The 115,525-nt window shown below is 35.9% G+C and overlaps 8 protein-coding genes, 1 long non-coding RNA gene and 1 pseudogene across 15 annotated transcripts; 7 read left to right on the top strand and 3 right to left on the bottom strand.

The window, feature by feature from the left end:
- The first annotated feature begins 7,619 nt into the window (after positions 1-7,619).
- LOC110820827 (exosome complex exonuclease) lies at positions 7,620-12,066 on the top strand. Of its 3 annotated transcripts, XM_088208000.1 has the most exons (5): positions 7,621-8,073; positions 8,181-9,782; positions 9,877-9,987; positions 11,071-11,219; positions 11,674-12,066. In XM_088208000.1, the coding sequence occupies exon 2, from the start codon at positions 8,425-8,427 to the stop codon at positions 9,694-9,696; it is 1,272 nt and encodes a 423-aa protein (XP_088064126.1). In that variant the 5' UTR covers positions 7,621-8,073; positions 8,181-8,424; the 3' UTR covers positions 9,697-9,782; positions 9,877-9,987; positions 11,071-11,219; positions 11,674-12,066. The 3 variants fall into 3 exon arrangements, with proteins under 3 accessions (XP_021906146.2, XP_088064126.1, XP_021906130.2); XM_022050454.2 differs by having other exon boundaries at positions 7,620-9,740; XM_022050438.2 differs by having other exon boundaries at positions 7,621-9,782.
- A 1,750-nt stretch (positions 12,067-13,816) lies between these two features.
- LOC110820853 (tail fiber) lies at positions 13,817-17,512 on the bottom strand. The gene is made up of 3 exons (XM_022050466.2): positions 17,276-17,512; positions 15,467-15,698; positions 13,817-14,343 (listed from the first exon to the last, which is right to left on the bottom strand). Exons 1-3 carry the CDS (start codon positions 17,374-17,376, stop codon positions 14,047-14,049), a joined length of 630 nt encoding a protein of 209 aa, XP_021906158.2. The 5' UTR covers positions 17,377-17,512; the 3' UTR covers positions 13,817-14,046.
- A 181-nt stretch (positions 17,513-17,693) lies between these two features.
- LOC148253090 (uncharacterized) lies at positions 17,694-19,265 on the top strand. The gene is made up of 2 exons (XR_015813335.1): positions 17,694-17,948; positions 18,269-19,265. It is a non-coding gene; the product is annotated as an uncharacterized LOC148253090 (long non-coding RNA).
- A 20,372-nt stretch (positions 19,266-39,637) lies between these two features.
- Positions 39,638-41,168, bottom strand: LOC148253089 (secreted RxLR effector protein 161 pseudogene; annotated as a pseudogene).
- A 9,974-nt stretch (positions 41,169-51,142) lies between these two features.
- OCP3 (overexpressor of cationic peroxidase 3) lies at positions 51,143-54,268 on the top strand. 3 transcript variants are annotated; one of them, XM_022035781.2, is made up of 5 exons: positions 51,143-51,502; positions 51,855-52,223; positions 52,829-53,134; positions 53,418-53,563; positions 53,829-54,268. In XM_022035781.2, exons 1-5 carry the CDS (start codon positions 51,284-51,286, stop codon positions 53,872-53,874), a joined length of 1,086 nt encoding a protein of 361 aa, XP_021891473.2. In that variant the 5' UTR covers positions 51,143-51,283; the 3' UTR covers positions 53,875-54,268. The 3 variants fall into 3 exon arrangements, with proteins under 3 accessions (XP_021891473.2, XP_021891472.2, XP_021891474.2); XM_022035780.2 differs by having other exon boundaries at positions 53,670-54,268; XM_022035782.2 differs by having other exon boundaries at positions 51,144-51,502; positions 53,659-54,268.
- A 3,259-nt stretch (positions 54,269-57,527) lies between these two features.
- HY5 (Basic-leucine zipper (bZIP) transcription factor family protein) lies at positions 57,528-60,413 on the top strand. 2 transcript variants are annotated; one of them, XM_022035718.2, is made up of 4 exons: positions 57,528-57,705; positions 58,175-58,355; positions 58,479-58,635; positions 60,225-60,413. In XM_022035718.2, exons 1-4 carry the CDS (start codon positions 57,609-57,611, stop codon positions 60,294-60,296), a joined length of 507 nt encoding a protein of 168 aa, XP_021891410.1. In that variant the 5' UTR covers positions 57,528-57,608; the 3' UTR covers positions 60,297-60,413. The 2 variants fall into 2 exon arrangements, with proteins under 2 accessions (XP_021891410.1, XP_088064194.1); XM_088208068.1 differs by having other exon boundaries at positions 57,701-57,840.
- Positions 60,414-76,238: 15,825 nt separating this feature from the next.
- LOC110809801 (cellulose synthase A catalytic subunit 1 [UDP-forming]) lies at positions 76,239-84,171 on the top strand. Its single transcript, XM_022035729.2, has 14 exons — positions 76,239-76,526; positions 77,750-77,945; positions 78,033-78,214; positions 78,941-79,055; positions 79,161-79,347; positions 79,561-79,827; positions 79,925-80,270; positions 80,554-80,691; positions 80,790-80,915; positions 81,525-81,737; positions 81,830-82,094; positions 82,237-82,433; positions 82,552-82,902; positions 83,194-84,171. Exons 1-14 carry the CDS (start codon positions 76,443-76,445, stop codon positions 83,776-83,778), a joined length of 3,252 nt encoding a protein of 1,083 aa, XP_021891421.2. The 5' UTR covers positions 76,239-76,442; the 3' UTR covers positions 83,779-84,171.
- A 640-nt stretch (positions 84,172-84,811) lies between these two features.
- On the top strand, positions 84,812-87,245 carry LOC110809802 (uncharacterized protein At2g34160-like). Of its 2 annotated transcripts, none has more exons than XM_088207448.1 (5): positions 84,812-85,109; positions 85,801-85,849; positions 86,288-86,350; positions 86,432-86,496; positions 86,719-86,909. In XM_088207448.1, exons 1-5 carry the CDS (start codon positions 84,984-84,986, stop codon positions 86,731-86,733), a joined length of 318 nt encoding a protein of 105 aa, XP_088063574.1. In that variant the 5' UTR covers positions 84,812-84,983; the 3' UTR covers positions 86,734-86,909. The 2 variants fall into 2 exon arrangements, with proteins under 2 accessions (XP_088063574.1, XP_021891422.1); XM_022035730.2 differs by lacking the exon at positions 86,719-86,909 and adding an exon at positions 86,945-87,245 and having other exon boundaries at positions 84,815-85,109.
- Positions 87,246-87,659: 414 nt separating this feature from the next.
- On the bottom strand, positions 87,660-92,017 carry SHS1 (Mitochondrial substrate carrier family protein). The gene is made up of 3 exons (XM_088207447.1): positions 90,999-92,017; positions 88,836-88,997; positions 87,660-88,539 (listed from the first exon to the last, which is right to left on the bottom strand). Exons 1-3 carry the CDS (start codon positions 91,548-91,550, stop codon positions 88,069-88,071), a joined length of 1,185 nt encoding a protein of 394 aa, XP_088063573.1. The 5' UTR covers positions 91,551-92,017; the 3' UTR covers positions 87,660-88,068.
- A 17,252-nt stretch (positions 92,018-109,269) lies between these two features.
- LOC110809811 (EG45-like domain containing protein) lies at positions 109,270-110,586 on the top strand. The gene is made up of 3 exons (XM_022035747.2): positions 109,270-109,687; positions 109,903-110,182; positions 110,270-110,586. Exons 1-3 carry the CDS (start codon positions 109,501-109,503, stop codon positions 110,274-110,276), a joined length of 474 nt encoding a protein of 157 aa, XP_021891439.2. The 5' UTR covers positions 109,270-109,500; the 3' UTR covers positions 110,277-110,586.
- Positions 110,587-115,525: the final 4,939 nt, after the last annotated feature.

The raw sequence follows: 115,525 nt of genomic DNA, 5'->3' as shown, positions 1-115,525 counted from the left end.
TAAAATAATTAGGTTATGTTCTAATAATTTTTAAAAAATTAAAATTTAATTTATTAAATTGACTAAATTAATAAATCAATAACAACAAATTTGATTTATTAGTTAAAATAATTCACTTGAACTATTTTTTAAAGCATATAAACAATTGTTTTACATTTTTTTTTATCATAAAAACATATATCTAAAATATGTAAAAAAAAAAAAATTATAGATCACGTTGTCACAAAAAAATATAATTGATAAATAATAACGAATAATAAATTTTAAAGAGTAAGTTAACAATTTGCCAAAATTATTGTTGTAAGTTCGAGATTGCGAAATTAATTAATAACAACTAAAACATTTTTATCATTGTTTCAACTATATTGTGGTAACCTATGCTTCATTTTTTTTTTGGTTTATTTTAATTTATTTCTCATAACATATTCTTTACAAACTTATAATAACAAGCATAATATTTTAAATACCAACATAGTATAATATTCATTTATTTATATTTTAAATTTGGTTACGATAATTTTCATCTCAAGTATATTTTAAAATTTAACCACTTGTAAAGTTATTAAAATGCACGAGAAATTATGTACAAAAGTGTGTTTTAGTTGATTTAATTATTAAAATTAATATTAATACTTGAACATATATATATATATATATATATATATATATATTTAACAATAGTTGCTATATACAAATTATGAGATGATTATCATATATCGAAAAGAAATGAAGTTAGATTTAGAATGATTGTAATTTTGAATGTGTATAGATATCATTAATGGTGTGATTAAACAGTAATTCAAAAGTGAAGCGCATATATATATATATATATATAATATAATTGCCCATGCAAAACATTGCTAGTTTATAAGCAAAGGACAAGACATTTGATAGACTCGCATGCTCAATAAAGAATGGCATGAACATCTTTAATCATGGTTTTAAATGTTAAGTTGGGCCCAACAAAATACATATAAATAAAAAACTAAGGCTATCATCTTTAGAGAAAAAATATTTATTTATTTAATTTTTTAATTTATAATTTTTAAAGAAATTTGCATTAATTTCATTCATGAAATCAATGATGTGGGTTTAAACAAAATGATTTATTTGGTAATTTAAAGTTAAAGTGTCATTAATTCAGAATTTTATGTTAACTAATGTGTTCAAATAGATTTGCTATTATTTCGTAATCTATATTTGATAATTATAACCATCTAATTTAGTTTTTTAAACCTTAAATTATATATTGCAATTAGGTAATAAACTATTTTCTAGTCAATTAAATTATAAAATTGTTTTAAGACATGTTAATATATAAATTATCAAAAGGCAGAGAAACATCTTTGTTTGTGATGCATGTTATTATCATTTACATTTGTCAAATAAAGGAAAAGTAAGTGTTCTTGTGAAAGCTTGTTAATATATATATATATATATATTTTTGGTTATAATATAAAAAAATATAATATGAAAAAAAGTACTTTTAATTAATATAAAATTAAAATATTTTATAACTGTTAACATTGAACTATTATATTCAAATTATTTATCAGCCGAGCATTTCTAATATACTAACTCCCAAATAGTTGTTCTTTCACTCAATTCGTCTAACAATTTTATCACCGAAAATTCTTTATTAATTGATAATTTTTATTTATCTCAATTATTTAATATTGATTTCTAATTTCATCAATTTCAATGAGTTATGATCTGTTAAATCGTGCGGTCATAAACAAAATATTTGATGACTCGAGTCGACCACCTCACTTCTCTAAAATCTCGTGATCTTGTGCATTAATTTTTTTCAGCTTTTGCTTGTAAGTTTTAATAATCAAAATCATAACAGACAAAAAATTGTTAGTTCGCTAGTTTTGTAATGTCGATAATAATTGGTATAAAATGCTAATTACTGTAAAGTTATCATATCCTTGTCTAAATAAAAAAGAGTAATTTGAAGGTAGCTTAGTGTTAACAAATACTGTGGTAGTCAATGGTAGGAAAAACAAGAGACCTTTTTTTGTCCCATTGAAATTTCAAGACACTAAAAAAATGGCTTTAACACTTTAAAAAAATTTTGTTCCTTTGTTTAAATTTAGTGTTGTAAACCAAACATGTTCAATCTTTGTTAAAGTTCTTCCCTTTATCTTTTCTTTAGAGCACAAAACTCCTTTTGAGTCTTTTACAAAGCATGGAATTTTGACAATTTATACCGCACGCTTTTGTGTAATTTCAACTCATTAAAAGATAGATGTTAGCCTATTATTATTATTATTATTTTAATTCACCTATTGCACCATACATATATATAACTAATTAATTAAATCAATAACAGTGCTAAGCATATTTTTGATTGTTATTAGTTCATTCATTTAATTAATTACTTCAATTCATTTTCTTTGAATTTTTTTAAAGTATCAAATATAGTTTAATCATTTTAACATTTTTCTGTAATAAAATTTTTAAAAATTAATGTTTGAAACAAATATAAAATGTTAATAATAAAATTATAATAAAAAATATTGATAACCAATTTTTAATAAATGTAAAATGCAAAAGACTAATTTGATAACTCGTCATTTATTTTTTTAATGAGATTATGTATTTGAGTTATAAATCGTGCATTTTTTTTTTTGGGTTACAATTTAATTTTTAATATGTTTCAAATTAGATTTAACTGTTAAATTTAATTTGTAAATCAAATTTGTTTAGTGTAGTTTTTAAACTAAAACATGTTGAATTAATTAAAGGCTAGAGCTGTAATGACTGAAAAAGGGGAAAAGAAAAAAAAAATTTGTTTGAAGAAACGATGCCGTTTTGAAGTGGGAAGAACGACGTTGTTTTGGGAGGGGAAGAACGACGTCGTTTTGGGAAGGGGAAAACGATGTCGTTTTAGGTAAGTTGGTAGGATATGAATGGGGGTCGGGAAGAAAAGGGAAGAGAGGAAAAAAAAAGAAGAGAAAAGCAGGAAAGGAAGAGAGGGAAGAAGGTTCCAGAAGAGAGAGAGGGGAGTCGGAGCAGAGAGGAGCGAGAAGGGAGAGAGAAGAGAGCAGCGGACAACGAACGGTGCGATCGACAAGAGGAAGGAAAGTGGAAAAGGAAGGTACGGTAAAAAATTTGGTTGTGTATGTATTGGGTGAGTTGTGATGCTATTTGCAGGTTGCCGAGGCCAGGGAGTCCATAGGTAGCTGGGCGGAGCTGAGAGGTGGAGTGTAGGACGGAATGGCAGAGACGTTCGCAGAGGAGGCCGTGAGAGGGAGAGGATGGCGTCGTTGGGGCGTACAGGAGATCTATGAGAGAGAGAGAGAGAGAGGGTTGTGTGTGTGCGTGGCCTATTGGGGTCGAGGTGTAGACGGATGGTGTGTGTGCGTGGCCTATTGTGGTTGAGGTGTGGGGTAGTGAGCATGAGTCACCGATGTTGGTGACGTGCGAGAACGGATTTTGTAACACCCAAAATTATTATTTTTATTTTTTAATTTATATTAAAATTTTAGTTTAATTTTGTATATATTTAATTTATAAGATTTTAATTTAATTTAATTTAATTTAATGAAAATAAAAATAATGATAATGATAAAATAGGGTAAAATTATTTTTTGGATTTAATTGAAATTGATTTTAGAAAAAAGGTATGAAAATTTGGATCCTTTGGGTGTCTTTAAAAAGAAAATCGGAAACCGGGGGGTCAAAACACATTTTAGAAAAGTTGTGCCACGTCAGCAGCCCAGTCAGCAGCCCTGGCCAACCAGGACATGCCGTATGGCGAGGAATGCTGACGCGGGATGGGGCCACGTGGGCGATCCACGTGCGCACGATCGGACGGCCCAGATCCGTTTCCGTGTGCACGGACGGCCCAGATCAAATGTGCGCATGGATGGCCCAGATCTCACGCGTACGGATGACCCAGATTCACTCAGGCACGGACGGCCCAGATCGCATCGCGATGGACGTCCCAAATTTAATCCTAAATAAATCGCGATCGAACGGTCCAGATTAAATCTTGATGGACGGTTGAGATTAAAAGGGAAAAGGGTATAAATAACCTCACCCACACCCGACCACAAACCCTAACCGCCAGTGCCTCGTCGGAGAAGAAGAACCAGACGCCGGAGGAGCCGGCCACCGCCACCCACCGCCGCACCGAAAAAATTTTCGATTGCCAAACGAGGTAAATATTCTCATCTTAGCTCGTTTTTCGATACTTAATCCGCCTATGGCCAAATCGGAGCCAAACCACCAGCCAATCGGCCGGAAAACACCGCCGAAGTCCAGCGGCACCGCCGCGGCTTCCCTCTGTTTTTGCCTCCAATGAGGCCCTTCCCGATCTCCGTTCGATGCAATTTTTATACCACTGTGATCACCGTCCTTTTCTCTACAGGTTGACCGGAGCAAAACATCAAAACACGACTCGCGCCTGAGAAGCCGCCGCACCCGAGAGCACCGCCACCAGTAAGTCTCGATTTTTCGTGATTTTTTCGCCCACCGAGGGCCCTAGGGTTGTTTTAATGCAAGAACCAATGCAAGTTTGGCCAAATTCGGTAAAAAACGGCCAACCCGAGGCAGATCGTCGCCGCGAGCGGCGGCGCCGTCGCCGGAGCACGGCGGAGCCGCCGTGCTGGAATTCCAATATTGGTCGAAAGAGGTCCTAGGTCTGATTTGGGATTTTCTGGGACACGTACAGGTACCGATAGTGCATTTCAGTTTCCTGGAAAAAATTCAGGGAATTTAGGAACAGCCCGTAGACGCATTGTAGAGTTGATTTCAGACCCTGAAAAGTAAGGATCTCTCACCCTACCTCCTATCACGTCATTAAAGCTTAATAAATAATTAAACGGTATTTTGTGACTTTATAGATATGTATAATTGATTGAGGTAGTCAATGAAGCCCGAATCTGATACATTGTTGGTCAGTTGTTGTTTGATCTATTTTTCAGTATTAAATGCAGTATGATATTTGATGTATTTATTTTATGGTCTCGTATGCATGAATCATGGTTTTTTTTATTATAGTTTGTATTATGGTGAACTCGATACTATGTTGTCTTGTTTGATGTCAATTACTGGTTTACATGTTTGTGTATGATTGGATGATTGAGACCAAGAAAAATGGTAAAAAGGTTATGTGAATTGATAAATGGATAATGTGGATAGTCTGACTAGATATCCTGTGAGATGGTGGACGGACCGGGTCCGTAGGGAACCCTACCGGGAACGTGGTCTCTCATACCAGACAGGGTATGGAGACCTTATGTGTTTTGGCGCCCATACCGGACGGGGTATGGAGACGGCCCGTTTCACCCTCATACCGGACTGGGTATTGAGGTTTATGATTTTGGCGCCCATACCGGACGGGGTATGGGAACGGCTCTGGAATCAGGTTATTAATGTTAATGGTTCACGTGTAGCGGGGACCCCCTATGGATCTCCATGGATACTAGTAGGCTGGTAAAAGAGGAAATTTGTTGTCTGATTATTAAAGTGCAAAAGTATGACATGTGTTCTGTTACAAAGTCGATATAATTTTATGATGGTTATAATGTTATTGTTTTCATATGTTATTTTCATGAATCTCACCGAGGTAAGTGGACAGTAAAGGTTTTTATGTTAATAAATGAGTTTGTTATAAATTATACTCAATTTGTCGTTTTTGTTTTCTACCGACCTTTACTTCTGTGGCAGTGAGATAGTGTGATGTTTTTACTGGGCTAGTGTAGCTCATTCCTTACTTAACAATTTCAGATCAGGAAGACGGAGTTCCTGAGCCCGTTCTGCAGGAAGACAGCGAGTTAGACGCCTAAAGATTTTATAGTTCTGTTTATAGTTTTTTTTTTTATTTCGAGTATCTCTTTTAATTAACTTATTCTTTCATGTTTTGAGTACGTTTTTTGTTATTGTCTAAGGGATGTTAATCAAAAATTTTATTACACTTCCGCATTTAAGATTTTTAATACATACATCTTCATTTAATTTTCGGGGCCGTTACAGATTGTGTGTGTGTGTGGCCTATTGAGGTCGAGGTGTGGACGGGTTGTGTGTGTGCGTGGCCTATTAGGGTCGAGGTGTGGACGGATGGTGTGTGTGCGTGGCCTATTGTGGTCGAGGTGTGGGGTAGTGGGCATGAGTCACCGATGTTGGTGACGTGCGAGAACGGATTGTGTGTGTGTGTGGTCTACTGGGGTCGAGGTGTGGACAGAGTGGGTGTGTGCGTGGCCTATTGGGGTCGAGGTGTGGACAGATTGTGTGTGTGCGTGGCTTATTGGGGTCGAGGTATGGAGGAGTGAGTATGAGTCGTCGATGTTGGTGACGCGCGAGAATGGTATTGTGTGTGTGAGTGGCCAATGGGGTTGAGAGGTAGAGATGTGAGTATGAGTCGCCGATGTTGGTGACGTGTGGTAATGGTATTCGTGTGCGTGTGTGGCTTCTTGGGGTCGAGGTGGTGGATATGAGCTGCCGATGTTGGTGACACGAGATGGTGGTGTGTGTGCGTGAGTGGCCTATTAGGGTGGAGTATGAGAGAAGGGCGTACGAGTAGTTAATATTGGTTATGAATGTGAACAGGGGCATTTAAGGTGTGACTTCGGCCGAGGAGTCACGTGGGATAGGCACCCGAATAGTCTACCAAGCTAGGGGGGCTGGGGTTGTACTAGGGTAGGGTTGAGGCAGGAGGTAGGTAGTATAGACAGGGTACTTATGGGGGTACTGGAGTTGTTGTTGCTATATGTGTTATTAAATAGCTTGTCTTTCGGGGTAGGTAAATAACGGTTAGTTATAGGGTGGTTCGAAAACATGACTTGGGTAGTGTAAGAGAAATGCATATAGATATACTAACTGTCTTATCACTGCACATTATACCTGCAACTTAGTTTTTATCATATTGAGTTATGTGAACTCACTTTTTGTCGTTTTTTCAGATGAAGTAGGGATGGAGCCGGGATTTGAGTTGCTGGGTACGAAGCCTAGTCTTTAGCGCCATCGGGCTAGGGTCTCCTTGTGGCAGGCTACCGCCTGTAAAAGTTTATATTAGTATAGATGTTGACTTGTTGGAAAGGTATGGTATGGGGTGTCATTGATGTATAGTTAGAATTACAAGTTTACCTTGATTTAGAATAATGAACTGTGAACCAGTTTTGCTTATGGGTAATGCTATTGGTATGAAATTGGCGTGTTGGGTCATAGGATTGTTGATCGTATGCTGTTGAAAAAAAAACGGAGCATTACAAGAGCATAGTGAGAAATTGTAATACTTAATTTAGTAAAACTAAATATTTAATTTATTTGTATATTGATGGAGTTATGGTGATTAAATTAAATTAAATTAAATTAAATCTCAACAATTTTATTATGTTCGTGGACAAAAAAATATTTTCAAACTAATAAATTCTTTTAATTAAAATAAGTAATTGATTTAAAAAAATTTGGTATATTATTTTTTTTTTGGAAAACAAGATTAAAGGCTAGACCATATTAAATTCGATTACATTAATAGGGGGGGCTTTTAGAAAACTACATTAAATTAAACATTAATCCTCTTATAAGCCCATTAAGAAGTAGTGTCCCCAAGATTATTTCAAAATGGATCAAAACATGTTGCCCATGTAAATTGGGCCACGAAATGGATCTAATTCTCGCCTCCCCAGTTTCTCTGGACCTCGTTTTCTTCTTTGTTGATGCTCAGGTTTGGGGAGCATTGAATCAAAATGAAGCTGGGCATAGGTGATCATCCATCTACGAAGCTGTCGACCTGTGCGGGAAAGAGGAAGAGCGGGAAGAAAGAAAGCGCCAGAGAACGCGGGAGACTGAGCTGAGAGAGTAGACGAATCGGTGAGTTAGATAGAGAAAGAATCAGAGGAGACCTCTTGGGAGTCTGATTTCAAAAACAGGAGGAGAAATTGAATGACACAGTGAGGCGGAGAGAGAGCTGAGATTGAAATGAAAATTGGAGAAGATGAGGGGCGGAAATTGAGGAAAAATTGGAGAGAGTAAAGAGATAGCTGAGAATCGAAAGGGAAGAAGGAAAAGGGAAAAACATTTTTCTGAATTCGCATCGTGTTAGAGCTTACTGTCGCGCCCTAGGTAATAAATTTATAAACTCCTGATTTCATATTCAATCGGAATGTAGTTAGGAATTTTTCTTTTACGTTTAGTTAGCTGACAGTCGTCGTTTGCATTGGTTCACATAGGCGGATATGGATACACTAAACATCTGAAATGGTACAGATGAAAGAATGTTTTGAGGAAATACCTATAACATATTTGATTTAATGTCAAAATGAAGTCATATATGTCTTATGATGCCTGAAGCTCTCTCTCTCCAAGTTAAAGGTGCTGATTCGAATTAAGTTGGTGGAAATTTGTTACAAGAGTTCTAGGCTTGTGCAAAGAATGAGATTAACTTATTTATGATAGAACGTGGCTATAGCTTTAATGGCTTTTATGCATATTCAAAAGCTTCTCTGTGGAGCAAAATATCTCACAAGCAAGCCAAATCGGGTTGTGCGCATGACTGTGGTGCTATATCACTGCTCTGGAGAATCTCCTGAGGAGTTCTTGCCCGGTGATTGGTATGAAAAAATGTTCCCTAAGCTAACTAGAATTGCCCGCTCATTAGAAGATGTTGATTTAATTGATGGAAGGCTAGTGAATGTCAATGATAAATTGATCATCATTGATGATAATGTCGAGCAGAGGATGCGTTATTTCAAGTCTCTTACCAGTGTCTTTATTGGGTCTTCCTTGAATCAGATGAGACTGAAGGAAACTATGGTCGGCATGCAGCGCTGTGGACAATGCACGGAGTTTGATTATTTTAGCAAACCAAGCGAGAGACAGCCTGTTGTTGTGAATTCACTAACCAAAATTAGCAGTGTGCTTAATATTTCTGCACAGCAAAGGAAGTTGGTCCGTATCATGATAAGTCCACAGGTTACACAGCACCAGATATGGAGAGGTGCATTGGAGGAGATATTAAATGGGTTGAAAGTGGAAATAGATTTGTTGAATTTTAGATGCCCGAGCAAAGGAATAAAGATGGCCCAGCAGATCATTTCTAGCTGTCTGAAGTTCTTGGCGGACTCAACCCTTTACAGTGAGCCTGACTCCTGTTCATGGATGAGGCCTGCACCGGTGAAAATTGTTAATCCTCTGGTTTCTTGCAAGTGGGAAGATGTGCTTGAGATGTTCAATGATCTCATCAAGTATTTAAAAGGCGAAAAGGGTCTGGAAAATCACATGACAAAGCTCGAGGTTATGAAAGAAGGGCTTTTTCAAATCAAGGATGTACTAGTTGATAACAGCATTGGATATAGAGAGGCCAGGCATCATCAGAGTCTTGTGCAAAAGAAACTCAGTAAAACATTAGGTCACTCATCAAGGTGCTTGTTCACACTTTTGTTATATTATCTCAATCGTCGTGTTAGAGACATTGAAGTGGATCTCTGTGGTGGATTTTATGAGAATGAGGCCGAGAAAAGGTTTTGCTTGAGTATGGGAAGGATTTTGACCTCAAAAGATGAGAAGATGATTCAGAGAGGCGTCAAGCAGCTTGACAGGGCTCTTAGCCTCTTTAAGTTTGTGTGGGAAACGGCAGGTAAGAAAGATGTTTTAGAGCTGCAAGGGCATTTGTGGTGCATAGATTCTGAGGAGAGATCACTTGCATACAGAGGAAATGCATTCTTTGTACATGGCATAAGTATTTGAGGGCTATGCTATGTTGCCATAAACAGATTCGATGTCTTGATTAGGTACTTGACAATAATATTGTCACAACTTCCATAGTCATCCGGGTATAAATGAAACAACCTTTTTCTGAATGTTTAAATCAACAACGTTAAAAAGTTTAGGAGATATGAACTGCCTGAGCTGAATATTTGCTGGCAGGGGCATAGAGTCTGGAAGGGAGCACAATGAACATTAATGCTTCAAAGCTATAAGCAGCTCTTAAAGGAGTCCTGAAATCTTCAGAGAAAGCAAACCGCCAATTGTGCCAAGGTATATTATAATATGCATTCTGATCTACATATATGATTCCAGAATAATCAAGCTTATAATAGCAGCACAATTAATTAAAATAGACACCAGAAATTATCCTATTTAATTTGGACGATAGAACATATATTCTGTATAATGGTCAGAATAATAATATAATCGGTACAAGAGTGCCAAGTTCTATTATGGTATGTCTTCAAATCTTTCTGGAGAATAGCTTAGTAGGAAATCCAAAAGCTGTCATAATATTGACGCAGAGTTTGCACACCATATGATCTGCTGCAGTAGAGTCTCCCAGCCAGTTGACCAGAATTTCCTTGGATAAAATTGATATCTTTGGTGGTGTTTTAATCAGCTAACCTATCAATATGATATTTTCTTATATGAAAGATTTCTATGGAAAGCAATGACACTGCTCTGTCGCCAATAAATTTTCGATTAGAATTTTGTTATGGTCTGTTTAACTCGATTTTGGGAATTTCCAGCACTCTATTGAACTGTGCATTGAATAAGTTTTTTTGTTAGGAATTCAGTGCCATTATCATTCCTGCCTCATTCAAATCGATGACACCATTAAGATTCTTTAACATAGTTCCATCTTCTGGAAGCAAATTCAATGAGAAGTGTGTAAAATGACCATACCAGATTAGTAAAGTGGGTTACTGATTTCCCTTCCATGCTTATATTCTGGAAGTTGTAGTAGGTGAAGTGAAAGGAACTCATGAGAAAGTGAGGAGTTGTCTATATCTTTTTTGGAGTAAACAATTGAACCATTCAGTTCTCACAAGGACAAAAAGGGGAATCTAGTTTTCGAGCAAAATGATATCTAGGTGCATACCTTGGGGTAACCTCTTGCCCCCTGTGAGAGAATCCTTTGGAAAGGAATGCAAGACCACTGAATGGTGATCATGATTATTATTATGACATTTAAATTACTCCTTGACATAGTGTATGATGATGAAGATAGCATCAAATGGAATCATCTCCATAGTGATGTTGAATTCTATCTTCCCTCTGTTTTATGTTGTCCACGAGCTCACCTATGGTAATTTTTGTTTGTGTTGTCTCTTCTGCTTGATAACTCAGCTTAAAATCATCCATGGGCTCCACTTCTTTCTTCCGATGGTGGAAGAGCCAAAGGAAACCAGATAAGGAGTGTAGGCTTCTTCTTTCAACTTGTGAAGACAGAGAGGAATGCTGTAGATGCAACTGTCTGCTGACAACCAGGGCTCCAGGTTCTTTATCTTCTCTTTGATGCCTTTCGTCAAGTTTGAATTTGGTCCTAATCTGGATCTTAGTTCAGTCTGGTCCGGACGGAAAATAAATATTTTATTAATTTTTAATACCTTTTATTTTGCTGTTAGTTTAAGTGTTAACTTTACATTACTTTTTATGATTTTTAAAGCTTTATAGTAAAAAATGAGTAGTACAAAAATGTTCAATTATTGTTATTTTATTTTAAAATATTATTTCATGTATATTTTTAGCTAAAACATACTTCAGAAAAAAAGAAAAAAGCTGTGCAGACCAGAGTGAATCAAATCAGGCTGGTCCTCTGGTTTCCTCCCATTTTCGGTCTGATTTTTTTTTTTTATTTCTAGTCTTTGATCGGGTCCGTTTTGATTAACTTGCTACGTGATAAAACTTCAGCAGTAGATATGTTCAGTTTCTGTATCATTTTTTGTGCAGACGAGAAGAATTCATACATCATACTATGCTGGTCTGAGGAAGGATTTGAAGGCATGCGGCAGTAGGCCTTGGCAGTTGACCCGCATGGTGGGCAATCCTGAAACATGATTACTTCAAGTCTCCCTGGAGAGTTCCGTCCAAAATTGCAGCTTTAATATTGTTGCCATTTGCCTCCTAAACCAACTGTATGTTCTATCATCCGAATTAGATAAGGTCCATTTCCAGTGTCTATTTCAATTAGTTATGAGTTTGGTTATTTTGGAGTCGTATGTATGTAAGTTTTCACAATAGTTATGAGTTCCTTGAATCTAGTTTACGTTTCTTGCAAGATGTGATGAATTAAGTACACAAATTAAAGTAAAAAAGAATAATTAGTCAGTGTAATTCATATCATTTGGTCAATCTAATCTATTTCAGTGAAATGATGAATGAAGAAACGTCTTTTTTTGGAAATTATAATTTCTATTTAGGCTCTTCCAAACTTTGGCTCAAATAAGATAGCGAGGTGTGTCATCTTGAAAATGAAATTACATATATACCACTTGTATAAAATAAAAACGTTAGTGATATGGTACCATTTGGGCTTTGTCTTCACACTTCTAAGCCTAATATTTACTGCATGACCAAAGCCCTCTTTACTAAATATTTGATCTTTTAGAACCAAGACATATAGCATCAACAACATTCATGTTAAAAATTAGACTCATGATATACTGCAATTTTACATTTTACCACACCAGATTTGCTGTTTTACGTAAAAAATTAAAGAAAAAATCATGGTATAAAAATTTTATACACTCTGTCTTAGTAGAGGTTCTCTTAATTTTTTTGGATAAATGAAGGGAAAAACTTGCTGTTTTCTTTTTGCTAGTTTTATACATTCTTGTCATATATCTTTTTTTATCTGAAAATAAAAATAAGTTTTTGTCATATTTTGTGCTATTGATTATGTAATTTATGCATTTTAGAATTTTTTTTTCTTATTTTTATAGATAAAATTATTGATAGAGGATCTAAGGACACCATAGTTTGTGCAATATGGTACTTTTGCTTCAGTTTTATACAAGTGTGATGATTTTTGTGTATTACAGCAAACCTTGTGGAGTAAAACATGACATATGATTTATAAGCTCTAAACTAGTAAATTATGGAAGTGATTTGATAAAATAAGTTTATAACCTCTGTTAGTTTATTTAGATATTGTGTATGTCTATATATATACACACACACACACATGACATCCAAAAAACTACCAGAGGTTATAAACTGATTCTATCAACCGCTTATAAGTTATATACATATATACATGAAGATACATGCCCCTGGCCTCTTAAAGAGGCTTGGTTTGGTACTTCAGGTTTTGGTAGAACTAAAACTTATAAGCGGTTGATTTTGTCACAATAATTAAAAAGAAGTTCTTATTAAAAAGATAAATATGACAGATTGTATGGAAATGGTATTCTTAAAATTGTTAAAGAAGTTATTTCATCTTTTACTTGCTTAATATTGACGTTTATTAGAATAATTTTCTAAAATCTCAATTGCAAAAGTTTATAAATTACTCCATTTATAACTTCTTTGTTACGTACAGAATGTATAACAAATTTGATCACTATCACGAGCTTATAAATTTATGTTAGTCAAAAAATAAACTAATATAAATACCTTTAACTTATAATTTTTTTTAAACAAAATGCATAAAATTACTGAATTCTTACCTAATGGTAAAGACATCCTGATTCCCTCTGATTCTCCGAAGAAGGTTTCGATATGGGGGGTTCTTTACCCTTCAAAAGTATCTTATCTAGAATTCCAAAAGATAAAAAGTAACTAATGCAAGTCATGAAATATAAAACAAAGTCACCTTAATCTACACCAAATCATCGTCCCCAAGTGCTTCATAATTTTGTGCGCTCCGTTTATCTGTATCTGTATCTTTTTTTTTTTTTTTTTTTTTTAATCTGGATAAAAATTTAGTGGGATAGCAATGCATATTCTTACACCTAGGATCTAGCCTTCAAACTAAACCTAGAATAAGGATTTGGTAAACTCACCGGGCTGTGCTTCCTGGAGAGTGTAGTTCTTAGGACAGGTTTGGAACTTCAGGCTCAGCAGACATTAAGCAGATGAATGTAATTGCAAATTTGTTTAGACAAAAGAAGTAAATTTCATTCATCCATAAACTCTCTGGCAAAGCAAAGTTATCAACGATGCCTTCTTACAAGTAACCCAGTGGCAACAAAATAAACAGAAAATTTTACACTAATTTTAACACCTTTTGGTCATAAGAAAAAATTCGTAGTGTTGATTTTTGATAAGAATATAACAAAATGGGGATTGTTTTTTGCACTCCAAGGATACTACATTTTTAACTTATTTCAGCTTAGATTTTGACGAGCTCTGGAGGGGCCTAGCAACTGCACGAGCTGGTGTGCTTCTCATCACCTTCTTTGTATCGTACTTTATAGATGAGAAGGCACAGACAAGAGCTACCAACATAGTTGGATAGACATAAAGAGCTTTACTAGGATCTGTATTTGCCGGCTTCCCCAAAATCCCTTCCTTGATCAGACCCCAAGTTACCAGAAGAGTTCCAAACATGCTCATCCTCCCCGGTTTCAGAATTCCCACAAGTGCTCCTGCCACAGAGAAGTAGCTTCCCGCAAGAACCTGCCAAAAGAATCAGTAGACAGACATTGAGTTACTAGCACATAAAATGACAGTCTGGACGGTTTTCTGAGTGATTTGAAACAGATTTGGCAGAAACCATGGTCGAAATGTGATATGGCCTAGGGGTCCCAACAACATGGTGATCATTTGCAGGGGTTACCTACTAATGTACATGGACCCACAGCGACAAGGAAAATACACCAAAGTCTACTTAAGTGCTCCAGTTTGAGTTAGAGGTAATTAAATAACCAGTTGGTTAGCATTTAGACTAGGAAGTCATATTAGGAGTTTCTGCATTTTAGTTTTTTGATCACTGATAAGAGAGGTAATTTAGGAGTTGGGTGAGTCATAGGATCTAGAAAGCCTGATGCTGAGGCTTGCCCATACGTATGTATGCAGATATCATCAATAGAGATAATCAAAATTAGTTACTCAAGGCCGCTTAAAGTCCTTTGAACTCAAGAGACAGGGTTTTCTCATATGAACATCTTGCTAAAAATTCAAGATAGTTAGAAAAGGAATGGAATCTATTACACAGGCAGCAGGCTTGTTCCAAGATTTTCCAATCAGTTGATCTATAACGAATCCCAATCTTGGATCCTATCAAAATCATATTCAAAGAATGTTGTGGATGGAGCAGAAAACTGCAATCATGACTCCTATACTCCTATTGAACATGATCTATGTCTTCGGCTCTCAATCAATTGTATGCTAAGTAGTACTCCATGTCAATAAAGAGGAGAATTGATGTTTTACAAAACTAACTCAGCTTGCTAGTTTGCATATGCAAAAAATCATTTACAACTCAAGGATTAAAAAGACAAATTTTTTAAAAAAAGTTATGAGTCAACCAAACACAAGGCTGAGAAACTAAATCTAGATGGCTGTCTGTGTACACATGAGATAAATGCTGTTTGTAAAGTAATGCCACTAGGAAAAAATTATAGCAGAAATTTATTGCCATATTAATTTTTAGTACCATGACAAGGAAGAAAATTAATTATATTATCGACACAAAATGGATCCTAAGTAGAAGTATCAAAACCGTAGCTTCCAAATACTAATAATAAATCAATGCACATTTAGAAATTAAAGATTAAAAAGTAAAGATGAAAGATAGAACCTCTAAACGCTGGAGATCAGTAACTGGAGGAGCTTCCTTCACATTGGTCAGGTTATAGATGTTTAACAGATTTTCCCAACTTGGAATAGTCATGTTTGTGACAAGGCCATGCACAATAGCTCCAGGGTAAAGGAGGGACTTAATTACAGGAACTGGAAAGATCTCACTAGCAATCAACTGGGATGATGTAACATGGATCGGTGTCATGCACATACCAGATCTGCATGGGACCCTGAGAAAAATAAAGGTAAAAACAATTAAACTAAAAATGAAGAAAGGAGTCCTACATTTCCATTTTGTTTTCTAGTTCAACACGTTCTTGGATTTACACAGTAGACTTGTTTAGTTCAGTTATTTATCTCCCTTTTTCTATTAACTCTTGCTTTAGCAGAAGGTAATGAAATAGCCAAAGGAAGACCATAATATTGAACCATCCATCTTCAAGTTGGTTTTAACTCCAACATTTATGTCTCAAAGTTTTGTTAGATATATTTCTTCCAGAGATTAAGTGAGGCAGACAATTTATTGTTTCAAAGATTATTTCTTATAATTAGCAGATAATTTTATTTGATAGCCTCTAACTAATCACTATTAGGATAAGGAATATAAATAAATCTCAACTCTTTTAAGGATGTAGTTAGTTTTCTTGATGTAAGGAACTACTAAGGTCTAAATTATCTTAAGATTTCTAGTTTAGCACACAGGTGATTGTTCTGTCAAATACAGGAATCTATCAAATAAGCCTACAAATAAGCATGTGGTTTTCTATAAAATTTTTAGTTCTCTAAATATTTTTAATTATAGTTATTGGGCAACAAGGATCTGGATCTTCTAATAATATCAATTATAAAATAATATACTGCTTGAAAAATTGGATGTGTGCAATTCCGTTCTCGCAATTATAAATTATTTCTAACTGCAGGGGGCATATATGAACAAGGAAATGTAACTGAGAGGTACTGGCCTGAAATGATCTTCTATCCCAGTCCACAACTTCTTAAGGGAAAATAGAGATCAAAATCAATAAACCAATAAGCCAATTACCAAAATAATCTATGAATAACCCAAGATAACATTTGAACAGATTTCTTCTAGACAAAAACCAGTAAAGTTACAACATAGTTTTATATTCAGTTCAGATCAGGAGCATCTAATTTCCTTCAACAGAATTTTTCAGCATTTACTCACCTGGATAACAGCCAAAGGCCTAATGTATAAAGTGAAAAAGTGAGAAATTAAAGGTAAAACGACAAACCCAGAGGATAAAACACTTACGATAAACTGTTTTTTCTGAGTGAAAATTCAAAAACAAATTGGGTAATGAACTCCTACGTGGAAGATTGTAGCAGATAAAGTAGGTCTGATCTTTCTCTTTTATGCTTTCTTCTCCTCCATGCTTTTCCAACAAACAACTTCTAACTAGGGCTTCAAACGATTCAATCGCTCATGTTATGACTACTAAACTTCTAATTTCAATTACATCCTACGTCAAAGCTCTGCTTGACCAATAGAAGAAAAGTAAAAAAACTAAAAACAGAGCTTCAGAAATCTTCAAACCTCCATAATTCTAAACCAAAATAGTAAACAGATTCATAGGTCAAAGATTCTAAGTTGGCTGAACACCCATAAGCCAAAACTTGAATATAGACGAAATTGTAAGATTCCGATCAAAGACGAGTTGCCTAGTGATGATTTCAAGAGATTCGGAGACATCGATATTGAAATGGACGGAAATTGAGGTAGAGAGATTAGACGAGTTCGTGAAATTTTTCATTTCAGATGGAGGAGAAAAGATTTAAAGTAGATTACCTGAAGAGAGGGACTTGAAGTATGATTAAGAAAAAATATACGCGCGATGCTATCGATGGTAGACTGCCAAGCCATCGCTTCGATGCTGTTGAAGTTGCCATTTTTGGGCTCGGAGAGAGAAAGAAGTAAATCTTGTTGCGAGGAAGAAGACGAAATTCTAGGGGGAGCCGAGATCAGACAGCGATGATCAGCGTCTTGTAAGTCTCTCCTTCAATTCGAAACGGTGCGTTTTCGTGTTTAAAGATAACAAACTGGTAACACCACCACGCGCCGTTTGAAAGTTATGAACTGTCCGACTTCTTCCAAGCATAAAACGATGCCGTTGGAGTTCCAAATGTTTTAAACGTTAATACATTATAAGGAAAAATCCAGGTGAAATTAGACGACGCCATTTGAAGACGGGGTTTTCTCCTTTGTAAGTGCAGAGAAAGAAAGGAGGTATGAGAGCATTATCGTGGTCAATTAATCAGCTATACCTTTTACTTCATCATCGAAGACTTCAGTTTCTCTCTAAGTGTTTCGCCATCTTTCTCCTTCTTCGTTCGCGAGCGGGTCTTGTTCTTCTGTTCCAGAACTCCAGTCTGATTCTGCCACGTCATTCTCCTTCTCGCTCGGTCCTTTCTTTGGCGCGCCGTCGAAACCAGAACGCGGCAATCGCATTGAGAAAAAGAAGGTAAGCAACACTAAATTTTTCTGGATCTCGAGAAGTTGAGGGATGACAACGAAAATGAGATACGAGGTTTTTTCTGGTCAAGTAATTTTTGCTTGAAACAAGGGGATTTCTCGATAATTAAACTGGTTTTAAGTCTTAGAGGAAAGTTGTGATTAGATATCATTTTTCATGGTAGGTTTACGGTTAGGGGAAAACAATCCGATAATTTTGCATGTTAGGCTAGAAATTTACTTTTCTTGAGTATCCTGAACAAATTAGGAGGAAGTTTTCGTGCACAAAACTTCGTACATGTGATTAATTTATTTTATTATTTGTAACAGAAAAGTTTTGCTCGTAACAACATTAGAGGAAGGAGAGGAGAATTTGGATGGTGATTCATTCGAAGCACTCCTTAGTCAATTGGAAGAAGGTGTTAAATATGATAATGCATTAAAAAGACGATGATGATAAATTAAATGAAGAAGACATTGATGCACTTATCAGACTTTGTAATAAATCTGGAGGTGTATTTAGTGAAAAACACACGCTAAATAGACCAGATTTTGAAGAAATTGGTGAGGAGAAGAAGCTTGCTGAGGAAGCCAAAAATGAGAGAAAAGAAAGAACTTGATTTTGTGGATGGTGAAAAATGAGGATTTATTCATTAATGAAGAAGTACAAAAGTATTTATTAGAACAATTGTGTGTAATTACTTGTAAATAGTGGATCAAAATGTAAATATTCAGAATTTAGGGCCAGATTAACTTAGGGCTATTTATAAATCTGACCCTAAATTATGAATATATATATTTTGACCTACTATTTACAAATAATTATACACAATTGTTTTAAGAAATATCTTTGTATTTCTTCATTAATGAATTAATCCTCAATTTTCACAATTCACAAAATTCGAATTATTTCTTTTCTCTCATTTTTGGCTTCCCAAGCATGATTTTTCTCGCCGATTTCTTTAAAATTAGGTTCATTTAATGTGTGTTTTTCATTAACTATACATTCAGATTTACTACAAAATTTGATATGGTATCAGAGATATTGTATTATCTTTAGTCGATCAGAGTTGGTGAACGTTCAAAGAAACCCTAGATTTTGTATTTATGTGTTTTTCATTCATCGGAAGCTCCATGGATGCATCTGTGAGTTCAGACTCACCGGAACTTTAGGAAGCAATTTCAAATCCTTACTATTGCATCCGAGTGAGAATTCTTCATCTCGGCTTATGTCTATAGTGCTTAGAGGTAACAATTGTCATTCTTGGTTTCGCTCGATACGTATGACTTTAATTTTCAAGAATAAGTTGAAGCTTGTTGATGGATCTCTTCTTGTTCCTCATGGAGATGATCGCCCTTATGGTCCATGGGAACACTGTAATACTCTAGTTGTTCCCTAAATAATGAGATTATTATTGCCTCTTATAGCACAGAGCGTAATGGAAAGATTTACAGGATAGATTCTCATAGAGTGTTATAATATGTGTTTCCAATCTTTAAGATGAAATATATTCATTGAAGTAAGGAACACAATTGGTTATTGACGACATCACTCAGATGAAAATACTGTGGGGCGAACTCTTAAACTTGAGACCTTACCTGTATGTAAGTGTGAATCAAGATGTGCATGTAATGTTACAAATTCAAATAGAAGATATTGGGAAGAGGATAAAATAATCCGGTTTCTTAAAGGACTACATGAGTCTTTTAGTGTAGTGAAGTGTCAAATTCTACTTATTGAGCCTCTGCTGACTCGGAATAAGGTCTTTACATTGGTCTTGCAACATGAGCGGAGTCTCAATGCAGGAGTTCATGTGCAATACGAATCAAATATACTCTATGCAAATAAGTCTTTAAGTCAACAACAGAAAGTGACCAGTACTTGCAATCCTGGAGGTAATAAGTAGAATAATGCAACAATTGGTAATAAACGACCAACCTGTACACATTGTGAATTTGTAGACCACACAATGGATAAATGTTATAAGAAGCACGGTTATCCACCAGGCTATAAACCTAAGTTGTGGAATGTATCAAGTGTCAATCAAACCAGTACTCAGTTAGTAGAAAATAGTTTTGAAGTAGCTGAATCCTGTGTGAGATTCAACTTTCAGTGTAATGTTTAAGATGATTTGCATTTTTCATTTACTAAAGAACAATACCAAAAGTTTTTTTTACTTTAATTCAACCTTCACCAGCCTCACCGACTACGCCACAAGTCAACACTCTTACAACCAATTTTCAACCTACTTCACATCTATGTAATATTTTTCCTTTGTTTTCAGTACTACATTAAATAATTGGATAATTGACTATGGGGCTACTGATCATATAGTTGGTTGCATTGAGGTATTTGATTTATGTAGGTCTGTAGATAATACTTAAGTGTATATTTCTTGGATATCCTTCTTTTATCAAAGGATACAAAGTTTATGATTTCCAATCTGACTTTGTTGAGCATATCTTTCCTTTCATTCCTTTATCTAATAAATCTTCAAGTAATTTTGTGTTGCCTCATATAGATGATCCCATGACAGTTTTTGGTGATAATGCTTAGTCTGTTGAGCAACAAGATATTGCAGGCTGTGAGGTCTCTCTAGCACTAATTAGTACTGGTAATACATCTCAGCCTTTATCTCCTGTTATTCCTTTTCATATATCATCTGATTCTTTCCAAAATCATGTATAAAACAATGATAATGACCCTGATTCCAATATTCATCCGACACTTACACATATTGACATATTGCCAAGAAAATCTACTAGATCTAGGAAACATCCATCTCATTTTCATGACTATTATCTATGTGGTTTTAATTCCCTAGTCAATTCCAATGTGTTCATTCCCCATTGCATTTTCCGATTTATCTCTTATGACAATATTGATGAAGGCCATAAATCTTTTGTCTTTGCTGCCTCACAAAAAATGGAACCTAAAACTTACAACCAAGCTATAATTTTCCCTGTTGGAAAGAAGTAATGCAGGTTGAAATAAATACGTTAGAGGAGAATCGCATATGGGATTTGGTTCCATTACTTGAAAATAAAGAAGCCTATTGGATGTAAAATTTATAACCAAACTGTTTATTTTCTCTGTTGGAAAGAGGCAATGCAAGTTGAAATAAATGCATTAGAGGAGAATCACACATAAGATTTAGTTACCCTAACTGAAAATCAGAAATCCATTGGATGTAAATGCGTTTACAAAATAAAAAAGAAGGGCAGATGGCTCTGTTGAACGGTATGAAGACAAGTTAGTGGTTAAAGGTCATACTCAGTAATTTGGTATATATTATCTTGATACTTTTTGGCTGTTGCTAAGTTAACCACCATCAGAAGCTTGGTTGCTATTGCTGCTGTTAAAGACAGGTTCCTTCATCACCTTGACATCAATAATGCTTTATTGCATGGTAACTTGCATGAGGAAGCATATTTAAGATTACCACTTGTTTTTAGTCTAATCAGAAAAATCAGGTCTATAAATTGAGAAAAATCTTGTATGGCTTGAAGCAAGCTAGCAAGTAATGGAATTTTAAGCTTACTGAAGCTTTAAAGAGCCAAAGCTTTGCGCAAGCTCATTCTGATTCTTCACTGTTAATCAAGCATTATGGTTTAGATTTTATTGCTCTTGTTGTTTCTGTGGATGATGTTATCTTAGTAAGCAACAGTCTGTCCCAGATTGAGTATGTTAACAAGTTTCTTCATGATACCTTTCGCATAAGGATTTTGGTGAACTTAAAATTCTTTTGGGGGCTTGAAGTTGCTTGTTCTTCTGCAGGTATTAATCTTTGTTAGCGGAAATATACCCTGGACCTATTGTATAATACAGGGATCTTAGGATGCAGACCTGCATCCATGCCTATGACTTCATCTACCAAATTAGCTAAGACAAATGGTTCTCCTAGTGTGGATGTCACCTCCTACAGGTAGCTAGTTGGTAAATCGCTTTATCTTGCTAATATTAGGAATGTCACCACTTTTTTTGTTTAACAATTTGTTAGGTCATTAATGGTGAAAAAGGGAAATAACAAAAAAAAGTGTAAATTAATCTTTTACGTAACATTTAGGGTTAGGGGTAATTAACCCTAATCATCTCTTCATTTTCACAGCCACTATCTCATCCCACGGCTGCTGCTGCATGTTTAATGGCCGCATGATTCCGGTCGCTAATATTGCTTATTTTATTGCTTTAAGGCCTATAAAGGGCTCTGTTTCATGGCTTATAAGGATAACAGAAAAAGTAATAAAATTAACTATCTATTTCTCTTTTGGACTTCGGTCTTCTGTTCTTCTTCTCCTATTCTTTTTTGTCCTTTCTTTTTCATTTGCTTCAAATCAGATAATAATGTTAAAGGCTTCTGACAAGGTGGTATCATAGTAGAAACTGGCCGAATCCTTTGTCGGAGTCGCAACCTGTACTTGGTTAAAAGGAAAGGCCACGATAGTGGCCAAACGAGAGAATCTCGAAACATCCGAACTTATCGTGAAGGATGTTGATCATAAACTTACCTCCTTCATGGAAGAGGTATATGAAATGAGGAGGGAGTTCCCCCAACAGATGAACACCATCATGGCATGGCTTCGCAAGACACCCTCAGAAGACTGGCCAAAGCTGTCGATAGATGCACGCAAGGATGGAGATCTGTTTCCCTTTTTGATCGGCACGAATGATGATCAGATGCCCATGGCTGACTGGTCGAAATGAGCGACAGGTGCGCGCAAAGAGGGAGGTTTGCTTCCTCTCTCAAGCGGAGGCCATCCTTCTACTGTGCCCCCGAGCAGCGTGCATAGTTCTATAGAAGGGTTTTGACCCTTTAAGTCCAGTTCTGTGGATGAAGCAGACAGAATCAGCCCGAATCGACTCGAATGGACTCGAGTTGAACTGGGCCGAACTGACTTGACTCGGTCTAAACCAGCCCGACCCGATTGCTGCTCAAACTAGTTCGAACCGGACCGATCTAATGCATTCTATGCATAGAACCAATTCTACCCATATGTTTTTACTTCCTAAAGTGAAAATCCCACTTTTTGAAGGAATAAACCCCCACGGGTGGATTCAAAGGTGCGAAAAATATTTTATGATCTACGACACTTGATGAGCATAAGGTAGAGATTGCATTGTTATATTTGGGAGTGACTGATAAATGATAGCATGGGTGGCAAGCCAAAATTAATGCCGTAGACTGAGAGTATTTTGTGGAAGAATTTGTTATAGATTTAGAGGATCATTGTGAAAGGATTTCATAGAGGAGTTCATCAAGTTATCTCAAATAGGTACTGTTCTCAACTACCAAGAACAATTTGTACAATTATATTCTCTTATGAATGCAGAAAACCCAATGCTTTCAGAAAGATTTTTTATATATACCTTTATCAGTAGTCTCAGGCCACAATTACAAGCCATGTTAAGACTTCTCAAACCACAAACTCTTAATCAAGCATTTGAACAGACTCTACTTCAAGAATAATATATTATAAAACTGTCTCAAAGTTCTTATCCTATTAAAATGGCTAAAATTACGAAAGTATCTAAAACAAGAAATAATGACCAACCGCTCCGAAAAGATACAGAACCTAGAAGAGCAACAACTACTTGCTACAAGTGTGGAGACCTATACTTCCCTAAACATCATTTGTAACGACCTGAAAACTCCAAAGGGAGATAAATTATAAATTTAGTGCGGAAACAAAATAAATAGTTAAGGTTTAAATTCCTTATATAATAATTCAGATTACCCAATAGGGTTACGGGAATGACCATTTTAAAAAAAATAACGAAAAATTAAAGAAATAAATGAAAAATAAACAACTGGGCATCCTACTCGCAACCCTCTTATGGATCGAGCTCTGGATCTTGGTTATCTTAATATGAAATTGTTAATAAAAGAATGAGTTATACTAGCTTAGTAAGAATATCACACTACTCACCGACATATAAATGAAGGTTGGTAGAAATCATAAAAACAACTAATGGAGCTCTTAATTTAAGTAAATTTGTTTATCATAAATAAAATCATTTACCCTATATTTACTGTAACGAGATTTCTAAAAAATCAACTTATAAAGTCAGTAACATAAATAATATCAAAATCTTATATTCAATTAGTCAGAACAACGACTTTATCTTTTATCAGCTTACTAGTAGCTATGGGGGTTCATAGGAATGTCCCCACTATGCGTGAACTTTTATTCAATATTTTCAAATAACGGGCCGTTCCCATACCCTGTCCTGCATGAGTGCCAAAGATACCATCCCTCAATACCCCGTCCGGTGAGGGTAAAATGGGCCGTCCCCATACCCCGTCCGGTATGAGCGCCAAATTACCAATTCTCGATACCCCATTTGGTATGAGACAACTTTCACAATAGGGTTCCTTACGTATCCAGTCCGTCCACCATCTCCTAGGATATCCAGTAAAGTTGTCGTTCATCCATTCACTAAATCAAACAATTTTCCGTTTACCTCCTATTTTCAATTTCCCAATTTAACGACTGGCTTTCTTCTCCGGCGAGCGGGGGCGGGGAGGGGGGGGGGGGGGGGGGCGAGGAGGGGTCTGGCGACTAGGGTTAGGGTTTGATGTGAAGAGGGGTATTTATATCCGTTTCTTTTTAATATGAGTCGTCTATCGTATTTGATCTGAATCGTCCGATCGCGTTTAAATAAGAAGCGAATCTGGACCATTTATCGCGATTTGATTTGCACTGTCCGATCGCGTTTAAATAGGAAGTAGATATGGACCGTTCATCGCGTTTAATCGTGACCGTTCGATCGCGTCTGAGGAGGGAATGGATCTGGATCGTCTGTGCACACATGAGCAAATCTAGATCGTCCAATTGCGGGCATGCGGATTACCAGTGTGGTCTTCCGTGTGGTACTGCATCAGTGTGCCTTGCCACACTGTGCACTACGGTTCGTTGGAGCTACTGACTGAGCGTCTTACGTGGCATAATTTTCTTAAATTACGTTTTGACCATCAGTTTCTGATTTTTCTTTTAAAAACACCCCTATAACCCAAAATTTCACCCATTTTTTCTAAAATTATTTTCAATTTCATCATCAATTTAATTTTCTTCGTTTTTACATTAAATAAAAATTCAAAAAATAAAAAAATATATTTATACATTAATTTTAATTTAATTAAAATTAATTAACGGTATTACAACTCCCATTCTTAAAAGAAATTTGGTCCCTCAAATTTGTCTCCCTCTCACTCAATCAAACAATTGGAAATATTGGGGTCTGAAGTCTGATTCTATCTCCCATGTGGCCTCTTTCGGTGTGTGGTTCTGCCATAAGACCTTAATGAATGAAATTTTCTGATTGCGAAGTACTCTGCTCTTTCGGTCCACAATGCCGATCGATATCTCCTCATAGGACAGATCATCCTGGAGTAAAATGGGCTTGTTGGCTAGGACGTGAGAGGGATCTGAGTTGTACTTGCGTAGTATGGGCACATGGAACACATTATGGACATTGGATAGTTCTGGAGGCAGTGCTAGTCTGTAGACGGTGGTGCCAATTTTGTCTAAGATTTCAAATGGCCCAATAAATTGGAGATTTAGTTTCCCCATCTTGCTAAAGCTAAACTTACTGATTCTCTTGAGAGGAGTGACCTTAAGGAACACCCGATCACATTTTTCAAAATTTAAATCTCTCTTCCGGGTGTCTATATAACTCTTCTACCTGCTATGAGCCGTCTGAATATTCTTCCTGATCTTAACTATTTTGGCTGCAGTCTCTTCTATAAGATCTGGGTCGAACAGTTTTTTATCACCCACTTCTTCTCAATAGATCATCGATCTGTATGGGCGACCATATAGTGCCTTGTACAGAGCCATGCCAATACTTGCTTGATAGTTGTTATTGTAAGCGAACTCTATTAGGGGTAAATGATCATCCCAATGGCCCCCGAAGTCAATAACATAAGTTCGGAGCATATCCTCTAGTATGCGGATCGTCCTTTCTGATTTTTCATCGGTTTGAGGGTGGAATGCAGTACTAAGGGATAATTTCGTTTCCATGGCTTGCTGAAAACTAGACTAGAACTGAAAAGTGAACATGGGGTCCCTGTCGGATACTACTGTCACTAGCATTCTATGTAACTTGATTATCTCCCGGATGTACATTCTTTCTAGTTTATCCAAGGGGTCGGTCATCCTGATAGCTAAGAAGTGGGAAGACTTGGTGAGCTGATCAATAATTACCCAAATGACGTCATGTCCCGAGTGCGCCCTAGGCAATCATGTCGCGGAATCCATTGTGATATGTTCTCACTTCCACTCTGGAATTTGTAATGGCTGAAGTAGTTCGCCTGGACGTTGAATGCTTTGTCTTGACCTGCTGACATACCAAACACTTGGAAACAAAGTCGGTCACATCTCTTTTCATCCCGTTCTATCAAAATTGAGATTGCATACTTTGATACATCTTAGTGCTTTCAGAATGCATGACAAACTTTGAGATATGGACATCTGTCATGATGTTCATTTTTAACTCAATGTCACCTGGAATGCACACTCTCTCCTGAAATCTAAAGAACCCATCGATAAAGACTCAAAATTTTGAATTAACTCCCTATTCTGCATCTTTGTTGAAGGCTACTAGGGTAGAATCGGCAGACTGAGCTTCATTTATTCTCTGCATCAACTCAAGTTGAATAATCAGGTGGGCCAAACATGTGACTCTCTTCAGGTCCTGAAGTCATACCTGTTGTGTGGCCCCTATTACCCTGCATTCTGAAACTATCAAGTGAGCTAATATGCCTGCATTTTTTCTATTGAGTGCATCGGCTATCATGTTGCCTTCACCCGGATGATACAAGATGTTGCAATCATAGTCATTGAGGAGTTCTATCCATCTTCTCTTATGCATGTTGAGATCCTTTTGAGTGAATATGTGTTTCAAGCTCTTATAATCGATATAGATCTGGAAGGTCTCCTCATACAAGTAATGGTGCCAAGTCTTCAAGGTATGGATAATTGCGGCAAGTTCTAAGTCATGGGTGTGGTAGTTTTTCTCATGACTCTTCAATTGTCTGGACCCATAGGTCATAACCTTCCCATGCTACATCAGAACACAACCCAACCCCAGGTAGGAGACATCACTATAAACTGTATATCCACCCGACCTGTTCGGCAAGGCCAACACATGTGCAGTAGTCAACCGTTTCTTTAATTCTGAAAAACTCCTTTCACAGTTCTCGTTCCACTCAAACTTGACGTTTTTCTTTGTGAGCCGAGTCAGATGAGCAGCTAGACTAGAAAAGCCTTCCACAAACCTGCGGTAATAACCTACCATCCCTAGAAAGCTACAGATCTCCTTGACCGATATCAATTTTTTTCAGCCGAATACTGCCTCAACTTTTTCGGGGTTCACTGACACTCTATCTTTTGATATGATGTGCCATAGAAAGATAGTCTACTTGAGGCAGGACCCACACTTACTCAACTTTGCATACAACTTTTCTCTAAGAACCTGCAAAACCTGAGTCAGATAGTGAGCGTGCTCCTCTTTACTTTTTGAATAGATCAACATATCATCAATGAATATAATGACGAACTGATCCAGAAATTGTCTGAAAATCTTGTTCATCAAATCCATGAAGATGACTGATACATTAGTTAGTCCAAATGGCATGATCAGGAACTCATAGTGTCCGTACCTGGTTAGAAAGACTGTTTTGGGAATGTCTTCTGCCTTGATCTTTACCTGATGGTAACCTGAACACAGGTCTATCTTGGAGAAGACCTGGGTACCCTGCAACTAATCAAAAATGTCATTGATTCTGGGGAGTAGGTACTTGTTCTTGATCGTGACCCTGTTCAGACCTCTGTAGTCGATACATAACCTCAACGTCCCATCCCCATTTCTTTCAAATGTGACTCCAACACCCCAAGGGGACACACTATGTTGGATGAGTCTACTATCCTGCAATTCATTGATCTATTTCCTCAGCTCATCCATCTCAATACGACTAATGCGGTCAAGGACAACCGAAATGGGTTGGGTGCCTGACTGAATGTGTATGGTGAATTCGACTTCTCTATTCACTAGTAGTCAAAGTAGTTCATCCGGGAACACATCCGAAAAGTCTCAAACTATCAAAATCTCTTGAATCCAAATTTCTTTCTTGGGTTTACCTAGTTGGAGAAAATAGCCGATAAAACACTTGATAATAGAAAAATTTTTCATGAGGGAATAAATGTTAAAATTTTTATTAATTTGTAAATGACTCATCATTAGGAGAGTTGAATACAAGTTTCTTATGAAAATTATCTACGGTGGCGTGATACGCTGTTAGCCAGTTCATTCATAAGATTACACCAAAGTCTCCTATGTCAATCTCTATTAGGTCTATACTTAATTTTTTATATGCAATATTTATGACACAGACTCTGTATATAACCTCCTCTAGTAGTGTCATACTCCCAGGAGTAGACACAAACAATACAGAATCAAGTTTTTCAGGTAATACTTTCAAGTTTGATGCAAAAATATGTGAAACAAATGAATGTGAGGTACTAGTATCAATCAGAATATGTACAAGATGATTATAGATAGTGTACGTATCTTGTACCACGTCTGGGTTGGCTTCTGCACCTTACTAAGTGAGGTTGTAAGCCCTGCCCTGTATAGGAGGTCTGGCCTAGTTGTGGTTCTTCGGGCACTCCCTCGCATAATGCTGGACACTCCCATATATGCGGCAAGTATTGTTGAGGCGATCGCATGGTTGGTTCCCATGATCCCTGCCACAGTGTTAGCAAGTCCTACCGCGTCCTATTGTTAGAATTTGAGGAGGAGGCTGAGTCATCGGCCTGGGTCTCTTGTTCTGTTGAACAGGTGCAGTAGATGCTGGTCTGCAGTGTGAAGCCGATGGCTTGAAGTTCCTTACTGCTGTAGGAAAAATGTGAAAGTTTCTCTCTATTAGTTGTGCTTTGGCCAAAATAGCCGATTACGCACTAAGTTTGAACACATACAGCTGCTATCTGATCTCTAGATGGAGACCCCACTCAAACTTTTTTGCCTTCTTACCTTCATCCATCATGCTCTTAGGGGGAATACTGGCCCAACTCTAGGAACTTTCGAGCACATTTTGATACAGTCATGTCACCTTGGATCAGGTGTGCAAACTCCATTTTCTTCAGATGTCAGAGATACTTTGGAAGGTACTCTGCATTAAAGGTCGTCAAGAATTATTTCCAAGTGACTGGAACGAGCATGGTGGCCTATTTGAGTTGCTACCAACGACCTGTCTCTCCCACTAGCATGTAGGTAGCAGGTATGACTCTCTGTTTGGGAATCACCCAAAGAGTCGTGAAGGCCTTCTCTGTCTCAGTCAACCAGTACTCGATCTCTTCAAAAGAGGATACCCCTGCAAAAGTAGATGAATTTAATTTTTTATACCTCTCAATGTAGTCTAGGTCTATCATGGGAGAAATTAGGTTGAGTGGGAGAGGGACTGGATTTTGCTGAGGATGGACTGGATAGCCCTGTGGTGGAACTGGATGATATGTTAGGGGCACCGGATTGTACTGTGGTGGTACCGTGTGATGCGGTTGGGGCACTAGGTTATACTGTGGTGGTGCCGGGTGGTACTGTGGCTGGGGCACCGGATCAACTGTGGTGGTGCTAGATGGTACTATGAAGGAGTAGGGTCGTACCGGGGTGGCTCAGGATCCTCTCGCTGCAGGGGTAGCTCAACCTGTGGCAGCGGTGGAGGGTCAGATAGCTCACTCCTTTCCTCCCGGGTCTGCTGGGCAATGATAAGTCTCTCCAGCATTTCAAATAGCCGATCAACATCCTCTCGAAGTGAACCCTTCCAAGCTGCTCGGTTTAGTGGGGGTCTTCATCTCATCATCTATCTATACCTGCATTTCACAAGAAATAGTTGAGTGATAATTCATTATTTTTTGTATTTCCTAAGGATTTTGTGTAATGAATGGTTCCGAGGAACGCGACTCTGATATTAACTATAATGACCCGGAAACTCCAAAAGGAGATAAATTATAAATTTAGTGCGGAAGCGAAATAAATAGTTAGGGTTTACATTCATTACACAATAATTCAGATTAACTAATAGGGCTACGGGAATGAGCATTTAAAAAGAAATAATGAAAAATCAAAAGAATCAATGAAAAATAAACAACTGGGCATCCTACTCGTAACCCTCTTGTGGATCGGGCTTTGGATCTTGGTCCTCTTGATATGAAATGGTTAATGAAAGAATGAGTTGTACTAGTTCAATAAGAATATAACACTACTCACCGACACAAAAATAAAGGTTGGTAGAAATCATAAAAACAAATAATGGAGATCTTAATTTAAGTAAATTCGTTTATCATAAATAAAATCATTTACCGCATACTTACCGTGGTAAGATTTTTAAAAAACTAACTTATAAAGTCGATAATATAAACAATATCAAAATCTTATATTCAACCAGCCAGAACTACAACTTTCTCTTTTATTAGCCTACTAGTATTCATGGGGGTCCATAGGGATGTTCCCACTACGCATGAACCTTTATTCAACATTTTAAAATAACAGGCTGTCCCCATATCCTGTCCGGTATAAGCGCCAAAAGATACAATCCCTCAATACTCTGTCCGGTATGAGGGTGAAATGGGCCGTCTCCATACCCCATCCGGTATGAGCATCAAATTACCAAATCTTGATACTCCGTCCAATATGAGACAACGTTCACGGTAGGGTGCCCTATGTATGCGGTCCATCCACCATCTCCTAGGATATCTAGTAAGGTTGCCGTTCATCCATCCACTAAATCAAATAGTTTTCTATTTACCTTTAATTTCTAATTTTCCAATTTAACCGTAATCACATAAAACAAGTAATACATGAATCAAGGAAATACAATCATATCATTATACCAATTCCAGTATATTATCATGCATTCAAAAACTGTAAAATCAGGTAATCAGTTAAATATAGAAAAGAGTAATAAGTAACCAGTTTCGGCTCTATTAGTAAACTGTAATTAATTATGAATATTTTTTAAGTTTCACAAAATATCATATTATTTAAAATTAAACTTCAATTCTATAACAGGGAATAAGGTGATGGATTCTTATTCGAATTGGTGTCCGAACGCTAAGTTCTTTACTGCGCCTACTGACGGTCCCTAGGTTCCATAGATTTTTCTTTGAGGATTAAAACACGCTTCAAGTACGTAGAAATACTCCAAAAAATCTAAAATTAGTGTTAGAAATCTTTTTTGGCCAATTCTGAAATTTCGGCACGGCGGCTCCGCCGTGCTTCGACAACGACACTGCCGCCCGTGACGGCGGTTTATCTCGGGTTGGCTGTTTCCGGCCAGTTTTGTATCAATCCCAGCGAGAAAACATGTTAAGGAGCTTCGGTTTGTCGAAAAAAGTCAAAAAATCGAAGCTTGCTGGCAGTGAGGTCCTCCAGTGCGGCGACTCTACAACTCACCTTCACAATTGGGTGTTTTGCTTTGGTCAACCTGTAGAAAAAGGGATGGTGATTATAATGGTGGAAAAATTATATGAAACGGGAATCGGAAAGGGCCTCATCGGAGGCGGTTTTTACTTCTTCTTGCGGCAGCGTCGACAGGCTTTACTTGTAGTTTTTGGCTCATCCACCGGTCTTTTTGCTCTGATTTGGCCATGAGGGTGTTTAAAATTGATTTGGACCGTCCGATCGCATTTAAATAGGAAGTGAATCTGGACCGTTCATCACAATTTGATCTGTGTCGTCCAATCACGTTTAAATAGGGAGTGGATCTGGATCGTTCATCGTGTTTAATCGTGACTATTCGATCGCGTCTGAGGAGGGAACATATCTGGACCGTAAGTGCGCACAGGAACAAATCCGAACCGTCTGATCGTGGGCACGCAGATCGCTAGCGTGGCCTTTCGCATAGCACCGCGTCAGCGTGCCTTGCCACGCGGTGCACTCTGGTTCGTCGGGGCTGCTGACTAGGCATCCTACGTGGCACAATTTTTTTAAATTACATTTTGACCTCCAGTTTCTGATTTTTCTTTTAAAAACACCTCTCAAAACTCAAATTTTCACCATTTTTTCCTAAAATTATTTTCAATTTCATCCTCTATTTAATTTTCTTCATTTTTACATTAAATAAAAATTCTAAAACTAAAAGATTATACTTATACATTAATTTTAATTGCATTAAAATTAATTAAGGGTATTACACCGTTGCACAAATAAAACTGTAATGATTATGGAGGAAATTGTTTCAGAAGGGACTCTCGAAGAAAAAGTTTTCCCAAATCAACCTTGAGGACAAGGTTCATGCTCAGGACGTGGTTATTGTTAGGTTATTAATGTTATAAAAGGGAAATAACAAAAGAGAAGGGTAAATTAGTCTTTTATGTAACATTTAGGGTTAGGGGTAATTAGGTCTAATTATCTCTTCATTTTTGCAGCCGTTGCGCGCTTAACAGCCACTAGTATTGCTTGTTTTATTACTTTAAGGCTTATTGTAATGATCTGGAACTCAAAGAAAATGAATTTATATTTTAAATACGGAAGCGAATAATAATGTTAGATTTACATTCCTCACACAGTGAATTGAAATGTCCAATATGACTATGAGAATGTCCATTCTATATAGTTTATAAAAAGACAAACGGTAATTAAAAAAAATAAATAGATATCTTAGGGGTAACTTTCACTAGCACTTGAAGGGAGTCCAGGAGGTAAACTACTCACAATCCTCTTGCTGATCGGGATCTGGATCTTGGTCTTTTTTAATCTGAAATGGTTAATAAAAGGATGAGCTACACTAACTCAGTAAGAATGTCACACTAATAACTGATATAGAAAACTGAAGATTGGTAAAAATCAGAAAACAACTAATGGAACCTTTGCATTAAGAAAATACATTTAACTTTAAAACGTTATATCCGATACTTACCGTTATCATTTTTTCCAAAATCAATCTACAAAGACAAATATCCAAATGACATTTCATTTTCATGCATATAATAAACAACTCTTCTTGTTTAATCTACTTACTGGGACCCTTGGGAGCCCATAAGTATATCTCTCTACTCATGGACTCAGTGTCAAGATTTGACAATTAACCCGACAGACCTCATACCTCGTCTGGTAATGAGCGCTAAAAACACCATCTCCTCGATACCCCGTCCGGTATGAGGGTGAACCATATCTCCTAAAATGCTTTCGGTATGGGACTTCTCAGTCCCTTTCGACTGAGGTAATGTCAACAGTAGAGTCCTTTATGCATCAAGTCCATTCACCCTTTCTCAGGATACCAAACAAGCTTTCATTTATATAGATTCTTATCATCCAAACAACCACCAATGCATACCAACATCTCATTTCATAATCACCGATTAATTCAAACGACACTCAAGCTACCGATATAGTTTAACATGATTGAATAACCAAATAATCAGAATACTGAATAAACAATGCAGGAAGAATCAAATAACCAAATAATTGAGAAGACCATAAAAACTATCAATTTAAATACGCATAATATAATAGTAAACAGTTTAAGCAGTACAAGAAAGTAAACAAAGAATCAGGACAAATATGAACTAATCGATTCTGTCTCCACTAGTGACCTATAATTATTTTTAAAATTTTTCTAATTTTTACAAAACGTAAAATTATCGATTATTAAGCCTTAATTTACCGTAACAGAGAATAAGGTGAGAGATCCTTACCTGGATTAGTATTTCGAAATGATGTACTATCTATTACGCCTCCTAACAGATCTTGGGTTTCCTAATTTTTTTTTAACAGGAATCAAAATACTTGTCACATACCTAAAAATATCCCAAAAATCCAAAATCGATATTAAAAACTTTTTTCAGCCAAATTTTGGTTCTGGCACAGCGTCGCTGCCCACGATGGCAGTTCGCCTCGGCCTAACCAATTTTGGTTGGTTTTGATCGGTTAGCCATGCAACCCTGCAAAAAAATACAGTAGGGGGTTTTGGTTGACCATAAAATTGAAAGAAACCTAACCTACTAGCGGGGGGGGGGGCCTCCGGGTGCGGTGGCTCTTTCTCCTTCGCGATTGAAGTTTCTTCTTCGGCTAACCTACATAGAAAAGGACGGTAAATACAATAATAAACAAATTGTGTGAAATGAAAAACAGAAAGAGACTGATCAGAGGGGTTTTAGGATTTTGGCCGTGGTGGCTCCACCAGATTTTGTTAGCGGTTTTCGGCTCAGCCGCAGTCATTTTTTCTCTGATATGGCCATAAAGAGATTCGGAATCAAATACTGAGCAGGTAGAGAAAAATTTTACCTTTTTGGGTGGTTGGCGGTGGCTTTAGTGTGGTGGCGGCTGAGGGTTGGTCTCATTCTTTGGCGTCTGGTTCTTCTTCTCCAGCGAGGGCAGGTGCGGGGGGGCTTTCGGGTGCGGCGACTCTTTTTTCTTCGCAGTTGGAGCTCCTTCTTTAGCTAACCTACATAGAAAAGTACGGTAAATACAATAATAAAAAAATTGTGTGAAATGAAAAACGGAAAGAGGCTCATCAGAGGGATTTTAGGATTTTGGCCGTGGTGGCTCCACCAGATTTTGTTAGCTATTTTCGGCTCAGTCGCCGTCATTTTTTCTCTGATATGGCCACAAAGAGACTCGGAATCAAATGCCGAGTAGGTAGAGAAAAATTTTACCTTTTTGGGTGGTTGACGGTGACTTTAGTGTGGTGGCAGCCGAGGGTTGGTCTCCTTCTTCAGCGTCTGGTTCTTCTTCTCCAGTGAGGGCAGGTGCGGCTAAAGTTATGGTTCCCTGAGATGCGATATTTAAATATCCATCCCACGTCGATCTGGATCGTCTGTTCGCGTCAACGTGGAGTGAGCAGAGTTATCCGATCGTTGCCTGTTTAGGCCGATTACATAGTCAAATTTGGACCGTTCATTGCGATTGATCTCATCCATCCAATCACGCCTGAAGAGAGAATGCATCATAGTCGTCCATGTGCGTGGGGTGTGATCGGGACCTCGAATTGTCAAGCATGCGGATCGCCTGTGTGGCATCGATGTCAACGTGTCTTGGCACATAGTATGCTTTGGTTCACTGTGGCTGCTGACTGGGCCGTCCCACGTGGTCAAATTTTTTGTTGTTGCAATTTTTCCCTTTGTTTTCAAGTTTTCTTTCAAAAATACACATTTTAATCAAAATCTCACTTATTTTTTCCAAAATTATTTTCAATTTCGTTCCTATTTTGTTTTTTCTCAATAATTTAAATAAAATTAAATTAAAATTAAAATCAAATTAATTATATATATACTTTTATAAATAAAAAAGATTATCCTAGGTCGATTTTCGAGCTCAAGTATTACAACTCTCCTCATTTAAGAAAAATTTGGTTCTTCAAATTTGTCACCCTCGTACTCAGTCGAACATGTAGGGGTACTGGGCTCTAAAGTTTTATTCTAGTTCCTAAGTGTCCTCTTCTTGTGTATGATTCTGCCATAAGACCTTGACGAAGAAAATTTCTTTGTTGAGAAGTACTCTACTCTTTCGGTGTACAATGTTTACCGGTACCTCCTCATAAGATAGATCATCCTAGAATGAAAGGGGCTCGTGGGACAGGATGTGTGAGGAGTCCGGTTTGTACTTGCGTAACATGGACACATGAAACACATTATAGACTCTGGATAATTCTGAAGATAGTACTAATCTATAGGCGGATGAATCAATCCTGTTTAAGATTTCAAATGGCCAAATGAAGTGGGGATTTAATTTCGCTCTCTTACCAAACCTACTGATTCTTTTGAAAGAGGTGACCTTAAGAAACATCCGATCGCCTTTCTAAAATTCCAAATCTCTCATTCGAGTGTCTGCATAACTCTTCTGCCTGCTTTGAGTTATCTGAATATTCTTCTTAATCTTAACTATCTTGTTGACTGCTACCTGCCGCCGTGCCAGAGCCGTCTCTGATCGCGAAAAGAGGTAAAAATTTTTTCATATGCTCGAAATTCAATTTTAAACACTTTCATAGTCAAATCAGAGCAAAAGAACTAGCGGATGAGCCAAAAATTGCGGGTAAAGCCTGGCAGCGCCATAGAAAAAAGTAAAAATCACCTCCGATAAGGCCCTTCCCGATTTTTGTTTTGTGTAATTTTTCTACCATTGTAATCACCATCCCTTTTTCTACAGGTTGACAAAAGCAAAATACCCAACTGCTAAGGTGAGCCAGTGGAGCCACTACACCAGAGAACCCTACTGCAGGTAAGCTTCAGTTTTTTGACTTTTTTCGGCCAACCGATGCCCCTTAACATATTTTCTAGCAGCGATTGGTACAAAATCAGCTGAAATCGGTCGAAAAACTGCTGAAAACAGCCAACCCGAAGGCAAACTGGCCCTGCGGGTGGCGGTGCAGTCGCCGAGCACGGCGGAGCCACTGTGTCGGAATTGGCCAAAAAGGTTTTCTAACACTAATTTTAGATTTTTTGGGGTATTTATAGGTACTAAGCGTATTTTAATTCCAGAAAGAAAATTCAGAGAACTTAGGGACTGTCAGTAAGCGCAGTCAAAAACTTAACGTTCGGACACCAATTCGAGTAAGCATCTCTCACCTTATTCCTCGTTATGGAATTGAAGTTTAATTTTAAATAATATGGTATTTTATGAAACTTAAAAAATATTCGTAATTAATTAAATGTTACTAATGGAGTTAGAATTGGTTACTTATTACTGTTTGCTATATTTAACTGATTGCCTAATTTTACAATTTTTGAATGCATGATAATACACTGTAATTGGTATGATGATGCGATTGTGTTTCTTTGATTTATGTATTTCTTATTTTATATGATTTCCTCCACAAGATACGGACCAAATAATTTTTTATTACCCACCTATTCCTAGCAGATCGATGACCTATAGGGTTGACTATATAATGTTTCATACGGGGCAATGCCGATACTTACTTGATAGCTGTTATTATACTCGAACTCTATCAAAGGTAGGTGATCATTCCAATGACCCCTAAAGTCTAAAACATTAACTCGGAGCATATCCTCCAAGGTACGAATTGTCCTATTTGATTGTCCATCAGTCTGAGGGTGGAATGCGATGTTAAGGGACAGTTTCATTCCCATGAATGGCTGAAAACTAGACAAAAACCAGAAAGTAAACGTAGGGTCTCTGTCAGATATCATTGTCACCAGGACTCTATATAGTCTGACTATCTTCCGGATATAGATTCTTGCTAACTTGTCTAAAGAGTCGGTTATCTTGATAGCCAAGAAGTGAGAGGACTTGGTGAGCCAGTCAACAATCACCCAGATAGCATCATATCCTCAGTGTGCCTTAGGAAGATAGTCTGTTTGAGGCAGAACCCACATTTGCTCAATTTTGTATACAATTTTTTTCCCCTAAGAACTTACAAAACCTGAGTCAGGTGGTAGACACGTTCCTCTCTACTTTTTGAATATACTAAAATATTGTTGATAAACATAATGATGAATTGATCCAAAAATTATATGAAAATCCTGTTCATCAAGTTTATAAAAATGGCTGGTGCATTGGTTAATCCAAATGGCATGACCAAGAATTTATAGTGTCTGTATCTAGTTCTGAAGGCTGTCTTGGGAATGGCCTCTGCCCCAATCTTTATCTGATAGTAACCCGAATACAAGTCTATTTTAGAGAAGACCTAAACACCCTATAACTAGTCAAAATGGTCATCAATTCTAGGGAGGGTGTATTTGTTCTTGATCGTGACTCTGTTCAATCCCCTGTAGTAAATTCATAATCTTAATGCCCCATCCTATTTTCTTGTAAATGTGACTCTAGCACCCCAAGAAAACATACTATGTTGGATGAACCCACTATCCTACAATTTATTGATCTATTTTCTCAGCTCTTCTATCTCAACATGACTCATGCGGTAAGGAGCAATCGAGATAGACTGGGTGCCAGGCTGAAGATCTATGGTGAACTTAACTTTCTTGTCTACTAGCAGTCCGGGTAGTTCTTCAGGAAACACATTCGGGAAGTTTCAGACTACTAGGATCTCTTGATTGCAAACTTCTTTCTTAGGTTTGCCTAATGTAGAGAAGAAAACCGAGTCAAAATGCTATGTAATAAGAAAATTGCCACGAGTAAATGATATTTAAAACTTTTATTAACTCGTAAATGACTCTTCATTAGGAGGGTTGAATACAAGTTTCTTGTGAAAATAATCTGTAGTGGTGTGATACGCCGCTAACCAGTTCATTCTCAGAATTATATCAAAGTCTCTCGTGCTAATCTCTATCAGGTTCACACTCAGTTTTCTATCTGCTATATCTATGATACAAGCTTTGTATATAATCTTCTCTAATAGGGTCGAATACAAATTTCTTCTGAAAACAATCTACAGTGGCGTGATATGTCGCTAACCAGTTCATTTTCAGAATTACATCAAAGTTTCCCGTGTTAATCTCTATCAGGTTCACACTTAGTTTTCTATCTGCTATATCTATGATACAAGCTTTATATATAACCTGATGAATTGTAATATGTGCATAACATGCAACGAAATATAAAAATAATCCAATCTGATCTATTTGTGCTTGAAAATTATATTGCAGGTCAAAAATTAAATATAAAACATACCTGTCAGCAGATTCTCAAATTAAAATTGTTTGAAAACATGAACACTCTATGCGTATTCACACCGAAACCAACCTTTGCTGTTCAACTCTTTGATTAACAGAATGCACGGACAAATTGATGTGTTAAAATTTTCTCACAAAACTTTTAACAGAAAAATTCTCTAGTTTTTCTTTTTAGTGTGTGGCTACCTTTTCTAGTTCTCCTCCCCACATCTTTTCAAAACCTCTACACCTATAAATATATATCATATACATATATATAGGTGACATGGGTGGAGGAGTTGCTTTTGGACTCTCCCTGTAGATGTCCAAATTTATTTGGATTCATCCACCATTTTTTTTCTTTTTAACACCTAAATATTTACATATATATCTCATATATATATGTTTATCTTTTTTAATAATTATTATTTAATAAAATAATTTTATAAACCAATTTAATTTCAAATTAAATTTTACAATAATCTCAATTATTATAATAGCCACACATATTATATTATTACACTAATAATATAATAACCAAAATATAAATATTAATTTTCTATTTAAAAAATAAAAAATTTAATTTATCTCAAATATTAATTATATTCTCGATGCTAGTAAAAAATATAATAATATTCCATTTAGATCAAAATTTTTATTTATTTGATTAAGTTAAATTCTTTAATTTAATTCTCAAATAATTAAAATAATTAATCTATTCAGTAAAAGTCAGAACACTCGTTAGTGTGCAACCCCATAGGTTCAACACTAAACCGATAACAAATTAGTCAAACTAATTTACTAATTAAGGTTGACATCTAACAATACTTCTCAACGACCAGATAGTTTGAAATGCACAATTACTCTTAAGAACTTGCTAAAGAATTATGTAATACTTCCTTCCGTCATTATTGTTTCGGGTTAACCATAGAATATGGTTTAACCGTTAAATTCCAATAGGTAACCAACTATATTTCATGTCAATTATAATTGACCAATGAATGACATAAAAAACTCTTTTATTCATTTATTCAACTGCTCTGACTAAGGTCTTAATTTAGTCATGATAATAAATAACAACATAGAGTTTAAACTTATTACTCAAATTGATTGATTCTGTCTTGACCAATCATTAATTCTACAAGTATTTAATTACACTCAATATCCTTTCAACTACAGTTCTATGACTATAGGTGTCTAAAATCAAAGTATAATAAATGACTTATCAATTACTATGAATATATCAGGTCTAAGAAAATTCTTACATCTCATCAAAATAAGAGAATACTTTATTGATAGTTTAAGATAATATTAACCATTAGAAATTCTAAATTGGGTCGGTTCAATGATCATATCTCTATGTGCACAATCTATATATGTGATTTAGTTAATGAGATCAATTAATCTTTATCTTATAGAGACTATCACATATATATTAGTCTTACTAGATCATTAATGTCCCATTTTAATGATCCAACGACTAAGAATATTTTAAATTAAATAGTAAAAGGTTTTACTCTCATTATCAAGATCTTCATCTTGATGTAAAACTTATAAATTTAATTAAGAACTTTATCACATAAATTAAACAAATAATTTATATATTAAAATAAATTGTTATATATTAAAATAAATTGTCAAATAATAATGTATTCAATATATTACATGAATAATTGAATCGTAGGCATAACACTTATATCCCCAACAATCTCCCACTTACACTAGATCCAACTTGTCATGTACTTCATTTATAACTTCCACTTATGCTTGTCAAACTCCTTTACACCAAGAGCCTTAGTGAACAGGTTAGCTGCATTATCCTTTCCATCAACCTTTTGAATTTCAACGTCCCCACATTCAATGATTTCTCTAATCAAGTGGTATCTACGCAGAATGTGTTTGGACTTTTGATGCGATCTCGGCTCCTTTACTTGAGCGATCGCTCCAGTATTGTCACACAATAATGGAACTGGACCTTCTATTGAAGGAACCACACCAAGTTCAGTTAAGAACTTCATCCAAACAACTTCTTTAGCAGCTTCACTTGCCGCTATACATTCTGATTCGGCCACTTAATCAGTTGCCATAGCTTGTTTGGAACTTTTCCAACTCACTGCACCACCATTTAAGGTGAACACATAACCAGATTTAGATTTGCTATCATCTTTATCTGAAGTAAAACTTGCATTGGTATGACCTTCCAGTTTTAACTCAGATTCTCCATACATGAGGAATTGGTCTTTAGTTCTTCTCAAGTACTTAAGAATGGTCTTTACCACTTTTCAATATTCATCACCAGGATTTGTCTGATATCGGCTAGTCACTCCTAGTTCATAAGCTACATCAAGACGTGTACATGTCATTGTATACATGATAGCTCCCATTGCATTAGCATACGGGACTCTACCCATTCTTTCTATCTCTTCAGAGATCTTAGGGCAATTCTCTTTATTTAAAGTGATTCCAGTGCCTATCAGTAGATAGCCCCTTTTAGAATTTTTCGTATTAAACCTCTTTAAAATGGTGTCAATGTACATAGACTGGAAAGTCCAAACAACTTCTTAGATCTATCTCTATAGATCTTTATTCCCAATATATAAGTTGCTTCTCCCAAGTCTTTCATGGAGAACTATTCAGATAGCCAAATCTTTATATTTTGTAATACTGGTATGTAATCCCAATGAGTAATATATCATCTACATACAATACTAAGAAAATAATCATACTCCCACTAAACTTTTTGTATACACAAGGTTCCTCTTCACATTTGACAAAATTGAACTTTTCAATTGTTTTGTTAAAATGAATATTCCAACTCCGAGATGCTTGTTTTAATCCATAAATGGATCTATGTAGCTTACAGACTTTATCATGATCAGATGGGTATATGAAACCTTCAGGTTGTGTCATATACACATCCTCTTCCAACTCACCATTTAGGAAAGCTGTTTTCACATCCATTTATCATATCTCATAATTATAGTATGCATCTACAGAAAGTAGAATCTGAATTGATTTGAGCATTGCTACAGGAAAAAATATTTCGTCATAATTGATTCCCTCCTTTTGATGATACCCCTTAGCAACAAGACGTGCTTTATAGGTCTCCACTTTTTCGTCTGCTCCAATCTTTTTCTTAAAAATACAATCTACAACCAATATACTTTACATCATTTAAAGTTTTAACCAAGGTCCAAACTTTGTTTACCTTCATGGATTCTATTTCAGATTTCATAGCCTTTATCCATTTCTCATAATCAAAACCTTGCATAGCCTCTTCATAGGTCTTTGGGTCATCATCATCATGATTAACCTCATTTGTTACATCATCTTGCACTAAAAGATTTAACCTGTCTGGTGCACGACGTTGTCTACCAAATCTTCTAAGAGGTTCGTGTACAACTTGCTCACTTTGTACTAGATTAGGCTATTGTTCATATGATTTTGAACAGGTTCATTAACTAGTCCTTGAACAATGCTTATTTCTTGAATCTCAACCATTAAAGATGATAACTTCCTTGTCATCTTCAAAATATCTTATAAAGGTTACTCAACTTGCTTCTCATGATCCTCTTCTTGTATTGCTTCATTAGTTTCTTAAACTTCATCAAGTTCAGTTTTTTCACCATAATTTCCTTCAAAAAGAAATTTCCTTTCCAAAAAGGTTGCTCCCTTGGCCACAAACACTTTATGGTCAGATGGGTGATAGAAATAATATCCTATTATTTCTTTAGGATACCTAATGAATATGCACTTATCAGATCTTGAGTCAAGCTTATCAGTTAGTAATATCTTAATATAAGCTGGACAAACCCAAATTTTAATGTGCTTAAGGCTCGATTTATGCCTTTTCTATATCTCATATGGTGTTGTAGAGACTGATTTAGTGGATACTTTATTTAACAAATACGCTACAGTTTTTAAAGCATATCCTCATAAATTAATTGGATGATCTGTAAACCCCGTCACTGATCTCACCATATCTAATAAGGTTCGATTTCTTCTTTCGAACACACCATTGTGTTGTGGTGTCCCAGGAAGGGTCCATTGTGGGATAATTCCATTCTCTTTGAGATATATAGTAAAATCATCATTGAGATATTCTCATCCTCTATCAGACCTTAGCACTTTAATGCATTTGTCTGTCTGTTTCTTAACTTCACTATGAAATCTTTTGAACATTTCAAAAAACTCATATTTATGTTTCATAAGATACACAAATCCATATCTTGACATATCATTAGTGAAAGTGATAAAGTAAGAATATCCTTTTCTGGGTTGAATTTTCGTACGACCATAAACATCAGTATAAATTAGTTCTAATAATTCAGAAGCTCTTTTTCCACTTCTAACAAATAGAGATTTGGTCAATTTTTCTTTTACACAAGATTCATAAGTTGGATATGATTCATAATCATATTTGTTAAGGCACCATTTCTTGTACAACTTGCTTATTCTTTTCTCTCCAATATGACGAAGCCTACAATGCCAAAGATATGTATAGTTTACTTGATCATATATTTTTCTCTTAAAACTAGAAACATGCAAAATTGAGCTTTCATTCATATAAGGTAAGACATAAATACCATGTTGGAGATAACCATTTACATACAAATCATCACCATGATAAATAGAACAAACTCTATTATTCAAAATAATACGAAAACTATGTTGGTCTAAAAAAAATATTGAAATTATATTCGAAACAAATTTAGGAACGTAATAACAATCCTCGAACAAAAGTACCTTACCTGTAGGCATTCTAAGAGAAATTGATCCTACAGCTAGAGCTGCAACTTTTACATCATTACTAACTTGAAGATTAACTTCTCCTTTCTTCAATCTTCTATTAATCTGTAGTTTTTGCAACGTATTGCAAATATTAAAATGACTACCGGTATCTAATACTCATATAGACAGATTAATAAAAGTTAAAGAAATATGAAAACAATTTTCATTAAGGTCTTACTTTGTTTCTTATCTTTCAGAGATGCAAGATACTCCTTGCAGTTTCTCTTTTAATGCCCTTTCTTTTTACAGAATAAACATTCAGCATCAGATTGATCAACTTTCATCTTACCTTTGGGTTTGGTCACACCACCCTTAGGTGCAGCGGACCTCTTGGGCTTCTTTTTACCCTTATCTTCCTTTTAGAGAAGAATACTCTAATGATTGGTTAAGGTAATATTAACCATTAGAAATTCTCAATTGGGTCAGTTCATTGATCATATCTCCATATGCATAATGTATATATGTGATTTAGTTAATAAGATCAACTAATCTTTATCTTATAGAGACTATCACATATATATTAGTCTTATTGGATCATTAATGTCCCATTTTGATGATCCAACGACTAAGAGTATTTTAAATTAAATCGTAAAATATTTTACTCTCATTATCAAGATCTTCATCTTGATGTAAAACTTATAAATTTAATTAAGAACTGTATCACATAAATTAAACGATATAATAATAAAATAATATTGTCATATATTAAAATAAATTATCAAATAATAATGTATTCAATATATTATACGAATAACTAGATCGTTGGCATAATACTTATATCTCCAACATAACCTTCCGTACTAGTGTCCTACTTCCAAGAGTAGACACAAATAGCAAAAAATTAAGTTTCTCAGGTAATATATTAGTTTTGTGTAAAAGCATGTGAGACAAATGAATGTGAAGCACCAGTATCAATCAAAACAAGTGCAAGGTGGTTACAGATAATGTACGTACCATGTATCACATTCGGGTAGGCTTCAACATCCTACTAGATGAGATTGTAAACTCTACCCTGGACAAGAGGTCTGGCCTGATTCTGATTTCATAGGACACTCTCACATATGCAGTAGGTATTATTGAGATGATAGCAGGGTCCATCTCCATAATCCTTGCCACAATGCTAACAAATCTTACCGTGTCCTGTTGTTGGAGCCTGAGTCACTAGCTTAGACCTCTTGCTCTGCTGAACTGGTACAATGGGTGCTGGTCTGCGGTGAGAAACCGGAGGTTTGGAATTTTTCACTGCTGGAGAGAAGATACAAAGGTTTCTCTCTACTAACTATACCCTGGCCAAGACAGCTGAGTAGGCGTTTAGCTCAAGTACGTACAACTGTTGTCTGATCTCAAGATGGAGGCCTCACTCGAACTTCTTTGCCTTCCTGCCTTCATCTATCATACTCTTGAGGGAATACCAGCCCAACTCTAAAAACTTTCAGGCATACTCTGACATAGTCATATCACCTTGAATTAAGTGTGTAAACTCCATTTTCTTCAAATGTCGAAGGTGCTCTAGGAGGTAATCTACATTACAAGTCATTAGGGACTATTCCTAAGTGACTAGAACGGGCAGGGTGGCTTGCTTGAGCTGCCACTCGCAACCTGCCTCTCCTACGAACATGTAGGTGACAAGTACAATATTCTCTTCAAGAACCACCCTAAGAGTCACGAAGACCTTCTCTGTCTCAGCTAACCAATATTCGGCCTCTTCGAAAGATGATGCTCTTGTAAAAGTAGATGAGTTTAGTCTTTTGTACCTTTCAATATAGTCTGGGTCCATCATGGGTGAAACTGAGTCCCGTGGAAGAGGGACTGCATTGTGTTGTGGAGGGACTGGGTAACCCTGTGGTGGTGCTGGATGATATGGCAGAGGCACCAGATTATACTGTGGCAGTACCGGATGATACGTGGAAGAGAAGAGTTGTACCAGGGAGGCTATGAATCTCTCCACTGCAAGGGTAGCTCAAATTATGGTAGTGGGGGAGGGTCAGATAGCTCCCTCATACCTTTCCAGGCCTGTTGGGTAGAGATAAGTCTCTTCAACATCTCAAATAGTCGGTCAACATTCTCTCAAAGCAAAACATCCCGGGTTGCTCGGTTTAGTGGGAGTTTTCCTCTCTTCATATCCTTATACTTATATTTCACAAGAAAGGATTGACTGATAGTTGTATTTGGTGTTTTTAAATTTTTGTGTAAGAAAAGGTTCCGAGAAACGCGACTCTGATACCAACTGTAATGACCTAGAACTTAAAAGAAATGAATTTATTTTTTAAATGTAGAAGTGAATAATAATGTTAGGGTTTACAGTCCTTACATAATAAATTGAAATGTCTAATAGGATTACGAGAATATCTCTTCTATGTGATTCATAAAAAGACAAACGATAGTTTAAAAAAATAAATAAATAGATATCCTATGGGTAACCTTCACTAGCACTTGAAGGAAGTGTAGGAGATAAACTACTCATGATCTTCTTACTGATCGGGATTTGGATCTTAATATTCTTAATCTGAAATGGTTAATAAAAAAGTGAGGTATACTACCCTAGTAAGGATATTACATTAATCACTGATACGAAAAATCGAAGGTTGGTAAAAATAAAAAAAATAACTAATAAAGTCCTTACGTTAAGAAAATACATTTAATTTTAAAACGTTATATATGATACTTACCATCACAATTTTTTCTAAAATCAATCTATGAAGACAAATATCCAAATGACATTTTATTTTCATGTATAAGATTAACAATTCTTCCTTTAAGCTACTTATTGGGACCCCTAAGTACCCATAGGGATATCCCTATACTCGCAGATTCAGTGTTAAAATTTGACAATTAACTCGGCCGACCCTATATCCCGTTCGGTAATGGACTCCAAAAACACCATTGTCTCGATACCCTGTCCGATATGAGGGTGAGTCATATCTTCCAAAACCCTTACGGTATGAGACTTCTCAACCCCGTCCGCTGAGGTAATGTTCATGGTAGGGTTCTCTATGTACCAAACCCGTCCACCATTTCTCAAGATACCCAACAACCTTTCATTTATATAGATTTTTATCATCCAAACAACCACCAATGCATACCAACATCTCATTTCATAATCAACGATTAATTCAAGCGGCACCCAAGTAAGCGATATAGTTTAGCATGACCGAATAACCAAATAATCAGAATATCAAATAAACAATACAGGAGGAACCAAATAACCAAATAATCAAGAAGACCATAAAAAATATCAATTTAAATATGCACAATATAATAGTAAGTAGTTTAAGTAGTACAAAAAAAAAGAAGGAATCAGAACAAATATGAACTAACCAGTTCTGGCTCCACTAATGACTTGTAATTATTTTTAAGATTTTTTTAATTTTTACAAAACACAAAATTATCTATCATTAAGTCTCAATTTACCATAACAAAGAATAGAGTGAGGGATCATTACCCGAATTGGTATTTTAAAATATCGTACTATCTACTACGCCTCCTAACAGGTCCTGAATTTCTTGAATTTTTCATGCGGGAATTAAACTACTTGTCATATACCTAAAAACACTCAAAAAAACCCAAAATTGGTGTTGAAAACCCTTTCTAGCTAATTTTTTGGTTTCGGCACGACGACGCCGTCATGCTCCGGTGCCAACTCCACCACTGACGGTAGCGGTTCACCTCGACATGGTCGGTTTTGGTCGATTTTGACCATTTTGGCACATAACCCTGCGAAAAAATACGTTAAAAGGCCTTGGTTGGCCAGAAAATCAAAAGAAACCGAACCTATCAGTGGGGAGGGGGGTCTCTGGGTACAGCGGCTTCGTCAGTTCTCCTTCGCGACTGGGGTTTCTTCTTCGGCTAACCTACACAGAAAATGACAGTGAACACAATGGTCAAAAAATTGTGTGAAACAGAAAACGGGAAGGGGCTCATCAGAGGAGTTTTAAGGTTTTGGCCACGGCGGCTCCGCCAGGCTTTGTTCGCAGTTTTCGCCTCACTCGTCGTCCCTTTTGCTCCAATATGGCCACAAGAAGACTTAGAATCGAATTTTGAGCGGGTAAGATTTTTTTTTATCTTTTTTGACAATCCTTCTCCGGTGTCTGGTTCTTCTTCTCCGGCGAGAGCATGTATGACTAGGGTTATGGTTTCTTGAGATGCAATGTTTAAATACCCATCTCGCGTCGATCTAAGCCGTCTGTTTGCATCGACGTGGAGTAACGAGAGTCGTCTGATTGTTGCCTGTTTAGGCCGATTGCATAGTCGAGTCTGAACCGTTCACTACGATTGGTCTCGTCTGTTCGATCGCGCCTGAAGAGGGAAAACATCATAGCCGTCCGTGCGCATGGGATGTGATCGGGACCATCGGATCCCCAAGCACGCGGATCGCCTGCGTGGCGCTGATGTCAGTGTGTCTTGTCACGCGGCATGCTCTGGTTCGCCGAGACTGCTGACTGGGCTGTCCCATGTGGCCAAATTTTTTTTTTTTGCGATATTTTCCCATATTTTTAAGTTTTCTTTTAAAAATACCCCATTTATTCAAAATTTCACCCATTTTTTCTAAAATTATTTTCAATTTCGTCCATATTTTGTTTTTTTCTCAATAATTTAAATAAAGTTAAATTAAAATAAAAATTAAATCAATTATATATACACTTTTATAAATAAAAAGAATTATCCCAGACCGATTTTTGGGTCCGGATATTACACCTATAAAGGACTCTGTTTCATGACTTATAAAGACAACAGAAATAGTAATAAAATTAATTATCTATTTCTCTTCTGGACTTTAGTCTTCTCTTTTTCTTCTCATTTTCTTCTTCCTATTTTCTTCTTCATTTGCTATAAATCAGACAGCTATGTCAAAGGTTTCTGACACAATTGTCTCAATTTCTTGATGCACCTATTCAAAATCATTTGCATGCTGCACATTGGATATTAAGAGATCAAACTAAAGTTGTTTCTGTGCTTTTATTTTATTTGTTTATTTATTATTTTTAAGTTGTTTTATACTTCAATTTCACATTATTTTTAGTATTGAATAGCCTTAAGGTGAGAAATCTTATGATCATTTTTGGTTGGCATCTCATACGTGCAAGCTACTTCTGCGAGGGAAGCAAAAAAACATGGAAGCATAGAAGACATATGTTGCTTACTTAAATGTTAAGCATTGATTTAGAAGAAGCAAACAGTATATGTATACTGAAGCTGATTTACTGGATATCTTGTAGATTGCAGAAGTATCTGAGAAACTGTAAAAGGTATATCTTGTCTTTTGCATTCTAATTAGTAAATGTGAAATGGTTAAACATAAATTAACACGATACTGATAGTTTTCGGTCCTACAATATTATCTAGATGATAGAAAATAATGATATCTACTTGTTGTGAAAATAGATGGCTCTATAAGTATTTATTTTTGTAAAATTTTCATTAATCATATCTGTCTATATATATATATATATATAATTTTTTAAAAGTGTTTATTTAGAGTCATTATTCGTATGTTAAACAATGACCAAAAGTTTTTTAACTTTTTTTTTAAGGAAATGGTGGATAATAGTTTTTTAATAATTATTTTTGGATTTTTTTTTTTTTCAGACAACATGATTCAAATTCCATCATAGGTTCTCTAAGTTGAGGTAAGAATCAGAAGTGTGATTTCTCTGCTTACGTAGACTTGATTGATTTAGGACTATCAGTGTTTTAGTCACTTAGCATTTTCCAACAATTTTGTTGGAATAACACACTAGGAAAGATCAACATAGTCATGAATATTCAGACCATATACATAATTTATATGTTTATATATATTTATTTCATCAAATATAATTCTTTTACAAGTATGCGTATATAATTTATAACACGCATCTATATCATATATAATTTTTTTATATGTTAGAAAGTTTTTATCTGTACCATAAACATAATACTTTTTACACCAACCAGGCATATCAATTAATTAAGAAGAATATCTAACAAAATGCTATAAAGTTAATTTCATCAAACTTATAACCCGCGGGAATATTAAATTTTATAACCAAACAGACACCATGATATTCATACCCTCTAATCTCAGATTGCTTTTTTCCAAAAACAACTTACCACCATTAACCAAAAAAATAAATAAAAGACTAGGAAGTTTGGCAAAGACCTAATCACTTACTAAACTGTTTAGTGTTTTGGTGAATCAATGACACAGAAACAGAAAAAATTGTGTTGAATTACTTCTTAAAATGTAGAGCGGCTATGGCACCAGCAATGCCTAGACCTAAGAGAAGAAGGAGAAGGCATATTATTTTGATGCTGGTAGGTCTAGACGCAGGGCCAGCAAGAGCTGCCGGAGACTCAGCCTCAACAAGAGTAGCAGGAGCCTCTGTCTCGGTAGCAGCTGGAGCCTCTGTCTCGGTAGCAGCTGGAGCCTCTGTGCCAGGAGCAGCTGGAGCTTCTGTCCCGGGAGCAACAGGAGCCTCTGTCTGGAGAGCAGCAGGAGCAGCAGGAGCCTCTGTCTGGAGAGCAGCAGGAGCAGCAGTCTCAGGAGGCACTAAGGCAGTGTTGGGCATGGGCTCAGCATTATCAATTACAGGAAGAGCAGAGAGATTGAAGCCTTCTGGGAAGTTATAGTGACGTTGATAATAAGTCTGGTTAATCCAATAATAATTGCTTTGATTTAGTGGCGTGTTGTCCCTGCTAATAGCAGAAGAAGAGGCAACTGGGTCAACATCGATGATGGCAGTTCCATGTGTTGGCGGCTGATCATCGGAAGAATGATCGGTGATGGCCACGCGTCGTCTGGTGTTGTAATGACGAGAATACTGCGAGCCATTTGGTGGATTGCTGCTGCCCTCAAACATGCTCGATAACTTTTCAAGCTGTCTGAAAACACCTCCCTCCATCTTCGAACCAAACACTAACTAGTACAAACAAGAGACCCAAGAAGAAATATGTATGAGCAACTACTATATATATATATATATATGCATGTACGAGAATATTTATACAAGAATATACACTTCGAGGTTTCTACAATGAAATCAATTTGGGCAACCGAAAGAATGATATTTGATTTTCTCTTTTTTTTTTTTTAAGAAAGATTTTCTCTTTTAAACTGTGTCAATAATCTAATTTCCTAAATAACTGCTCCTCTTTCTTCTTTTTTTCCATTTGCGGTTTTATTCTCAAAATATTTTCTCCTAAATCTAAATATATGGACTCTCAATTTCTTTCCCGAATGTACTTTGTTAGAATATTACCTTTTTGGTATAATATTTATATCTATATATATATTCTTCTTCTTTATGATGATTTGAATTTCTATTCTTAATTTTTTCTACTTTCTATATAGTTTATGTTCTATTTTTAGATTATTATATATATTTATATATTACTCTGTAAAAGTTTCTATAATTTCCTTTGTAGAATTCAATATTTCAATTAGTTAATACTTCACTAATTTATTATATGACAAATCAATTTGTCATGGATTTTTCTTTTCATTATATTTTGGTCTTTTAAATTATAAATATATTTCATGATATAATTTTTTATTGAATTTTTATAGAAATATAAAAGTTTTTATTTCCTTATTTGAGTGAAAAAATTGCAATTCTTTTCTTTTTCAATGTCTGTTATTATTATTTGTGTAGGTAGATAAAATAAATTATAATATTCGTTGAATTTATTAAGGATAATTCTCAATCTTATGGCTTTAAAAATGTATTATTTTAAATAAAATTTTTGTAAGAAGATATTACCAATAAAATAATATAATAAGTTTTAAAAAATAAAATATCACAGCTAATAATTTAAAAATAAATAATAATTTCCAGTTACCTTGCTACGATTTATAGAGCATTGGTATATCCTAGATGAAATTTAAGGGACACCGTTCACATGCGCACTTTTCTAATTTATAAGCGCAACGAAAGAAAGACGAGGTTCTGAGTTGCAGACATGCACTTCATTCCGCAGTGATAACCCATCATTCTCGATTTATCAGCTATGGCTTTTCCTTTATCTTTGAATACTTCAGTGGCTTTTAAGTGTTTACTGTCTTTTTCTTCTTCTTCTCACGGCGAGCGACTCTTGTTCTTCTGCTCCAGGAACACCAATCCGGTTCTGCCGCGTCACTCTCCCTCTCGCTTGGTCCTGGCTTTGGCGCGACGGCGAAACCAGAACTCAGCAGTCGCATCGGATTCTTCTGATAAGAAGAAAAAGAAGGTAAGAACACTGAATTTGTTTGGCTTCCGAGAAATTTGAGTGATGACTGTTGAGATAACGGACATGGGATCTTAAGCTTTACACTAAATTACAGTCTTAATTTTTGCTTGAAGTAAGTGGATTTCTTGAGAATTAGTATGGTTTTAAGTCTAAGAGAGAGAAACTTTATAGATATCATTTTTCATGGTAGGTTTTTGGTTTAGGGGGGAATTTAATCGAATAGTTTTTCATATTAGGCTACAAGTTTACTTTTCCTGCAGTATCCTGAAGTTTACGTTTCCTGGCTGCGTTGGGAACTTTGGTGCAAAAAACCTCGGGAATATGATGCATTTATTTGATTATCTTGTGACAGAAAAGTTTTGCTCGTCAGAGTACAGAGGAGGAAGAGGAGGATTTGGATGATGATCCATTTGAGGCACTATTTAGTCAATTGGAAGAAGATCTTAAAAATGATACTGGTTCAGTGGATGATGATGATGATGAGATAAATGAAGAAGATATCAATGCACTTGCCCGTGAGTTAGAGGAGGCATTACGGGATGGTGATGGTTTGGAAATGTTCAAATTAGCTGCAGAAAGTGATAATGATGAAGCTCCTTATGATGATGATGGTGATAATGATGCATATGAAGATGAAGACGATGAAAAACCGGTGAAGCTCAAGAATTGGCAGCTTAGAAGATTGGCTTATGCTTTGAAAGCTGGACGGCGGAAAACTAGTGTGAGTTTAGTGTTTTATATGTTTTTCTTGAAAAGAAGATATGAGCCAGAACCGATTCTGCAAATTTTTCAAACTTATTTGAATCAATACACCAGCTTTACGTTGAGAATTCCATGAATCTTTTGGATCTCTAGGTATCAGTTGAACTTTTCTTTTTTGTCTTCTGAAGATAATGTTTGAATGGTACATCTGTAGCTTAAGAGTTCTCATTGATATGAAGTTCTTGATGAAACTGAAAACCTAGCAGAAGGAGATGGAAAATGGAACGAATAATTCCTTTTCGACACGCTAGCGGAATGTGGTGAACACTTAGTGGATTAGCCTTGTTGGTTGTGCTGCAGTTCTTGGCCATAATGATGGAATTTCCTCTGCTAAGACTTGTCTTAGGATCCTTTAAGAAGGGTGAGAATCAGGTTAACAAGTCCTGACAGCAAAATATTAGTTGGGGAAATAATATTCAATGAAAATGACGTAATGAGGAAAAGTAACAATTTGCTTCCAGAACTTGAGGATCAAAACCCTTATTCTCTACCTTTTTCTCTTATTCCCTCTTCCAGTATGAACCCATAGAGGTTGTTTCTAAATCAATTTTCTTTCTTTTGTAGATAAAGAATTTGGCTGCTGAACTTTGTCTTGATAGGAGTTTTGTTCTTGAAATGCTCCGTGATCCACCTCCAAACCTTGTTATGATGAGTGCTGCTTTACCTGATAAGCCTCCAACAACCACAATCCCTGAAGCAAATCCTCCTGAAACAATTTCTGCAGAATCAGTGGGAGACACCATAGAACCTGAGACAAAAAAGGAAGAACCCATCCATGTCATGCAACAAAGATGGTCTGCTCAAAAAAGACTGAAGAAAGTGCAACTTGAAACTCTTGAACGAGTTTATAAAAGATCAAAGCGACCAACTGTAAGAAAAACTTTTGCTCCTTTAAGTTAAATATGCTTATAATCTATATATATTGTAAACATGCGATTTGCTAAATTATATGCTATTAAGGTTGTTTCTAGTTTAAAAATTATTGCTTTGCAAGCTTCCACTTTTTTAACACAATTTGGTCATTTGTTGAGCTTTCTTCAGATCAGAAATCTTGTTTGCCTGTATATTGCTTGGAAACTGTTGCTAAAATGTACCTGACATTCTTTTTTCAATTTGAAAACTAATACCCCATGTGCTTATATGAATAATGCAGAATGCTATGATTAGCAGCATCGTGCAAGTGACTAACCTGCCCCGCAAAAGAGTCCTGAAATGGTTTGAAGATAGACGAACTGAGGATGGAGTTCCAGACCATCATCGTCCATACCGACGGCCTGTTCCTGAAACTATATTTTCAAAGTAAAGTGGTTTCTTTACTTGTATTTTATTTCAGAATAGCATATAAACTTTTCTGATCCTCTGTCCTCCTTTTGTCAATTTAATTTTCGGACTAGGATTTTTGTAGGTTAATAAATAAAAACAACTTAAAGCAACTGCTCAAAAGTCAAAGCTCCAAGAATGGTTGTGCTTCTTAAGTGAAAATTGTAGGTTTTATGATTGATTATAAAATGTAATTGATCACTGCTTCTTGTCATGGATGCCACTGCCCCTGGGACAATGTCAGATATGATCACCCTGCTTGCTGTCACTTGAAGTATAGATTCCATTAAAGCACAAACAGATTTGAACAACATTCCTTTGGGCATTTCAATGAAAAGTGTTTGGGTCACCTATTATTATGGTTGCTGATGGACAAATCAACTAGTTCATATTGATTCTTGCATATAAATAGTGCATGCCAGCAGAGTTAACCGCAAAGGGGCTTAATATAGTGGAGATTTTGTGAAAGAGAATGTAAAATGTTGTGAATTGTCAGGTACCTACTAGATTAAGATTGATTTAGTCTGCTGATTTTTGAAGTGTATAGCTGTTGTTGTTGAGAAACTGAATTTCTTTGTCTTCTCTTCCTGTCTGATTGCATTTCTTACTGTCATATTACTGATTATTAATATCACAAGAATTGTGAAGTTCCTGAATGGATATAAATTGACAATTTACCATGTACTTTACATTATGATCAATTTCAGTTTTTTGTGATTCTGTCATATGATTGCCCATTTTGTGTGATGAAAAACATTGCTAACACGTCTATCTTGTTTCTGCCTTCTGTTTTTAGCAGCTTATGGAAAGGTTTTCCTTGTGAAAAGATTTTCCCAGTTAAATCTTTTTCCAAATCACCTTTTGTTTTGCCATCTAATTTATTGATCAGAAACATTAAGTGATTGTAATTAACTAGTGAACGCATATTACCATGACCAGATATGGACAAATGTGAAGTGGATAGTTATTGTTCCTAGAGAATATCACCATAGTCTAATATAGTTTTTTAAGAAGAAAAATAAGATTCTAGTGGAATGTTGTTATTTAAGTTTACTCTCTTTTTAAAATTAGGTTTCATTTCAAATGACTAGGTTAGGAAATTTCACATAGCATACTCTCCGCTTTCTGGCTAGGCACTACTCACAAGATTCAAACAAAAAACAGTAAGACAAGAATGTTGGAAGTGAGAAAGCATCTATTGATACCCTTCCCTGATCTCTTTCTTTTAATTCCTGTCTTTGAATTTTTCTTCAACGCCCGCCTATATTTACCTGAATAACCCACCAATTATTCTCATACAAAACCACAGACTTACCAGTTCAGTTAGAGAGAGAGAGAGAGAGAGAGAGAGAATGGCAACTCTTCAAAAGTCCTTAGTTGTGTTTAGGAGAAAAGGATCATCTGGTTTAGTATGGGAAGACAAGTTTGTGTTAGGAGAAGATGGCACGGTAGAGTACAAAGATAAGTTAAGGTCATGCCAATCCACCAGAAACCGCATCATCTCAACTGCAGCACCTCCAGCCTGCCCTCGTAGTTTATCGACACCAACAACACCCAATTCTTCTCGCAAAGTTTAGTGCCTGCTACCGAAACCAAAATTTGGAAAACAAAACAAGCCATTAGTCATCACTATTATTGTTATTAAATTTTTGTCGTTGATGGATAATTTTTTGTGATCAGTATCTATCTGTTGCAAGTACTGATATGTTTGTTTATTCAGTATCCATTCTTTCATTCTGATTGATATGTTGTGTAAGTTGATGTAAGAGTTACCTGAGGTAACTTGGAATTAGTTCTAAATTATATTAAGGATTATTTCTGCTCATTTTTAAGATTCAGTATGTGAAAATTTGTGCAATTAATACTTGAGATTCAGTTTCTCTCTTACCCTTTTTTTGCCATAGTTGTGTTTAGATCAAATTTCATTTAAATTTCTAGTCATTTTTACAATTTTATGTTAGTTTTTTTTTTTTTTTATATATATAATTTAACATAAATTTTTTATTTAGTTATTATATGACATGATATTTTCATTTTACAGGCAAGGTCAAATCTTTTTTTTTTTTTTGTTTTTAATCCCATCTTTAGCAAAAAAAATTGTTGACATTAAAAATTCAATCTCTACATTGAAAAACTTAGAATTCAAAAAAGTTTAATCTTTATAATATATAGTTGGCTAAAAAAAATAAGTTTGTTATTGTTAAGAAATAATTGAAATTTAAATTTATTACAAATGATTTATTCTTAATCTTAAGTTCATTTATTTTACATATATGTGTGTGTGTGTTACTTTTGGGAATCTGAGTAATTATTATATCATTTTATCTTGTCAAACGGAAATATTCAAATAAATTATTTAAAACTGTTTATAAAAACAAAAACAAATAACTACAAATGCCTTTTTCTACTTAGACATCCTTATCAAGATTTCGACAAACCTAAAGCATTCAAATCAGAGTTAGAAGAAGGCATCTTATCAAAATTCTTCAACGACCAATAAATACACAATGTGTCATATTTCAACCATATAACTTTGGGGTATAAATAGAGAATCCAAAATTCCTGCTCTTGGCGTGTAGATGGTAGAATTTTGAGAACATCATTTGTAAATTTTTACTAGTAATAATGATAATTCACTGTACACCGGATTACCCGTTGGTCCGGTAAATCATTGAAAAATGATAAAATGAGTATGGTTTTTCCTGTATAAAAATCCATAATTGATAATTATATTGATCGCATTATTTTTTAAACAATAAAATTTATGTTGTCTTACCCAAGATTTTTCACTCTTTAAAAAAAAAAAAAAAATCTTTTTAAAATTATTATTACTTAATAATTTTTTATATATGTTTCTCGTAGTAATTTTGGATACTATATCCTGCAACGGTAGGCTTAACATCAATTTATTGGGTAGTGCTTTCAGTGCTACTTATGGTAACAATTAAATTCAACGTAATTGGAATTGCTAGTTAATCCCCCCCAGCATAACACTTTTTTAACCTAAAAAAATTTAGTGAAGTTTTCAAAAACAATAAACACGTGGAAAATAATCAACTTTTCAGAGAAAGAGACTATTCAGGCTTTGTGGTTATGAAAATTGAACTCCATGGACCACCTGCTTATATAAAGGGCTTTTTATAATATCTCTCTCTCTTAATTCGGCTTTTACTCACTTATGAAGAAGAGCTTTTCATTTTGCTCATTATTTTCACAATAATATCAAATCATTGCCTTCTTAATTTAATTAAATCCTTTTTTTTTTTTTTTTTTTTTTTTACGTTATTATAATTTTGAAATATATTTAAAATATATTTTATTGGTAACATGCACGTCTGTCTGTCTGTCTGACTCTATAATTATTTTATATTTTATTTCATACTTTATTAGAGATTAATTAACGGGTGGGGTCCGTCCTCTATTCTAACACCCATCTCTCTCTCTACTCCACGTTTGTTAGTTTCATACATATTTCATATTTATAACTTTTTTTTTTTTTTATTTACACTTTTGTTTCAAATTTTATTACGTGTGGATTATTGATCTTTTATCCTAATACTCATTTCTACACGTATTTACTTCACACGTGTGATACGCACGTTTGTTAATCTCATACTCGTTTTATATTTTTAACTTTTCATCCACGTGTATCCACAAGGCAAAATTTTGAAAATTCTTCCGGCAAACGCAATTCGGTCCCAATTCGTAGCATTTTACCTTTCCCCTCTTCATTCTTTTTCCACCGTCCGATCTAAAATTCAATCTGACGGTTACTGTTTCTTCACGTTGTCTCATGTCCGGCCTTTGATTCACCTGTCTCCTCATGGCTCATGTGTGTCCACGCTATCTGTTCAACAACCGTTCGATCTGTTCAAATCCAACGCCCGAAATTTCTCCATAAGCCATTCTCTCGTATTTTCTCACTGTCACATTAATATCCCGCTCTTTTTTCTATCTCCAAAATCCAGAAGGAAATCCTTTCAATTCTTTATTTTATTATTGCGACGAAAAAAGAAGAGAAGAAATGCAGGAACAGGCAACGAGTTCATTAGCCGCCAGTTCTCTGCCGTCAAGCAGTGAGAGATCTTCGAGCTCTGCTCTGCAACCTGAAGTCAAAGAAGGTCTCACTTTTCTCACCGTACTCCTTTTAAAGTAATTATTCAACGATGAATAGTTTCGGATCGTGAAGGTAGCTTTAATTTTGATGAATATGGCTTTTCGCATCCTCAATGGTTCAGTTCTTCGCGATTCTCAGAGTAAATCGGAAATCCCACATATCGATTTTGTAGAATGTGATGTTTCTTCATGCGGGCAGAGATTGCTTTTTTTATACGTACTATTTTTTTATGAATGTTATCTTAATCTTATTCATATTGAGCTTCAAAGGGAAAAAAATCCGTGTATCTCGAAAATTCCCTTATAGGTTTTGTTGTATCCTAGATTCTCTCATCCCGGCCTCTAAATTTTAGCTTTGATCACTTTTCCCGATAAAATTCATTGAGATCAACAGGATTTTTTCTCTTCGAGAAACTAGTATTTCTCCTTACATTTATGCATCAGCATTAAATTATCTTCCAAACCTGTTATCAGGCATGGAGAGCGATGAGGAGATAAGGAGAGTGCCGGAGATCGGAGCGGAAGCAGTTGGCACACTATCCACCGGTCGAGAGGCCGGTTCATCGGTCGGTCAAGACCGGGCTCAACCCTCGGGAGAGAGTCAAAGAAAGAGAGGAAGAAGTCCAGCTGACAAAGAGAACAAGCGGCTAAAGAGGTAAAAGTTTTGAACAGTGAAGGTGACAATTAGTCGCATTTATATTTACCGTTTTGCCCCTTCTATCCTTTCGATTATACTGACAGATTTGCGGTATTTTGGTTACTAAAATCGGCCATAAAGGTTATTGAGGAACAGAGTTTCAGCTCAGCAAGCCAGGGAGAGGAAAAAAGCTTACTTGAACGAGCTGGAAACAAGAGTTAAAGACCTGGAGAAGAAGAACTCTGAGCTTGGAGAGAGACTTTCCACGTTGCAGAATGAGAATCAGATGCTTAGACATGTATGTTTTCGGTATTAAATCATTATCACAATTTATTTTAGCATCGTTATTATATTGTCATTACGGTTTTTCTAGATAGTCAATGCCTTCCTGTTAAACCCACACATTATTTTAAAATATCTCCAGAGTTAATAGTTGGCAAGATGTTGTGCTACTTTCCTGTGAACACTATTTTAGGCAATTGTTTGTCTGGTCCGCAAGGAGTTGTGTCCATTTCTATTGTTAATTTCCATACTTGCAGGCAGTCAAAGATAAAATTTTGAATACATCTACGCTAATATAGGAGTGTCTTAATAGCGTCAGGAAGAGATCTAGTCTTGGATAGAGTCCAACAATAGACTTTGATCGAAGTACCAAGAGAATTTGCTTGGTAAATTAGTGAGCTTTACCTCCTATTGTGTCTGATTTTAGTGTAATATTTAGTGTGAAAAGGGGTAGATAAACATAAATCCTAGCCATCATGTATGATTATGAAGCCCGGAATAATTAGATTTGAGATCTAACTGTTTTTTTTTTTTTAATTGAATTGTTTGTCTTTCCTAATTATTGAAAGGTCATGAAATTTACCGTTAAGTCGGACTTCTTGGCATGCCCACGACCACCACCCCATTTTAGATGCAAGACTTATATTTTGTTTGGTGGGTTCTTGGTACTGCAAATATTTTGGCATGGACTAAGATTTCAGGCTAAATGTAATATCAGTCATCGACTCATAAATTGGTGGAAGTTATGGGAAATATAAGCTTTTTGGGAAGGTTAGCAATTCTAACATGCTGATTTGATGGTTTAGCTTGATGGTTCTTGGTTGAAAGATAAGTGTGAGAGAAATTTCTTGTGAAGCTTGAAGAAGAGGTGAGGACATAAATATTTAGAAAGCGTGAACAGCATACAAATTTTTTGAGCGTTTTCTCAGAGGTTCAATCTGCCTGGTTCAGTATTGACTTTTGAGAGTAAATATTGTTGGTGACTCCATTTATCTCTTGAAGCTATGGAATCTCTGAATTTCTTTGCTTCTACTGCAGATCAATACTTTTTCTCTATTTGGGTGAGAGAAACTTCTTTAAATAGGTTAACTCGTGCATATAAACCTCCTGGTAAGTAATCGATTATTGTAGAAGGCTTCACTTTTTCATCAGCCGTAGTGGAACCTCTAGACTTTAAAGGTTTGCTAGGGCCAGGAAATGGACAGAATACCAAGGCCTGGTAGTACTATATTGGGCTTATATTTTATGGGTCCTAAAAATGAATGAGCTGTTTTCTGTCATCTAGTGGAATATTGGGTGAGATCAAGACGGAATTCCATCTCATAAGTCTGTTCCGGTTCATTAGTTTGTCATCGTTTTCTTCAATGAACTGGTTCTATGCATAGAGAAATTATTGGTTCAAAAGATACAAGTGTATTTAATTTTTTATTGTATTGATATCTCGGCAAAAAAATTAAAATTGACCAATGAAGGTGAGATTTTTCTAAAAATATTAATTAAAGTGTAATAATTTATCAGTGCATATCTGCAATTTTAGATAATTTTCTCCTTTAAAGGTTTGGTTCATGGAGTAAAGATTGCTTAATATGTTCTTGGAAATTACAGATACTAAAGAATACAACGGCAAGCAGACGAGGGGGAGGCAGCAACGGTTCCAATCAAGATGGAACTCTCTGAGAAGATTGAGAGCCGGAAATTTGTAATCTTGAGAAATGGGAAACGTAGAATGACAAGGATTCTACTGTTCTAACTGTTCATGATTCTATATAATATATTTACAGCCCTTCTCTTCAACTTAGGCTTAATTTATACAACAACCCATTTACAATTTCTCTTAATACTGAAATCTTAAATTCTATTATATAATGAATTGCCGAATAGGTATATAAATTAGTTAAAGTTTCTAATGTCTCATACTAATTGTCCTTTCAACATTATTTATTTTTAAATAATCATTAACAACAACAACAAAACTAATAATGATGAGAGCAATGGGACTAATTCAATTTTATTGCTTTTAGTTGGTGACTGTCGGTGGCGGCAAATATACGTTGCTATACAAATCGATTTAGTAACAGTAATAATGTGCGGTCAAATTTAATAGAAAATTATCTTCTAATCTGAATTATGGAAAATTTTAATTGCGTACAGTGTTAATATATTTGGAAAGTTGGTGTTGAAAGATGAACCTTCAGCTCTCTAACTGTCCTGACGAACCTTTTCCAAAATTGTTATTTCTTAATTACTTAGTCAACATAATTTACTAATCTTTTGCAATAATTAATATATTATCAAAATCAATATTCTTGACAACAAATTTAAACTAATCTTTTTCTTAGATATCTTTTTATGTTTATATAATTTTATCTAAAAAAATATACGTTAGGTTTTTATAATAAATAGTAATTTATTTCGTACGTGGATAAATGGTATCTCCAAAAAAATGATATTTTTGTCTCAGCAATGATGGCACCGCCACTATTATAGAGTTTGACTTTCTTTTTACTTTTTATTATTTTTTTCTATTTCTACCATTACTTTTTATTTTTTTGCTTTCTCTATGTTTTTTTTTTTTGTTTGTGTGTGTTTTTTGAAGGGTCTATTGTAATGTTTTTATGCAATGACTTCTGCTTCTTTATGTATAGTCTTGAATCCATTATAAGATTTTGGTTAGTCTATCATATAAGATTGTTATATAATTGTGGAATTTGTGGCATCTGAGCAAGATGCCATTGATAGTGGTAATCAAATTACTACACAAATACAGTGAACACAATGTCTATTTTAAAAAATAAGGATATTATAGCAAATGCAGCCTACAACCACAATTCTGTCTAACTGATACATATGCTGAAAAATATTAAACACTTTTCTTTTAATATCTTACATCAACTTTTGCAACTATGACTATACTCAAAAGTGTTGGAAATTAAACCCATTTTGGGGAGTACTACAACATTTTCATGGGTTATATGGTCGGATCAAAGCTGCTCTCTCGTCATCAATCGGAAAAAATATGGTTTATGTACTTATTATGAGACATTTGGTCCGTTATAAACTAATAGGCTCATAATGCAAAATGATATACACCTATCACTTTAATCATAAACTACAAGGCTATAACTATGAGTTGCAAAATTTGCAAAAGGTTAGGTGTCGATAACCACGACCTAGTGATATCCATTGATAAAAGAGTGCTTGTGGTCCCCATCTTCTATTGGAATGATAAAGTCATTGTTGATGCATCCCTTGGACACGATGGGTGGACGAGATTCAAGGTAGTAGGTCGACGTTTATATGGTGAAGTGCTATTTGCAATGATGCATAAGATCTCTACTCCCTTTCTATTGACAATGTTGATATTTAATCTTTAATATTTGGTATAGAAATTGTGCATAAGAAGGATTTTCAATATATCATTGTTTGTTGTGATTCTTAAATAGTTTCTAAGCGTTTTTTTTTTTATTTTTTCTATGAATTTATAATATAGTTTGTTGGTTTAATACATATACTTTCTTGACAACTTTTATTTTCCTTATATCTTGTTGGATTCCTAAAAATATGTAATATGACTGGTCACACTTTGGTTAGGGATGCATTATATGTGATATCACTATGTGGTTCATATGTAATGACCAGGAACTTGAAAGAAAATAAATTATAAATTTGAATGCGAAAGAGAAATAATAGCATTGAAGTTTGCATTCCTTACACAATAATTTAAAATACCCAATAGGGCTACTAGAATGACCATTCTAAAATAACGACGAAAAATTAAAGAAATAAATGAAAAAGTAAATAATTGAACATTTTATTCGCAACCCTCTTGTAAATCGGGTTCTGGATCTTGATCATATTGATTTGAAATGGTTAATGAAAGAGTGAGCTACACTACCCCAGTAAGAATGTCACATTATTCACCGACACAGAAATGAAAGTTGATAGAAATTATAAAAATAACTAATGAAGCTCTTAATTTAAGTAAATTCGTTTATTATGAATAAGATCATTTACCGCACACTTACCGTAGTGAGATTTTCAAAACCGAACTATAGAGGCAATAACATAAATAATATCATAATCTCATATTCAATCAGTCAGAATAACAACTTTCTCCTTATCAACCTACTGATATCCATGGGGATCCATAGGGATATCCCTACTACGCGTGAACTTTTATTTAACATTTTCAACTAACTGGTAGTCCCTATACCCCATCCGGTATTAGTGCCAAAAGATATCATCCCTCAATATCCTGTTTAGTATGAGGGTGAAACGGGTCGTCCTCATACCTCGTCCGGTATGAAGCAACGTTCACGGTAGAGTTCCCTATGTACCTGATCCGTCCACCATCTCCCAAGATATCTAGTAAGGCTACCATTTATTCATTCACTTAATCAAATAAATTTTCCATTTATCTTTAATTTCCAGTTTCCTAATTTAATTGTAAATCACTTAAAACAAGCAACACATGCATTAAGAAAATGCAATCGAATCATCATATCAATTCTAGTGTATTATCATGTATTCAAAACTGTAAAATCAATCAATCAGTTCAACATGACAAACAATAATAAATAACCGGTTTTAGCTTCATTAGTAATATTTAATTATTGATAATTTTAAATTACACAAAATACCATATTATTTATAATTAAACTTCAATTCCACAATAGAGAATAAGGTGAGAAATTTTTACTCGGATCGGTGTTCAAAACGCTAAACTTATAGCTGTACCTACTGGCGGTACTCAGGTTTCCTGAATTTTCATTCGGTGATTAAAATACGTTCCAAGTACCTAGCAATACCCTAAACAAATCTAAAATTAGTGTTAGAAATTCTTTTCGGCCAATTTTGAAATTCCGGCATGGCGCTGCCACTGCACACCAACGACGACACCGCCGTCCGCAGTGGCGGTTTACCTTGAGCTGGCGGTCGAAAAATAGAAGCTTATCGATGGCAGGGTTTTTCGGTGTGGCAGCTCTGCCGACTCACCTTCGCGGTTGGATGTTTTACTTTGGTCAACCTATAGAAAAAGGAATGATGATTACAATAGTGAAAAAATTGCACGAAGTGGGAATCAGGAAGGGCTTCATCGGATGCGATTTTTTATTTTTTGCAGCGGCGCCGCCGGGCTTTACCCGTAATTTTTGGCTTATACACCGATTTTTTTGCTCTGATTCGGCCATGGAGGTGTTCAAAATCGAATTTCAAATTAACGAAATTTTTTTTTACCTCTTTTGGCGGTCGGAGGTGGCTTCGGCACAGCGACCGGCGACTGTCGCCTCCTTTCCCGGTTACTGGTTCTTTTTCTCTGGTGGAGGGGGTTGGTGGCTAGAGTTAGGGTTTAGTGTGAAATAAGGTATTTATATCCGTCTCCTTTTAGTTTGGACCGTCTTTCACGTTTGATTTGGACCGTCCGATCGCATTTAAATAGGAAGTGAATCTGGACCGTTCATCACGATTTGATCTAGACCGTCCAATCGTATTTAAATAGAAAGTGAATATAGACCGTTCATCGTGATTTGATATGGACCATATGATCATGTTTAAAAGGGGAACGGATCTGGACTGTCCACATGTGCGGGAACGAATCTGGACCGTCCGATCGCGGTCATGCGAATTGCCAGGGTGGCCTTTCGGGTGGCATTGCACCAGCGTGCCTTGTCAGGCGGCACGCTTCGATTCGTCGGGGCTACTGACTGGGCATCCTACATATCACATTTTTCTTAAATTAGTTTTGACTTCCAGTTTCTAATTTTCTTTCAAAAACACCTCCAGAATCCAAAATTTCACAACTTTGTTTCAAAATTATTTTTAATTTAATCATCCACCTATTTTTCTTCATTTTTACATTAAATAAAAATTTAAAAATTTAAAAATTATATTTATACATTAATTTTGAATATATTAAAATTTATTTCGGGTATTACAATTCTCCCATTTTAAAAGAAATTTGGTTTCTCAAATTTGTCTATCTCTCACTCAATCAAACAATTGGGGATATTGGGTTTTGAAATCTGATTCTAGCTCCCATGTGGCCTCTCTCAATGTGTGATTCTGTCATAGGACCTTAACGAAGAGAATTTTCTGGTTGCAGAGTACTCTGCTCTTTCGGTCCACAATACCGACTGATACCTCCTCATGGGACAAATCTTCCTGAAGTGAAAGAGACTCATGGGCCAAGATGTGAGAGGGGTCCAGGTTATACTTACGTAGCATGGACACATGAAACACATTATGAACATTGAAAAGTACTGGAGGCAGTGTCAGTCTGTAAGCAGCGGTGCTAATTTTGTCTAAGATTTCAAATGGTCCAATAAATCAGAATTTTAGTTTCCCTCTCTTCCCAAACCTACTGATTTCCTTGAATTGAGTGACCTTAAGGAACACCCGATCACATTTCTCAAATTTTAAATCCCTCATCCGGGTATCTGCATAACTCTTCTACCTGCTCTGAACCATCTTGATATTCGTGCTGAGCTTAACTATTTTGGCTGTAGTCTCCTCCACAAGATTTGGACCAAACAATCTTCTATCACCCACCTCTTCCTAATAGATCGGTGATCTACATGGACGACCATACAATGACTCGTACGAAGCCATGCTAATACTTATTTGATAGCTGCTATTATATGTGAACTCTATCAAGGGTAAATGATCATCCCAATAGCCCCTGAAGTCAAGAACACAAGCTCGAATCATATCCGCTACTGTGCAGATCGTCCTTTTTTATTGTCCATCGGTTTGAGGGTGGAATGCAGTACTAAAAGATAATTTTGTTCCCATGACTTTCTAAAAATTAGACCAGAATTGAGAAGTGAATATGAGGTCCCTGTCGAACACTACTGTCGTTAGCACTCCATGTAAACTGACTATCTCCCAGATTTACATTCTTACTAACTTGTGCAAGGGGTTGGTCATCCTGATAGCTAAGAAGTGGGAAGACTTGGTGAGCTGATCAACAATTACCTAAATGACATCATGTTCCGAGCATGCCCTAGGTAATCCTGTTACGACATCTATTGTGATATATTTCCACTTCCACTTCAAAATTGGTAATGGCTGAAGTATTCCACTTGGGCATTAATGCTCTACCTTGACTTGTTGGCATACCAAACAAAATTGGGGTCGTATACTCTGATACATCTTAGTGCTTTCAGGATGCATAACAAACTTTGAGCTATGGGCCTTTTTCATGATGTCCCTTTTCAGTTCACTGTTACCTAAAACACACACCCTACCCTGAAATCTAAGCAACCCATCGGTAGAGACTCAAAATTCTGAATTAACTCCATGTTCTGTATTTTTCTTGAGGGCTGCTAGGGTGGAATCGACGGATTGAGCTTTCTTTATTCTCTGGATCAACTCAGGTTGACTAGTTAGGTGGGCCAAACATGTAACTCTCTTCAGGTTTTGAAATGGTACCTGTTGTGTGGCCCCTATTACCCTGCATTCTGAAACCATCAAGTGAGCTAATATACTTGTACTTTTTCTTCTGAGTGCGTCGGCTACCACGTTGCTCTTAACTGGGTGATACAAGATGTTACAATCATAGTCCTTGAGGATTTCTATCCATCTTCTTTGGCGCATATTGAGATGCTTTTAAGCAAATATGTGTTTCAGATTTTTATGGTCAGTATAGATCTGAAAGGTCTCCCCATATAAGTAATAGCGCCAAGTCTTCAAGGCGTGGATAATCGTGGCAAGTTCTAAGTTATGAGTGTAGTAGTTTCTCTCATGACTCTTCAACTATTTAGACCCATAGGCTATGACCTTCTTATACTGCATCAAAATACAACCCAACCCAACCCCAGGTAGGAGGCATCACTATAAACTGTATATCCACCTGTCCCGCTCGATAAGGCCAATACATGTGTGGTAGTCAACCATTTCTTTAGCTCTGAAAAACTCCTTTGATAGTCATCGTTCCACTTGAATTTGACTTTTTTTATGAGCCGAGTCAAAGGAACGGCTAGACTAGAAAATCCTTCCATAAACCTGCGGTAATAATATGTCATTCACAAAAAGCTACGAATCTCCTTAATCAAGGTTAATTTTTTTCAACCAAGCACTGCCTCAACTTTTTTGGGGTTCACTGACACTCCATCTCTTGATATAATGTGCCCTAGGAAGGTAGCATGCTCGAGGTAGAACCCACACTTATTCAGTTTTGCATACAATTTTTTTTTTCTGAAAACCTGCAAAACTTGAGTCAGATGGTGAACATGTTCTTCTCTACTTTTTTGAATAAACTAGAATATCATTGATGAATACAATAACGAACTAATTCAGGAATTGTTTGAAAATCCTGTTCATAAAATCCATGAATATGGCTGGTGCGTTGGTTAGTTCAAATGGTATGATCAGGAAGTCATAGTGTCCGTACATGATTCGAAAGACTGTTTTAGGAATGTCTTCTACCTTGATCTTTACCTGATGGTAACATGAATGCAAATCTATTTTAGAGAAGATCTGGGCACCCTGCAACTAATTAAAAAGATCATCGATTATAGGAGGGGGTATTTGTTCTTGATCGTGACTCTGTTTAGTCATCTGTAGTCAATACATAACCTTAACGTCTCATCCACATTCCTAGCAAATGTGACTCCAGCATCCCAAGGGGACACTCTATATAAGATGAATCGACTATCCTGCAATTTCTTGATATGTTTTCTCGACTCCTTTATCTCAACACGACTCATGTTGTAAGGGGCAACCGAAATAGGCTGGATGCTTGGTTGAAGGTCTATGGTGAATTCAACTTCTCTATCCACTGTCAGTCCAGCTAGTTTATCCAGAAATACATCTGAAAAGTCTCAGACTACCAGAATATCTTGAATACAAATTTCTTTCTTGAGTTTACCTAGTTAGAGAAAACAGTCGGGTTAAAACACTTGATAATAGAAAAATTTGTCATGAGGGAATAAATATTAAAAAATTTTATTAATTCGTAAATGACTTCTCACTAGGAGGGTTGAATACAAGATTCTTATGAAAACAATCTATGGTGGCGTGATACGTCGCTAACCAGTTCATTCTTAGGATTACATCAAAGTCTTCCGTGTCAATTTTTATTTGGTCTACACTCAATTTCCTGTACGTTATATCTATGTCATAGACTCTGTATATAACATCCCCTAGTAGTGTCATACTCCCAAGAGTATATATAAACAACACAAAATTAAGTCTTTCAGGCAATATATTCAAGTTTGATGCAAAAATATGTGAAATAAATGAATATGAGACATTAGTATCAATCAAAACATGTGCAAGATAATTACAGGTAGTGTACGTACCTTGTACCACGTATGGGTTACCTTCTGCATCTTGCTGAGTGAGGTTGTAAGTCCTACCCTAGATAGGAGATATGGCCTGGTTCTGGTTCATCAGGCACTCCCTCGCATAATGCTGGAAACTCCCACATATGCGGTAAGTATTGTTGAGGCGATAGCAGGGTCAATCCCCATGATCCTTGCCACAGTGTTGGTAAGTTCTACTGTGTCCTATTGTTGGAATTTGAGAAGGAGCTTGAGTAATTGGCCTAGGTCTCTTGTTTTGTTGAGCAGGTACAATAGGTGTTAGTTTGCAGTGTGAAATCGAGGGCCTGAGATTCCCTATTGCTTGAGGGAAAATATGAAGGTTCCTATTTACTAGTTGTGCTTTGGCTAGAATAGTCGAGTAAGTACTAAACTCGAACACATACAACTGCTATCTGATCTCAGGACGGAGACCCTACTCGAACTTTCTTACCTTTCTGCCTTTATCCATCATGCTCTCAGGGGAATACTGACCCAACTCTAAGAACTTTCAGCCATATTCTAATACAATCATGTCACCCTAGATCAGGTATGCAAACTCCATTTCTTTCAGATGTCAGAGGTGCTCTGGGAGGTACTCTGCATTAAAGGTTACCAATAATTGTCCCTAAGTGACTGGAACAGGCAGGGTGGCCTATTTGAGTTGCCACCAGCGGCCTGCCTATCTCACAAGCATGTAGGTGATAAGTATGACCATATATTCGAGAATTACCCCAAGATTTATGAAGGCCTTATCTGTCTCAGCTAACTAGTACTTGGCCTCTTCAAAGGAGGATCGCCCTGCAAAAATAGATGAGTTTAGTCTTTTATACCTCTCAATGTAGCTTGAATCCATCATGAGAGGAATTGGGTCCCATGGGAGAGGGACTGGATTGTGTTGGGGATGGACTAAATGACTTTGTGGTGGTACTAGATGATATGGAGGACGCTCCGGATTATACTGTGGTGGTGCTAGGTGATGCAGTTGGGACATTGGGTTATATTGTGGTGGTGCTTGATGGTACTGTAGTTGAGGCACCGGATCATACTATGGTGGTGTTGGTTGGTACTGTGGAGGAGCAGGGTCATGCCAGGGTGGCTCAGGATCCTCTCGTTGCAGGGGTGGCTCAACCTGTGACAGCGGGGGAGGGTTAGGTAGCTCCCTTCTTTCCTCCCGGGCCTGCTGGGCAGCAATGAGTCTCTTCAGCATTTCAAATAGCCGATCAACATCCTCTCAAAGTAAACCGTCCTGTACTGCTCGGTTTAGTGGAGGTCTTCCTCTCTTCATCTATATGTACCTACATTTCACAAGGAACAGTTGAGTGATAATTCATTATTTTTTGTGTTTCCTAAGGATTTTGTGTAAAAAATAGTTCCGAGGAATGTAGCTCTGATACCAATTGTAACAACCCGAAACTTAAAAGGAAATAAATTATAAATTTGAATACGGAAGCGAAATAATAGTGTTAGAGTTTGTATTCTTTACATAATAATTTAAAATACTTAATAGGATTACGGGGATGACCGTTCTAAAAGAATGACAAAAAATCAAAGAAGTAAATAAAAAAGTAAACAATTGAATATTCTGTTCGCAACCCTCATGTGGATCGAACTTTGGATCTTGGTCATCTTGATATGAAATGGTTAATGAAAGAGTGAGCTACACTAACCTAGTAAAAATGTCGCACTACTCATTGACACAGAAATAAAGGTTGGTAGAAATCATAAAACAACTAATGGGGCTCTTAATTGAAGTATATTCGTTTATCATGAATAAATCATTTACTGCATATTTACCGTAACGAGATTTTCAAAACCGACCTATAGAGGCAATGACATAAACAATATTATAATCTCATATTCAATAAGTGGGAACAATAACTTTCTTCTTATCAGCCTACTAGTATCCATAAGAGTCCATAGGGATGTCCCTACTACGCATGAACCTTTATTCAACATTTTCAACTAATAGGCTGTCCCCATATCCTGTCCAGTATGAGCGCTAAAAGATACCATCTCTTAATACCCCATCTGGTATGAGGGTGAAACAGATCGTCCCCATACCCCATTCGGTATGAGCACCAAAAGATACAATCCCTCAATACCCCGTCCGATATGAGGGTGAAACGGGTCATCCTCATACACTGTCCGGTATAAGGCAACGTTTTTGGTAGGGTTTCTGTAACGGCCCCGGAATATTAAAATGAAATGAGTATTTAAATATATCAAATGCGGAAGCGAGATCAAAATTTCAGTTAACATCCCTTACATGAAAAACCAAAAACGTACTTAAAATATAAAAGATTAAACTAACTAAGAGAGAAACTCGAAAATAAAACTATGAGTATGACTACAGAGTCTCTAGGCATCCCCTTCGTCGTCCTCCTGCGGAACGGGCTCGGGAACCATGTCTTCCTGATATGAAATGGTTAAATAAGGAGTGAGCTACACTAGCCCAGTAAGAACATCACGATATCTCACCGTCACGGAGGTAAAGGTGGGTAGAAAAACACAAAAAGACCAATGGAGCATAATTTACAATAAACTCGTTTATTAACATGAAAACCTTTACCATCCACTTACCTCGGTGGAATTTATGAAAACAATATAAGAAAAATAATAACATTATCATAATCATGGAATAATATAAGCTGTAAAACATAACACTTATCACGCCTCTTGTAATTCAATCATTGTACAACATATCTTTTTCTCATTTACCAGCCTACTAGTATCCGTGGGGGTCCATAGGGGTTCCGCTACCCGTTAACCTTTAACATTCATAATCAGTTTCCAGGGCCGTCCCCATACCCCGTCCGATATGGGTGCCAAAACCATAAGATCTCCATACCCCGTCCGACATGTGAGACCACAATCCCGGTAGGGTTCCCTACGGACCTGGTCCGTCCACCATCTCCCAGGATATCTAGTTAGGCTGACCCTCATAATACAATTATCAGTCTACACAATCTTTCATTTTCCTTTTCCTCAGTCAGCATCATCAATTCACATACAAACAAGCAAAACAGTAATTCATGCCGAACAGACAACATACAGTATCAGTTTTTCAGTCATTCAACCCATGATTAATAAAAACGTAGTATTTGCACACAAATCTGTAAAATGAACACATCAAACCTCATTTTGCATTTAAAGCTGTAAACAGGCTAAATAACAGTAAATCACCAATCACACTAGACTCGGGCTCCATTAGCCACCTTAAGCAATTTCACACATTCGTTAATTCAAGAAATACCGTTTTATCATTTTGAACTTTAATACCGTGATAGGAAATAGGGTGAGGGGTCCTTACTTGTTTTCGGGATCCGAATACGATTCACAGTGCGCCTGCAGGCCGTCCCTAATTTTCCCTGAATTTTTCCCGGGGAACTGAAACACACTAACAGTACCTGCACGTGTTCCAAAAAAAATCCAAATTAGGCCCAGGGCCCCTTTCGGACCAAATCGCAACTCCGGCACGGCGGCTCCGCCGTGCTCCGGCGACGGCGCCGCCGCTGGCGGCGGCGAGTCGCCTCGGGTTGGCTGTTTTCGGCCGTTTTCGGCCACACTCGCATTGGTCCTTGTCAGAAAACAACCCTAGGGCCCTCGGGGGGGCCAAAAATCACGGAAAAGCGGAGCTTACCGGCGGCGGCGCTCTCGGGTACGGCGGCTCTCCGGCGAGGTTCGTGTTTTGGTGATTCGGCTTCGGTCAACCTGTAGAGAAAAGAATGGTGATCACGGTGATATAAAAATTGCATCGAACGGAGGCCGGGAAGGACCTCGTCGGAGGCAAAAACCGAGAGGGGCGCGGCGGCGCCGCTGGGTTTCGGCCGCGTATTCCGGCCGTTTGGCCGGGATTTCGGCCTCAATTTGGCCATAGGAGGAATCAGCGGAGAAAAACGAGTCGGGGGTATGAAATTTACCTCGATCGGCGGTCGAAAATTTCCCCGGTGCGGCGGCGGGTGGCGGCGGTCGGCCTCTGGTTCGTCTTCTCCGGTGAGCGGCGGGCGGCTAGGGTTTGTGGTCTGGTGTGGGGGTTCTATTTATAACCCCTTGCCTTTTGATCACAGCCGTTCATTTCGTTTTAATCTGGGCCGTTCATTTTTAATTGAATCTGGGCCGTACGTGCGATTGAATCTGGGCCGTCCGATCGCGCGATTGATCTGGGCCGTCGGATCGCACCCACGCGGATCGCCAACGTGGCTCCTTTCGGAGTGACGCGGTCTTGCCACGTGGCAGGCCCCGGTTGGCCGGGACTGCTGACCGGGCCTGCTGACGTGGCTGCTGACGTGGCCCCCCCTTTTTTTTTTTTTTTTTTTTCCTCCTTTCCGGGTGCTACAGTTTCCTATGTACCAGGTTCATCCACTATCTCCTAAGATATTCAGTAAGGCTACCATTTATCCATTCACTTAATCAAACAAATTTTCCATTTACCTTTAATTTTTAGCTTTCCAATTTAACTGTAAATCACGTAAAACAAGCAATACATGCATCAAGGAAATACAATCGAATCATCATACCAATTCCAGTGTATTATCATGCATTCAAAACTATAAAATTAATTAATCAATTCAACATAACAAATAGTAATAAATGATCAGTTCTGCCTCTATTAGTAACCTTTAATTATCGATAATTCTAAATTATGCAAAACACTATATTATTTATAATTAAACTTAAATTTTATAACAGGAAATAAGGTAATAGATTCTTACTCGGATCGGTGTCCAAAACGCTAAACTTGTAGTTGCGCCTACTAGCGGTCTCCAGGTTCCCTGACTTTTCATTCGAGGATTAGAACACGCTCTAAGTATCTAAAAATACCTTTAAAAACCTAAAATCAGTGATAGAAACTTTTTTCGGCCAATTTTGGGATTCCAACATTGTGCTGCCGCCGTGCTCCGGCGACGTCACCACCGTCTATGGCTGTGGTTTGCCTCGGACTGGCTGTTTTTGGCCAGTTTCAGCCTATTTTTGCCAGTTTTGTGCTCATTCCTGCGAGAAATCATGTTAAGGGGCCTCGGTTGGCCGAAATAAGTCGAAAAATATAAGCTTACTGGCTTTGGGGTTTTCCGGTGTGGTGGCTCCGTCGACTCACCTTCGCAGTTAAGTGTTTTGTTTTGGTCAACCTATAGAAAAAGGAATGGTGATTATAATAGTAGAAAAATTGTACGAAATGGGAATCAGGAAGGGTCTCATCATATGCGATTTTTAATTTTTCCCACGGTTGTGCCGCCGGACTTTACCCGCAATTTTTGGCTTATCCACCGATCTTTTTACTCCGATTAGGCCATGGGTATTTTCAAAATTAAATTTCGAGCAAATGAAATTTTTGTTACCTTTTTTGGCAGTCGGAGATGGCTTCAGCATGGCGGAGGACGGCGGTCGGCTCCCTTTCCGGCGACTGGTTCTTCTTCTCCGACGGGAGGGGGGGGGGTGGGTGCGTCTAGGGTTAGAGTTTGGTGTGAAGCGAGGTATTTATATCCGTCTCCTTTTAATTTAAACCGTTCATCGCGATTTGATCTAGATTGTTCGATCACGTCTAAATGAAAAGTGAATCTGGACCATTCATCGTGATTTGATCTGAACCGTACGATTGTGATTAGCGGGAGATCGGATCTGGACCGTCCATACGCGCGGGAACAAATTTGAACCGTCACGCAGGAACAAATTCGGACCATCGCGGTCACGCGGATTGTTAGCATGGCCTTCCGCGTGGCACCGCGCCAGTGTGCCTTGCCACGCGGCGTGCTCTGGTTCGTCGAAGCTGCTGATTGGGCGTCCAATGTGGGACATTTTCTTAAATTATATTTTGACCCTCAATTCTAAGTTTTCTTTTAAAAACACCTTCAAAACTCAAATTTTTACATATTTTTTCAAAATTATTTTCAATTTCATTATTCACTTGTTTTTTTTTCATTTTTACATTAAATAAAAATTTAAAAATTATATTTATACATTAATTTTAAATATATTAAAATTAATTTCAAATATTACATTATAAACTATCATTTTATTTGCTTTCAGATATTTCTTTAAGTTGATATTTTTAAAAGTAATACTAATAGATGCTTTTTTTTCTAAAAAAAGAAAAAAAAATGTAAATATTGACTATCTTTAATAAATAAATATTAAATTATAAAATATCTAAAGAGCTCAACCTTATTTGTTTTGTCACAATTTTTTAAGTTGATATTTTTTTAAAGTAATACTATTATATATTTTTAGAAAAAAAAAAGAGATATATAAATATTGATGATAGTTAATAAATAAATATTAAATTATAAAATATCTAAATTTTATTTATTTTTAAAAACAGAAGCCGTCAATTTTTTTTAATTCAAACATAAATAATTTATCTTTAATGTAAAAAATTAATTTCAAATATTGTCATCTATCTTTTTTAAGAGACGCGATAATATTGTTGATAGACGCAAGCATTTAAAATAATACTTACAACGATATTATATTTGATGTAACATATATTATACAATTTAATCAAGATGTGAAAATTTTTTATATGAATTAATGTAGTAAAATATTAATTACTTTTCAGAATAAATTAATAATTCCTAGAAATTGAGTCCACCGACAGCCGGTTGGGTAATAAACGAAAGCAACCGGTGATAGCCAGTACCACTTAGGACAGGCTGTTAACAGCAAATAAAATGTGGCAAAAAAGGAAAGTAAACATCAATTTGTCTTTTTGTTGACAGATACGGCTCAACGAGAAACTCATGACACGTGTCTTTTCTCTATTGGTTAATATAAGCCCTTGTCAAAATTTAGCTTTTAAGCCAAATTTTATTACAAGACAACAATCTGGCTCTGACATGTAATAATCCAGTTTAAACGAAAGTATCCAGTTGCTTAGTTCGCTCTACTTGATTTTCTTGTCGGCTCGGCCCACATGTCGGAGCCGAACTGGAGCTCAGTTCCTCAGTGTTGCCAGCGAGAGTTATTAAAGTTACTTCCAAAATATATTATTCGTAAAAAAAAAAAAAAAAAAAAATCGTAATACAGACAATATAAAATAAAAAATTTAGTATACTAAATATATATATTTCAAGCTATAAAATAAATTTCATAAAAAAAACTGTTAATTAAAATTTATGTTGTTATTATCATATAAAATGTATATATTAGTAATGATATGTTTTAAGTATATGTTATAAAAGAAAATTAAACGTTAGACACTAAAGTAATTTATTATGATAATTGTTGAATATGTGATAATTAAAAATAATATATTAATTATATTTAATTTGAACATAAAAATAATAAACTTAATTACTCATTAGTAATATTAGTTAAATACATAATTTAAAATACAGAAGTTAAAAATTTTAAAATAATATACAATGTATGTGGTAATTAAATTAATCATTTATTACTTAAATATCTATAATATATAAGGCATATATAATTAAATCAATTAAATTGTTAGAAAAATATATATGCAATTAATTAATTGTAAAATAATCAATAGTATTTGATAATGTGGTTAATTATAAATTACTGATATGTTCATCTAAAAAAATTATATATTATTTACATGTGTATATAACTAAATTGCATTTAACTAATTAATTGTATAAATAATTAATAATGTTTGATGACGTGGTTTAACTTGGCGTTAATTTTTACGTAGCTTATACGTACATCATTTCAAATTGAACCTATTTATTGAATATTAAGTACTAGGGTCACTTAAAAATATATTGTATGATTTTATTTTTAAATTAAATTATATAATTTTTATAATATGTTATAATCTTAAATTTGGTTTTTTTTTTAATATTTAATACTACAATTGGTTAAGTTAGTGAAATATTACAAAAAAAATGATAAAATTTGATGTTAAAAATATAATATTAAATAAATATGTAATATATTTTAATTTTTATTTATTTGATTTAATTTAAATGAAAACTTTGAACTTATTATTTATTTTAATAAAAAACATATATACCAACTATTTAATTAATTAATATTTTAATTTTAATTTTCAGCAAAATTAATTTTTTATACAACAATATCAAAACTTTTTGACAATATTAACACATAATATTTAATTTAGTTTTTTTTTCAACTTATTGCTTATAAACTCAAATAATAAAGGCTTATAATATAACTTATTACAAACAAAAGCATATATTATAATGAATAGTTAAGGTGATTTCTCAATGAATCTCCACGGCCAACCCGCGGCCGGGGTTAGGTACGCAAGCAACCGGTTCAGGCGGTAAATGTATGAGGTCATAAATAATTATTAATAAAATAAATAATCACACACAAACGAAACGATAAAATGACAAGTTAATGCATAAGTGACAGAGAAAGAGGAAGAGTGGATAGCTGGAACGAGTAGAGAGAGAAAGAGAGAGAGCAATGGCGTGTTGAGTGGGTGAAGAACTCACAGTCTCTCTTTACTCCCCTACCAAAGATACGTTTATTTGTTCACATTGAGAAGGGATCCCGACAGATCTACTGTCATTTCTGAGAAAACTGGCATATCGAAAACATGGAAGCGAATGCCGGAATGGTGGCCGGTTCGCACCGGAGAAACGAGCTGGTTCGGATTCGCCACGATTCATCCGATAGTGGGGTTTGTGATTTAGCTATCTATTTAAATTTATGGTTCAAGATTGTAAATTTAACCATTATTGTTATTATTTTTTAATTTGTTTGCTTATGTGGAGTAATTCGATCGGGCACTTGCATTGCGGTGTGTAGATCTGATCTGACGTCTGATTGTGGGAAAATGACTTTTGAGCTCACTGTTTAGTAGTCATCTTCAGTGATTTTAAGAGTGGTTTTTGATGGGTTTAACGTAAGCTGATAGATTTTCCAGTATCAATCTGGAAAGCTAATTTGATAGAAAATGAAATATCGGACCTTAGATCCGAGTTCTGGTTGTGTGATTACGTGTTTTCCGGTTCAAAATTGGTCGCGATCGTACTTTGGTATGGAAGTATTACTTTGGTTCGTACTCTATGTGACGTTTCTTGGATGAAATTTACGGGCTTGATTTTGATTTTGGATGTTTAAATCAGTGTGCTGGTATTAGAGAGTGAAATTCATTTTTGAAACTTTAAATTTGTGATGATTATTCACGGTGTTCTAGTCTGAAATTTGTAATTATTATTGACAGTGTTCTAGTCTGAAATTTGGTTTTTCGATTGGGATTCATGTATTTTCGGGCTGTAGATCATGTTGGGGTCTTTGCTCTTATTCTGTTGGTGCTGTACTTGTTCTGAGTTTTAGATTGTATCATTTTCGCTTCTGGGAATTTTTTGTCGTTTATTTTCTTAGCATTTGTTGGTTGTTCCATCAAAGCTACATTTTACCTGGGAGCTTGACAGTCTACACAAACTGAAGAACACCGTTGCAATTGAAATATTTTCGCTCATGCTATTCTTCTTTCCCTTGATAAGATGAAGTTTCCAGTCTGCTGATCTCCCTTACTTCTTATGTTGTCCTGTTACATTTGGCTGATGCTTCAGTCTAAATTTTGTTCAAACAGTTCTTTAGATGTGTTGTTCCCTTATTTACTGGTCCATTTAATTGCTTTAAGAACTTTCAGATTGATCAGGCATCGAGAAGAACTTCTTTTGTGTTTCTGGAAATTAATGTCATTTGGATTTATTTCCTTTCCAGGCTAGACTGTGGTTTCTGTTCAAAATTCAGTATTCAGATTAATCATTTGTTTGGATATTACGTTGACATATTGCATACTTTTTTAACAGCATCTTTTGCTTTTCTTCTTTTTGCTTTCCTTTTTCCTCTTGGAATTCTAACCAGTTTTTCGCCTGTTGATAATGAATGCAGCCCAAACCTCTGAAGCATTTAAATGGCCAGATGTGTCAGATCTGTGGTGATACAGTTGGACTCACTGCCAGTGGTGATGTATTTGTTGCTTGCAATGAATGTGGTTTTCCAGTTTGCCGTCCTTGCTATGAGTATGAGCGGAAGGATGGAAGTCAATCTTGTCCTCAGTGCAAGACCAGATACAAAAGGCAGAAAGGTTAGTTTGTTTATTTATCATCTCAGTTCAACCTTTTCCGGTGGTTTTAACGCTAGAAACACATTGATGATGAGGATGATGTTTCAGGAAGTCCTCGTGTTGATGGGGATGATGATGAGGATGATGTTGACGATTTGGAGAATGAGTTCAATTATTCTCAAGGAAATAACAAGGCAAGACGTCAGTGGCAGAGTGAAGATGGAGAATTTTCATCATCCTCTAGACATGAATCTCAACAACCGATTCCTCTTCTCACCCATGGCCATACGGTAGGCGTAGTCCTAAATTCTCGGAACAAGTTGGGGATCATTTTTAGCCTTCCAAAAAATTTCTGGTTATTAAGTCATTTGAACGTATTTCAGAAGAATCTGTGTCAAGTTGTTATAGATGCAAGTGCAAGCTTGTTTTAACCGTGGTTTTCTGAAATCATCTCATAAATCATCTGCATGCTTTTGGAGCTCTGATGTGAAAGATTGAGAGATTTTGTTGTTTAGTTGGTTTTTGAACTTCTAATTTGTTGAATTTGGGTGCAGACAAATATTGCAGGGACATCGCTGTCCATTATCTTAACAAATTTTTTACTTGAAAACTCATTTCAGCTTGGCATGTTTGGTCCCCAAAAAACTGACTTTTTAGATACCCTTGTTTTTACTAATTCTTAGCACAATTCCTAATTCTTTTGTTGTTTATGTATATCACGCCTTGATTAGAGTAATGCCAAAAGTAGCTTCGTTTTTTTTGAATTGATGATTGTAAAAGATTCTTGTTGAATTGATGATTTTAAATGATTCTTATTCTTCTTGTAATCATAAAAACTATTTTAAGACAGGGAAACCAAGGTTTTTTTTTTTTTTTTTTTTTAAGTTTAGATTGCAAAATGATCTTTTACCAAACTTGCAATTGTATGAACAGTCAATGTCTTACATCATTCTGTTATTCGCATCTAAATTTGTTTTGGAACTCCATATGCTTAGTGATGTGCATTATATATTCAGGTATCTGGGGAGATTCCTACACCTGACAACCAATCTGTTAGAACTACATCAGGTCCTTTAGGCCCTTCCGAGAAGAATGTTAATTCTTCTCCTTATGTTGATCCAAGGCAGCCAGGTATCAATGTAACTTGAGTTGTTCATTTAAAAACCCTCACAGTACTTGCTGTATCATTTTATAGTTTTATGACTTCTCAATTTATTGCATAATCTACTCTTGCAGTTCCGGTTAGAATTGTTGACCCATCAAAAGACTTGAACTCCTATGGGCTTGGAAATGTTGATTGGAAAGAAAGGGTTGAAGGTTGGAAGCTCAAACAGGAGAAGAATATAGTGCACATGACCAACAGATACCCTGAAGGGAAAGGAGACATAGAAGGCACTGGTTCAAATGGAGAAGAACTTCAAATGTGCGTTTGTTTCTAGTTGAATAGTACACAAGTCAAATTTACTGCTTGAAAAATCACTTTTAGGATTGTAGAAGTTACACGTTGTTGATCATTTGTTATCAGCTCTGTAAAAATATAGGCATGCTTTATGATTTATGGAAAGTGAATGACTTACTCTCAACTTAATTTTGAGTCTTTATTTTTGCTCAAAGACTAATAGATTTTGCATCACAGGGCTGATGATGCTCGACAACCTCTGAGTCGTATAGTGCCTATTTCTTCATCTCACCTGACCCCTTATCGTGTTGTGATCATTCTTCGGCTTATCATTTTGGGCTTCTTCTTACAATATCGTGTAACTCATCCCGTGAAAGATGCATACCCATTGTGGCTGACCTCAGTTATCTGTGAGATTTGGTTTGCCTTATCTTGGCTTCTAGATCAGTTTCCAAAATGGTCTCCCATCAATCGAGAGACTTATCTTGACAGGCTGGCATTAAGGTCATTTGCGATTATTTTACTTTCTGTGGTGGCTAATTGAGTAAAGTTTCTGTAAATTTTGAAGGCTAGTTGTTATTTATCATATCTTTTATTGCAGATTTGATCGGGAAGGTGAACCATCACAACTAGCTCCAGTTGATGTGTTTGTCAGTACAGTGGACCCCCTTAAGGAGCCTCCTCTTGTAACAGCAAACACTGTTCTGTCAATCCTTGCTGTGGACTACCCTGTGGACAAAGTATCTTGCTATGTTTCAGATGATGGTTCAGCAATGTTGACTTTTGAAGCCCTTTCTGAAACTGCAGAATTTGCAAGGAAGTGGGTGCCTTTTTGCAAGAAGCACAACATTGAGCCCAGAGCCCCAGAGTTTTATTTTGCCCAGAAGATAGATTACTTAAAGGACAAAATTCAGCCTTCTTTTGTTAAAGAACGCCGAGCGATGAAGGTGAGTCATGTGATACTTGATACTTGTTTAGTGACTTGCATCAGAGATAAAATCCGTACTTCAGTTTTCAACACAAGTATTCTAGTCAATCAAATTGTTTTCCAATGAATTGACAGAATATTTCCAGTTATCTATACTTTATGAAATCACAATAGTGAGTGGGAAGTTTATACTGTTGTTTCTCTTATGCTTGCTGAACATCCGTAATTGTTATCAGCTCAGTCAATTTTAATGCCTTATCAAGTTTAACAAATGCTAAAAAGAATTGAACATTTGGCAACAGAGAGAATATGAGGAATTCAAGGTGCGTATTAATGCCCTTGTTGCAAAAGCTCAGAAAATGCCTGAAGAAGGTTGGACAATGCAGGATGGTACTCCCTGGCCTGGAAATAATCCCAGAGACCATCCAGGAATGATCCAGGTACTATCATCCGTACATGCACATACAGTGTTGTCTTTTCTCTTTACACTTTTGTTGCAATCAGTTCCTAACCTGTTACTATGTATTATTCTTAACAGGTCTTCCTGGGCCACAGTGGAGGTCTTGATACTGATGGAAATGAGCTGCCTCGACTTGTTTATGTTTCTCGTGAGAAGCGACCGGGCTTCCAACATCACAAGAAAGCCGGTGCCATGAATGCATTGGTTGGTAATCCTTGAACCTTATGTCCCACCTTGCTACATTTTCTCATGACCAATTTGCTGCAATAGTGGTTTGAACATTACTTTAATTCATTTATACATCATTAATTTTCTAGCATGATATTTTTAATCTTCTGCTGTGCTAAGGCAAGAGCAGTCTGCCATTTGAGCCCTGACCTCTCCTATGAGGGCCTCTACTCCCACAGGGTGGGTATTGTATCAGAGTGTGTTAAGTGACCATATAGTCCCACGAGCTTGGTCTTGTAGCATAATGTGTTAGTTGCTAGAGAAGTTAATTTATTCTAGGTGCATTTATGCTGAAAGATGGTTAGAAAAAGACCACTGGCTGGATGTTGCATATGGTAACTGTTACCAATTACATGGGCAGTAAGCGTACTGCTTGGTGATTACTAGTGTGGACTTCATTTATAAAAGGATGCTTGCTATCCATTAATAATAAGGCGAGCTTGTGGCCAATTTACATTCTCTCACAGGAAGATAAGATTATGTTCGCATGACAAACTGTGATTCAACAATGGGTTGAAATGAACTGGGGAGACCTGTGTGCATATTTGATTGGTTATCTTTCTTAGGTTTGTTGGTGTTATGCAGATTCGAGTTTCAGCTGTGTTGACCAATGGAGCATTTCTGTTGAACGTGGATTGTGATCACTACTTCAATAACAGCAAAGCTCTTAAAGAGGCCATGTGTTTCTTGATGGATCCTGTTCTTGGAAAGAAGACCTGCTATGTACAATTCCCACAACGTTTTGACGGCATTGACTTGCATGATCGATATGCCAATCGTAATATCGTTTTCTTTGACGTGAGTACCAAGTGATATATCATGAAAATTCATATCTTTCCCATTTTATGGTTATTTGACATGGTATGGACTTGTATATTTTTGCATTGTAGATCAACTTGAAAGGGCTGGATGGTATCCAGGGACCGGTCTACGTGGGAACTGGTTGTTGTTTCAATAGGCAAGCTCTATATGGATATGATCCTGTTTTGACTGAGGCAGATTTGGAGCCAAATATTATTGTGAAGAGTTGTTGTGGCTCAAGGAAGAAGGGAAAGAGTGGGAATAAGAAGTACATTGACAAGAAGAGGGCAATGAGAAGAACTGAATCCACTGTTCCTATTTTCAATATGGAAGACATTGAAGAGGGTGTTGAAGGTCGGTCTGCTCTTGCTTTTAAATATTACGTTTTGTTAAATTTTCCTGTGCATTAATATGCTTGTCCTGACGTTAATCTTTGCAACTCGTTCACAATATTAAGAAAAAATTGTTTTAAGTCCTCGCATTTTCAATTGTGCAGGGTATGATGATGAGAGGTCTCTTCTCATGTCTCAGAAGAGCTTGGAGAAGCGTTTTGGTCAATCCCCAGTATTCATTGCCGCCACCTTCCAGGAACAGGGAGGAATTCCACCATCAACCAACCCTGCAACTCTTCTTAAAGAGGCAATCCATGTCATTAGCTGTGGATACGAGGACAAGACTGAGTGGGGCAAAGAGGTTAGTTCATGCAGCATATAGCTTCCTAGTCATACATCTAAATAGTTTCTTGAAAAATGCTACTTAATATGGTTTTATACCAATATATGCTTGATAAAAGCCTTCTCTCCTGCATCAGATTGGATGGATCTATGGTTCTGTGACGGAAGATATTTTAACTGGGTTTAAAATGCATGCCCGTGGTTGGATATCAATCTACTGCATGCCTCCTCGCCCTGCATTCAAAGGGTCTGCACCTATCAATCTTTCTGATCGTTTGAACCAGGTTCTTCGGTGGGCCTTAGGGTCTATTGAGATTCTGCTCAGTAGGCATTGTCCCATATGGTATGGCTACAACGGAAGATTGAAGCTTTTGGAGAGACTTGCATACATTAACACCATTGTCTACCCCCTAACATCTATCCCATTGCTGGCTTACTGTACACTCCCTGCTTTTTGCCTTCTGACTGGAAAGTTCATCATTCCTGAGGTGAGCCGAACTTAATATTCTGGTAACATCTGATGGCTGTAATTATGTATCTTTCTTGCCTCCTGATGTTATACTTTTGATACGCTTGCCGGAAAAGTGCTTTATTTGCGACAAGTCCTGCATGCCATGGTGTAGTTTGTTTTAATTTGGAATGGATGTAGGAAGGTGTTAGAGGCTCCACATCGATTTATTAGGCCTACTATGATTCATCCTTTGTTTTACCTGTCTAGCATATCCTGTATTTTATATCTTCATCATGCTTATTGATGAATTTTCATGAAATACATGCAGATAAGCAATTTTGCTAGCATGTGGTTCATTCTTCTCTTCATCTCTATCTTTGCTACCGGAATACTTGAGCTTCGTTGGAGTGGTGTTAGTATCGAGGACTGGTGGAGGAATGAACAGTTCTGGGTCATTGGTGGTACATCAGCTCATCTTTTTGCAGTCTTCCAAGGGCTTTTGAAGGTACTTGCAGGAATTGACACCAACTTCACTGTCACGTCAAAGGCCTCTGACGACGATGGGGATTTTGCAGAACTTTATGTGTTTAAATGGACATCTCTTCTAATCCCTCCAACTACAGTCCTCTTAGTGAATATGGTGGGAATTGTTGCTGGTGTGTCTTATGCCATAAACAGTGGCTACCAATCATGGGGTCCTCTATTTGGTAAGCTTTTCTTTGCCATCTGGGTCATTGCCCATCTTTATCCTTTCCTGAAAGGTTTGCTGGGCCGGCAAAATCGGACACCCACCATCGTCATTGTCTGGTCAATCCTTCTTGCCTCCATTTTCTCCTTGCTTTGGGTCCGGATTGACCCCTTCACTGCAGGCACCAACAAAGCTGCAAATGGTCAATGTGGCATCAATTGTTAATTTGTTACAAGGCCATAAAAGCCGGGTCTCTCTCCTTCGAGCTCACTCGTGTATATAACAGGAAAGTCAAGAGGATTACCAAAATGTCAACACCATCTAAATTATATACCGTTCTTGAATGGAAGTACTTTTGCCTGGAGCTTTTGATGGATGATGAAGGAGAAAAGTATTTTGTATGATTTTTTTAGGGGTATAATCTATAGTTCTAGCAAGCTTCTATGGTGGATCTCCAAATACTATTTGTACTCATTGCAGACCTAAAATTTAAACTTTGTGGTGTTATTGTGCAGCCTTCTGTAATTCTATTCTAAATGGTTTTTTGGTTCAGAACATATGGATATTGGATAGTATCTGTTCATCTAATGCCATCCAAACAACTCTAATTCTTTCCAATTTTGAGACTTCACTATTATTTGTCTTGTTGATGGGTTTGGATATAAATTTTTTTATAATTTATTAGTTTTTCAAAATTATATATATATATATTTAATCTTAAAATTCCTACACGTATAAATATCTATAATAAATTATTAATTTGATATAAAATAATAGAAAATTAAACAACAAAGTCTTGAATATCATAAAGATTATACTAAAATAAACTTAAATTATCCTTTCGTTTATGTTCATTTAATTGATAATTCTTAATACCCACAAGTCCATTTTATTTAGGTGATTTAATATTTTATGAAGTTATTAATACAAATAAAATACTAGATTATATATATATATATACGTATATACCAATACTATATCCTCATTCTCTTAATAATGTAATAGAAATATCATCTTATAAAATTTAACTAATCATTTCAAAATATTTTTATACAATTTACTGTTTATCACACGAATATTAATTAATTTTGGGTATTTGCTAATGATTTAGGGGGCACTGTTCAGCCTTTTTTAAAAAAAAAAACTTTTTTTTTTTTTAGGAAAATAAGTCTATTTTATAACGGTAATTACAGTTAAAGGAAAACGACGTCGTTGGGCATCAAAGCTAATCCAAAAACCCTTCAAAAATGCATCCAGGGTTTTGTGAACTCTCAGTCTCTCAGGTAGCCTCCCTTGTATAACCTTTTTCATTGCTGGAGTTTCTAGAGGGAGAAAAATCTAGTTTGAGGTTTCCCCATCTCCATAGAGTATTGTTATAGAAGGAGCAATTATTAGGGTTTTTATTTTTCTCTCTGTAGAGCTTGAAGGGAATGGAGGTGATAACAGAGGGAGTTTCGAACATAAACATCTCGGATTCTTCTTCTGCCAACAAGAAGAACCGAATCCAAGTCTCTAACACCAAAAAGCCCCTCTTCTTCTATGTTAACCTCGCCAAGGTGCTGTTTCTCTGCTTATCAATCCCTTTTATGGTTGCTTCCTGTTCAGTTGCTGAAAATTTTGGGATAAACGGAATTAAATAGATAGTTTGGTGCTTTATTTGTTTGGTTTGTCTACTATCTTCTACAGGTGTCTTATTTCTAGCTAGGGTTTCTTCTCTCTTTTTTATTCTATCTCCGGAGATCTGTCAAGAGCTAGGTTTATCATTGGAATCTGCTTTGATTGCAGAGAAAGTTGTGGAATAGAAATTGATCCTAGACTAATATTTAGGCCTTTTCAAATGCTTACGTGTTCATACTTTTGACGACGGATGTTTTATGGTTAAGTTTATAAAATTGATTAGGGGAAGAAAGTTGTCTTGTATGATGTATAGTACGGATTATGGATGAGACCATCTATTAGACTCATCTTCACGAAATTGTAGTATTTATGTGTTTGTGGCTTATTATGCACCATCTATTTGTTCAGTTATTGAAAAATATTCTGAATTGAGACTCGAAGTTAGTAGCTTGGCTGTGTTGGTTAAACAGATAACAGAAACTTTATCACTTCTCTCTCTCCAGATATGTTGATCTTTAGCATGACCATGAAGCAAATAGTGTTCATCTTTCTAGTCTGAAGAATCTTTTACTTACCTTCTATGAAATTTCTCCTTTAGTCTTCTTGTTGATATAGTGATTGCCTGTGCAGAGGTACATGCAGCAGCACAATGAGGTGGAACTCTCAGCTCTTGGAATGGGTATTTATCCTCAGCCATCCTGTTGCTATCATATATGCATATATTTGCTGTTTGGTGTTAGCAGTGCGGATGCTTATATTTTTGCTTTTGATGCTCAAGGAACCATGTTTTTTAATTCTCATTGATGTTTAAGAATGGAAAGAATTTACTTCACACCCCAAGAAGGGTGATAACTTTTGTTGCTGTTATTCTGTGAAAAAAAGAGGAGAGGGTACTTCATTGTTGTGGCTTAGTACTTTTAAGGAAACCGAACTAGCTAACATGGTGGGCATAGTTCCTACTTTGTTGAAGAATGCGTTGCTCTATGGATATACTCTGTTTATGTGTTTGAAGAGACTGACCTTTCTGGAGTCTCTTAGTTTTATTTGTCTGAATTTGTAAATCGGAATGCATCTTGCTTAAATAGAGGACTGACTTTCCTACGGTATACATCTGCAGCCATTGCAACAGTTGTTACAATTGCTGAGATCTTGAAGAACAATGGACTGGCTGTTGAGAAAAGTAAAATCCTTCCTTGTCTCGTTTGGTTTCCAAATATATATTGAGAACTTGAACTTAATTGTCTTGATATACCAAACACAGGAATCATGACATCTACTGTAGACATGAGGGAAGAAACAGGAGGACGCCCTGTTCAGAAAGCAAAGGTAGATCCCTTTTTAAGTCATTGTATATTTTGCTTGTTCTACATCATCGGGCTCTTTATGATTGATCTTAGTTAGTTTTTCCTCAATGCATCATTTATTTTAAGAACCTCAGGATTGTTTGGTGCATGCACACCAGTGAATTTCACTGGGATGTACTGTTGATAGCTTTCAAGATTAGCTTAAGGACACCTTCTAAGTAGTTTGAGTTGCTGCCAATGGCAGATTTCCCTGTTTTGAGTGATCTTTAGGTCTATAGGGCAAAGTGGCACAGTTGCTGCTTGATGAATCTCTCACTGGAAGTCTTCTGGCTGCTCATCTTGGGTCCAGCAGCTGATGTTTATGTTTGTCGCTAGGATTTCCAAATTAAGTAGATCCAATTTTGTCTACTTTTTGTAATTTTGTCTCTGTTGAGACTTGAAAGACTAACAATATGGAGCTATTTTGGTAGATTGAAATCTTGCTTGGAAAGACGGAGAAGTTTGATGAGTTGATGGCTGCTGCACAGGGGGAAATCATAGACAATGAGGAGCAGAGCTAAAGCTCGAGACGAGTTTCCTTAAAAGTCAGCATGTTCTTAGTGTCCAAGTTGTGAACCTCTATTAGTTATTCTTAATGTTTTTTAAATTAATTTTCACTAGCTGCCATGACTTTTCTAGGATTTCTTTTTCTTCTTTATCTGTTTGTAAAAAATTATGTTTTTCTTGTTAAAAATTCAAAATTGTTTAAAGTTCATGCTTCCTCAAGGATAATCCGCTTTTACCAACCAAACTATCATATCTACACTTCAGGTTGACCGGTTTCTTTACGTGTAGATATGATGCCATTGGCTCCATTGGTTTTGAAATTATATTTCTGTGGAATTTGTGCCAGATAGATTTTGGTGCAAAAATGAACTAGTAAGAATTTGAGCACATTTTGTACCGTTCTAGATATCTTAAGTTGAAGAACTAGTGGATCTGAGTATTGCACCAATCACAATCAGCATCCTAAAAGTACGAGTTAAATAGGATTGACAATGACAATATAAATTAAGAAAATTGTCTCTATATTTTCAAGTGTCACTTTACTGTTTAGAGGCTTGATTGAATTGCTCATATATATATATATATATTTGTATGACTAATGGCTTTGCAGACAAATTAAACATCCATGGCGAGAGAATATCCCAATAGCAATGCTCATGAAAGGTTTCCACTGATATTTACAAATTTCCAAGTAGTAAAATCATTACTTGTTTGTTCTCGCAATTAAACAAATGCAGTGCAATAACGAATCACTGCTTTACGCCTCGAAATCTTTTTGCACTAAAGTAGGTATCAATAGATGCGCAAGCAGTGCACAAGTCCCAGAAAAACTCTCGGTTATTATTTAAGAAAAACCAAAGCAACAAAGAAGAAAAGAATTTTATGACATGTTTGATTGTTCAAACCTCACGAGTCTTCCAACAAAGTGTTTTAACTGCGCCCTGAACCCTGCAAAAAAGAAGAGCGAGAAGAGCATGCAAAATAATAAAAAAGCATGTCTCTCTCTTTCCCTCATCCAACCAATCATTTATTCCACAATGTATGATCTCTATGCCTCCTCTTTCTCCACCAGTATCTTCTTACATGCTTCATAGCACATGAAAGAGATCCCAGCTGCTGGCACCAGCTTCATGCAACTGGGTCCTAAACCTTTATACAAACCATGTATCCCTTCTTGTTCAAGTATGCTTGCAAGCGCATGAAGCACATTCTTATATACCTGTCTTCCGCTCAGAGCTCCGACTTGCATGTGCTTTCGAGCAACCTCGAGAGGGAACGTTGCACTACTTGAAATTGCGCCGGCTAATGACCCAATTAGGAGGGTTTCTATGTTTCCAATTTTCTCCTGTTTAAAGATTTTCCGATATGCTTTTCGCAATGTGTCATAAGCACAGTAATTAGTTGCTGCATATGGGATTACTCCTATAAGACTTGGGGCAAGGCCTCTGTATAGTTCAGCAGGGCCTTCTTCTCGCAATATTTTTAGGAATGCATCAAATATTCCATTATAAACATCTCCCTGTCGAAGAAATACAAACTTTTGAGTCACAGCTTATAATATAGTAAGCAGGATGAGAAGTGCTAAATCTCAGACACAAAACACTTACACAGACACATGATAATTGGTGTGGATACAAAGAAATTTTTTTCGTTTATCTAATGTGGATAACCAACCTATACTTTTTATAATTTTGCAGGCAATTTTTTACATAAATATTTGTCTGTAGCATTACTCATGCACTATAGGTGCTAATTTATTATTTCATAATAACACAACCTACAGAATCTACAAATAAGGGTATAATTTATGATCACCTGTATGGTCAGTCGAGTCTTGATTAATTCAAGGGGATAGGTGCATAAAGTGGAGCTGACTCCAGCACATGCCCCTGCAACTAGTGATGCAGGAATTGGAATTTTTTGCTGCTCGCCAGGCTTGGATGATAACTTCTTATTAACAGTGTCATAAACAAAAAGCTGCAGAGAAAGTAACCCCAATATCAGACTAAATTCCTGAAGAGTAGTTACCTCCCAATGTGCAATGAATGTAAACCAACTGGCCCCATTTTATCCTCTAATATAAAAAATGATCTACATCCCACTGAGTTGACATGCAAATTGAACTTTACCAAACATCAATAAAACAGAATTGTCTCTCTCCTTTGATTCATAGATGAACTTGCTCTTTGTGGAGCACAAGTGGAAAGAAAGGAACATAGATGCCCTCTCCACTTGCAGCAGCAGTGACCAGACAAAACCTTTCTGATCACAGAAGACAACAAATGGGATGAACAGGGCAATATTTAAATAGGTTATTATGAAGAACCAAAAAATGTTTCCTTTTCTTTCTTTTTTCCTTCCCATTTTTTAAACAGTAAAACTTAGGTGTTGCCAATGGAACAACCATCGTGAAACCATCATGTCAGTATTAAATGTTCACATAGAGCAAAAATGAACTGAGAACTCAATCATTTACTATGAACACTAAAAGATGCTCAAAACAGATCTAAAGAAAGTTTTTTCAAGATGCCAACTTGACAAAATTACAAATTGAACAAAAATTTTTAACTGCGAGGACTGAGAACTTCCAAAGATTGGTATAGAGTCGATCAAATCAGAAGGTGACAAGTTAATAACAATTTGAAAAATAATTCTAATACTAGATGAAGTACAACAGAATGCTAAATATGTGGTAGGTAGGCACATGCTGATGTTTTCTGGCTGGCTTGAACTGTAAGAAAGGTCGAAAGTAAGAAACTGAAATATATAATTTTTCATAACATCAGAACAGGACTGTTTATTTCATCATTCAGTTAGAACAGTTAACACTGAGGATGGCAATGAGCCAGGTGGGACCAGACCGATTATTATTTATATAATTATATTAGTACAACATTCAGACAAGTACAAAAATATATATAACTTTGATTTTTAGCAATTCCTTTTGTTTTTTTTTAAAGTGAGTCAGGATAGATAATCTTTTTTGTTGCAGAAACTAATGACCAAGAGAATTAATACAGCGTGGTATGAATCTTAAACCCATTCCTTCTCCACCAAGGGTGGTGAATAAAACCACCTCATGTTAGCTATTCCTAGTCATAATTGCCTAACTTGGCTCCATCCAAGGTGGGGATGGCGCAGGACCTGCTTTTGTAATTGTGGGGCAATATCCATACTTATTGCCTCAACAATGAAAACTAGTTCAACTACTCTGTTAAGGAACAATGGCCTGAGTATCTGTCGAGTGCTTAAACCTGTAAGGGAACAAATCTAAACTTTCAGCTGCCAAATTCATTCAAAAAAGTAAGAGCATGGAGGACTAACAAAGACAGCAATTCAGTTCCATAACAGAAAAGAACAACTGATTTAGTTCCACAAAAAACTAATCCACATGGGTCATCCTCCCAAACAAACAGATACAAACAAACAAGACATTGACATAAAAAAAGTTGAATCTACCAAAAGATTCAACATAATAAGCAAGTACTGGCACCAAAACAGCCTTTCCGAATTAGGCTAAGTTCAGAACAAATTAAAAAATTTGTAAAAACTTTCATATACAAGTAAATGCTTAGTTCGACCATAAATATAAAAATTGAATCATATGAAATTTCACCTTAGTTTCAATTGAAATAATGGATCAAATTGGATTTGAGATGCCTTATTTTAATTCTATAAAAAGTAGCATCATTTCATAAAGAATTTTCAGATATTCTACTTGAACTTAGCGAGTGTATGCAATAAATTCCCCAAGAAATCTAAGTTTGTACCAAACATAGCCTTGACAAGCAATGGAACCTCATGATCCAACGAAATTCAGTCAGACAAGCTTGTTTTACTCAATCAAATGAATCAACAAAGCAACCATCCAAGGTTCAATCAAATAGTATCAATCAAAACCAGCCACAAGACCATATGCGAAGAGAAACTGAGAAAGGAACGAAATTCACCAAAAGTTATCAAGGAAATATATAGTACCTCAATTGCCTTACTAGGCGCAACGCGAATCACATTAACCAAATTACCTCTAAACAATCCTTTCCACCCATCAGTCTTCATAATATTATCAAACACCTGGGCGGTTGAATGCCCACTGCAACCCACCATCAAATGTGTCCTGACGGTCTCCAGTGGCGCCACTGCTGTTCTGGAAATTGCTCCCGCTATGGCCCCGCTTATCAACCTCCTCAGAGCAGGATTCGCTACCTTTATTTTCAATCTAAGACCACCCTTCTTCTTCGTCTTCTTCAGTGTCACCTCATCCGCCGGTGCACTAACAACGCGTACATCCTCCGGTGGTGATAAGTATTTCACATGCAAATCACTGTATTGTGACTTTACTCCACTTTTGTCGCCAGAGCCTGGAGAATTTGGGGACAATCCGCATCCCATTCCCATTTGACCAACGCTTGCAAACAATCCACCTGGGTGACAATACCCATCTTGAAAGCTCCATTGGGATCCCAGATTACATATGGAGAAAAAGCCATCATTTTTGTCGTCGAACAATTGGATTCCCTTCTTACCCATGAAGAAGGTTGCGGATATGGCTCTTTTGCTAGGCCTTGATCAATACCCAGATATAATTTTTCATGGTTTTAAAAAATTGAGACAGTCAGAGAGGAGGAAGAAATCCGATTTGCGCCGAAATGGTTATCCAAAAAATCCATTTTTGGGAGGATTGAGAGATCAATGCTGATTAGGAAGAGTCATGTACGTGAGGACGCCAGATATCGCTAGAATGGATATCCCGGTAGAAAAGGCGATGAAAACTAGGAAGGAAATTTGAGAAGGCTGAAACCAAAATAAAAAAGAGAACGGGTTAGGTGAATGAATCTGTTTCTCCCCCTGAAAAATGGTGTAAAGAAAGCAAAGCAATTTATATAATAGGGCTGCTTTTTTATGGTGGACCTCTCTCTCTCTCTATTGGTGGGTGGGTTAGAATCCTGGAGGAGAGAGTTAGGTTTTTGTCTTCAGGTGAGTGAAACTGAAGACTGGTTTTCTTAGCACCAAAAAAAGAGAAAATAAAAATTGAATATTGTTTTTTAGAATTTTCTTTTCCAGGAAATGGTTTTAGATACTTTCGAGATCTTTCATAAATATATGTATATATATATATTATTTTTTAAATAGATTTTTATTTTAGATACATGGTCTTTTTTTTTTGAGTCCTTTTGCAGATAATTTGCCATGATTATGGTTTTCATTTCTCATCAAGTTTCGTAGGAGCAACCGCAATTATTAGTTGTGAGGCCACATAACTAATATTTCATTTCCTAATTTTATAGAACCCTTACTATTTTTTCTTTTATAAACTATTTTATTTTCAATTTTTTGATAAGCTATTTTATTTTTAATTCCCAGAAAAATATGTTTTCTGTTTTTCTGATATGCTAGTAGTAATTTACAGTATCTATCTAAATAATTTTTTTTATCTTTTTCTCTCTAATTTTTAATTTATATTTCTAAAAATTAATTGAAATGTGTAGATTTTTTTTTATTTTTTTAAATAGCACATATGTATAGACAAATTTTAAAAATTAATAACTTTTTTTTTTTTTTTTATGGAATATTGAGGTTCCATACAAAAAATTTAACCTGCTTTTTATTAACTATTATTTCCACTATAGTAATCGAAATCTCATTGGAACAAAATTTACTTTTTGGTTGATTGGGGAGGGATTCTGGTTGGGAACTTCAATTAAAAGATAACAATAAAAATTATAACTTGGGGAATAATTTCCAAGGAGAGAAGAAAACAGAGAGGGAAGATTAAAGGGAATTGTCATTTCAACAGGAGAATAAACTTTTTATTTTTATACTCACTTTTGGTCAGTTCGCGGACCCATATCAAATCATTCTATGAATTATATATATATATATATACACTATTATATGAAACCGACAAATATTTAATGAAACAGTTGAAAAGGTATGTAGACGAGTCAAGTGCATAATTGAAACATCAACCACGTGTTCATTTCAACTAATAGTGTGTAAAAAATGCCATACGACTTCCCTTCATATCAGAATCTTAGGTCAACGGAGAAACAGTGTTATACTAAAGAGGAAGTCCTATGCCAATGCAACTTTCTACTGAACATGAGAAAGTGTTGTCAGCTATAATTAAAAGCAGTCAGTATCCAGCATGCTTTAAATGATGAGAAAGCTGGTACAGAGATGTATTATTATTTATCTTAGAATTCGCTTCTTATAAATAGCACTTTGAACATAAAATGCTAAACTTATTCTCTGAAAAAATTTTAATTCCAACATACACAAACTTAGGGAAAAAAAAAAAAAAAAAAGATTTATAGAATGCAAATGATAGAAGATTTATTTCAGTCTTCTATGGTGATGTAGTTAATCAAAGGTGGATATTTCTCCCTCTACCTTGACAAACCACTGTAAGACTAACCATATGATATTTCTCTAGCATCCATATGTGCGCTTGCACACACAAAGGGCCAAAAATCTTGAAAACGGTAGAATTCCAGGAGGAGAATGTAGTTGGTGCAATACTTAATAAAATAGTGGATTTGACACTGGAACCAGCTATTCCTCTTTCAAGCTACAACTTTTTAGTTAATTTATCATGTTACAAGTTTAACTTGTTGATAATGTCACTCTTATATAGAGGATGACCCGTATAGAATTTGAAATTTTTTTTTAGGTTTTGTTTTACCATAACTTAAAATTGAACATTTAGTGCTATTTTATTAAAGATATTCTGGTAACTATAAACTGATTTTAGAGTTTAAAAGATATTTTCATGAATTTTTTTTTAAAAATTATAGTAAAATAATTATTTTATTAAAAAAAAAAAAAAAGAGACTTGTAAGAAAAATGAAAAAAGATATTTTATAAAAGATAATTTTGAATTCTCATTTTTGTAAAGATGATATATACATTATTTACCATTAGATTGAGCTAATTTTGAAAAGTTTATAATACACATCTAATTTTTTATTTTGATTATTAAATTTTTTACTTTTATCATCGGATTGTTCAAAACAGCTTGTTGAAAATAAACTCAATTTTTGAGCTCTTTTTGTGAAATTATTCAAATTCCCCTCTCCTTCATTTAAACTTCTTTTGTATTAGACAATTGAATATTTGTTTGGCTATTAAAAGAGCAAGTTTTAGTTAGTATTATTTGTTGAATTTGGCTTTTATCTTGTACTAGAGAGAATCTTTGGTACCTATTTTTTTGGTATAGTGGACTTGCAGTATGAGCATTGCTTTCATAGTTTTTCCCTTTATATTGAAGGATTCTCCAAGTAGATTTGGTGTGTTTTTTTGTTTGTTTATTTTCAGCTGTTATTGTGCATATATTGCAAGGCAATTTTGATGATAATTATATGATATTGGACACTAGTGTCCTTAGTTGTGGGAAAGACTAGTCTCGGTAGTTTTCACGTTGTGTGTGTGTGAATTTCCATAACTTCGTAGGGCAAATACTTTCTTTCTGTAATTGCTTACAGGGTGCATTTTACTCATCACATTAACTTGTCAGTTTATTACAAAGATCAAAAACAGAGTTACCAGAAAAAATAACTTAAGTATGTTTGCTTTTGCATAAACATGTACAAATACGAAAAAAGTAAAATCAAAGATGCTTCTATAATAAATTTCTAATATTTTATACTGTGTAATAATTGTTTGTCATATAATCTTAAATTTTTATCATTAAAAATTATTGAATTAACATAAAATATTATAAGATAATCTGAAAACGTTGTCTACTAACTCTATAGTAGAATCCCTGAAAAGAACTATGAGTCTGCAACGTTTTAGGATTGATCTCTCAAATTCTCACATCAAACACCAGATTAATACATCTTACAGCCACAATAAGCATCACTATTGATTCTTTCCCTTCCATGTCCAGTGCATTTTATCTACTATAGTTACAGCAGTATGATGCTATTGATCTTGACATCCAAATGAAGCAATCAACAAACTAACTGCTATAAGGCGGTTCAATATCAGTGCAGCAGAAAAAAGAAAGGTAGCTTTAAACAAGCCTCGTTTATAGTTACCATATTGACTCTCCGGACTTGCACAAAATCACAATTTGCTAGAGGATAGAGATGCTGTACTGTCAAACTTTCTGACAAAAGCAATGGCGGAAAATCTGGCTCTAAACTTAGAAGCAATTTTGATTGAAAAATGTTCCAGGATTAGACCTACTTCTTGGTCGATCAAGTTAAAAATCAGACCTGAGTTGTCATCAGCCATGCTGAACGTGCAGTTGTACTTCTATTATTTCAGATGAGTATATGAAACTACAAATTAAAAAAAGCCGTCCTCTACTATTGCAAATGTTTTGAGCGGTATATCCTGGACTATCCCATATGAATTTAGCCAATGAGGAAATATTTCTGCAAATAAAGGTGGTTTGCTTCATCCAGTTTCGTTAAGCTTAAGACAACTTTGATTTGCTTATCTTATCTCCTTGCACTAGCTCTGGTGATCCTATCCATATTAACATAGACAATTCAAGCTAGTTTCTACAAATGCAAGATAACTGTGGTACAATGTGAACTCAACAGTCCTGCCAGAAGACTTGAAATTGTAGTTCCAACACTTTCTATGATAACTTTACTTAGGATGATGAATTTAAACCAGCATAAAGTAATTAATCGAAATTTTTCCTTCGTCCATACCGTTCACTAAACTCTTGAATGCTACTATCATGTATCTGATGTTCGAGTTACAACTACCAATCTGTCCATTCGTTCCTAAATACCGAAATAACTAAAAATCCAAGTTCTAACAAAATTTTAGCGTAAAAATATATAATAAATAATCACACAGTAAAGAAATAGAAGTGAAGAAGCTACCTGAATCGCTGATATCCGAAACGATCTTGAGATTACAGAAGGAAAAGACGCAAGCAAAGATCTGCTCACCATTGTGATTTATTGAGTACTCGAAATTTATAAGCAGATGCGACGCAGATGATGATAGTGCTCTGTTTCTTAGAAGTAAATCCATTGCTGCAATTAGAAGAATCATCAACCAGCCACGAACAACAAATAAAATTGAATTAAGCAATGCTGCCATGAATTTACAGACATTGAATATGCGTACACTCTCAGCCGCTGCTAAAGCAGTGTTCATGCTGCGACTCAAGCATTAATGAATTATAGTTTTATCCCCCATAGTTTAATCTAATTGCATTTAATTGTAATGTGTTTTTTTAATGATAATCTATAACTTGTATATAAAATCATTTCTTCGGTGAATAATTTCAAATATTTTGAGTTTTTTTTTTTTCCGTAATTTTGAATTTTTTTTGTTGAACTTTCACATCCTTTTATTTGAAAGTTTGAAGAAGTGTAAATATACTTTTTTAAAAGTAAATTTTTACATATAATAATAATAAAAAAAACAAAATATAAAGTACTAAGTTGTTACAAATAAATATCCAAATTGAAATATAGTTACGAGAGCATTAAACCACACTTTACCAAAAAAAAGTTATAGAGATTAGTAATACCAAGAAGTTATGTGATAAAAAAAATCAATAATTTAACAAATGTAAGATATCATAAAGTATTTTAAGATACCATGAGTTATATTAACTAAATATTAAAATTCATTTATAAATTTTTTATTCAATTTAATTATTTATATATCAAAATGTTGGCACCTAATATATATATATATATATATATATATATATTTCATATAGGATGCTAGATTTAATAAAATCTAACCAAGTGGAACTTTTTATGTGATAAAATTTTAATAAGATATTACCTTATTTAATCTCTAATAAAATATATGGAGAGAATCAAAATTATTTTGTCTCGTTTATCTATTAAAAAGAAAACATTAAGTCTAGTGATCCAAATTATTGATGCAAAATTTGTAGTGATTGCAAATCTTATTTGGTTAGATAATACAAAAATTTGGAACAATTCTTTTTTACATAATGAAATTTTGATAAGACAATAGTTTATTTAAATTTGAGAGAAATAAAATAATTTATATATTGAAAATAAAACACTAAGAAGAGGTCAAAATTTGTAAGTGATAGTTGATAGATATGGTTCAAAAACATTAAGACAAATTGGACAGATTACTATGTGGTCAAAAGAACAACCACCCATTTCATTATACACTTTCGTTGAAATGTTTGATCAAAGTTGGTCCATAACAAAAAGTTATTCTATATGTAACACCTAACATTTAATTATTTTTATTTTTATTTAATTATTATTATTTATATGATTTTAATTTAATTTAATTTGATTTAATAAAAATAATAATACTAATAATAGGTAAAAAATTAGTTAAGAATTTAATTGAAAATAATTTTGGAGAAAATGAGTGAAAATTTGGATTCTGTGAGTATTTTTGAAAGAAAAATCGAAAACCGAACGTCAAAACACAATTTAGAAAAGTTATGTCACGTCAGCTGCCCGGTCAGCAGTCCCGACCAACAAGGATGCGCCAGGTGGCAGAGGCGCTGACGCGGGAGGCCACGTGTGTGATCCGCGTGCGCGCGATCAAACGGCTAAGATCCGTTCCCGCGCGCACGGACGGCCCAGATCGCATCGCGCACGGACGACCCACATTGAATCGCGATGAACGGTCCAGATTCACTCCCTATTTAATCGCGATCGAACGGTCCAGATTAAAAGCGATGGATGGCCCAGATCAAAAGCGGATGAGTATAAATAACTCCATTCGCACCCAAACCCTAACCCTAGCTGCCAGAGCCCCTCGCCGGAGAAGACAACCCAGCCGTTGGGGAGCCGATTGCCGCCACCTGCAGCCGCACCGGAGCAATTTCTGACCGCCAAACGAGGTAAAAATTCTACCATTTGCTCAGAATTTGATTTCAAACCCACCCATGACTAAATCAGAGTGAAAGAACCGGCTAATTGGCCGAAAAATACCGCCGAAGCTCAGCAGCGCCACCGCGGGGTATTTCAATTTTTGCCTCCGATGAGGCCCTTCCCGATTCCCGTTCGATGTGATTTTTTCACCGTTGTGATCACCGTCTCCTCCTCTACAGGTTAACCAGAGCAAAACACCCAACTACAACGTGAGCCAGAGAGCCCCACCGCCAGTGAGTTTCAATTTTCTACATTTTTTCGGCTCACTGAGGGCCCTAAATGTGTTTTCTCACAGGAACTGATGCAATTTTGGCTGAATTCGGCCGAAAATGACCGAAAAAAGTCAACCTGAGGCGGATCGCCGCCATGGGCGGTGGCGCCGTCGCCGGAATTCTGAAATTGGCCGAGTAGGCCCTGGGTTTGATTTTTAGGTTATTTGGGACATGTGTAGGTACCGTCAGCGCGTTTCAGTTCCCGAGAAAAAATTCAGGGAACCCAGGGACCGCCCGTAGGTGCAGTAACAATCTAGTTTTTAGCGTCGAATCAAGTAAGGACCCCTCACTCTATTTTCTATCATGGAATTGAAGTTTGAATAAATGATAATACTTTATTTTGTACAAATTAAATAGATATGCATAATTAATTAAGGTTGCTAGTGGAGTCCGAACCGGACATTATTCTTTGTCGATTCCTGCTTGATTTAGTTTATAGTTTAAATACATTATGATATCTGATTTATATATTCTATAGTTTTAAATGCATGTGTTACTGTCTTACTTGACCACTATGTGATTTTGGGATTTAAAATATGATTGTATTACTGGGTGCATGTTTATTATTTATCTGATTATGTTTAACTTGGTAACGGAGACTACGGAAAAACAGATAAGGTGACAGCCTCACTAGATATCCTGAGAGATACTGGACGGACCGGGTTCATAGGGAATCCTACCGTGAACGTTGTCTCATACCGGACGGGGTATTGAGGTTTAATGTCTTGATATTCATACCGGATGAGGTATGGAGACGGCCTAAGAATTAAGATTGTTAAGGGGAATGGTTCACGTGTAGCGGAGACACCCCTATGGATCTCCATGGATACTAGTAGCCTAGTGAAAACGAGAAACAGTGATAATCAGTTATTGTTAATGAATACGGATTTATGATATGTTTTATGTTACTGATTATGCATGAAATTATGATCTGTATGATATTACTGCTTCTATAATTTTTTTTCATAAATTCTCCGATGGTAAGAAAAAAGGGTAAATGGTTTTATTTTAAATAAATATATTGGTTTAAATCTACTGCTTCATTGGTTGTTTTGACTTTTTACTAACATTTACTTATGTGACGGTGATATAGTATGATGTCCTTACTGGGCTAGTATAGCTCATTCATTATTTAATCATTTCAGATCATGAGGACCTGGTTCCCGAGCCCGATCCTAAAGAAGACTGCGAGTAGATGCTAGATACTTTATAGTTTTCTTAATTTTTCTCATTTCTCGTATTTTTTTCAAAAAATTTATTCTGTGATGTTGTTTAGTACTTTTAAGTTATTGTGTAAGGGATGTTAACCTTAATTTTTTATTTCGTTTCCGCACTCAGATTATTATATATATTTCCTTTTGAATTTCCAGGACCGTTACAGTTGGTATTAGAGCCGTGTTCCTCGGACCCGTCCCTTACACAATAATACTTAGAGAAACACCAAACCAATGAATCATCACTTAACCATTCTTTGTGAAATGTAGGTATAGAGAGATGAGAAGAGGAAGACCCCTACTAAACTGAGCAGCCCGGGATTATTCGCTTCGGGAAGATGTTGACAAGATATTTGAGATGTTAGAGAGACTCATTGCTACCTAACAGGGTCAAGAGGAGAAGAGGGAGCTACCTAACCCTCCCCTGCTGCCACAGGTTGAGCCACCACTGTAGCAAGAGGATCTCGAGCCACCCCAGTATGTTCATGCTCCTCCATAGTACCACCTGGCACAATTGCAGTATAATTCGGTGCCCCAGCCGCAGTACTGCCCGGCACCACCACAGTATAATCCAGTGCCTCCACTGTATCAGCAAGTACCACTACAGGGCCTCCCAGTCTATCCTCAGTCTGGCCCAGTCCCTCTTTCACGGGACCTAGTTTCCCCCACGATTGACCCAGACTACATAGAGAGGTACATGAGATTGAACTCATCTACTTTTATAGGAGAATCCTCTTTTAAAGATGCCAGTACTGGTTGGCGGAGACAGAGAATACCTTTAAGACCCTAGGGGTGACTTCCGAGCAGAGGGTCACCCTTGCTACCTACATGCTAGTGGGAGAAGCAGACAACTGGTGGGAACTCAAGTAGACCACCCTGCCTGTTCCAGTTACTTGGGAACAGTTCCTAACAGACTTTCATGTAAAGTACCTCTCAGAGTACATCCAACATCTGAAGGAGATAGAGTTTGTCCAATTGGTCCAGAGGAACATGACTGTGTCAGAATATACTCGTAAGTTCCTAGAGTTGAGCCGATACTCCCCTGAGACGTTGTTGGATGAGGGCAGGAAGGCTAGGAGGTTCCAATGGGGCCTCCGCCTAGAGATCAAACAATATTTGTTTGTATTGGAGCTCAGAACTTATTCGGCCGTTCTGGCCAAGGCACAGTTAGTGGAGAGGAGCCTCCACACCTTCTCTCAGTCAGTAGGGAACCACAGACCCTTAGCTCCACCTTGCAGACCAGCACCTACTGCGTATGTCCAATAGAACAAGAGGCCCAAACTGGTGATCCAGGCTCCCTCTCATGCTCTAGTGGCAGGACGTGGTAAGATCTGTCAGCATTGTGGTAGGGATCACGGGGACCGACTATGCTACCGCCTCAACAACGCTTATCGTATATGTGGTAGTGCCCAAAACTATGCGAGAGAGTGCCCCAGGAACTAGAATCAGGGCAGATCTCCTATCCAGGGCAGGACTTACAACCTCATCCAGCAGGATGCCAAAGCCGACCCAGGTGTGGTACATGGTATGTATACTATCTATAATCATCTTGCTCATGTTTTGATTGACACTAGTGTATCGCATTCATTTGTTTCACCTATTTTTGCATCCAAATTTAATGTATTATATGATATACTTGATTCTATGCTGTTTGTATCTACTGTTGGGAGTATGACACTAGTGGGAGAAGTTATCTACAGGGCTTGTGTCATAGAGATAGCAGATAGAAAATTGAGTGTGGAACTAATAGAATTAGACACAGGGGATTTCGATGTAATTTTAGGAATGAATTGGCTAGTGGCGTATCACGCCATCGTAGATTGTTTTAGCAAGAAAGTTGTATTCAATTCTCCTAATGAGGAGCCATTTACAAATTAATAAAATCATTTAGTACTTATTCCTTGATGTCAAGTTTTTTTATTTGTCGAGTACCTTAACCTTGTTATTTTTCTAACTAGAAAAACCCAAGAAAGAGAATTGTATTCAAGAGATTCCGGTAGTCCGAGACTTTTCAGATGTGTTTCCAAACGAACTATCCGGACTGCCAGTGGATAGGAAAGTCGAGTTCACCATAGATTTACAACCAGACACCCAGCCTATTTTGGTGACTCCTTATCGCATGAGCCGTGTTGAGATGGAGGAGCTTAGGAAACAGATCACTGAATTGCAGGATAATAGTTTTATCAGACATAGTGTGTCCCCTTGGGATGCCAGAGTCACTTTCGCCAGAAAGGGAGATGGAACATTGGGACTATGTATCGATTACAGAGGATTGAACAGAGTCATAATTAAGAACAAGTACCCCTTTTTCAGAACTGATGATCTCTTTGATCAGTTGCAGGGTGCGCAGGTCTTCTCTAAAATAGACCTACGTTCAGGTTACCATCAGATAAATATCAAGACAGAAGACATCTCCAAGACAGCTTTTTGAATCAGGTACGGACACTATGAGTTTCTGGCCATGCCATTTAGGTTAACCAATGCCCCAACCATCTTCATGGATCTGATGAAAAGAGTCTTCAGACAATTTTTAGATCAATTTGTTATCGTGTTCATCGATGACATCCTGCTCTATTAAAAAAGCAGAGAGAAACATGCTCACAATCTAGCTTAGGTTTTGCAGGTTCTCAGAAGAAAAAAGATGTATGCAAAGTTGAGTAAGTGTGGATTTTGGCTTGAACATACCACCTTCTTAGGACACATCATATCAAAGGATGGAGTATCAGTGAATCCTGAAAAGGTTGAAGCGGTGCTCGGCTGGGAAAAATTAACATCAGTTAAAGAAATCCGTAGCTTTCTAGGAATGGCGGGCTATTACCACAGGTTCGTTGAAGGATTTTCCAATCTAGCTGCTCCCCTAACCCGACTAACAAAGAAGAATGCCATATTTGAGTAGAATGAGGACTGTGAAAGAAGTTTTTCAGAACTAAAGAAACGATTGACTACTGCACCTGTGCTGGTCTTACTGAGTGGATCGGGGGGATATACAGTTTACAGTGATGCCTCCTATCTAGGTCTGAGTTGTGTTTTAATGCAGCATAGGAATGTCATAGCCTATGGGTCCAGATAGTTAAAAAGTCATGAGAAAAAATATCCCACCCATGACTTAGAGCTTACCGCAATCATACACGCCTTGAAGACTTGACGTCATTATTTGTATGGAGATACCTTTTAGATATATACCGATCACAAGAATTTGAAACACATATTCACTCAAAAGGATCTCAACATCCATAAGAGAAGATGGATAGAACTTCTTAAGAACTATGATTGTGACATCTCGTACCATCCGGGTAAGGGCAACGTGGTAGCCGATGCACTCAGCAGAAAAAGTACAGGTATCTCAGCCCATTTGATGGTTTCAAAATGTAGGTAAATTGGGGCCATACAACAGGTTCGACTTCAGAACTTGAGCAGAGTCACATATTTGGGTCATCTGACCGTCCAGCCTGAGTTAATCCAGAGAATAAGGAAAACTCAGTTAGCTGATCCCGCCCTAGTAGCCCTCAAGAACGATGTAGAATATGGAGTTAGCTCAGAATTCCAAGTTTTTGCTGATGGGTTACTCCGATTCCAGGACATGGTGTGTGTTCCAGGTGACAGTGAGTTAAAGAGAGACATCATGACAGAGACCCATAGCTCAAAGTTTACCATGCATCCCAGAAGCACTAAAATGTACCAAAGCATGCGACCCCGATTTTGGTGGAACGGGATGAAGAGAGACATAACTGACTTTGTATCTAAATACTTGGTATGTCAACAGGCCAAGACAGAGCATCGGCGCCCAGGCGGGTTACTTCAGCCATTACCGATCCTAGAGTGAAAGTGGGAACATATCACCATGGACTTCGTGGCAGGGTTATCTAAGGCACATTCAGGACATGATGCCATCTGGGTAATTGTTGACCGACTTACCAAGTCTTCCCACTTCTTGGCCATCAGGATGACCGATCCCTTGGACAAGTCGGTAAGAATGTATATACAGAAAATAGTCAGATTCCATGGAGTCCCAGTGACAGTGGTGTCCGACAGGAACTCTAGGTTCACTTCTCAGTTTTGGAGTTGTTTTCAGCAAGTCATGGGAATGAAGCTGTCCCTCAGTACTGCCTTCCACCCTCAGACTGATGGACAATCAGAAAGAACAATCTGTACACTTGAAAATATGCTCCGAGCTTGTGTTTTTGACTCTAAGGGCCATTGGGACGACCATCTACCCCTGATAGAGTTCACCTATAACAACAACTACCAAGCGAGTATTGGCATGGCTCTATATAAGACATTATATGGCACCCATGCAGATCGCCAATTTGTTGGAAAGAAGTGGGTGATAGAAAATTGTTCGGCCCAGAGCTGATAGAGGAGACTACATTTAAAATAGTTAAGATCAAGAAGAACATTCAGACGGCTCAGAGCAGACAGAAGAGTTATGTGGACACCTGGATGAGAGATTTAACATTTAAGGAAGACGATCGGGTGTTTTATATGGTCACTCATTTTAACGAAATCAGTAGGTTCGGTAAGAGGGGGAAACTGAACTCCCGATTTATTGGACCATTTGAAGTCTTAGACAGGATTGATACTGCCACCTACAGACTAGCACTGCCTGCAAAATTTTTTAAGGTCCACAATGTGTTTCATGTGCCCATGCTATGTAAGTACAACCTGGACCATTCTTATGTCTTAGCTCACGAACCTCTTCCACTCCAGGAAGATTTATCCTATGAGGAAGTACCAATCGGCATTGCGGATCGAAAGAGCAGATTACTCCACAACTGAGAGATATCCTTCGTGAAGATCATATGGCAGAACCACACACCAAGGGAGGCCACATGGGAACTAAAATCAGACTTTAGAGCCCAGTACCCCCAGCTGTTCGATCGAGAGTAAGAGGCAAATTTGAGGGACCAAATTTCTTTTAAGGGGGGAGAAAGTTGTAACACCCAACATTTAATTATTTTTATTTTTATTTAATTATTATTATTTATATAAATATAATTATTATTTATATGATTTTAATTTAATTTAATTTGATTTAATGAAAATAATAATAATAATAATAAAAATGGGTAAAAAATTAGTTAGGGATTTAATTGAAAACAATTTTGGAGAAAAGAGGTAAAAATTTGAGTTTTGAGGGTATTTTTGAAAGAAAAATCGAAAACCGGAGGTCGAAACATAATTTAGAAAAGTTACGCCACGACAGCTGCCCAGTCAGTAGCCCCGACCAATCAGGACGCGCTAGGTGGCAGAGGCGCTGACGCGGGAGGCCACGTGGGGAGAGCCACATGGGCGATCTGCGTGCGCGCGAACGAACAGCTGAGATCCGTTTTCGTGCCCACGGACAGCCTAGACCAAAAATACGCACGGACGATCCAGATTGCTTCGCGCACAGACGGTCCAGATTGAATCATAATGAACGGTTCAGATTCACTCCCTATTTAATCGCGATCGGACGGTCTAGATTAAAAATAATGGACGGCCCAGATCAAAAGCAGATGAGTATAAATAACCCCATCCGCACCCAAACCCTAACCCTAGCCGCCAGAGCCCCTCGTCGGAGAAGATAGCCCAGCCGCCGGGGAGCTGATTGCCGCCACCCGTCATCGCACCGGAGTAATTTTCGACCGCCAAACGAGATAAAAATTTTATCCTTTGCTCAGAATTTGATTTCAAACCCACCCATGGCCAAATCGGAGTGAAAGAACCGGCCAATTGGCCGAAAAACGCCGCCGAAGCTCAGTGGCGCCGCCGCGGGGTGTTTCAGTTTTTGCCTCCGATGAGTCCCTTTCTAATTCCTGTTCGATGTGATTTTTCCACTGTTGTGATCATCGTCTCCTCCTCTACAGGTTGACCGAAGCAAAACACCCAACTGCAAAGTGAGTCAGAGGAGCCGCCGCATCGGAGAGCCCCACCGCCGGTGAGTTTTGATTTTCTACATTTTTTGGTCCACTGAGGGCCTAAGTGTGTTTTCTCACAGAGAACCGATGCATGTTTGGCTGAATTCGGCCGAAAATGGCCGAAAACTGCCAACCCGAGGCGGATCGTCGCTGCGAGCGGCGGTGCCGTCGCTGGAGCGCGGCGGAGCCGTCGTACCGGAATTCTAAAATTGGCCGAGTAGGCCCTGGGTTTGATTTTTAGGTTATTTGGGACATGTGTAGGTACCGTCAGCGCGTTTCAGTTCCCGAGAAAAAATTCAGGGAACCCAGGGACCGCCCGTAGGTGCAGTAACAATCTAGTTTTTAGCGTCGAATCAAGTAAGGACCCTTCACTCTATTTTCTATCATGGAATTGAAGTTTGAATAAATGATAATACTTTATTTTGTACAAATTAAATAGATATGCATAATTAATTAAGGTTGCTAGTGGAGTCCGAACCGGACATTATTCTTTGTCGATTCCTGCTTGATTTAGTTTATAGTTTAAATACATTATGATATCTGATTTATATATTCTATAGTTTTAAATGCATGTGTTACTGTCTTACTTGACCACTATGTGATTTTGGGATTTAAAATATGATTGTATTACTGGGTGCATGTTTATTATTTATCTGATTATGTTTAACTTGGTAACGGAGACTACGGAAAAACAGATAAGGTGACAGCCTCACTAGATATCCTGAGAGATGGTGGACGGACCGGGTTCATATGGAACCCTACCGTGAACGTTGTCTTATACCGGACGGGGTATGGAGACTTGGTCATTTTGTGCTCATACCAGATGGAGTATGGGAACGGCCCGCTTCACCCTCGTACTGGACGGGGTATTGAGGTTTAATGTCTTGGCACTCATACCGAACGGGGTATGGGGACGGCCCTAGAATTAAGATTATTAAGAAAAATGGTTCACGTGTAGCGGGGACACCCCTATGGATCCCAATGGATACTAGTAGGCTGGTGAAAATGAGAAACGGTAATAATAAGTTATTGTTAATAAATACGAATTTATGATATGTTTTATGTTACTGATTATGCATGAAATTGTGATTTGTATGATATTACTGCTTTTGTAATTTTTTTCCATAAATTCCCCTATGCTAAGAAAAAATGGTAAATGATTTTATTTTAAGTAAATGTATTGATTTAAATCTACTGCTCCATTGATTGTTTTGATTTTTTACCAACCTTTACTTCTGTGACGATGATACAGTGTGATGTCCTTAATGGGCTAGTATAGCTCATTCCTTACTTAACTATTTCAGATAAGGAGGATCTGGTTCCCGAGCCCGATCCACAAGAAAACTGCGAGTACATGCTAGATGCTTTATAGTTTACTTAATTTTTCTCATTTCTCGTATTTTTTTCAGAGAACTTATTCTATGATATTGTTTAGTACTTTTAAGTTATTGTGTAAGGGATGTTAACCTTAATCTTTTATTTCGTTTTCGTACTCAGATTATTATATGTATTTCCTTTTGAATTTCCGGGGCCGTTACACTATATACATCACTTCTTTAATTAGTTCTAATTCTTTCTTTTTTTCTTTTTAAAAATTTGAGGTTAAATTTTTAATCGGTTATGTCTAACATTAAAAAATTTAATTGTTCTATTTTTTTTAAAACATAACAAATTTACTGAATTAAATATAATTTAATCATTATAATTTTATAAATATATTAAATTATCATTTTACATAATTAAGCATTAAATTTATAATGTAATTATAAAATAACAATGTGTATATAATCATTGAAATTTGAACTTTGTGAACTTTGCATATAACACAGAAAAAATAATTTTGATTGTTCCCTCTGACCCTATAAATGGGATTTTTATACATGGAGTTAGATGCATACTTGGACTTTCCCACTTTGAAATGAATTGACTCCTCCACTCTCCCATTCAAATTATCAAGGTTTTATCCACAATCTAGAAGGGTTATACATCCAAATTTGTGTGTATATATGTATATATACTTCAATTAAATAGTAATTATAACACAATCTGAACATAAGATGTATATATAATAATCTTTTCTCATCAATTTATTTGTTAAAAAAAGAGTTGATTGGTCAGAATAAATATATATTAGCATAGTACATATATATATGAATTAATCAGAACAAATAATGTTCCAATTAATTAAGAGGATTAGTACAAACAGGAAGTTATATATTACCTTTCTCCAAGAACACAAAGAGACTTCCATCAATACTACTTGTCAGCCAAGTGCCCTACCACTGAGGTTGGAAGCATGCATGGCACGTTCATGCCAATTGAGCCGCCTCCACTTTTGAGCTTCGCGCATCTGCATCAAATTACTGTTTAATCGTAAAGTTGACTGTCATCATATATCTATTTATTACCAGAAAGTACATGCACCACCATTTTTAGTAACTTATTGGGTCGGTCAAAGTGATAAACATTCATATATTTAAATAAGGATTTTGGGTTATCTCTTCTTACATGTATATCTACATATATGTTCAGTGGCAGAATAGTTATCTCCAAGAGGGTAATGAAATTAAGTAATACCATCTTAATCCCATAAGTTAATATAGTATATAATATATATATATATATATACACACTACTAATTTTTTTTGACAAATTATTAAGTTAGTATTCAATATTTAAAATTTGTCTTAATGTTTTTCTTACAATTTAATTTTTGAAAATTTTTATTTATTTTATATTTTAATTTTTTTATTTCCTAATAGATGAAATTAAAATAATTAATTTATGTTTTGATCATTACCTCAAAAATAATTTTAACAAATTAATTGAATTAGTCATAAAAATAAACATAATTTATTAATAATTAATTAAACATATATATATTTAAAATATTCAAATATAAAATAATGATTTTAATTTTTTCTGATAAAAATTTAAAAGAAATTAAACACTTAAAATAAATAAATAAAAATTAAAAATTAAATTATAAGAAAAAAATTAAGAATTAAATAATTTACTAAATTACTTTTAAGTAATGTCGTAATTTATCAATTTTAAAAAAGCATATATATATATATATATACATAAATATATTATACCAGATTAAAAGTGGAATCTACGTATACACACACACACACACACACACACACATATGTATATACAACTTAAAAGTGAAATCTATTCATGTTTAATAAGTTAATTGTACAACCAATGTCAGTGGATATAATTTGACATCAAAGTCAGCAAAGCTACTTTCACTATCCCTTGTAAAGAAGATTCTTAATTTCTATTTGTGTAAAACAAATTTAAACACAAGTAGCAAAATGCAAATACTCTTTATAGCCGTCATGAGATTTCACTATAGAATTTACAAAAGATTGGCAACTATCCACACCATAAATTTTGCTTTTCCTGTTATTCCAGAGTCAAAAGATAATTTCTCTACTGATAAATATCTTATTTTCTTCTTTTAAGTGAAATACTTTGACAGGATAAAATTAAAATATGTCAGTAAGTAATTTATTTGGACAACATAGATTTCCGGAACATTTATCAGCAATATAACCTAACAACCATCAACAATGTAAGGAAAACTATTCTATCCCACATTGATTAGAATTAACAGAATCTATTTAAACAAACTTCAGATGCATTCCCAATTGACATTGGAATCAGCCGAGATAACTACATGTTCTCTACCAAACAACGTAACAGCTAAACTAAAAATTATAATAACCATTCTCTCACCCCTAAAATTCTAGCTTTTAATGCCCACTTGAATTTTACCCATTCTGCTACGTGAAAAGATCCTTTCACTAATCCATTTCACACAGACTTGTTCTGGAAAGAGTGAGAGAGACGGATAGAGGAGAACTTAATTTTCCAAGAAAAGAAAAGTGGGAGGTTGGAAAGTAAAACGATAAACATCGATGTAGGTAGGAGAAATCCAAACAGCAAAAAAAAAAGACAATTTATAGTAGCCGCAAGCTTGCTGACCTCTTATTTTGATCTACAAGAAGATCCTGAAATGATATCACCAAGTAACAGAAAGTGAAAGGCAAGAAGTCTAAGATCGCCAGCATGACGTAACACACATTAATAAAAAGATAAGTGATTTCTTCTTGTGCCAAGCACATTCTCAAGCACTATCAAATATTATTTTTAAGTGCTTAATTAGTCATATGGAAATTCTATCCCTAAACCCAGTATAAATAGGGATACAAGTTGGTGAGGTAGATGTATATATGTATACATATAATTCTAGAGAGAACAAAGCTGTAATAAGAGAGTTATTCGTCACGAACAAAGTTCCTGGAGTATTTACAATGAAGTTTTCGTTGGCAACTTTGCTTCTGTCTTACCTCTTCTTTGATGTTCCAGGAACATCAGGGGATGTTGGGACTGCCTCAGCTTATGACCCTCCGTACTTGCGTATGTAACCTGCACTTTTTTTTATATTCTACCAACTCTGGTAAAATCTAAAATATATCTCAGTTCTACTTAATTGTCACTATAATTTACTAAAGAGATCTCCACCACCTCATAACTATACATATAAAATTCTAAATACTCGGACACTTACCCCCCTATTGTGTCACTTGCTTATTACCTGATTTATCTCCAATTTGCCTTTGTATTGTATGCAGCAACAAGATGCAAGGGATATGACCAAGACCAGTTTCCCCCGGGAGGATATTTTGTGGCTGCAAGTGATGGCGTGTGGGACAATGGTGCAGCATGTGGGAGGAGATACAGGATACGGTGCATCAGTGGTCCCAGGCGACCATGTAAGAATGGATTTATTGTTGTGCAGGTTGTTGACTTTTGCCGTCAAAGTCCCTGCCCAGCAACACTACTACTCTCGGCCGAAGCCTTTGGTGCCATCTCTAGAAACATCGATGCCCGGATCAACATTGAATTTGCACAGTAATTATCATCTTCCTAAATTATTTATGTCCAAAGATACCATGTTGATGGAAAATGTCAACGATTATATTGTATTCTCTTTTGCAGGATTTGAAGGCATGTGCATCCATTTATTTAAGAGCACCCTACTCACTAACATGACACGCCTGTGCTGCGTATTATTTCTTCATTTTCCTCCAAAAAAGAACTATATATATGACCTATTCCTACTGTAGAAGGGTTTTTCTTTCCTACTTTTATCAAGCCCCAACCCCAACGCCTCGTGGAAAAGCAAAAGGACTACTAAGCAGAATGACTGCTCTCCTATTAACGAGAAGTTACTGAATGTATTGTCTTGTTCCAGTAGCTTGAAGCATTGAAACAAAATTAGCATCTATTATTCTTATGTATAATTTTTTATTCTACTTCTTGAGGTTCAGTACTTGGTATAAAATTCTACAATGGTATAGCTGATGAAGAAACAACCCCGCAACACTCCAGATGGTTATTGAATTATTTAAGATTCATATAAGAAAATTATCAAATATTGAAGAATGAAAATTTTGTATTTTTCATTGTCTTTGATAATGATACAAGAATTGTATTGTACTACAAAAGTTATCATATTTAGACCAAAAAAAAAAAAGAATCCTAGTTAGTGATAGTCTTTTCCAGAATAAATGACAAATTAAATCAAATAAATCTGGTAAGAAGCTTCCCAGTTACTGAGATGATTTTTCAGCATAAATGGCAGACCAAATCAAAAAAATTTGATCAACCTTGGTTAGAAAGTAAATATTTCTGATATAGCGACTATAGTTACTCAATTTTCAACACTTCCCTCAAGCTGGATTGTAAATGTCAAGTAAGCCTAATTTGGATCTCATATCTTCAAATTTTACCTTTAGTAGCGCCTTAGTTAGAATATTTGCTCTTTGTTGATTAGTAGGAATGTCGTAGATGTTAATTAAATCCCCTTCTATCTTCTCCTTGATTAGGTGTCTATCTATTTCTATATGTTTCGTAATGTATTAATGAATAGGATGCTTGGCTATACGTGTAGCAGCTTGGTTATCACAGAATATTGATGGTATCACTTGAACGTTAAGTTTGCTGAGTAATCATTTTAAGCACATTCCTTTATATATCCCCTGGGCCATAGCTCTAAGCTCTGGTTTTGCACTACTCCGAGCAACCTCTCTGTTTTTTGCTTTGTTAAGTAACTCAATTTCTCCACACATGAGTACAGTATCCTGAAGTGGATTTTCGATTGGTAGTAGATCTTGCCCAATCAGCATCAATAAACACTTCAGTATTGTTGTTTCTAGTCTTATTGAAGTGAAGACCTTCTCCAGGAGATTTCTTTAAATACTTAGAATATAATATAGTCAATTTACGTGTTCTTTAGTATGATTACTTATGAACTGACTATCCACAGCAACAACAAAGCCAATATCTAGTCATGTGTGTGAGAGGCAGATGAGTTTTCCGATTAACCTTTGGTATCCTCATTTGTCACATAGAACACTGTCTCCTTCTTTTCATTTGGTGATTGCTTCCACTGGGATCTGCAGGTTTACAACCCAACATTCCTCTTTCTTTGAGTAATGACGGACATCCTTTCTTTGTCAAACCATAATTTCTGACTGAGTTCTTATAATTTTTATCATGAGTAAGTATTTTAGGTTTCCTAGACCTTTGACTTTGAATTCATGAGTAAAAACTTTCTTAAGTTCTATAATCTCCTCTTCATGATATCCTGTCAAGATAATATTATCTATATAGACAATTATGATAGATATCTTTCTACGAGAAAAATATTTAACGCATAGGGTATAATAATCTGACTAACATTGAACATATCCAAATTTTTCTACAGCCTTAGAGAATCTCTCAAACCAAGCTCTGAGCAAATTGCTTGAGGTTATAGAGAGATTTTCTCAGCTTACAAACATTGTATGAGTTAGTCTGATCTTTGAGGCCTTCAAGGATCTCCATGTATACTTTTTTTTTGGGTTCCCATTGAGAATGACATTCTTGATGTCCAACTAATGAAGTTTCCAATCAAAATATGCTACAAATGACAAGGGAATTCAAATGATGTCAAGTTTTATACAAGTTGCAAAAATCTCCTGATAGTCAATACCATAAACTTGAGTAAAGTCTTTAGCAATAAAACGAGTTTTGAATCTCTCTATGGTACTATCTGCATTGTATTTAACAGTGAAAATCCACTGGCATCCCATAGGTTTTTTTTCCCCCCAAAAGTTGATCAACAAGTTCTCACGTACCATTTTTCTCAAGTAACGTCACTTCCTTAATAACAGCTTCCTTCCACTCATGATATTGTATGACTTCTTGAATGCTATAAGAATCTAGATTTCCATGAGTTTAGCAGCAAAAACACGATATTCAAGGAATAATTTCTTATATGACATAAAATTGTAAATAAGATGATGAGTACAAGACCTAACTTCCCTTCTTTGAGCAATTGGTAAATCGAGATCTTGAAGTATCAACTTACCAGAAGCATTATCTGATTGTGTATCTTCCTATATTGGCTCTGGTCTAACTTTATAACTAGTTCTTTCTTGTATTTATTCCTCTACAGGTGCCTGACTTTTATGTTTTCTTAAGTATATTAAGAGTTCTTTCTTATTGTTTGGGGGAATACTTTGAGAGGAGTCTTTCGGGCTAGAAGTGATGTTCGTGGAAACAATTGACGGATAAGGAGAATTTGACTCAATAGGTTCGGGATCTTGTGTTCAAGTGTTGCTCCCAAATTTCTGAAAAGGGTGTTTCTTCTACATTTTCACTTTCCCTCTAGACATCATTTTTTGAATAAAATGATCATTTTCAAAGAATGTAATGTCCATATAGTGATAAAATTTCTTGGTGACCAGAGAGTAACATTTATATCCATTTTAATTTGGTACATACCTAAAGAAGATATATTTTATGGTCTTCGGGCCAAATTTGTTTCTAAATTATTGAGGAACATGAACAAATAATAAACATCCAAAGATCTTTAGAGGAATTGATGAGATGAGCCATGTTGATGGATAGGTATTTTTAAAGACTTGACACAATGTTTGGAATTGTAGGACACGGGAATACATGTAGTTGACTAAGAGGCTGTAGTGAATTAGGCATCCCCCCAAATTTTTTTTTTAGAAAATAAGATTGGATCATGATAGTTTGTGTAATTCTTAATAAATGTGTTTTTTTTTTTCAATTACCCTATTTTATTGATGGTTGCCAATATATGAACTTTTATGGATAATTTTCTGTTCGATTAGATATTCTTCAATGATAGAATTGAAAATCTTTGACATCATCCGTATAGAAGATATGGACTTTAGTGTTCAATTGAGTCAAAACCATTTTATTGAAATACTTGAACAATTTACATAATCTCAGATTTATCATTCATGAGGAATACCCAAGTGAAGCGTGAGTGATCATCTATGAATATTATAAATTATTTTACTCCATTTAAAGTCTTGACTTTGTATGATCTCTAAACATCACTATTAATCATTGAAAAGGAAATGGTTCTTTGTATTTTTAGATATGATAGGTATTTCAAACATATTTGGACAATTGACAAGGTTCATACTAAAATTCAATAAAGTTATAATTAAACAACAAAGAAAAATATTATGGATGCATTTATTGGGCCTGAATAAGAGATTGAAGTTCAATTAAATATGAAATCATAATTAATATTAAATTCCTAAATATTAAACATGAAATCTTAAAATTAGATTCCTAAATATAATATAATTTTCCATTAATATTGGATTTCTAACTAGTATAGGATTTCTAATATTTTAGTAGAATATTTTTATTTAAATTAAGATTTGTAAATAAAAATTGTAATTTGTATATAAAAAAGTATACCTGCTATTAATAAAGACAAGTCAATATTATTTTAAACTACAAGAATGAAGCTCTCTCGATCCAAAGTAACAGCTCCCTCTGATGAGCTGTAATAAATTGTCACAAAATTAATCGCTCAAGGAATCGCAACAAGGAGAAGAAACATATTCTAAAACTAAAAATTTCAGAGAACTGCCAATGACGAAACCTTAATCTCAAGAACATAACATAAAAAATTTCTTTAGGTATAAGATATAGATAACCTAAATGGTAGTACTATAACATTATTTCACTATCTTTATTCTTGAGGGCAGAAAAACATTATCTTCCTTTGGTTGAAAAATTCTCATGAGGTTTGACTGTATTGGGTATATAAAGTCTCAAATACAAGTCATCACTGCCAATCATTCGTCCCGAAGTCAAATTCTGATAGATACAAAATTAAAGGTGAATACAGAGACAGTTTATTTCCCTTATAAGTTGATTAATTGACAGAAGATTGCAATCCAAATTTGGAACTAATAGAACTAGTTGGGGTTCAGGTTTTCTAAGAGAGCTACAGATCCTTTATTGGTCACTTTTGAAGCCGATTATCAACTATCTTGACATTATAGTTTTCATGATAAATAGTAAGATTTTGGATAAGAGATACATCGTCAGTCATATAATTAGAGGCTCTAGAATTGATTATCTATGAATTTTTCTTGTCCATCCTATAAGTTTTGAGGATTGTTGAAAAAATATCTTCATGTGCCACGTTTGTTATTGTCAAGAGATTGGAATTTGGAGTAAAAGAAATTGGTTGCGCATTAATAATTAACTTTTGAAAGATTTCCAATTGCTCCTTGTTGAATTGATTCAGTTGTTCCATGGTTGTAGTATGATTTGCACGTCCATGCCTTTTGCTTTTTGGCTTCTAATAATGGAATTTTCTATGAATGTCACAGCAGGTGTCATAAGAGTATTCGAACTTCTTGCAATGCTTGCACCATGGTCTTTTTTTTTTTAGTCTCTTTATCCTCAGTTCTTTGTGATGCAAGGAAAAAAATATCGTCGTTATTGATGGACTGATTCTTAGGACACATCATTACCTTTTTCAACTTTTTTTTTTGGACTCTAACTCCTACCTCTTGAAGATTAGATAGAGATTTGATTGTTAGGATTCGACCATGAATTTTATCAAAGTTTTTATTGAGTCTCAACAAAACTTATAGATCTATTTCTTCTCAATGATCTTCTTCTACTTAGCTGCATTAGGCAATCCTATTGAGTAATTTCCTACGCATCTAATTGCCATAAATACTTGCACAGACGACTTAAATATTGGGTGACTAAGAGGTTCTTCTAATAGAGGGTATGGAGGGACTTCAATTTCAAACACCTTCACTCTATCTTCCTTATTTGAGTAGGTCTCACGTGCAACATGCAAAAGTTCTTGTGTTATTTTATAGAGAATAAAATTCTCTCTGACGTCATGTGTCA

This window comes from Carica papaya, chromosome 7 (genome assembly GCF_054855325.1).
Source record: "Carica papaya isolate Zhongbai chromosome 7, ASM5485532v1, whole genome shotgun sequence".
Taxonomy (NCBI): domain Eukaryota; kingdom Viridiplantae; phylum Streptophyta; class Magnoliopsida; order Brassicales; family Caricaceae; genus Carica; species Carica papaya.
Note: the sequence above shows the minus strand (reverse complement) of the source record. Positions and strands in the feature narration are given on the sequence as shown.

Excerpts from the sequence above, each read along its gene's own strand:
- LOC110820827 (XM_022050454.2), top strand. The coding sequence starts at position 8,425 with ATGGCTTTTATGCATATTCAAAAGCTTCTCTGTGGAGCAAAATATCTC.
- LOC110820853 (XM_022050466.2), bottom strand. The coding sequence starts at position 17,376 with ATGGCAACTTCAACAGCATCGAAGCGATGGCTTGGCAGTCTACCATCG. Across the intron at positions 15,699-17,275 it reads CTTCAAGTCCCTCTCTTCAG|GGTCCCATGCAGATCTGGTA; the intron begins GTAATCTACTTT and ends TATTTTTCTCAG. Across the intron at positions 14,344-15,466 it reads CTGATCTCCAGCGTTTAGAG|GTTCTTGCGGGAAGCTACTT; the intron begins GTTCTATCTTTC and ends TTCTTTTGGCAG.
- OCP3 (XM_022035780.2), top strand. The coding sequence starts at position 51,284 with ATGGCTTTTCCTTTATCTTTGAATACTTCAGTGGCTTTTAAGTGTTTA. Across the intron at positions 52,224-52,828 it reads CTGGACGGCGGAAAACTAGT|ATAAAGAATTTGGCTGCTGA; the intron begins GTGAGTTTAGTG and ends TTTCTTTTGTAG. Across the intron at positions 53,564-53,669 it reads CCTGAAACTATATTTTCAAA|GTTAATAAATAAAAACAACT; the intron begins GTAAAGTGGTTT and ends GGATTTTTGTAG.
- HY5 (XM_022035718.2), top strand. The coding sequence starts at position 57,609 with ATGCAGGAACAGGCAACGAGTTCATTAGCCGCCAGTTCTCTGCCGTCA. Across the intron at positions 57,706-58,174 it reads GCAACCTGAAGTCAAAGAAG|GCATGGAGAGCGATGAGGAG; the intron begins GTCTCACTTTTC and ends ACCTGTTATCAG. Across the intron at positions 58,636-60,224 it reads AGAATCAGATGCTTAGACAT|ATACTAAAGAATACAACGGC; the intron begins GTATGTTTTCGG and ends TGGAAATTACAG.
- LOC110809801 (XM_022035729.2), top strand. The coding sequence starts at position 76,443 with ATGGAAGCGAATGCCGGAATGGTGGCCGGTTCGCACCGGAGAAACGAG. Across the intron at positions 79,828-79,924 it reads CTTGACAGGCTGGCATTAAG|ATTTGATCGGGAAGGTGAAC; the intron begins GTCATTTGCGAT and ends CTTTTATTGCAG. Across the intron at positions 82,095-82,236 it reads CATTGAAGAGGGTGTTGAAG|GGTATGATGATGAGAGGTCT; the intron begins GTCGGTCTGCTC and ends TCAATTGTGCAG.
- LOC110809802 (XM_022035730.2), top strand. The coding sequence starts at position 84,984 with ATGGAGGTGATAACAGAGGGAGTTTCGAACATAAACATCTCGGATTCT. Across the intron at positions 86,351-86,431 it reads TGGACTGGCTGTTGAGAAAA|GAATCATGACATCTACTGTA; the intron begins GTAAAATCCTTC and ends TACCAAACACAG. Across the intron at positions 86,497-86,944 it reads GCCCTGTTCAGAAAGCAAAG|ATTGAAATCTTGCTTGGAAA; the intron begins GTAGATCCCTTT and ends CTATTTTGGTAG.
- SHS1 (XM_088207447.1), bottom strand. The coding sequence starts at position 91,550 with ATGGGTAAGAAGGGAATCCAATTGTTCGACGACAAAAATGATGGCTTT. Across the intron at positions 88,998-90,998 it reads CGCCTAGTAAGGCAATTGAG|CTTTTTGTTTATGACACTGT; the intron begins GTACTATATATT and ends CTTTCTCTGCAG. Across the intron at positions 88,540-88,835 it reads AGACTCGACTGACCATACAG|GGAGATGTTTATAATGGAAT; the intron begins GTGATCATAAAT and ends TTTCTTCGACAG.
- LOC110809811 (XM_022035747.2), top strand. The coding sequence starts at position 109,501 with ATGTATACATATAATTCTAGAGAGAACAAAGCTGTAATAAGAGAGTTA. Across the intron at positions 109,688-109,902 it reads TTATGACCCTCCGTACTTGC|CAACAAGATGCAAGGGATAT; the intron begins GTATGTAACCTG and ends TATTGTATGCAG.